At 47.0% G+C, this 144179-nt stretch overlaps 1 protein-coding gene across 3 annotated transcripts; it reads left to right on the top strand.

The window, feature by feature from the left end:
* Positions 1-42677: 42677 nt before the first annotated feature.
* On the top strand, positions 42678-95626 carry LOC144770543 (ferritin heavy chain B-like). 3 transcript variants are annotated; one of them, XM_078655147.1, is made up of 4 exons: positions 42678-42935; positions 49157-49303; positions 50915-51040; positions 51988-52330. In XM_078655147.1, exons 1-4 carry the CDS (start codon positions 42834-42836, stop codon positions 52141-52143), a joined length of 531 nt encoding a protein of 176 aa, XP_078511273.1. In that variant the 5' UTR covers positions 42678-42833; the 3' UTR covers positions 52144-52330. The 3 variants fall into 3 exon arrangements, with proteins under 3 accessions (XP_078511273.1, XP_078511272.1, XP_078511271.1); XM_078655146.1 differs by lacking the exons at positions 50915-51040; positions 51988-52330 and adding exons at positions 86744-86869; positions 95284-95626 and having other exon boundaries at positions 42679-42935; XM_078655145.1 differs by lacking the exons at positions 49157-49303; positions 50915-51040; positions 51988-52330 and adding exons at positions 85680-85826; positions 86744-86869; positions 95284-95626 and having other exon boundaries at positions 42680-42935.
* The last annotated feature ends 48553 nt before the right edge of the window (positions 95627-144179 follow it).

Raw genomic sequence — 144179 nt, 5'->3', positions numbered from 1 at the left:
GCTCTATCCAGCCTAGGTGAAAGGGCTGGAGGGAAAGAAATGACCTGAATACTGTACTACACACTACACCAATTCCCAACACGTCGCTTCAGACAGGGTGAAAATCCAAGTTTTCAGTGCTTTCCTAAAGTGTGACTCTTGAGAAAGTGTTCGTAGGTGGGGCGGAAGCTTATTCCAGGCCTTGGAACCTAATACAAAGAGTGATTTACCACCTTTTGTTACCAGCTTGAATCGGGGGATTGTGAGAAGATTCTGACTGGCAGACCTCAAACAGCGAGTGGGATAATATCTCTTAAAACCATTACACAGGTATTTTGGACCCTGTTGATGGAAAGCTCTAAAAGTGATTATGAGAATTTTAAACAAAATTCTTTTCCCTATGGGTAGCCAATGGAGCAGTTTGAGTGCTGCTGAGGCTGAGGACCTACGGGGCCAGCGCAACACCAGCCGAGCGGCTGCATGTTGGACCATTTGCAATTTATGGAGAACGATTTTGTTGGCTCCAGCATATAACCCGTTGCAATAGTCCAACCTTGAATTTATTAAAGCCACTGCAACTGTTTTCATGGCCGACAGTGGGAGAAAATCAAAAAATGTTCTCAAAGCTTTTATAATCTGGAAACACGTTCCAGCCACTGTCACTGCTTGATGTTTGAAAGACAGTTGGTCATCAAATTTGATGCCTAAGTTGCAGGCAGATGTAATAGTCTTGGGAGGTGTTTCCGCATCCACTGGCCAACACACTCTAGGGGAAAACAAGTTGTTACTTCCGAACGGTAGGATTTCTGTCTTACCAGCATTACATTTCAAATGATTGTCAGTCATCCATTTGAATGTTGCTGCTAGACAATCCTTGAGGTTTTCTTCAGCATTCGGCCGCTCCCTATCCAACACCAGAATGAGTTGGGTGTCGTCAGCGTATGAGATTGAACTGATCTGAAATGACGCAATCAATTCTACTAGGGGTGCCATGTACAGGTTGAACAGTACTGGGCTTAAGCTCGAGCCCTGAGGGACCCCTGAGCTGACGACCTTTGCTTCAGATTGGTGTTGACCCAGCACTGTGACTTGACGTCTATTACTAAGAAAATTCGTAAGCCACGCCAAGACTTTCCCCCCTACACCTGCGGCAGCCAAACGGTCCACTAAGATGTTATGTGAGACCGTATCGAAGGCTGCCGACAGGTCGAGTAGGATTAGGACAGCCTTCATTCCCTGGTCCATGGCTGCTCGAAGGGTCTCTGCTGTATAAAGCAGGGCTGTTTCTGTAGAGTGTTTTGAACGGAACCCTGACTGGTTAGGATGGAGAATATTGTTCATCTCCAAAAAGTTTGTCAATTGAATATTGACAAACTTTTCGGCCAATTCAAAATAAGCCACACCCACCATTTGACCAATGAAAGGGTCCACACATACAACCCATCATCCTTTGCAACATACCCATTCTTTTGAGGAAACAGAGAGCACAAAAACAATTGCAGCCACATACCTTCACACATACACCCTATCTCATCTACACCCACACCACCCCCTTCACAATCAGACCCACACACCCTCATTCATACACACCATCAACCCCTCAATCACATACACCCCACACCATGAACACACCCAAGAATCCAAAGTTCACTAACCCGGAGAATGAGATACTTACAGATGAAGTAATCAGAGTCGAGCCGCAGCTTTTTGGCGCATTGGTCAGACAGACCAGCATGGCAGAAAGAACACGCCTGTGAGAGAGGATCGTAGACCGGGTCAATGCTGTTGCACCCATCAGGCGCACCAGGGGGGAATGCCAGTCCAGGTGGTACGATCTGCGGAGGATGGTCAAGAGGAAGATGGACCAGGATTACGCCTCTGCACACCACACTGGAGGCGGTGGTCCACGCAGACCTCCTGTATACCATCCCTGGGAGGAGAAGGTCATGGCCCTGCTGCCACCGGTGGGAGTACATGGAATAGAAGGAGCCGTTGAGTCTGGTGAGTGTACAAAAAACACAAGTTACATGGGTAGACTAACAACAGTGCCCAGCAGCATGGGGTGGGTGGGCATGAGTCCCAGCAGTACACAACCAAATGGGGGTAGTTGCAAGGGGGAGGCACAAAGGGTGGAATGTGTAGGGTAGGAGGCTGCTCTCATCCCATATGTCCCAGGGACACACACAAGCACCATGCCCAATGCACAGGGATAGGGAAATATCACACAAGATAGTAGACCACAGCTTCTAAACATTTAAATTTTGCTGACACACCTTTCAGAGATGCATCATTTTGTGACACAGTAAGGCAGTGTAGCAAGAGAGCAAGCACAAACTACCTGTCTCCATCCCTGTCTCGCCCTCTCCCTCTGTTGCCCTCTCCCACATCCGCCCTCTCCCACAGTTGCCCTCGGTCTCCCTCTCCCTCTGTTGCCCTCTCCCACAGTCGCCCTCTCCCACAGTCGCCCTCTCCCACAGTCGCACTCTCCCACAGTCGCCCTCTGTCTCCCTCTCCCTCTGTTGCCCTCTCCCACAGTCGCCCTCTCCCACAGTCGCCCTCTCCCGCAGTCGCACTCTCCCACAGTTGCCCTCTGTCTCCCTCTCCCTCTGTTGCCCTCTCCCACAGTCGCCCTCTCCCACAGTCGCCCTCTCCCACAGTCGCACTCTCCCACAGTCGCCCTCTGTCTCCCTCTCCCTCTTTTGCCCTCTCCCACAGTCGCCCTCTCCCACAGTCGCACTCTCCCAGTCGCACTCTCCCACAGTCGCCCTCTGTCTCCCTCTCCCTCTGTTGCCCTCTCCCACAGTTGTCCTCTCCCACATCCGCCCTCTCCCACAGTCGCCCTCTGTCTCCCTCGCCCTCTGTTGCCCTCTCCCACAGTCGCCCTCTCCCACAGTCGCCCTCTCCCACAGTTGCACTCTCCCACAGTCGCACTCTCCCACAGTCGCCCTCTGTCTCCCTCTCCCTCTGTTGCCCTCTCCCACAGTTGCCCTCTCCCACAGTTGCCCTCTCCCACATCCGCCCTCTCCCACAGTCGCACTCTGTCTCCCTCTCCCTCTGTTGCCCTCTCCCACTGTCGCACTCTCTCCCTCTGTCTGCCTGCCTCCCTCTGTATCCATCCCTCAGTGTTCCTCCCTCTGTCACCTCAACGCAGCTCCCTGGGCACACACACAGTTGCACACAAGCACTGCACAGGCCTTACAAAAACCATAGAGCTGAATGTTTAGGGATGTCTCACAAGTACCAGCAGTCATCTGCTAAGTGCCTGCAACACACCCACCATTTGCAGTACACACTGTACTGTGTCAGGACACACATCTCGGAAAGCTCTGTAGTACACAATGGGCACAGGTGTAGGCAGCACAAGTCCCTCCTGTGATCATTGCAAACACAAACACCAGGACACGGTCACACATCCTGTGCACCAACACAAATCCACGAATATGGCAGCATGCTACATGAGGGGACAGCCAAATCATGAAGGATGGACGCTTGCAATTCACAAGCAAAGTAATAGCATACCCTGTCATACACCCCTATACAGAAACTCATCCCCTGGGGACAGGCATTGGAGTGCAACACTGTCCCAATTGTCACGTACCACAACAAAACACTCACTCATATGAATATGCATACAACTCATACATGCACATAGCAGAAGCTCCAGTCCATTGTGCCTCTCAAACAATGCACGTGCCCCATCTCATGAAGTTTGTGGATGCGCTTAAGTACCAACATGGACATGGGTATTGACAAGGTGATGTGTCTTTGAGAAGTGCCAAGTTCTAAAGCCATGATCTAGAAGTGGGTGTACAGGTCCAGGGGTGTTGGCATTGTTTGGCCAGCACGGAACAGCAAAAGACATCCAAAGTAGTAGATGACATTTTTAAATAATGATGCTCTGTCGCTTACATCAACATGCTGCATCTAAACTATGTGCATGCTTGACGCAGACATAAGGATTTACACCGTATCCTGGATGTAGCGTGAAACTGAGCAATGCTTTACATTGCCAGCAACACAAGACACAGCAATGGCTGTGTCAGTCATTGTCAGGAGATCGGAAGAATGTAAACACCCCATCGTACATTTCATTTTTCTACCACTACATACACAACTGAACAATGTCAACAATGTAAAGCTTGTGGAACTGTGATGCTGATAATGGATAACTAAACAAGATGTCACTTGATAGTGCCTTAACAGTGTCTGTCTCTCCCACACACAGGGGAACGTGCGGAGCTCCCCCCCAGCCAGGGGGGAGAAGGATCCCAGTCCCAGGCTCAGCAGGACCCAGACCCCACTGCCGTCCCTCAACGCACTGTGGATGACCCCAACCAACCTGGCTCCTCTGGATCCCAAACCCCCGCAGCAACTGTACCAGCTACATCTCAGCCAACCACCGGACCCATTCCCACCACATCCCAGCAGACAAGTCACAGCCCTGCCCATGATCCACAAGAGAGCCAGTCTGAAAATGAGGGACACCCTTTGTTGGGCGCCCCTGAGGTTGGTGACGACCTCCACCCTGCCAGCACTCGGGGGGCCCGTCCATCGGATGTGCCCACAAGCGCAGGCCGTGCTCATGTGGGTCAGGGTGGTTGGAGTGGCGGAAGGCGGAGGCGAGAATCTGGACAGTCAGCTGCAGCACCCGGTATGCCTGAACTCGCTAACATCCTGGAGGCATACCGGCGGGACACCAGGGAGGTAAGCCAGCTTGCGGAGGCCCTCAACCAGGTCAGACAACAGCAGGCAGAGCAAATAGCCAGGCAAGACCTGCATTATGGACGGGTGGAGGCACACCAGGCTCAGCTCTTGATGGTGCATCGGGACATTTGCCATATGCTACGTCAGATGGCTGCCAACATGCAGCCCCCTCCCTGTGTCACAAGGCCAGCAACATCACGGCAAAGTGCAACACCAGCCACAGGGAGGGAGGAGGAGGAGGAGGAGGAGGAACCCTCTGACGTAGCGTCCCATGCACCGTCCATGTCTGCACATGAGGGTCCCCCAAGGAAGGTGGGTCGTCCACGGCGAAGACGTTGAGGGCCAGTGGGCCATGGACATCTCCCAGGACACTGGACCTAGCATATTGCCCCTGGGTGCAACAGCATCCCCTATGAGTTTCTCCCACATGGACTTGCTGGTCACAGTCTGCCCAATGATGTCAGGCACTGTGGGCTGGACTCTGTTTACTGAAACTGTAAGGCATCTCATCTCCAGCAGTGAACTTTGGATTCCACCCCTTTCTGTACAGCACCTATTCACATTTCCTGCACAAGATCACTCAATAAATATTCTAAACCTCATACGCATTTGGTGAGTTATCTTTGAAACAGCATAAATTGATATGTGTGTGCAAATGTATAAAATGCAAGGGTATACAACAAACAGCAGTCATCCACATACGTGGATCAGAATCTGAGTGAGGACACACATTGGTCAGAAATTCCCAACAACTACATACATGGATGGTAAGACACACCTGTGTGGGACAGTAAATGCTGGAGGGGGGGTTTGAATCCCAAAACTGCTATCACAGGCAGGCCCAGGAGAGTCACTTTGAGGTGTACATATTTGTGTCACAAAAGTAGTAGTCCACGTAGGGAGTACCTACAACTGTGTGCTCAGGTATGTGAGCTACCATCAGCATGATGCATTACTGTGTATGTGATGAATGGCGCACAGGATAAGGGTGGCAGGACAGACTGTGGGCAATGGGCTGTAGCACTCTACACAAGCACACCTGATTAGGTGACCTACCCCTATGGAGCTACAAGTACTATACTACTGTTATGGGAGCAACGCATACAGAACAACTACACACGTCTGACAAATACCTACACCAGAACGTGGAAATCACACCACACCCAAGAGACAGGGTCATGGTGTGTGTCCCATGTGGCAACTTTACTGACTGTGACAGCAATGTTGAAGTGGTGTGAGCAGGTTGTGTACTGGCACGTGACTGTAAGCTAGCAGTTTTTTGCTCTAGTGGTGTTGACAAGGTAACCCTGTACAATATTGTGCCTATGGAAGGTGTGTGTGTGGTGGACACGTCACATGACCTGGTGGTACGTAGACCCAATGTCATGTGAATCTGCATAGTCGTGCCAGTATGTGTTGCACACACAGGCATAGCAGCAGCAATGGCTGAGTTCCAAGCATTGTAATAGCAGGAGGGTGATTGTCTGGTGTTGTCTGTGGGTGGCAGGAGCATGCTCTATTAATGGATGGAAGGAGGGTCATCCTGTAGGTGTCTGTGTTCCTGAATAGTGTGCGCTGCATGGTGGCTGTGTATGCAGCAGCAGCAATGAGTGAAGACATGACGGCAGGAGGGGTGTGACAAATTGTTAAACAAACACATACCACAAGGGCATTGGCAAGGCACAAAGTGACATGTGGATGTGAAGGCAGGAGTGTCTGACTCACTCAGGGTCACTGACAATAAAATGCCACAGTAATCACCACAGATCACAGTCACTGGATCAGGGCCCTTACGGACAAGTGGGGCACAAGACACACAGCGTCAGCAGGTGTAGACAACAGCTACTGTGTTCAAAGCCAAACAGCAGCGACAAAGCCATCTACCTCACACACAACATAGTATTCTAGGCTTCCCCAACTCCATGCGTGTGGTCACTATACAGGTAAACACATAACAAGCATGAGCTAACTTCATTCCAAATAGTATAGATGCACATCAGAAGGACATGTGTGTTGACACCAAGGCGGCACAATATTCTGTAAGAGTCAGACGTCATGCACAACATGATTATTTACATTGTGAGCCCATGGGGCATTAACAAACATACATGTGCATTGGCAAGAAGTCAAAATTACACTATTAAAGATGTCACCTGTAATGCCGCATTACTATTACCTACAAGGCTGTCAAGGACTGGCCGTACCTTTCTTCATCAGAGTGGTGTGATGCTCAAAGGGTTCCACCTCCAAATAGCCCCTTGGTCTGAGTACAAACGACAGACACAAAAGGGTGATCAGGCGAGGGAAGGAGAGGATGGGAACTGCTGGGAGGAGACCTGAAACAGAGGCAAATAACCATTAGGAGTACATTCTCATGTCACTGACACTTCAAAAACCTCATTTGCTACACTGTACCAGTCACACCTGTGAAGTGTACTGACTGGAGAAAATTTTTGATGAGTAATCATGCCATCACATGAGATCCGATGCTGTGACATGGACACATTAAACCTAGGACAGTCTGTCATCCATTAGAGTCATGTATAACGCTCACAAGTGAGCTACCATGCAATTAGACCAATGTTGTTAAAACTCATTCACTGGCTCAGATGAGGTGGACCTTACAAACAAATGGAAACATATGGAAATGCAACTTACGCTAACTGTAATGTCTGTATCTGATATTGGTTACCCATAAGGGCCATGTAGGCAAACTTGACCTCATCCACAACAGCTGTAAGTATCACATATGATGAGGAAGCTAATGACCGACATGCAATGAAGGCACTCTGCAGCCAGTCTTTTGATCTGTCAAGTTTGCATTACTATGCAAAACATGATATGCAGGTAGAAGAAATATGAAGTGCAAGTGATGTTCATCCAAGCTACATAATGAGACCCTACCATTGCACAGTAATGCTGCACGGGACCAGAGATTCATGTGAATGACCGCACTCCACTGGTGCAACACAATAAATCACATATGCATCATCCCAACATTTTATTTTGTCATGCTAAACATACATGGCATCATGTGAATCAAAACAGGACTGCTACTCACTGTGAAGGCTGGCGTAGCAGTATTCCCAACCTGCACTGAGGTAACGACATGACAGTGACATGATATACTGCTACAAGGGGCAATGCATCCATGTAAACTGATTCACAGGACAGTTGTCTTAACATGTGGAACATACACTGGGCCACACACACACCACATGGTTTGATGGTAATCAAACTGGACTGGCCCACAAGCTGGAGGTGAGGATCCAGTCACATTCTAATGCACACAGTGAGGCTGCAAGCCCCCACAGAGTCCGTGGTTGTGACCTCTGACACAATGTCAAGCCATGGTATGTGCAATGTTGCAGTGGCAATGTCTACACACATTGATGCATTCACCAGAGTCTCAAACTACAACAGATGACAGTCAGATGGGGTGACTATCCTGTCATGGGAGTGGCCATACATGTCATAAGTAACATAATGTAGTTGCATGTATGCAAGGTCTCACTACATGCACATGAACATGTACCACACGTTTCTACACATACCAACGCTAAACAGCCTCATATGAGTCCTTACCCAAATTGACTTCTCCACATGTCCAAGCATGCTCCGTTGATGTGGCTGACGTTGCAATCATAATGACCAATAGCAGGATGACCACGATGACCCCAACGGACAACAGGCAGGGCGAGCTGTGGATGAGAGTGGCACACAAGGGGTCAAGTACTGTATAATGTCATTTTGGCAATGTCTGTTGAATAGCCAGATGTAGTATAACACCTGTACATTCCAAGTGCACACATATCATGTATGTGTGTTGCATTACAACTGCACATGTGTGACACTGCACAACACACATCCAAGTGACCTTGCATACAGTCTGTTGCATACAGAGCATGCTACCCATGCAACTCTATAGTCCACCTTTTACATAAAAGATGATATGACTCACCATCATGAAAAGAAGTTGCAGATGAGGTGACTGCGGATATCATCTCCACCCTCCTCGTCACTGGCATCCTGGCCAAGGCCTTCATCCTCAACGGGCGGATGTTCCAGCTCATCAGGATCAAGGTAGAGTGGCACGGCCTTCTCCACTGCCATGTTGTGTAGCATGCAGCACACGGTGAAGATGTCACACACCTTGCGTGGGCTGTATTGGAGGGCTCCGCCTGTCTTGTCCAGGCACCTGAACCGGCTCTTCAGGAGTCCAAATGTTTGTTCAATCACCCGCCTGGTCTTCCCATGAGCATTGTTGTAACGCTGGTCTGCAGCTGTCCTGGGGTTGCGTAGCGGAGTCATTAGCCACGGCATGTTTGGATATCCAGCGTCTCCTGAAAATTGACATCATGTACAAGAGTGATTAATATGATGCAGATCATGAAGTTGTGACATACTGACATACATAGCTGACAGTGTATACTCACCAACTAGACATGCCCGGTGGTTGTGCAGCTGCAGCATCATCTGTGGTACCCTGCTACGCCTCATGATGAAAGCATCGTGGCACGATCCTGGAAAACGTGCACAAACATGTGAGATAATCATGTTGGCAAGACACACCACCAGGGCATTTATCGAGTGGTAGTGTTTCCTGTTGCGATACGCTTGCTCCTGAGCCTGTGGTGGCACCAGAATAACATGTGTACCATCAATTGCACCAATTACATGTGGCATGCGGCCCAGGGCATAGAATTCCCCCTAGACATCTGTCAACTCTTCTGGAGTAGGGAATGTAATGAATTCATCAAGGTGGAGCAACATTGCTCCCAAAATATCACCCAATACCCGGCTAAACATAGTCTGAGACATCCCTCCCACATCAGCTATGGTAAATTGGAACGTACCTGTGGCAAAGAAATGGAGGGCTGCCATCACCTTTACCTTGGGTGTCAGTACAGTTGGATACCTGTGGCGTGGTTGTAGGTGAGCCTCCAGCCTGTCCGTCAGGTCGTTGATCAACTGTCTGCTGAAGCGATATCAACGAATGCAATTGCGCTCCCTCATGGCTTCCAAGTCAGGCAACGGCCGTTCCAGAGGGGGTGCCCTGCAAAACACAATTAATCCAAAATGTCTTCGACTGTCTGACGAAGACAATAACAATGTACATGGCACAAGCAACACTGCTTCAAATAATCTAGACAATTTGGAGTGTGGCGTGGGATACACACTGATGTATCGTGTGCCAGCTCCCAGCCACTCCTCCGTGGAAAATAAAAGACCTGTGGTGTGTGGAATGGATATGACATGCATACAAACGATCTGATGGAAAGGTCTTAGTGAGCATGACAGTGTATCATGTCAGTGACACACGTCATGTCAATGTCAGTAGGAGGTTGTCTGCACATCCAGACGGCTGACTGCAATACACACACACACACCACATGTGCCATCATTTGCACTGTTCTGCCTTCGTCATGTTGCGGTGTGTACTTTCAGTAACAATTACATAACCATCATCATACAGCATAAATGTTTGATTTGTCACAAATGGTCTGTGATGCCATCACACATATGAACGGGTCATTAACACATGTGGCATGGTGTGCGTACATTAGTAACCCTGCCATCACAGCAAGGACACAACATAGATGCTCCTACAGCAGATGTACAGAACTGTATGGACTAGTTACTTACCTTTTGTAACCAAATATCAGTAAGGAACAGTAGTCAGTAGCATATTGCCGACTTTCAATACATACCAAGCTTTGGACAAATTAGCCTCCCTGGGTGCCATCGATCTGACCAGTGAGTCGGGGCTACCCAGGCCACATCGGAACAAAAACAGTGTCGCTGATTGGCATCCTACAAGGGCGTGGCCAAGTATTGCCCGTACCTACAACGCACACTCTGCCAGCAGTTACACAACCATATCCCACAGAGAGTGTGGGTAGCGGGCAAAGATGCATGTGATGTTGGAAGACATCACTCCCAGACTCAGGGAGGATGATGACATCTTTGCGTAGTGCTCATACCTCTTGGATACCCTCTACAGCGGAGCTACCGGGAATGGGGTCTGTGATTTTGAGGCCTGGATGCACATGCTCTCTGCGGTGGGGTGGGAGGACAGAGAACATGGTCAGTCCAGGGAGAGGTGTGGGGGTCTGACAACGTGCCTATCTACAGCCAAACATGCTGCGTGGCTGTACATGCTTGCCAATATACATACAGTACATTCATCAAGATAGGCCTGCAGAGGCTCAGCGGAGCGTTAGTGTAGTTTAAGGACCTCAGTGACGAGTTGGTCCTCACGGCAGCAACGGGGAGATGAAGGGCCAAGGTTCCGGCCGCCCACGTAAACACAACACTGTACGTTGCCCGCTCATCCAAAAACACGTTTGGAGTAGAGACATCACCAGGGTCTGGCTAGGTGTCCAGACCACTCGCATCCCCCAGTCCACCTGTCCTGTTGTCCTGGGACTGACACTCACGTGCCAGTGGGTCTTCATGACCCTCCCAATACTCATTAACACCCATTGTAATGAGGTGTGCCCGGATCATTGAATTTTAACTTCCCATGCAGCATTAACAGCGGTGTTCTGCCACACAGTTCCCACGGCGGAGCTGTACAGTGTGTGGTATCGGGGCCAGCAGCACCCGAGAACGGCGCCACGGCTGACACCTGGGGGATATTTTCCAGTGAGGTTGTGAGTTGAACCAGCAGGGACCAGGATGAACATTCAGATCCTGTCTGTCACAGCAGTTCTGGGACGTATGCGCCGCCTGCGTCCGTGACTCAGCGAGTGATGGCGTCAGGGGCAAATCAACAGACGCGCTAGTGCCCCCAGACGGGTACGCTGGGCCAGAAGCCGACGCTTAGTCCGTTGGTGGGGTGAGGGACATCATGGACATGAGGAAGTGCACTTACTCCTCCTGTGTCACATGCAGGGCAGGGACCGGAGGTCGTGGTGCTGGCTACGACGGCTGCAATTCTGACGGAGCCGCGTGGTCGGTGTCACCCTAATCCCATGCAGCATTGCACTTGCATCGAGGTGATTTGTAATTGCAATTACATATCTCTGACTTCTTTGGGTTACCTGACGAGTTTGCCCTGGAGGACTGATGTCAAAATAAGGGGCTCTGATGTCTCCACACCCACGCACATGCACTCGTCCTACGTCCGGACCATGAGCTATTGCAGTGCAGTGCCAACTGCTGGAGTCTGAGTGGCTTGTGGGACCAATCACACCTGGATTCATATGTCTGGTCCCGGCAGACGGAGCAGCTCTTGTTGTTGTGCTTGACGTGAAAACCGTGGAGACACAGACGGTGAGGGTCAGTCACCAACATGAGTCGTTAGCATTCCTCACAGGCTTTGAAAATGACATCCCTATTGGCACCGTCCTGAGTCTGACAATCAAAGCTAAATGGTCAGAAGTGTTTGTACTATGATTTTGGGTACAAAATGTGTAAGCTTACACTTATACCGGACCAGCGCTGGTGTTGTGAAAAAAGAGGACCTGACGTGTGCACGCAGAGGTGACGTATGACTACTCAGACAACGTCATCACGGCACACACAACGCCAATGACACTTGCAGAGCCGCAGGATATGCCTACCAACACACAAGTGTACAGCATAACGGAAATTGGCATCTCCAGGATGACATGTGGGGATATTCTAAGGTGAGTTATACGTTACTGACCTGTTCATTGCATATGCAAACAGCATGCACAATGTCGCACATGGCACACACATGACGTGGTCACACAGGGTCATGCTGTGCGGCTATGACACCTCTGTGACAGTGGGCATGGTGCTGTCATCATGGGCCAGTTCCCTGTACTGAATTGTGGGCCATTCCAGTGTTCATGTGCCTCGCAACATGTTGCTGACGTTACTCCGGTGCAAATTGTTGAATGCATGTGATGCACATGTGCAGTATGATTGATGACATGTTGCGCAAGCTCTTCACACATCAACTGAGGCACAAGGTCACAATCCCTGTGCTTCTTCAATGTCGGCCACACCTGGGGCATCCTGATGTATGTATGCCATGCTGATGTATGCATCCACATCGTTGACATGAGTGTAGACTACATCCCTGCTATGTGATTTCCTGGTGTAACTCTCCCAATGGTGACATGAAGGTGGACAGGGACGCAGCCTACACAATCATTCACTTTACCATGTCTGACGCACTGTACCCCAATGGTACGTGCGTGTGTCGGCCTCGTTTCCCTATTGCATTTCAGCCATACGCGAGCAAAGCGGACCCCAATGGTACGTGCGTGTGTCGGCCTCGTTTCGCTATTGCATTTCAGCCATACGCGAGCAAAGCGTACCCCAATGGTACGTGCGTGTGTCGGCCTTGTTTCCCTATTGCATTTCAGCCATACGCGAGCAAAGCGTACCCCAATGGTACGTGCGTGTGTCGGCCTCGTTTCCCTATTGCATTTCAGCCATACGCGAGCAAAGCGTACCTCAATGGTACGTGCGTGTGTCGGCCTCGTTTCCCTATTGCATTTCAGCCATACGCGAGCAAAGCGGACCCCAATGGTACGTGCGTGTGTCGGCCTCATTTCCCTATTGCATTTCAGCCATACGCGAGCAAAGCGTACCCCAATGGTACGTGCGTGTGTCGGCCTCGTTTCCCTATTGCATTTCAGCCATACGCGAGCAAAGCGTACCCCAATGGTACGTGCATGTGTCGGCCTCGTTTCCCTATTGCATTTCAGCCATACGCGAGCAAAGCGTACCCCAATGGTACGTGCGTGTGTCGGCCTCGTTTCCCTATTGCATTTCAGCTATACGCGAGCAAAGCGTACCCCAATGGTACGTGCGTGTGTCGGCCTCGTTTCCCTATTGCATTTCAGCCATACGCGAGCAAAGCGTACCCCAATGGTACGTGCGTGTGTCGGCCTCGTTTCCCTATTGCATTTCAGCCATACGTGAGCAAAGCGTACCCCAATGGTACGTGCGTGTGTACGCCTCGTTTCCCTATTGCATTTCAGCCATACGCGAGCAAAGCGTACCCCAATGGTACGTGCGTGTGTACGCCTCGTTACACCATTGAATGGGTTGCATTATCAACGGCAATGTCACCGTACTTGTGTGGGTATTTGAATAAATACATAGGGAACAACTAGGGGAACAGTGTACTGTTCAAAATGCAACCAGGTTGTCATGGATACGGAGTTTTTTAGCCTCCTACAGGTGTTCTAGAAAATTCAGTTGGGCAAAAATATACAATGTTGCAAAAGTTGTTGTTCAGCTCAGGCTCAATTTTCAAACCATGCATATGTGTGTCATGGGCTTATGTGTGATGTGATTGGATAGAACATAGGATGCTAAATATGGTGGCCTATCACACACTACTCCTTGGACTCACAGACTATCTGCAGCACAGATATAAGGCAGCATGTGGCTGTGGGAGGGCACTTGCCTGCACAACATTGGTGTGGTAACCACAACTGCTGTCTCTGAATCCTCTGGACCCTGATTAGCTGAGCATGGAGAGGGCACCTGCATTCACTGATGGTGAGAACAAGGCCCTGCTGGATGCCCTCCTGCCTAACTACAGCAAGCTGTATGGGAGACCAGAGGATCAGGTGAGTTATGTGTGCAATACCTTGGAGTGTGCACCTGTTGTGTGTGTGACATTATAGCCACTGTGTATGTATAGTGGATAGATGCAATGTTGTTGTGAGTGAGTGCCAGGGTGTACAGTGTTGTTACAAGAGAGTTTTTTGTTGTAGTGTAGTGTAGTACAGCATGTCACGTGCTGCAGTGCACCCAGATGTAGCATATATTGCTCAGTGAGTGCCATGCTCAAAGAGTGTTTTGCACCCCTCATGTCATCTGTAGACTTTCAATGTGATGCAATGCAGTTGTGTTTGCTCACAGGCCACATACTCCTGGACAATGATGCAAATGTGTGTGGCATACGATGCCCTGTTGTCCTCATGTATTTTGTGCACATATGTGTGGCTTTGGAACATGGACCAGGTGTACTGATGTTCTTTTACTTTACATTTGTGACAGGTATCTGCCTATTAGAAGGGTGAAATCTGGGTGGACATCGCCAGGGCTGTCAGGAGAGAGGGGGGGCCTCGCAGGAGGCTCCGAAACATCAAGAAGAGGTGGCAGGACATCCGGTGCTGGACCCGCCGCATCGCCAGAGTACAGCTGAAGCTGGAAGCTCCACGCCGGCATGGCGGCACCCGCCACCTCACCCCCCACATGCTCCGGGTCCTGGAAGTTCCCAGACCTCCATAGGCAGTTGTAGGAGGGACAGCAGCAAGAAGGGGGTAGGTACATGTCTGTTTGTTGTCATGTGTGTGTTAAATGCTACCTGAAGTGCTCCAATGCATGGTAACACTCCCATAGTTTGAGTGGTGTGGTCAGACAGGCACTTCATGCATTGGCATTTGAATGTCCCAGTGTCAGCAGCTGCTTCTTTACATGCCTTGCCCTACTCCACATTTGAGCTGTGCTTTGGCTAATGCTTGTTTTTGACATGTACTCCTATGGTGCAATGTCTCAGTATGCATCTTCCTTTGCACATCATCATGTTGTAGGGGGGTCTGTGACACCTGTTGGTACCTTACATGTAGCACCACATGTGCACTGTGTCTGCCCTTCTTCATATCTTGGCACTGTTCTTGAGTCTCAACATGTGTTTTCTGCACAAGTCAGCCTCAGTGGCCTTTTTCCATGGTACACTTTCTAATTGTCATGTGTTAGCTACGGGCGCACAATGTACATGTGCAATATTTTGGCCTTATGCATACTCACACTGGGCAGTGCGTGTGTGCATATTCTCAAAATATGTTGCATGTTGTTTGTAAATAGTATTGAGGGTCAGCCACAAAATGTGACTTTGGGTGTAGAAAGCTGTGATGCCAGTGTGAGGTGATGGAACACTTGTTTCAGGTCCCAGGATGGCATCACATGGCAGTTCGGGCAGGACTTTTCCCATGTGGCACAGAGTCAAAGCAATTCAAACATGACCAGGTCTTGATTTGGGTGGCAGGGTTGGCAAATGAACTGTGATGCATCATCAGCTATCCTGTTGTCAGGCAGTGGATCATGATTGTGTCTCTCATACACGTTTTTGCCTTGCCTGTAGCTTGTATCCTACCATACATTGAGCGTTGTGTCTCTGACAATTGTCCACAAGTGGACTTGTCATTGTGCAGTGTCATGTGACTCATGATGCATGCCATGTTGAGAAATGAGGCCAAATGATTTGTAGCTGATATGTCTGATGTGTACAGGTGACTGATATGTTTTCATTCTTCTCCTTGCTCACAGCATCATCATCGGAATCTGGAGGAGACACTGGCACGGACCAGGCAGAGGGACACACCGACAGTGCCACCTGCTTTGAGGTGTCAGAGGGAGGCAGTGGCACAGAGTGTGAGGAGAGTCTGCAGGCCGGACGACATGTGACTGACACATCTTACCATGCCGATGAGTCCGAGTCAGACTCTCAGGAGGGGGGGGAATATGCAGCAATGGTCACTTCTTCATCTTTGGCTGCCCTCCCCTCCTCCAGTCCCATCTCCACCCTCCCAGTCCTTGGTGTGCCTAGGGTCCGTGCTAGCCCCCGTGTCTCCTTTGTTCCCGGCACCGCAGCCCCTGCCCCTGTGTCCCCTGCTGCCCTCAGTGCTGAGACTGTGGACCTACTCCGGCAAATTGCAGTAGGTCAGACATCCATGCTGACTGTCCTCCATGGACATACACAACTGATTACACAGGTGGTGTCGTTCATGGAGGGCATGTCATCAGCCATGTCTGATCTGCGTCGGAGTGTGGCTGCCATAGAGTCAACACTGACGGTAGCTATGTACACCCAGCAGCATCTGTCCCCCCCATCCTTCAGAGCCATCCACCTCTGCCTCTCACATACCTACACAGCATACACGCACACGCCACAGGTCAGACACACCCAGCGCACACACACAGCATAAAAAGCTCAAAGCTCCACGCCCCCAGTCTCAAGGGGAAGTAGGCACACCCACAGGGAGAGGGGAGACACCTCACACACGCATCCACACACCCAGTAGAACAGACTCACAGCCCTGTACCTCCACCCCCAATGTGTCCCCGGGTTCAGGTGGTAGTTTTTCCACACTGGCTGAGGTGTGCAGCCAGGTTTTTTAATCTACTTTTGGCGATGCCCCAACCAGTGTGGATGAATCCACTTCATCTGCACCCACTCCACCTGTCCTTCCCTCTCCTGTCCATGCGGTGCCGGAGGATTCCACAGATGGTGCCACTGTAGTCACCACAGCGGATTAAACGCCATGTGCAGGCAGGTTTGGGTATGATAACACCCATGGAGGCACAAACTGTTGCAGAGCATTTTTTGGACTGGCCATTGGCCTTTAATGAGCGAGGACTCTCATTTGCTTTTCTATTTGGAATCAGCTGAATAAAGCTAATAATTTGCTTTTCTGATTTGTAGTTAGTGTGATGATGTCTGTGACTGTTGTGTGCCTGGGAGCTGGTGTGATGTTCACATTTAGGTATGCTAAAATGTGTCAATCTCCTGAGGGTAATGAGGTTAACAATGGTATGTTTTTGATGTAACAGCTGGGCAGTGGTGGGGGTGTTAGCCACACACACACACACACACACTCTGATGCTGGGCAGTGGTGGGCAGTGGTGGGGGTGTTAGCCACACACACACACACACACACTCTGATGCTGGGTAGTTGTGGACAGTGGTGGGCACTCTGATGCTGGGTAGTGGAGGGCAGTGGTGGGTAGAGGTGGGGGTGTTATACACACACACACACTCTGATGCTGGGCAGTGGTGGACAGTGGTGGGCACTCTGATGCTGGGTAGTGGTGGGCAGTGGTGGGGGTGTTATCCACACACACACACACACACTCTGATGCTGGGTAGTGGTGGGCAGTGGTGGGCACTCTGATGCTGGGTAGTGGTGGGCCGTGGTGGGCAGTGGTGGGGGTGTTAGCCACACACACACACACACTCTGATGCTGGGCAGTGGTGGGCAGTGGTGGGGGTGTTAGCCACACACACACACACTCTGATGCTGGGTAGTGGTGGGCAGTGGTGGGCAGTGGTGGGGGTGTTATCCACACACACACAAACTCTGATGCTGGGCAGTGGTGGGCAGTGGTGGGCACTCTGATGCTGGGCAGTGGTGGACAGTGGTGGGGGTGTTATCCACACACACACACACTCTGATGCTGGGTAGTGGTGGGCAGTGGTGGGCACTCTGATGCTGGATAGTGGTGGTCAGTGGTGGGCAGTGGTGGGGGTGTTATCCACACACACACACACTCTGATGCTGGGCAGTGGTGGGCAGTGGTGGGCACTCTGATGCTGGGTAGTGGTGGGCAGTGGTGGGCAGTGGTGGGCACTCTGATGCTGGGTAGTGGTGGGCAGTGGTGGGCAGTGGTGGGCACTCTGATGCTGGGTAGTGGTGGGCAGTGGTGGGCAGTGGTGGATGTGTTTACTATTTACCACTTAGACTTACATTGACATACCAGACGTATGTTCCACACGTCTATTGCACTTGTGATGTGCGGTGACGTTCCGTACCCCGTGGTCGATGACGTAGGTGCGGCCTGTCACCGTATTACACTAGTGATGTGCGGTGACGTTCCGTACCCCATGGTCGATGATGTAGGTGCGGCCTGTCACCGTATTACACTAGTGATGTGCGGTGACGTTCCGTACCCCGTGGTCGATGACGTAGGTGCGGCCTGTCACCGTATTACACTAGTGATGTGCGGTGACGTTCCGTACCCCGTGGTCGATGACGTAGGTGCGGCCTGTCACCGTATTACACTAGTGATGTGCGGTGACGTTCCGTACCACGTGGTCGATTACGTAGGTGGGCCTGTCCACGTATTACAGTGGTGTTGTGCGGTGACGTGCCCTAGCCCGTGGTCGATGATGAAGGTACGGCCTGTCACCGTATACACTAGTGATGTGCGGTGACGTTCCGTACCCCGTGGTCGATGACGTAGGTGGGCCCATCCACGTATTACAATGGTGTTGTGCGGTGACGTACCGTACCCCGTGGTCGATGATGTAGGTGAGGCCTGTCACCGTATTACACTAGTGATGTGCGGTGACGTTCCGTACCCCGTGGTCGATGACGTAGGTGGGCCCGTCCACGTATTACAATGGTGTTGTGCGGTGACGTACCGTACCCCGTGGTCGATGACGTAGGTGCGGCCTGTCACCGTATTACACTAGTGATGTGCGGTGACGTACCGTACCCCGTGGTCGATGACGTAGGTGTGGCCTGTCACCGTATTACACTAGTGATGTGCGGTGATGTACCGTACCCCGTGGTCGATGACGTAGGTGGGCCCGTCCACGTATTACAATGGTGTTGTGCGGTGACGTACCGTACCCCGTGGTCGATGACGTAGGTGCGGCCTGTCACCGTATTACACTAGTGATGTGCGGTGACGTTCCGTACCCCGTGGTCGATGACGTAGGTGGGCCCGTCCACGTATTACAATGGTGTTGTGCGGTGACGTACCGTACCCCGTGGTCGATGACGTAGGTGCGGCCTGTCACCGTATTACACTAGTGATATGCGGTGACGTACCGTACCCCGTGGTCGATGACGTAGGTGCAGCCTGTCACCGTATTACACTAGTGATGTGCGGTGACGTTCCGTACCACGTGGTCGATTACGTAGGTGGGCCCGTCCACGTATTACAGTGGTGTTGTGCGGTGACGTGCCCTATCCCGTGGTCGTTGACGAAGGTACGGCCTCTCTCCGTATTACACTAGTGATGTGCGGGAGTGTGTGGCGCTACATACCCAGACATTACAATCGTGCAATGGCGATGTGCCCGTGTGGCAACACGTACAGGTATGTTGGACTTCGTTGTGCTCACCTTCTGCGCCGTCGTCGGTTTCTAAGTACGAGGTGGTGGCCGTACAGGATAGGGATGAGACGGACGATGGCGTTCATGTCCTGATTGTCGTATACTGGGTGCGGGTCGTGCCGGAGTGTGGTTTTACGGTAGTTTTGAGCTCTCGTAGAAAAAGAGCCGTACGGAGTGTGTTCAACACGGATCGTACTTCCTGGTTCGGAAGACGCGGTCTATTTACGTACGGACGTAGCGTGGTGCGTCAGCCGACTGCAATTCGTATGGTCTTTCGATTTGTACGGCGTTTTTTACGTGCCGTACTGAGTGACGCCTTAGGTTGTGATCGTACTTGCTGATTCGTACGGGGACGCATGCAGGTGCGATTTGTACGGAGAAAAACGCTCCGACCCGCTATTCGGAGAGCTTTTTTCCGGATCGGAATCGACCCCATTGTTGCTAATCGTCATACTTTTAAATAACATCCACCATGCCTTTTGGACTACAAGACCTACATAGGGGTGACTTATTAATATTAAAAAGAGACATTTTTACCTGTCAAAAGGGTTTCTTTTGACAGGTTGAATTGCAGTTCTTACATCGCATACAGTCAAACTACAATGGTAGGTCTGAAACCATGTTCTCACTTCCACTGGAATGGATGGCACAATAGGTGTTGCAGTACACTAGTGGCATTTAACTTCCAGGCCCTGTGTACATCTACTACTATATATTGGGACCTATTTTGCACCATGCACTGGTCACGAAAAGAAAACAAAATCTATTTTGCACTTCTTAGTAAGTACTATTTCCTCAACTACACTGGAATGAATGACCCAATTGTGACAATATTAAAGTAATTCTAGAGCACAGTTATGTTATTTTATGTTAATTGGGTTTTGACATAGCACGCGACTTGTCCCTGAAGGGACATCTCAGCGCATTAGCGGGTAGGAAATGAGAGGGTGTAATGAGATCAGCTTGCTAGAACAGCCATGTTTTGAGATGTTTTTTAAAACCAGAAAAGCTAGAAGATGTACAAATAAACAGCAGGAGTGTTTTCCATTGAAGCGTGGCAAGATAAGAAAATGCCCGGCCTCTTTATTTTGACGTGCAAATGCATCGAGGGTGTAGCAGTAGTTGATTTTTTGAGCAGTTTTCCAAGTTTCCTGCTGCCTGCCTCTGGGGTGGGGGGGCGGAGACTCCATTTCCCGACACCACTAAGTGGCGCGCACGCCGCCTCGGTCCGCGCCAAGCGGCGTTTTTACACCGGCCAGGGTTCCGACCGCGCGGGCGCGCGTGGGTGGGTCAGGGCCAAGGGCAGGCCCGTTTGTGCCCGGCCGAGGCTGGGCTGGGCCCATTCTCTTGGCCTGCCCTTTGAAATCATTCATCTCCTCATTGGAGCACTGCCGTCTTCACCATTGTGCACTCCTGACCAGCTGTAGCATTCCCAGTCGCTGAGGATAAGGTAGTAAGGTGTTTGGCCTTACCATATTTACACCTGCATATGTATTAATTACGCAGACTGAAAGTGAGTTGCACTTTGAGGTATTCTGGTCTCATTACTTGTCAAACTTATAACTGAGTCTGCTATATTTACTACATTTTCTGAGGAACACCAGAGCAACAACCCGCCAGCCAACTAAGTACTTTAAACTGCAAACAACTAGATTTATTATGGTTAGGCGTATGGTGACAGTAGCCCCTGGGAGGGCCGCAATAGGCACCTCCTCCTCAGTGACCACCATGGATTCGTAACTCCAGTGTGCTGCAGCAGTCATGGACAAGGAGATTGAGCTGGTTAATCGGTGTCTCTCCAGGTCTCCTGTGACTGCCCCACCCCCCCATGCACGCAGACACACACGTATCACTGGTTAGCGCTGACGACGATCCCCCCTTTCCTCAGAACAACACTGGGCTGCACGGCATTAGTGGACAACTTGATATTCCACAGCCCAACGTCTACCCCTTTCTCCTGCCATTATCATTAACACCCATGGGGTATTGAAGAAAATTCGATTCAAGGGCAACCAGCAAGCGGCGCCGGTGTCCAACCCCCAGCAAGTATATGGTAACATCAAAAGTATCCAGGCAAGGGAGCCTATTAACGGTTGAGCCAGGTGGTTCCGGGGCTGGGACTGGGACAGGCACCAAGAGGATATCACAAACAATGTGGTGCAAAGCCAAATTATCAAAACTTAACCCGCTCCCCAAAGACCCTGGTATCATGCCAACATTGTCCAAGTTAGATTTGATGGGTGCACTGGAATCCTTCCAGACAACGTTAAAGGATTTGTCAGACTCGAAACTGGCCCCAATTATCTGTCGTCTGGCATCGATTGAAAAGAGTCTGTCGGACCTTAATTGCCTTGCTCCCCCTGCTTCAACTGGAGGGCCAGTTGTCCTACCAGGGCAAAGCACCCTATCACTTACCACCCACTTGGACAGCTTGCCCACAATTATTAGGGGTCAGCCACAGCCCCAGTAGAGACAAGTATCACAAAATCATCCGGCGCCTATTCACAATGGAAATCATAACCCATGAGGCAGATTGACTACGGAGCCCCAGTTACAGGAAGAGATTCACCCAACAGGGGTACGACCACAGAGGGGAGGGGAAGTCCACATCCAGCGTCTTTCCGTTATTCACTTGCCAGCGGAATCTGACCCTTATGTAGTGGTACTGGGGAACGTGCCAACTCTTGCACGGGGCACAAAGGAGGATTTTCCCCAGTTAAAGAACAAAGTCCTTCACTGGTTATCGCATAACACATCGTTAGGAATAAGGGTGGAGAAAAATATCAATATGGTGCAAAGAGTGAGTTGGATCGGTAGCTCACACAAATCATACACTGGGGATTGTGTCATTGTAAATTTCAACAGGCCTCATTTAGCAGAGAGAATCTTGTTTTCAGATCCATATCTCTCCCCCTTTTGATCCAAGTTGACCATCATGGCCTTACCACTTGGGTTTTTCTATAAACCAGACCCAGCAGGATGTGGGTGTAATCACAAGAACTTTGCCGACATAGTCCCTTTTGATGGCCCTATGCAGAGAACTTTAACCAACAGGGACATTCATTAGAATTTGCCCCAACCTAATTTATCCTGATCGGATGCCCATGCCTCGGCAGGATCTTGGTCCACCACCTCTGGAGCTGTTTAATAGATATACCTTCCTGACCACACTGGATGATTGTGACTGACTGGGTTGTTTACCACCGATGCACACAGTGAAAAGGATCCAACAATCTGTGTCTCATCAATTTTTATAACTCTGTATCAAATCTTAATGGATGGTGTAACATCACCCTGTTGGGTTCTTTTTGAAGGCAACTCTGTTCAGATGAACCCCAAAACTTCATGATTGCAGTGGACTTTAACTTACATTTATGTGGAGACTCCAGGGTGTCAAGATCGGCCGACCTAGGTTGCCCTGATGTGAGGGGAATCCATTTTAAACACTCTGCCCAGGGGGATGTTATGAACACTCTCCTAGATGAAATTGATCTAATGTCCCTTATGACACTAATTGATCCTCATAATAAGGCAGCCACCCTTTCTTTCAAAGGGAGAGGTGGTGGCACAATTATCGATTACATATTAATTTCATCGCACTTACAATCCTCCTTTCCTGGGTTTACTATACAAGATAGTCTCTTTAGTGACGACAATCCCTTGTGTGACAAATTTTGTTGACCATTACTGACACGTAAAAGGGGAGTTGAGCAAAATGGGTTAATGATACCAATAGACGATAGAAAAAGGCTAAAGTGGACACAGATCTCCCCAGATGCCTTCTATAAAATGGTTACAGTATCATGCGCCCAGCGAACTAAGTATCTGTACTTCACTGCACTCTCCCCGGGGGGAGGTCATTAGCACTTTTAACAGTATTTCTGTTAGAGTAAGCAAGCTTTTAAGCGTCTCGGCCCGCAGAACTATCTCCCAGACCCCCGGATGGTTTGAGTCTTCCTGCTCATTGGCAGCAAGAAAGTTGCGGGATGCTGTGGCTAGTATTTTATTGGTCATTGTTGCTTTTAACTTGTGTATTATGCCGACCTATTCTTCAGCTGAGCTTCTCGCTCTACGTCTCCCTCGAGGGAATTGTTCCTATCTCTTTCCTGGTGGCAGGAAACTAAGGAAAGGCTGCCCGTCATGTGCATGGTGTTTCCCGGCACCAGCCGACAACGGGCTCGACAGTACTTCGGTACCCTTTCAATGTCTCCTCCTCAATACTAGGTCCGTGAACTGTCACTCTAGCGACATTTGGAATTTGCTGTATAATTCAAGCATTAAGTGTCTGTTTTTGACCGAGACCTGGTTGGGTGATTTCTCCGCGCCAGACCTGGCAAATGCCATCCCTCCGAACTATACCATCTTCAGGAGGGATAGAACATCGGGCAGAGGTGGGGGAGTTGCTCTTATTGTGGAAAAGAGTACTCCCTGCTCTACCTTTCTGGTGGAGAATATACAGGGATGTGAAGCACTTGGTTTCACTTTACATCTTTCCTCCCTCCAGGCTTGCACTGGGATACTTATATATAGGTCCCCTGGATCAATAGGGCCTTTCTTTGATGAACTGCAAGAAGCATTAGCAGTCTCTTGTCTCAGGTCTGACCACTGTATTCTCTTGGGTGACTTCAATGTCCATATGGACAATAGTTGCGACCCGGACACTATAAAACTTAATGATATTACGGCTTCGTTAGGGTTATTCCCTTTTGTGAAAGGCCCTACACACAATAAAGGCCATACCTTAGATCAGGTATTCTCAACAAGACCCATTTCGGTCTGTGCTACACAGCCAGTACTCTGGTCGGATCACTTTTTAATTTCCTTTTCTTTGCTGGTTACTGCCTCGGTTCGGGAGAGAGAAATTGTGGCTGCGAGAACTTCACGCCCGTTTCATCTGCTCTCTGGGGACATGCTGTCTGAGGCTCTTATTTCCTCACCTTGCCCCCTGGTTGGAAATTTGGAGGAAAATCTTGCTCTCTTGCATAAATGGCTGTTGGCAAGATTTGAGACTCTAATCCCCATTAAAAGATCTAAACTAGGAGAGCGTAGGGCGTCTGCCCCTTGGTTCTCTCCTCAGTTGAGGACCCAACGTCAGGAGTGTAAGAGGGCTGAGAGGGCCTGGAGGCGGACTTACGACCCAACGGAGAAATTGAAATTTCGGGCAGCCATTAAAGCCTATCATCATTCTATTTGGGATGCTAAAAAGGTCTATTTTGAACATCGTATTGATGAGGCTGATAATGTCTGCAAAGAAATTTTCAAAGTGGTCCAGGACTTTATCTCTCCTGCTGTCTGCACCCCTAACCATACTCATACGGACGCGTGGATACAACAACTTGCCACCTTCTTTGTCAGTAAGATTACAGCCATCCAGGCTTCTCTCTCTAGTGCGCAACCGGTTGTGAGCCACCCACCGCCACTTCGTTCGGTGGATGACCATGGCCCTTTCCTTTTTGCATTTCCCCCTATGGATCTTAGTACATCTTTGGAGTTGTTGTCCGGCCTGAAATCCGGCTCTCCTTTAGATCCATGTCCGGCTAAATGCTTGGGAAAAGTGGCTCCCGCCATTAACATCTTGGTGAACCCCCTGTTGAATACATCTCTGTCGACAGGGGAGGTGCCTCTGGCGTGGAAGCGAGCCATGATTTTACCACTGCTCAAAAAACCCACCTTGGATCCCTTGATACATGCCAACTACAGGCCAATCTCCCTTCTCCCTGCTCTGGCAAAAGTGGCCGAGCGGTATGTGCATAGGACAATTTCCAGTTTCATCGAAGGAAACGACCTATTGCACTCTTCGCAGTCCGGCTTCCGAGCTAATTTTAGCACGGAGCTGGCTCTGCTGGAGGTCACTGATGCTATCAGGGAAGTTCTCGACTCGGGGGGAAAGGCCGTGTTAGTCATGCTTGACTTGTCGGCGGCTTTCGACACCGTTCCTCATGATGCCCTCCTTGTAAGACTCTGGGAGTGTGGCCTTCGAGGAACGGTGTGGAACTGGCTAAAATCATTTCTGGCCGACCGCCGGCAAACGATCTGGGCGCCTCCTTTTTCCGCTGATATGGCTCCGCTAGAGGTGGGAGTCCCGCAGGGCTCCATTCTCAGCCCTATGCTGTTTAACATCTTTATGGCCCCTCTGGCGGAAGTCGCGGAATCTTTTGGCGCCCGGATCGTGTCTTACGCTGATGACACCCAACTCCTGTTCACATGTGACAGGGAGGGGTCATTTGATGGCATAAAGATCAGGGATTGCCTTGGTGCGGTGTTTGAGTGGTTCAGAGGTCATGGCTTAAAATGCAACTCTGACAAGTCAGAGTTGCTTTTTTTCGGTTGCGCACCGGAACATGACTGGAAATCCTGGTGGCCTCAGGATATGTTTCCTCCTGACAAGGTTGCTGCGAAGGCGAAGAACTTGGGAGTGATAGTGGACTGTGAGTTATCCTTTGGACCCCACATCTTGTCCATTGTAGGGAAGTGCTTCGGCATCTTACGGATGTTGAGGAAATTTTTCCCTCTACTGTCACTCAATCACAGGAAAACAGTCGTACAGGCATTAATCGGGTCGCGTCTGGACTACGCAAACGCTCTCTTTCTGGGTCTACCAAAATATCTTATGACCCGTTTGCAAGTGGTCCAGAATTCGGCAGCCCGTGCTATTTTTGGACTCCCAAGGCGAGCTGGCGCCACTGCCTTATTGAACACTCTTCATTGGCTACCCATCTCCAAGCGGGTCCTTTTTAAATGCCTGACTGTGGCCTTCAAGGCCCTTAATGGTATTGGCCCCAAATATATTGGGAAACGCGTTTTCCGGTATGTGCCAAGCAGGAATCTCAGATCATCGGGTCTGTCTTTGCTTAAAGTTCCTGTAATTCGTCGTGCACGATTGGGAGGTCGTTCTTTCCGCTATCTGACACCCAAGGCATGGAACGAATTACCAGTGTCCCTGAGATCGGCTCCTTGTCTTCTGACCTTTAGAAAGGATCTGAAGACATGGCTTTTTAAGAAATAGTTTTTCTTTCTTGTTTTCTGTTGTGTGGTTGCTTTCTATGCTGTCTTTCTTTGCCAAAGCGCCGGGATGCTCCTCGGAGTTGCCGTGCGCTATAAAAGAAATAAAGTAACATAACATAACATAACATGCTCTTAACAGGAGCCCTAGGAGTCAGACCCTGGTTAAAGCATGTCGCAAAGACTACAAGCTGAAACTGGGTAAGCACAAGTCTGCTCTAAAGTAGAAAGCACGGAGGGAGCTGACGGAGGCAAGAACATTCAGAAATTGCTCTATATTTTGTAACATTAGTAAAAGACCCTTTTTAGAGCTTGTAGAAAGCAATGCAATAGGTGCGCATATCACAGAGGATGAATGGGTGCTCCATTTTAAAACTATGTTTGAGAGCCCGCCCGATCTGATCTGTCAGCCAGGTCGTGAGGTAGCTTCCCCCGCATTGATCTTCGAGGTGGGGAAGTTGAGGGAGAATTGCCGGGCTTACAAGCAATAAGGCTCCAGGACCTGATGGAACCCCCCCCGGACCTCTTCAAATATGACCCCTCTTTTTGGGCCCTGGTACTTGCTGCCATATTTGATGCGGGTGCAAGGACCGCATGCCCTGAGCCTTGGGCTACATCGACCATAGCGCCAGTTTTTAAAAAGGGTGACCGGGATAGCACACACTGCTACAGACCAATATCGCTATTGGATTCAGTTGTCAAGGTGGTGGGCCGTGTGCTTTGGTGCATAGCAGGAATATCGACGGAGAAATATCGTCTGACATAAATATCCCCGCAGAAATATCGATTTGAAGAAATATCGATAACAAAAATATAGTTTGACCAGAATATCGACAGACAGGTAAGTAATATAGATAACAATGATATAGTTGTAATAAATATCTTTTACAAAAATATAGTTTACAAAAATATCGATTTTTTAATAATGTTATGTATTTTAGTGTTTGTAATGAGAATTGTTTGTCATTTTAATATATGTTGTAGAATTTTAATAATATAAACAACAATGGCCCTAGACTATTAATTAAATTGACTTAATCCATTTGTTAGCTTATAAATTAGAAATGCGATTCAATCGGCATTGGAGAAATCAAGCTACATGGGAGAGAGAGGTAAAAAACACCATCCACATTTCAAAAATATGTATTTATCAAAACGAAATGACACAGTTATTTACATTGTCAATCAAAAATAACTAGAATGTACGGCGCAAGGACTAAAAAGAGCTATAGTCAAGGGTGAACAGAGGAGTGCTCAAGTGATAAGAAGAAAGGAGAAAGAGATTAAGGCATCTGGTTTGATTATTTACAAAAAACAAACAAGCGTTTCAATTCCGCTGGTTAGCTAGGCCTGTCCAAAGTGTTCTTGGGGGAAAGAAACCAAGGGAAAAGTGAAGGGTACAGGCACACAAAATAAAAATGTCGACGTTTCGACCCTGATGCTCTAGGGAATTTTGCTTCCTCGGCTGCGGGTCTTCATCAGGACTTGGGGGGGGGGGAGGGGAAAACAGGGTATCTGGCCGTAATCACACCCGTTGTCTTGATCAGCCACCAAAACAGCTGGGTAGGTGCAACTCCCTCCTGGCTGGTTGGGATTCACCTGGTTCAGGTTCAGATGGTCTCGTGTTGGAATCAACTCGTGATGTAAAGAATTAAAACCGATGTCCAATGGAGCAAAGGTTTCCTACCGGTGCCTCCAGGGCAGTCCGGTGTTGTAGGGAGTTGTTAAGCCTCCAATGTATGTCGGAATGCCAAACGTACGAGGAGAAATTGATGTCTCCACTGGTACTGACACGTCGGGATACAGGTACTGTAAATTGCCTGCGTGGTTTCAACGACGCTGTCTTGTGTCCGGGTGTCGGGCATGGGTCACCGGCAATAATCCCAAATTCCCCAGTTTGACATCAATGTCCTGATGAAGACCCGCAGCCGAGGAAGCAAATTATATTATATTACTGATACCCAGGTCCTTTGATTTTGTGGGTGTTATCCCATTGATTTAATGGTATAATTTTAATTGTCATTAATGTATATTATGTTGAATTTTGTGTTATTAGTTCCGTAGCGGGTTGTGGGTTTATAGGGGAATAGGGTGGGAAGTAATTTAACTATAGAAAATTAATTGATTAATTAATGTGTTAATTTATTAATATCGTCTCTGTGACTCCATGAGCTGGAAGGCGCACCACCAAAAAATCATCCTGACTCATAGGAGGGTCACGGGCGCCCTATTAAAAGAACATCGTGCCTCTTCCCTTAAGCCTATCGGGGTGATATTAGATATTTACAGGGCAAAAGCTGTGAGTGCGGCACTGTATGGGGCGGAGCTGTGGGGTACCCAGAAATTTGATACTCTATCCCATCTTGAGAATAAATTCCACAAAGACCTAATGAGGCTTCCTCATAGCTCTCCCACTCTCCTATTTGACACAGGTACACGTTCCATAGCTGAGCAGGCGAAGTTACGCCCCCTTCTCTTGTGGGCCCGTATATGGAATGTTCCTGAACTTTCGAGCTACGCAGATGCTCTCCGTGAACTCCTCTCCACCCCGGGTTGGTGCAAGATCGGTTGGCTCTAGGAAGTAAAGCGTCTGCTCTGTGAACTAGGTCTGGATGACGCCTGGGCCAACAGATCATCACCACCCAAACAAAGAAATTATTTTGGGCGTGGGTGGATAATGAGAGAGTGAAACACTCCAATTTATGTAGATCTGCTGTGGAGTTTCTGTCGATTAAAGGCCGCCCCTACAGAGAACCCTACTTGGATGTGATTTCCAACCCAACAGATAGGGCTCTGTACTTTAAATTCAGGGTTGGTGTTCTGCCCCTTGGATCATGGACAGCAAATTGGAAACCCCCTTGGCAAACTATAACAACTTGCCCTTTTTGTACGAATAGTGATGAATCTATTTTCCATTTAATGTTTGTATGCCCCGCATATGCTAGTCCTCGCCGCAGATGGTTGAAACCGCTTTGCCTGAGGCTGGGCACACGGTCATACTTGGAGGCCTTACATCTGTTAAGATCAGACCCTCAACCCTTGTTTGCTTGTGGCTTGGCGAAATACTTGGGGTGGGCTTGGAGGATAAGATCCGCGAGGATGATGATCCTCCAGTAAGGGCTCCAATTTACATTCCATTGGCCCCCTTACTTATTGTTGTGTCCCATTCCTTCCCCTAAGGATGATTAATTATGTGTCCGCATGATTGTCCCAAGATGGACGTTTTTTAGCATTGTTGTATATTTTATTCTTTTTAATGACTTTTTCTCTTGATGTTTAAATTGTATAACTGTTTTTATTCTTGTATCTGTTTTTATTGCAATGCTTTTATGAAATGAAATATTTCGAAATAAAGCTATACAACAACAAAATTTATTAATATTTGTTAATTAATTTCAATTAGTCAATTATTAATTAATTATGTTAATTAATTATGTTAATTGTTTAATTAATTTTAGGTGTGTGCAGTGGAGTTTATATGTGTAAATGGTGTGAAGTAATTAAATTGTTATTGATTAATTATTAAATACTTTTTAAATTAATTACCAATAATTAATTAGTAATTATTAATTGAAATGTGAAATTAATTTTAGGTTTGTGTTGTGGTGTTTATAAGTGTATATGGTGTGAAATCTGTCAATTAAATAATTAATTAATTAATTAAAAAAATAATTTAATTTTCATTAATTAATTAGTAAATATTAAATGTAATTGTGTAATTAATTTTAGGTGTGTGGTGGATATTATAGTGTTAAATAATGTGTAAATATATATATTTTTATTATCTTTGTTAATAATAATGTATTTAAATGTATATATTAATAATGTTTATATTGGAAATTAAATTTAATTAAAAATTTGATAGTTTGTTTTTTTATTGTTTTGGGTTCCAGCGCTTTCCCTACTGTTGTATCCTGTGGAGTGGGAATAGTAATTTTCACCCATACGCTATCCAACGCTTTCCCTACTGTTGCACTCTCTGGAGTGGGAATAGTAATTTTTACCCCTACGCTATCCAACGCTTTCCCTACTGTTGCACTCACTGGAGTGGGAATAGTAATTTTTACCCCTAAGCTATCCAACGCTTTCCCTACTGTTGCACCCTTTGGAGTGGGAATAGTAATTTTTACTCCTACGCTATCCAACGCTTTCCCTACTGTTGCACCCTCTGGAGTGGGAATAGTAAATTTTACCCCTACGCTATCCAGCGCTTTCCCTACTGTTGCACCCTTTGGAGTGGGAATAGTAATTTTTACCTCTACGCTATCCAACGCTTTCCCTACTGTTGCACTCACTGGAGTTGGAATAGTAATTTTTACCCCTACGCTATCCAACGCTTTTCCTACTGTTGCACCCTCTGGAGTGGGAATAGTAATTTTTACCCCTACGCTATCCAACGCTTTCCCTACTGTTGCACCCTTTGGAGTGGGAATAGTAATTTTTACCCCTACGCTATCCAATGCTTTACCTACTGTTGCACCCTCTGGAGTGGGAATAGTAATTTTTACCCCTACGCTATCCAACGCTTTCCCTACTGTTGCACCCTCTGGAGTGGAAATAGTAATTTTTACCCCTACGCTATCCAGCGCTTTCCCTACTGTTGCACCCTTTGGAGTGGGAATAGTAATTTTCACCCATACGCTATCCAACGCTTTCCCTACTGTTGCACTCTCTGGAGTGGGAATAGTAATTTTTACCCCTACGCTATCCAACGCTTTCCCTACTGTTGCACTCACTGGAGTGGGAATAGTAATTTTTACCCCTAAGCTATCCAACGCTTTCCCTACTGTTGCACCCTTTGGAGTGGGAATAGTAATTTTTACTCCTACGCTATCCAACGCTTTCCCTACTGTTGCACCCTCTGGAGTGGGAATAGTAAATTTTACCCCTACGCTATCCAGCGCTTTCCCTACTGTTGCACCCTTTGGAGTGGGAATAGTAATTTTTACCTCTACGCTATCCAACGCTTTCCCTACTGTTGCACTCACTGGAGTTGGAATAGTAATTTTTACCCCTACGCTATCCAACGCTTTTCCTACTGTTGCACCCTCTGGAGTGGGAATAGTAATTTTTACCCCTACGCTATCCAACGCTTTCCCTACTGTTGCACCCTTTGGAGTGGGAATAGTAATTTTTACCCCTACGCTATCCAATGCTTTACCTACTGTTGCACCCTCTGGAGTGGGAATAGTAATTTTTACCCCTACGCTATCCAACGCTTTCCCTACTGTTGCACCCTCTGGAGTGGAAATAGTAATTTTTACCCCTACGCTATCCAGCGCTTTCCCTACTGTTGCACCCTTTGGAGTGGGAATAGTAATTTTTACCCCTACGCTATCCAACGCTTTCCCTACTGTTGCACTCACTGGAGTTGGAATAGTAATTTTTACCCCTACGCTATCCAACGCTTTCCCTGCTGTTGCACACTCTGGAGTGGGAATAGTAATTTTTACTCCTACGCTATCCAACGCTTTCCCTACTGTTGCACCCTCTGGTGTGGGAATAGTAATTTTTACCCCTACGCTATCCAGCGCTTTCCCTACTGTTGCACCCTTTGGAGTGGAAATAGTAATTTTTACCCCTACGCTATCCAACGCTTTCCCTACTGTTGCACCCTCTGGAGTGGGAACAGTAATTTTTACCCCTACGCTATCCAGCGCTTTCCCTACTGTTGCACCCTTTGGAGTGGGAACAGTAATTTTTACCCCTACGCTATCCAACGCTTTCCCTACTGTTGCACTCACTGGAGTCGAAATAGTAATTTTTACCCCTACGCTATCCAACGCTTTCCCTACTGTTGCACCCTTTGGAGTGGGATATTCATTTTTACCCCTTCGCTATCAAATCTTTTAACTACTAATGTTTTAATTTTGTTATTAAATGTATGTATTATTATTTTTAAATACTTTTATGTGTTAATTAAATATAGAAAATTTTATTTTATTCAAAATGTTTTATATATGTTTTTATTTTATTTTTATATAATTATTAAAGTTTATAAATTAAATAAAGATAATAATAAAATGTATTTAAGAAAATATATGTATATGTACACATTTATTAAGTTTATAATGATTAAATTAAGTTTATTTGTTATAAATAGTTAAAATATAAATGTAATGTAATTTATTTTGTTAATAATATTAGTAATATTTAATTATTTAATTTAAGTTATAATAATTTTTAAAGTCGATATTTTTTACATCTATATTTTTTACATCTATATTTTTGAGTCGATATTATTGTACTAACCTGTTTAAGTATAGGCAGTCGATATTTTTGTAATCGATATTTTTACATCTATATTTTTGTAAACTATATTTTTGTAATCGATATTTAAACATGGAACCGTGTGCTTTTAGATAGGCTGACTAGCTGGGCTGAGGAATATGATATATTATTTAACGTACAGTATGGGTTTCGCCCAGGCCGATCCACGGTGGCTCAGTGCCTCAACCTTACAATGATTCTCAGCAAATACACGGTTGCATGCTCCAGTACCATTTATCTCGCTTTCATGGACCTATCCTTTGCGTTTGGTCGCATGAATAGGACCAAATTGTGGCAGTCCATGAAAGACTGAGGGGTAGACAACAACATCGTCCTCTTCCTAGAAGACCTCCACCGAGCAACCAAGGCTAACATAAGATTCTCGCAGGACCTACGTGTGTCACAGAATTTTAATATTTAAAAGGGTGTACACCAAGGGTGTATTCTGGCCCCTTTTTTAAATCTTTATAATAATGACTTGGATAAAGCCCTTCTAGCAACAGGGGTCGACGGCCTGCATGTAGGCTGACGTGGACCCCCCATATTAATCTATGAGGACGATGTAGTCCTAATATCTAGGACCGCTAGGGGGTTACAAACCCTAGTTGATGCCTTTTCCGCCTTTATGGCAGATCGGGACTTATCCATTAATAACTCAAAGTCCTATATCATGCAAGTGGGGAGATGCTCCAAAAAATTGTTCCAATTCAGGGTAGGTTTGGCCAAGGTACCCAGTACAGACGTCTTTTCATATTTGGGGGTCGTGTTGGACGACCATATGGAATGGGGCCCACTCAAACAAAGAAAGAAGGGGGACCTGGTGCGGGTGAATGCGGCCATTTTTACCTTTGCATCTAAGCTGGGAAACAGACCCATAGTAGCACTGATGAAGATTTATCAAGCTAAGAGTGTAGCGATAGCCTCCTATGGAAGTGAAATATGGGCGCATGTTATCACAGATGATCTCCATGTAATTGAGAATAGATTTCTGAAGCGTTTATTGGGTGTTTCCCGTGGACTATCTAACTTGGTGGTACACAAGGTAATAGCGGTGGGTGCCTTATTTAAGTATATATAACCACAAGGGTCCAGAAAATAGCTGGACCGAGGGAACCAGAGGCACGGGGTACCAGGAGCGAGCAGCCTCCAACAATAATATTATAAGATACTAGAGCTGCTCCCAGTATTAAAAATGTGCACTTAATTCACATTTGTGAGTGGAGGCATCTCACAAAATGTAAAAGACTGGTCTCACAAACCACCTGGTGTCATGCTTCATCATTGACCAGAATAATGAGACATCTGTAATGGCCTTTTAACTCACAAATTTTTTGTATTTCTTGGGCCCCCCACTTAGTTTAGAAGTGCATCCCTGTTGTCAGGTGTATGCCCGCCCTCTATCAAACCGAGTTTTTAGGGGGCGAGGACTGGTCAATGATGAAGCATGACACCAGGTGGTGTGTGAGACCAGTCTTTTACATTTTGTGAGATGCCTACACTCACAAATGTGAATTAACTGCCTTATTTAAGTGACATCTTGGCCAGCCGCGGGCCGTGGAGGGAGTTACGGTGGGGCAGGGAGGCGGGGAGGGGGAGGGGCGGGGTGGAGGGTGCGAAAAACAGGCATATGGATCATTGCAGGTAAGTACACAATTTAATTAACAAAACGAAATTCGTAGCGAGCACAGCATTGCTTTTTGCCATGCAGTGCGCGCTACGAATTTCGTTTTATTAATTAAATTGTGTACTTACCTGCAATGATCCATATGCCTGTTTTTCGCACCCTCCACCCCGCCCCTCCCCCTCCCCACCTCCCTGCCCCACCGTAACTCCCTCCACGGCCCGCGGCTGATCTTGGCACATTTTCTGGTTAAAAATCTGGTTGAGCAAGGGATTCTCATTGAGCCAGTCGATCCTTAAAGAGTGCATGACCCTTGTCCATGCGCTCACATTCATCAAGCGTAGCTTTGAAAGGTTAGGACGAGTTGAACTGTATACCAATCCTGAATCACTCACCAAACAGGATGTGGAGATAACAAGGGAGTCCTTTGGCAGTTTAAGGAAACTGGAGAGGGAAGAGCTGGAACTATGCAAACCAAGTGTCCGTAAATTTCTATTGCTAAAGACAACATCACTAGCTGAGCCTTACCTCCTGGGGTTATTAACTATTTATGAAAAGATTTTATTGACCAGGTTTCGCCTGGATCTCTTTCACATCCTGCTTGCCATACCGAGGGGGAGCAATAGAGGGCAGATGTTAGCACCCTGTGGCGGCGACAGAGAGTCTCCACAGGATCTGTTATACTTTGAACTATTTTCTAAATTTTATGAGGTTCCCGGAAGTTTTTTATTGTGCCGATTTTAAAGAGGATGAATTTTAAACATGCACGCCCAGCTCTCCTGTACTTTCAACTGTTGAACGAAAATTGTTTTTTTTCTTCTTGGCTACTTGAAATCTGCGGTGAAGTCTAGGGCTTGTCTTGATTAAACATTATTAAGGGTCATAGTTTAAGTCCACTTTTAAAATACATACAGCTATCAATTTTGTTGGGGGGTTTAACGCACGAATCATGATTGTTGGTAGGATAGGATAGGATATACATTTATAAAGCGCGCAAATGCAACAGCGTCTTGGCGCTAGTGTAAGTGGGAGGAATGTCACATGGTTTCCAGGCTATATTGGTGAGAACAGCCAGGTTTTTAGATACTTCCTAAAAGATAGATGGTTAGGCTGCAGTCGCATGGCAGTTGGCAGTTTGTTCCACAGCTTAGCTGTACGGTGGGAAAATGTTCTTCCACCCCATCTCACTCTCCTAATGTTGTCTACTTGCATGAGGCAGGCATTGCTAGTCCTTAATGTCCTGGCAGGGATATAAGGCCTAAATAGTCTCTGCATCTCCTTGGCCCCTCCCCATAATATACTTTATGAAAATACATAAAGCCTTGAATTCCGCCCTTTGCTGTAAGGGGAGCCAGTGGAGAGCTCTGGTTCCCTTAGAAATTGAACTGCCTTTGGGAATGTTTAACAACAGCCTAGCAGCAGCATTTTGCAAGGACTGTAATTTGTTGCTCTGGGCTTTATCAATTCCCAAAAGAAGCGCTTTACAGTAGTCCAACTTAGAAAGCAAAAGACCCACTATCACTGTCTTTTGCAGAGCCTGGCCAATGAAAGGGAAGATTTTTCTCAGCTTGTTTATAAGGAAGAAGCAGGAGGAGGTAAGGCTGTTTACATGAGCTGACTATCAAAAATCCCCCCCAGATTTCTGACTTTAGGCACCGGCTTAGGGCATTCCCCTGCACTTGTTGGCCACCGTGAGGAGTTCCACAGGGATTATCCATGCCCAAATTCCATGACTTCCGTCTTATCTGTATTGATTTTTAGGAAGCTATGGTTCATCCAGGTCAGAATCTCCAAAAGGCACCCATGGAACCTAGCAGCAGTGCCCTCAGGTTGTTTAGCCAGCGAGATGATTAACTGAGAATCATCTGCATAGGATACCATAGCGAAACCGTGCTTCCTGACAAGTCTAGGCAAGGGGGTGACATAGATATTAAAAAGCGTCGGTGAGAGTGCTGATCCTTGGGGAACGCCACAAGGGAGACCAAAGCCATCTGATTGCAATCCCTCCCAATGCAGTCTTTGTTCTCTTCCTTCAAGGAATGATGCAAGGAGAGCCAAGGCTGAACCCCCAATGCCAATGTCCTGTAGCCGTTGGACTAACACCGAATGATTAACGGTGTCGAAAGGTGCCGATAGATCTATAAAAAAGGGGAATCCCTTTGCCCCCTCTGTCAACAGTATTCCTGATCTCCTCAGTTGCTACTGTAAGGGCAGTTTCTGTAGAATGATGAGATCTGAAACCGTGTTGGGTCGGATCCAGCAGATTGTTAGCATCAAGGTACTCTGTTAGGGTCTTGTTCAATGCGTTCTCCAGAACTTTAGCTAGTATGGGAAGGTCCGCTATTGGGCGATAGTTTTTAAGTCCTGAAGGGTCCAAGGTGGATTTCTTCAGAATAGATCTAATTATCGCTTTCTTCCAAGCAGTGGGGTATTTCCCAGACTCTAGCACATGATTAATCAGAGGTGTTAATTGACCTCTGATTTTTCTAGCCGCTAAATGCATAATTGTTGGGGGACAGGGGTCAATGGGGGAACCTGATTTTATCGAAACTAGTATGTAAGAAATCTTCTCGTTTGTGGCTGCAGGGAAGCTAACTAGGCTGGAATGAACTGGTTCTACCTCAGTTTGCTATCTGTGTCTATACGACTCTTCAAGAGGTCATCATAGATAAGGTGGACTTTATTTTTAAAGTATGTGGCCAGGTTGTTACACATATCTTGGTTCAGCTGAAACTTATCAGCTTGCTGAAGTTTAGATAAAAGTGTAATTGTCTTCAACAATTCTTTGGCAGAATTACCAGCTTTCTCTATCTTATGTATGTAAAACAGCTTTTTTGTCCTGATGATTGCCTCCTTATACTGTATAAGGGCCAGTGTATATATCAATTTACTGTCCTTATTGTAGTTTTCCCTCCAGGGTCGTTCCGCTCTCCTGCAGCTGACTTTCAAGCCCTTCAGCTCTGGGGTGTACCATGGTGCCTAGGGCTTGAGCCTCCTGGCCATCACCAATTTTTTGGGGGCCACAACATCTGCTGCTGACAGAACCCACTGATTAAAGGCTGCTACTGCCCTGTCATTGGTCTCACCTCCCCAACTCGGTGGTTGACCCAGCGCAGATTTTAAATCATTTGTTTGGACCCTATTCCAGCATCTGATTTTTGATTTCACTGCAACATTCTGCGTCTGACGCCCAGGCAAAGAAGTATTAAACTTAAAATAGACTGCTTTGTGATCTGACCAAGGTCAATCACATTGATATCTACACTATTATAGAAAATGCCATCCAGTGTGTTGCCCGTCTGATGGGTGGGTTCCATAACCAGTTGGTCAAAACCGAAAACTTCCATATTATCTAGTAGTCTTCCAGTATCAGTATTATTGGCTAGTTCAAGAGGACAGTTGAAGTCACCGAGAATTATCATGGTTCAGAGTCAATGCAAGATTCCATATGTGTCATCAAAGCTTGTGAAAAAGCAGCTCTGGGCCCCATGGACGATAAATAGGAAGTCCCTGGAGCTTCCAAAGGTTGTGTACTTTTATAGAGAAATAAAGTGCCTCTGCTGGTAGGTCTGTCACAGCTTCAATATGCAATTTTAGATAATCACTATATATGCAATTGCTAGCCCCCCTCCTTTGTTGACCTCTCTGTCCTGGAACATCACAGCATATCCCTGTGGTAATGCCATGTTCCAGTCAGGGCCAGAAGCATGATCGGTCCAGGTCTCAGTTAAAAAGAGAATGTCAGGCGTGGTGTTTTGAATCAGATCTTCGATCTGATATTTATGTTTCCCTACTGATCGTACATTTATTAACACACACTTAATCTGCTGTGTTGTAACTTGCATATGTTTCCCGTGTGTGTCGAGGATTAAGGTATTAAATGGCATAGCTTTGCCATCACGTCTTTGAAGAGTGGCAGGCAGTCCTCCCGCCCAAAAATCCCCCTGTTTATGGGCTTGGTCAGATCTATTGGCTCTATCTGCTGATCCAGTGTTGAGGCCAAATGTGCATCTAATGCAAACTACCTGTATACTGCACTTTATCTCAGACTTTTTTTTGTTTGCTGGGAAATTTATTTTAACTGTGATGAATTGTGTCGATCTTATGGTAACTTTTATGTAGTGTTAACTTTTATGGTTTTAATTTTCTGAAACCAAATAAAGTTGAATTGAATTGAATTGACCCTAGATTCCTGTCAGGTAGTTATGGGGTACGTCTATCCTGGTGATATTTTGGGCCTAATCCTGACCTTGATTTAACGGTGAGGCAAAGGAGTTTGAACAGTGCTGTTTTCTTTATGGGGAGCCTCCGAAGTGCTCTAAGTGTGGGTCTGTGTCCTGAAGCTGTTCGAAGCAGGTTCATAATGCATTAAGCTTTTGTTAGCATGACTGTAACTTTGACTTGCCGGTTACACAACAAAGATTTCTACAACAAATGTATTAACCCAGTATCGGTGACTTAGGTAATACATGCATTGCTGGGGGGCAGGTAAATTTATCCTCTAAGTAATTTCATGATAATTCAAGTCTTTGACCAGTGATTACACATAGCCCTCCCAGCAAGCGCCTTAACTATGTGATCCATCTTATCAGTATTATACCTCGAGACTGCAGGCTCCGCATCAATGAATTGAGCCTCTATCGTATTTGGTATGTGGCCAAATAAGTAAGCTGGGACAGTTTTACTTTTTTATTAGCAATTTACTTAGGGAGGCAGATTTTGTTAAAATGATGCATAACTACTACTAGTATGTCATTCATTCTTCTGCTCTTGCTCATGGCGCCGCCCTTCACCACGACTGCAGCCACAATGATTCTGACCTTCATAACACTGCGCCTTATCTTTTGATTTGATTTGATGTATCTATTTCTAAAGCGCACGAATGCCCGGAGGCGTCTTGGCGCTATGACATGTCCGTAATCCTGAACTGGTCTTAGGTTTATGCAGTGAACAACCATGTTTTAATTTGCTTTCTAAACAAGTCCAAAGAAGGGCTGTTTTTTTATATCTAATGGTAGTTGATTCCATGTCCTTGCTGCATGGACAAAGAAACTTCTTCCCCCCAGTTCGCACGTTTGAACTTGGGTATTGCTATCAGTTTTTGTTGGCCAGATCTAAGTAGTCTGTATGGTTCGTATTTCCTCAACTGCGTCTTTATGAAAAAAGGTCCTTTGCCCTGCAGGGCCTTATAGGTCAGACATAGTGATTTAAATTTGACTCTTTTGGCGACTGGGAGCCAATGAAGTGATGCTAATTTATGACTGACGGACTGAAACTTTGGTATGTCCAGGATCAGTCTTGCTGCTGCATTTTGAAGGCGCTGCATCTTATCTATGATTTTTATTCTGGCTCCTGCATACAGTGCATTTCCGTAGTCCAGGCGGGATAATGCTAGAGCTGTCACTACCGTTTTACGTGCATCTTGGGGCAAATATGGTAGTATTTTTTTTATCATTTTTAGTATTAGCCAAAAAGACGATGCCAGTTTGTTTACTTGGGCTTCGTATGCTAGCTTGGTGTCTATCATGAATCCTAAATCTTTGACCTTCTCCGAGGGGTCTGGGCATGTTCCCAGCTTGTCAGGCCACCAGTCTGGGGACCAGAAGTATCAAGAAGTATCTGAGTTCCCTGAGTAGATTACTTTAATTTCCAGTACTGTGAATCACAACACTAAAAAGCTTTAACCGTACTTTAGCTAAAACTGTTGGCTTTGTCAGAGCATGTTTTCTTTAGTGCTAGTTCTTCGTTATAGAGGTCTGTAATGCTTTTGTAGTGATGATAATTCACACAAAAAACAAACTACCCTAATCTAAAAGTATCTTAAACTCAACAGTGGCACTTATAGATATCATTCAAATGTAAATAAGGAATGAAAGTGCTGAATTAACACACCACACTAATTTTTTACACATTTTTATTGTAACTACTCATGAAGATTACTGTCACATCTTGTAGTTTCAAATCAAACCATGTGAACAGGTCTCTGAGTCTTTAGAACAAACAAACGTAGACAAAATATAGCCCCGATGGGACCAATGGACTATATTTGAAATTCAAACTTGTTCGTTAAAAGAAACTCACACGTTTCATTTCCTTTGTGTATTGGGTTATTTTGTGGTTCTTTGTTCACTGACATCACTGTGCACACAGTTTGATTTGAAACTATGTGATATTAAATGATTTGTGACATTCATCTACATGAATGATAACAATTAGTAGAAAATTAGTATAGTGATCTACAAATTGACTATTGGAGAATCACATCAGATGCCGTGTGTTACTTTAGCACTTTCATTCCTTATTTACATTTGAATGATACCTATATGTGCCACTGTTGAGTTTAAACCTTCATTCCCAGGTCTTATGGGTTTATGGGCAGCTCTTGTAGCAACATTCCTAATCTAAAAGTAGGTCAGCTTCAAAAAGATTTAATATGTGAATAGTGGTAATAAAATGTTTGGGGGCCATTAACTAAAGTTTGCGTGGCTACTTGCACAATGCAATGTAGCACTACGCTTGCAGGCTTTTATAAGGTATGATAAATCGGGCCCTATGTTTCGTGTTGTCTTGCGCAATGCAACCGCAGAATCTTAGTAAATAGAACCCTTGGCATTAACATTGTGCAGATATTGCTCTCTTTCGTGGACCTTTCAATTATAGGTAGTTCTATTACCATGCTCAAAAGTTTTCATTTTATAACAGTAGGAAGGATGAAAAGCAGAGTCGTCCCTTGAGTTTAGGATGATGAAGATATATATACCGATATTTCTCCTGCGCTACTGTGCCAGTGTTAAAGTGTAAAGGGAAAGGACACAATCCAAAAAATAGCAAAATTCATAATCTAAAAGTAGGTCACCTGCAAAAAGATTTAATATGGTAATAGTAGTAATAAAATGTTTAGAGGCTGTGGCTACTTGCAGAATGTCGGTTTTTATAAGGTATGATAAATCGGGCCCTATGTTTTGTGTTGTCTTGCGCCACGCAAGTGCAGAATCTTAGTAAATCGAACCCTTGGCATTAACATTGTGCAGATATTTCTCTCTTTCGTGGACCTTTCAATGATAGGTAGTTCTATTAGCATGTTCAAGAGTTTTCATTTTGTAACAGTAGGAAGGATGAAAAGCGGAGTCATCCCTTGAATTTAGGATGATGAAGTTGTATATTCCGATATTTCTCCTGCTTTATTGTGGCAGTGTTATAGTGTAAAGGGAAAGGGCACAATCCTACATATCTTTAGCTGCTGGGGTGGCCGGAAGTGGAGTCTGTTGTAAGGAGCGTTCAGCATATTAAGTTCCTTGTTACAACACTTGAGATGCTTTCAGAATGTTATCATTTGAACCAGGACAACTGGATGGGAGGCCTCGACGAAAGGGGCCTCTCTGGGAAGTACATCAAGTAAACTCCATAAATATATCTCATGTTTCGTCATTACTTTGAGGAGAGGAAACCGCAACAAAGTCCAGATCAAGTGGTAGGAAGTGTGTGTGATGTGTATTTAGCCCACACTTTAATGGCACTGGTCCTCACAGTGTTGGTAAACCCTGACAAAACCAAACACAGGGACCGGTCTCCATAGCATGCTTAGGTACTTTTGACCGACTGCATAAAAAATACATAAAAGAGCAAATATATTTGCTTTGGTGTGCCGCATAATGAGATGGAGAGGGAACGTCCCATCGCCCCAACCCCACCTAGCATTGGTCTTGTGCTACGAACAGATGGGGTGGCTCATTTGGGGTAATTCACCTCCAGCTGGCTAAGCTGGGAAGTAGCAACCCTTATGATACCGCACCCAAATCCTCTCAGATTTCGTTTGCACCTGCAGAGATCTGTTTCCACTCTACACTCACAAGTCTGCTGGGACCGATCTGAACGTTCATCCGACAGAAGAACCACCATGTAAGTTCTTCTTCACCATTAGACATGCAATAGGACTGGACTGTCACAGTGATGGTGACAATTTTCATCGCGTGTTTTTGAAAACAGCTGAGTTACGCTGGCTCCAGTTCTGCTGCCCTTGCTCCTGCACTGGCAAGATTGAGCCAGATTACTGAAGAGAAACACGAGTCAAGCCACTCCCGAGATATGAGCCGGGATGAGAAGGGAGCCTCAGGTGTTCGGGTTTCCAAAACATTAGGATGATGTGCAAGAAAAGTGCTGAGTCACCATGAGAGGCATGACGCGCAGATGGACGAGCGCCTCTTCTTATTGGTGGGTAGCGCTGTCAGTCCCCTTCTCCCACCGCCCCTCCGGATATAAATACAGGCTCCGGGGGTTCTCTCTCCAGACCCAGCTCTGAGTTGTGTTCTTGCTTCAACAGTGTTTGAACGGAACGTGGCTCCGAGTCCAGCGCTCGCCTGAAAACTTCATCCATCTTTTACCTACAACTACCGCCGACAACCCCACCATCAGCAACGCCATGGAGTCCCAGGTGCGCCAGAACTACAACCGCGAGTGCGAGGCGGCCATCAACCGCATGATCAACACCGAGCTGTACGCCTCCTACGTCTACCTGTCCATGGTGAGTACAGGCGCCGTCTGTCCGTCTCGGCTCCCCATAGAGTAGAAACTGTCTGTCCCTACTATTCATTATGGCTGCAAGCTCTGTCCTTCCTCTCCGTAGTGAGTGCAAGTTCTGTCATTCCTGCACTCTCAACACCTAGCTATACGCCTTCTATATCTACCTGTCCATGGCTGGACAAGTCCCCAGAAGTGGGGAGGACTAACAAGGTTAGGCAGTATGCAAGTGAAATCATGACGCGTGCCATCACAGCTTATGATGTGACATTGCAAGTGACATCACAGGAAGTAACCTCACTGGAAGTAACATCACAAGAAGTGACATCAGATATTAAGAGCCCACACATATGTTTAACAGGTATATCATGAGTACATTTAAGCATATTATAAAACCTAACAAATTGGTCGTCTCACTCTCACATCTGGACAATCACCCAGACAATCTGCCGAACTGCCTCCAGCAAATTCACCACTGGATGTGCGAGTCATCGCTCAAGCTAACGGATCAAAGACAGAAGTCATGCTTTTGGGCAAGCAATGGACCACCATCCCCTCATCGGTCTGGCCAGACGTCTTCGGGGAAGTACCCACCCCGAAACAAGTAATTAAGACCTTAGGAGTCTGGCTGGAACCCGAGCTGTCTCTGAAAACCCAAGCAGCCAAAACAGCAGGCACCTGTTTTGGTCTCATGCGCTCCATCTGCAGGATCCTCCCACTACTTCCGCCCCTATCTAGGAAACTCTTGGTCCAAGTCTGATCCTTGCGCGGCTAGACTACAGTAACACGGTCTATCTGGGAGCTCCTGAAGCCACTATGGCTAAACTTCAGCGTACGCAAAACGCAGCTGCCCGGCTCCTTATGAATCTCCCTTCCAGAGTCTCAGCCAGACCAGCGATCAAGGCCCTCCACTGGCTTCCAATACGACAAAGGGTAGAATTCAAGGCCCTGTGCACCGCACACAAACTTCTCAACGGTCTCGGCCCTGCTATCCTGAGAGACCTGGTCACCCCCTACAAGGCCCCCAGGTCCCTACGCTCGGACAATGTGCGTCTGGCCAACGTCCCCAGATACAGGAAGGCACGCACCGGCGGTCGACGCTTTTCTGTAAAAGCATCCTCAGGATGGAACTCACTTCCTCGCCCCCTGAGGCTGGAACCCAGCCATCTCCTTTTCCGGAAAAAATTGAAAACGCTGCTGTTCCCAAAATAAAGTCCCCTCTCCCCTCTGGTCTCCACAAATGCTACAGCGCGGGGATGCCTCCGGGTCACCAGGCGCTCTATAAATCGCTAAATAAATAATAAATAAATAAATGAGATATGGAGTTGGGGTTGTATCCAAAAAAGGTGGAGCAATCCAGACACAAAATATGGGCCTCAACCAATACATTAATTTTTTTAAGTCCTGCCACAAAGAAATTGGTAACAAGGAGAAGCATGGTAGTAGATTTGTTATGCTTAATTGGTTACAAAGTCTACATTTTAAAATATTTGATTGGGATAAGGCAGCTCCTGCGAAGGTGCCCAGAAAAATCTCAGGAATTAGTAATAATGGTGAGATAACTCTGGTGGTTAATGCACTTGCTGGAAAAATCTGTGTTTTGTAAAGTCCCACATTTGAATCAAAGTAGTAGAGAAGGTAAATGTGTCTCCTCCAAAGAACATCAACTTACACCCAGATGACAGATTTTCATGTTATGTAGATAGTAAAGTGGGTTACTGCTTTTAACACTAAGATCCTTTTGTTACCTGCAGTTCATACATTGTAATCGTTCTAAAAGACCACAGTGAGGTATGAGGGAAATGTGACTCCTACACCTTGTAACCCTCCCTGTCTCATGTAACTCATTGTGTACATTGATTTACACATGCACATGATTTATTGTCAATGTATAATGTGTATGTTACGTAAAGAGCTTTGACACCCTGCATTGAGTTGCATAGCGCTATAAAAGAAGTACAATAGTGCTATTGAAATTGTTATTTGTGTTAATACTGGGACAGACCAACACACCTGGCATTCTTACAGTGCATGCATCTATTATATACAGTGGCTGAACAAAGGCAAAAGCTGCCTCTCTTAACCCGTTGACCACGGCTGGAATTCCGCCGCGGTATGGGTGATTTATGACTGGACATGGTCAGGACGGCCCCCGGCCGTCCTCCGCACACGCCCACCGTGACGTTGGACGGCCGGGGGCAGTCTGACGCACGGAAAGGGTTAAGGACTCGTGAAGAGATAACAAGCTGTGTGCCTCTGTGGCATTTACATTTAAGTGTGAGGTTCCAGGCCGCCTCCAGTCAGGATATTCAAACAAAAGGAGGCCTGATGGCCCTCAACTTCAGCCCAGCTGGAGGTGAAAAAAAAAGCTCCCTCGCTGCCTGCACATTGCTGCTGGGAATGAAAAGCAGACAACGTCCAGGCGCTGCTGAACACTTCCTGGTGTCTGAAAATTACGCCTGTGGGGCCCAACTTCTTGGCAGGGGGGATGGCATCCACCCTATGAAAAGAGTGGGTGGACGCCGTGTACCTGCGTGTACCCACGACTTGTGCCCTGTCCGTGGTGAGTACAGGCGCTGTCTATCCTTCTTTATAGTGAGTGGAAGCTGTTAGGCAGTGCATGTGTAGCCCTACGCCTGTCGCTTGTGCAGCCGGTAGGTGCTGTCACCTGTCTCAGATTGCCAGAATGGCACCCACCTTCAGCGGGTATCTCTACACTGGGGGCAGGGCTTTAAGTGGGCTGGGTCTCACGGGTGCTGAGCACCGGCAGTTTTTTTAAGGGGTCCTCAAAACGGGTCTTTATCGGGCTCTGTTTTGTGCACTGGCTGGCACAGGGGGTCTGTTTTTTTTCCGGACTTTATTGACCGCAGGCACATAATGTGCATGTGCTGACACCGCTCACTTCTCACTAGAGGAGAAGTTACAAAATGACGTCTTGCCGGGTGAGCGTTGTAGAAAAAGGGAAATCTTCTGAAGATAGTCCTTATCTCTCTGAATTTCCCTTCTCTTTTTGAAATTCAGGCGCAGAAACATTGTTGTGGTGTCACCAAGTGGAAGCTTTTTCAATACTATTATATACAAGTCATAGTTGCTGCTTATGTATCTTATGCAACCAACAACCATTGACAAAGACAATAGTCCTGACTCGTTGTAGGTATGATGTTACTTGTAGTATCATATATGTGGATGAAATGACAGAAACAGCAAAATACAAGTCCGGCTGCACACTATGCTAAGCACAGATTTTTAGCTTATGTGTTTTAAGCCACGCCCTTAATTACATTGACCACACCCCTTTGAGAGACACCCCAGTTTTTTCATCCCACTTAAAGCCCTGACTGGGGTCCATGTAGCTTTGGGGGGTTAGGTGATTTGACCACCCACAGCTCCTGTGTAAATGACATTGGTGGGATGTGTGCACTGAAGCCGCCTTCAACATGGTCTGCCACCGCACACTACGAACACGCCTCTACAACGCCGGAATCCAGGAGAAGGCCCTAGACTGGACATCCTCCTTCCTATCCAGCAGAACACAGAGTGTCCGCCTCCCCCCCCTTCCGCTCCGGAGCCACCGGGATCATCTGAGGCATACCCCAAGGCTCATCCCTCAGCCCAACGCTGTTCAACGTCTACATGGCACAGCTCGCCCACGTCGCATGACGGCACGACCTCAACAGCATCTCCTACACCAACGACACCCAGCTGATCCTCTCCCTCACAAAGGACCCCCACACCACCAAAACTATCCTCCACGAAGGAATGAAGACCGTCACCGACTGGATGAGGAACAGCCGAATGAAGCTGAACTCTGACAAGATGGAGGTCTTCATCCTCGGATCCACCCCCTCAGCCTGGGATGATTCCTGATGGCTGACTGCACTAGGAACACCCCCAACACCCACGACCACGCACGCAACCTAGGGGTCATCCTCGACTCTACCCTCTCCATGACAAAGCAGGTCAACGCCATCTCCTACTCCTGCTTCAACACTGTAATATCCTGCTATTCTCAATGTGAGGACTTTCCTCCACCATTGGAATGTTCATTGAAGCAGCTGTCAGAATGTTGGTTTTCTGCCTAGATAGTGACAGTTGGATGGGCTGAGCTACTACATGGATGCTCCTGGTGGGGTCTCCCTATGATCTCCAACTGGGTTTATTATGGACTTTACTCAACTACTCAATAAATTCACTTGAGAACTACCTACTAGTGTGGACAACATTACTACAAACACCCTTCGCATGCTCCGCAGGATCTTCAAGTGGATCCCCACTGAAACAAGAAGGACGGTCACCCAGGCCCTCGTCAGCAGCAGACTGGACTAAGGGAACGCCCTCTAAGCAGAGGCCCGGCCAAACTCCTAAGATGGCTCCAACCCATCCAGCATGCCTCCGCACGCCTGATCCTCGACATCCCTCGCCGCAGCCCGATCACACCCCACCTCAGAGACCGGCACTGGCTCCCTGTCAACAAGAGGATAACCTTCAAACTCCTCACCCAAGCACACAAGGCACTCCACAACACCAGACTAGCATACTTCAACAGCTGACTCAGCCTCTACACCCCCACCCGCAAGCTCCGCTCCGTAGACCGGGCCCTCGCCACGTCCCCCGCATCCAAAGAGTGACCGCCGGCGGCAAATCATTCTCCCACCTCGCCGCCAAGACATGGAACACCCTCCCCATCCACCTACGGCAGACCGAAGACCGTAAGAAGACTTCTCAAGACCTGGCTTTTCGAACAGTAGCAGCTTCCCCCCCATGCGCCTTGAGACCCTCACGGTTATGTAGTGTGCTTTACAAATGCTTGATTAATTGATTGACTTGTTGACACAGGCAGGAGTGCACTGGTTGTGTTTCGCGCTGCTGTTGGCTGACTTTGGAAAGAGTGCCTAGATTAGATCAGCATCTTGCGCATGAACCTTGCAAACTTAATTGCTTTGGCTGTGTAGGGGGGAAGTGGGGTTTGCAACGATGATGAATGGATAAAAACTTGAGAGATGTGGTAGTAGTCAAAACTCCCCTGGGGGTCAAGCTCGAGACAATCTAGGCCCAGTGGAATAATTACTGCAGCCCTGGGCAGGAGCAGTTACTTCATTATTGCAGTTCAAATCTATAGTTCTAGTTTTACTTTTCTCTCTCCTCATCCCACCGCACCCCCACTGCCTTAATTACGTTTCTGCAAGTCCACGCCAGCCCTGTACTTCGTGCTTCGTCCATGGAGAGAGGAGGATGTAGCCTTGGAGGGCGCTAGGTCCTTGTCTCTGTGTCTGCTGCGCCACAGTCGGAGAGGAAAGGCCTCTGATGTGCTTATACTGCTTCCAGGGTGTGCAGGAAGCAGATCTGTCGTCCTGCCCCGCCTCCATGATGGTTTGGGACCAGCACTCCCATCAGTGTCTGCTTGTACCGCCCTCCCTGTGATAGCGTCAGAAACAAGTGGTATGATTACACCTTCAGAATATATTAACATTTTTGAAAAACTAAAATCCATGCTTAAAACTGTGGGGGTAAATGAGTTGCCTGAAATATATGGTGAGGTGCCAAACAGAATTCTTTTAAGCCCTCTCCAAAGTCTGAAAAGTAATACAGTAGTAGATCAGAGGGCAGATTAGGGTTGGAATGCAAAGCCATTCATTTAGGACATCTTTAGGTGCAGTATCCAATTTAGAGACTTAGATTATGAGCATAGCAAGTGCTAAAGAAACTGCCCTTGTATGGACTTTCCGTGAAACTTAAAAAGGGTAGCCACAGTGAATGCACTGAAGATCCCCATAGGACTCCACCTCACACTCCTTGTTTTCATTTGGTCTAATAGTTTCTGAACCAAGCCCCAGAATTCACTAATAGGGTAGATAAAAGCCTAGGTGTGGAAGAGATTTACATGGAGTTCAATAGTAAACTTGCACCATGCAATCACTCAGTAAATAAACGTAGACACATGTAAAGAAGAGGACGCAAACCTACCAAAGTCTTCCAGGAAAGTGTCCTAGGAACACCCAGCTGTTAAGAACTGCTGTTTACTGGGCACCCCAGTTGGATCCCCACCAGTAATAGGAAGAGTGATAAGAGTTTATTGTAGTTAAACAAAAATTGGAGATATTGACCCTGAGGAGTGAAACGTGTTCCTGGATTAAGGACACTGCCTTGAGACTGCCACCCTATGACCATTCACTCAATCAATGCTGTGATTGGCTACTGATATTCTCTCTGATTTTCTGTCTCCAGTCCTATTTCTTTGACCGTGACGATGTGGCCCTGAGCCATGTGGCCAAGTACTTCAAGGAGCAGAGCCACGAGGAGCGCGAGCACGCCGAGAAGTTCATGAAGTACCAGAACAAGCGAGGGGGGCGTGTGGTTCTGCAGGATATCAAGGTGAGTGTATAGGAGGACTGCATTGGTATACAAAATTAATTGTTCATTCTCTCAAATTACATCCAAGTGTAAAGCTAGTTCTGTGCCTCCGCAATACACCTATCGACATCTGGTATGGATCCAAAATACTGAGTGGCCACAATATTGTGACCAAAATATTGATAGTTAAGTATGTATAGATTTTCTATAGCTAGCTCTATATAAGTGTTTATTGACTATAGAAATAGCTCCAATGTACCTGGATGTGGAGTTAAGAATAGTAAATCTATAGTTACCTATTAGCAGTTACCAACTTAATATTTTTGTTTTTGATGTTTTGGTCATGATATTGTGGCCACTGATATTCGATACTCTATGGTTTTGACTACAACTCCAACAGCAAAAACAACAGGTGATGGACAGAATGCAGAACAATGTCATACATTCACCCCAGTACAGAGATCTGGGCCTAAATCCATCGTTTTTTTGCTCACCATGCCATTCCAGTTTGAACCCAGCTATATGCAAATCAGCCTTGACCCTGTGCCCCATGGGAACAGTCCAGCCCGAACTGCCAAGCCAGGTCCTCCCTGGACTGGAAACAAGCATCCAAGGACCGGTTTCGGGCTTTCAGCCCTCATCAGCCTGGATAGCTTGATTCCAGTGGCATGGAGAGCACGGGACTCACGTCTGAGCATACCAGTCCCACTCGGGGTGACAAAAGCAAAAACAACAGGTGATGGACAGAATGCAGAACAATGTCATACATTCACCCCAGTACAGAGATCTGGGCCTAAATCCATCGTTTTTTGCTCATCATGCCTTTCCAGTTTGAACCCAGCTATATGCAAATCAGCCTTGACCCTGTGCCCCATGGGAACAGTCCAGCCCGAACTGCCAAGCCAGGTCCTCCCTGGACTGGAAACAAGCATCCAAGGACCGGCATATAGCCATGTCTGAACTGGGGTGGTATAGTGGGCTAAAGAACGGTGATGGATCAAACCCAGATCTTTTGACTGTTTGATTGGTTCAGATGCTCCGTCCATCACCACCCCCTTTTGTACCGCTTTGACTACAACTCCGCCATTCCTTTCCTTAAACCTAACCATTAATCGAATTCTAACTTTACCCTGATGCTAACCCTCGACCTAGTGCAACTCGTGCTGTACCTTAACAGAAACCTTTGTGCTGAACCTAAATCTAACTTCATGTTAATCCTAAACCTATAGCTGATCATAACCGATATCCCAACTGTAATATTCACTCTTAACCTTGACAACAACAAAAATAGTCAATTTGCTTAAAAATGAAATAGACTTCCGTCTATTGAATCTTCAATGTGGTGCATTCTTTGTATTGCTTTCTTTTATTGTCCTAATATAATCCCAATTGCACTTTGTACCTGCATAGAAGGAATCTACCTGAACCAAGAGATCCAGAGCGATCTGCCTGGTCACAGGAATGTCTTCTGTATGTGCTTTTTTGGGATCTTCCATCACCTCTTGTGCTAATCCTGTTTCCCTAACTGGTCCTCAGCTGAATACCTCCTCACCTCCTCACCACTTCCTATGTGTGCTCAGTCACAGCTTGTGGGCAACCAAGCTAAACTAACTCATTCTACAACTTTTACAGAAACCGGACCGTGACGAGTGGGTCAACACCCTGGAAGCCATGCAGGCGGCCCTGCAGCTGGAGAAGGCCGTCAACCAGGCCCTGCTGGACCTGCACAAGGTGGCCACCGATAAAGTCGACCCCCACGTAAGTATCCATGCGCTCGCTTTTCATTAGGACTATGGTCTTGGTTAGTGTATGAGTGAGGCAATGCTCTTCTCACCCCTCCCCCCATCCGCCCCCACCCCCACTGAGCACTGCATTGTCGTGGGGAGACCTGAAGACCCTTCAAAGGACTTCCCAGGGCCAGCTTCCTTCCACCCTCCTCTTCTGACCCGGTCACCCGCTAGACCCGGAAAGTAGGCACCATCTCCCTGTAGCTTGGTCTAGGAAGCATTTACTGCTTATTGCTGTCAGGTTCTTTCTCCCAGTAAGACACCTCACAAAAGGCTTTATATGGTATATGCCATTGCACCAATGCCAGGGCTGCTGCACCAGTAAGGGAGCCACTTAATAATTCACTCAAAGGCCAGAAAAATGTATTTTTTTCCTTTGTGTGGAGGAATGCTGCAGTACTAAATCCCAAGACTGTTGTTGGTGATAGCAGCAAGGAGATGAACAATGTCCAGTCACCTCACTCAATCTGTCGCAACCTGAACATGTTTTATGTAATACACGCCATGAGGCCAATTGGAGACCAGTCTTTTGTTGCCAGCACACTAATAAGCTCCATCTTTTTCAATGCCAGCCAATCCAAGCGACTCTATGCGATGTAAGCTTTAGCATTTTCGCTTAAAAACTAAACTTCATAGGCTTACACGCTCCCTCCCTCCCCCACCCCACCAAAGTCATTGCAGTGGTCGGTTATCCACAGTACTGGTTGGCTGCCCTGTGTAAAGAAGCTTGTAGGCTATTTACTTATTTATAAGCTCACTGACTCGTCCCCTACCCTTAAGCAATTTTTTCCTACATTGGATTTTCAACACCAGTCCTACTCTTTTCCCTTCGGATCACTCTGCCATACTTTCAGCCATGTGTTTTCAACCTCTTTCTGTTTCTTTAGTCTCATACCCTGGTTTTGTCTCTTTTCACAGCTCTGTGACTTCCTGGAGTCTGAGTACCTGGAGGAACAGGTGAAGGCCATCAAAGAACTTGGAGATTACATCACCAACCTGAAGCGCCTGGGCGTGCCGCAGAACGGCATGGGCGAGTACCTGTTCGACAATCACACCCTGGGGGAGAGCAGCTAAGCCCCCCAAGAGCGAACACCAGCCTGCTGCACCCACTCCCCCCGAACCTGCATTCTTCCATTATTTACACGACTGTGACATCATCTGAAGGCATGTGTGGGACAGGGTTCTTCTATATGTATCCAGGCTACCTGCAGCAGCTGTGCTTGTCAACATGTTTCAAGAAATAAAGGTTTTCAGCATCTTACTCGTTGTGATGGCTTCATACATGGATGAGGGAGAGCAACACGTTATAACTTGTTATTTGTAAGGGACATGAGTGTTCAAGGCATGGGTAGATGCTGCGAGTCTAGTGCCTTCACACAGAACTTGTGAGGTCCTTGTACAGGATGCAGAGGGCGTGTAAGTGTCTCAGGCCTTTGGACAGACGAGAATTAATGGTGTCAGATCTGAAAATAGGAGCCAGGCATCGATATAGAGGCATGTAAAGGTAGAGGGCATAAGTTCCACACATAGTCACAGAGGGTGCGAGAGTCCCATGCCTGGATAAAAAAGGAGTCGCAAGCTTCGGTACAGAAGGTGTGTATGTTTACGGCCCGGGGAAGGGACGGGGAGGGTCCCTGGGCTGTATGCAGAGGCTGAGGTTCCAAGGGCTGTGTGCAGGGGCACGCACCACTTTCAGGTCATCCTGTCATTCCTGCGAAGATGACTGTGAAGTCTACATTTAATTCCTACAGTTCCTCTCTGAACATCCTCTCTGTCATGGTAGTCTTAGCTCTTTCGAGTCTGGGATGTGAAATTGCTCTCTCCATCTCTCTAAAACTAAAATCTTTTTTTCTCCACACTCTCTGGTTTTGTAACCCCGTCCTTCATCCATTCTCGTTTTCACCGTATTCCTTCCTATCTTCTGTCCAAAATCTTGAAGTGATAGTAGATTCTGTTTTCTTTCTTTCTTTGCTTTGTTTTCAGCGTCCTACTGTCTGCACAATCTGGCCTTGCCTCGCTTTCCATGCTTCAAAAATAGATACAGCTCTTATTTTCATCCGTCTGCAATGTTGCTCTTCTCTCTGGACTTCCTGTTTGTTTTCCTGCAACCAATTATATCTTTAATTCATTTATGCTAATGTCAGTCAAATGTAATTTTACTTTTACTTTAGTCAACGCCTTCCTGTCTCTATCTTCTGGTGCTTTTCAATACGTTTTGCCTGACTCTGATAAAGGCCCTGCTCCGCCCCCAAGCTTGTCCTTCGCTACAGTTTTTTTTTTTACATTTCTTAGGTCTCGCTCTCACTTTTGAGTTATGTGTAATACTATTGTATGTGAAAGTTTTAACACATTTATTAAAAATGTCTCATACAATAATATAAAACATAACAAAAATCGCGCTTCCCTCTCTTTCGCCTCTTTGTGCCCTCTCACTCCCTGTCCGGCTATATGCCACAGCACCCTGCTTACTCCCTGTCTCTATTCTTTGCCCCGCTCTCACCCCGTGCGTCCAGCGCCCTCTGCCTGTCCGGCTCTATGCCACCGCACCCTGCTCGCTGTCTCTACTCTCTGCCCCCTTCCCCCCTCTCTCTCACCCCGTGTTTCCAGTACCTTCTGCCTGCTTAGCTCTATGCCACAGCACCCTGCCTCTGCACCCCCCTGCTCTCACTTTTTAGTTATGTTTTATATTATTGGATGTGAAAGTTTTAACACATTTATTAGAACTTTCACATACAATAATATAAAACATAACTAAAAACTTAAAAGATCCCGAAGGCGAGACCTATTGGCTATGCCAATGCTTGTTGCTTTTTCTATGCGTGCTGCAACCTGCAACACACATAGATAGAGCAAAATGCCATTAATGGTTGTTTATGTGCAGGAAGGTGTCCCTGCAGAATGCAGCACAAATAGAAGTAGCAAATCACCATTATTGATTGTTTGTGTGCATGAAGGGACGCCTTCCTGAACATAAACAATCATTCTCTGCAACGCAGGCACCTTTACACTATGGGACAAGGGTGACTGTGTTGGTGCTAGGGAGTTATTTTTAGCTCCAGCACTAGGGAAAACACAGGGGTGTGCTGTACACATCCCTGCATTTTGGATATGGCAGAGCGCAGCCCTACGAAAGGCTCCGCCATTTCCTTATAAATATGCCCCCAAGTGTGAAGGCCAAAGACCTTAACACAGAACTTCAGAGGTCCAAGCTCCACGGCACAGGAATGAGAAATACCCCTTCTGGATAAGGAGGGTGTGAATCAATGAATTTCCACGTGCCTGTGGACCCTCCAAAGAAGCATTCTATTTCTTCATGCCTTTAAACTAACTCCTTATCTAATTATACGAAAATAGATGGTCCATGACGTTCTATAAAGACATGGGGCCAGATGTAGGTAGGCTTTTACCGGTCGGTAACGGCCAAAATCGGCTGTTACCGACCGGTAAAAGCCTTTTCCTATGTAGGAGGCTATTTTACCGATTCGGTAAATAACAAATCGGAATTTACCGATTGGGTATTTACCGAATCGGTAAATGAGATGTAGGAAGCACTGAAAACAGTGCTTCTAGGCTTTAAGAATTCGTTATTTACCACCAACTATTAGTTGGTGGTAAATAAGGAATTCCTATGTAAATGCATAAATGTGCATTTACACCTGTGCCATGTGACAGACATACATGTATGCCACATGTGCACACCAGCACTAATCAGGGGTGCAACAGGGTGTCAAAGTGACACCCTGCCACCCTTGAATTTTTCGGTATTTACCGAATCGGTAATTACCGATTCGGTAACTGACCAAATGCCGAAACGGTAATTACCGATTCGGTAAATACGGAATCTTACCGATTCTGTATTTTTTACCGAATAATTACCTACATTGCATTTACCGATTCGAAAATACCGAATCGGTAAAATTCGGTATTTTTGAATCGGTAAATCTAAATTACCTACATCTAGCCCATGATCTTTTATTCCGATTCATGTGGCGCAAGTTAGGTGAGATATAAGTAGTGTGCAGAAGTGTCTTTGCACAGGCTGTAGATGGGTGACGTTGTGTTCTTAGGCCAATGCTTAAGGCCCCAAAGTTTGAATTGGGAGTGAGCTGGTGAACACAGACTGTCCCATTAGACCCCTCTTTGCTTCACGCCATGATCCTTACGGTCTATCTACCTATTCTCGCCAATGGTTTTTATCCATGCTTACACTAGTCATGTCGCTGTTTTTCTATCTTTCTCTTCCTCCCCCCGCACTCTTTCTCTTTAGCCCTACTCATAGGCCTTCATCCTCATATGAGTGTGGCCTCACCACCTGCCCCAGGCTCCTGCCCCTAAGTGCACTCTGAATGAGTGGGCTGTTGGCGCTACTGGTAGAAGATTGTGGTGTAGCGATTCTCAAGTAGTTGCACCCTTAAAGTGCTGGATGTAGGATAAGGCGCAATGCCATGGGGAACCTGCTTTGTTCGTAGAAGAGTGACCATACAGGTGAAGCCTTGTCACAGTGGGGAGATGGTGGGAACTCTAGTGGCAGTAAACCATGAGTTACGTGCACAAGTGAGGGTAACAAGAGTAGGGGGCAGTGGACAGGGCATGATGTGCTGCAGATGAACCTGTGTGCACCACACAGACGGGAAAGGCTGGAAACACCGGGCTTTGACAGTAACCAGCTGTTCTAGCAGCTGGCCGAGTCCAGAAAAAGTCACAAACAATACCTTCCCTGAGAAGGGCGCCATTCAAACCGTTTTCAACAAAGAGAAGGTCTAACCACGAGAAGATGAAAAATTAGTCTTTGGGGCAAAATTCTCTTCCTTGTCCTCCTCACCTCAATGGATGGCTGTCCCATCTCACTGAAGAATCCCTAACGGCAGGGTCTTGCTTGAGGACCCCTATGCTTATCCCATCCTGGGGTGGTTGGGACAAAGGTTGTGTCTTGGGCAGACAGGTCAGAGGCTGCAGGACGCTGGGCATCCAGTTACCGCCTGCACTGGAGATGCCCGCTAGGAGAGAGGGGTAGACTTGCCCATGGCCTTTGGAGCTGGGGCAGAGACCCAAGGAGGTTGAGCATAAGCCAATCTTTCCTCATTCACACACCCCCGAATCAATCACAGTGCCAGCAGGCAGCGAGGTGTCAGCACTGAGGGTCCCGCCTCCCATGGATTTCTAACAAAGCCGAATCTGTCAAAAGGTTCCTATTGAACCCTTCCCTCCCAGAGTCTGTGTAGCCAATAGAGAGACAACAACTTATCTGATGTCACTAATACTCTTTGACTGTGTAACCAATAGGGTCCTAGCGCCTGCCTCCTTCTAAAAACATCAGTGAACCATTACCTAAATGGGCCGAAGCTGTCACCCAGCCGTGCTGTAGCCTGGGTCTTTATTAGTGGGCTCGGGTCGCTTTAGGGCCTACCTTGGTTAGGGCTGTTACGTGTTATGAGCCCCAGGGATCCAGGAGTTCATGTTAGCTCTTCCTCCAGTTTGATTGTAGCTTATTGTAGTATCATAAAGAAATGAATAGAAGAAGAATTGTAGTAAAATGAAGTTAGATTTATTCCATGGGAAAGAGCACATCCATGAACATCTGCTGCCAGCATCCACAGTCACTAACTGTCCAAACAGCGATTAGATCATGGAACTAAGAACGCAAATAATCAAATGGATACATGCAAGTTAAAGGGGAAATGCATAACATAAAATAGCAACAAAACCATTTCATTGAAAAGCAAGATACTACATATCCTCCCTTTTTCAAACACAAAAAAATAAAAACAACTCGTCCTTTTTCCCTTAAAAAAAAAATATTTAAAAAAAAAAATTATTTGCAAACTATAAATTCCTTAAATTTCGTTGACCTCATCTAAATCATATAGCACATTTCCTTCTTGTTCATCCAACTAGGATTATCTTTAGATAAAGGTACATGTACACTGCATCTCATAAAATAAAATGGACTTTAACCCACAGATGGATGTGGTGTTGAACGATAAGCCCATAACATTTTCAACAAATAATTTTCCCATACTAGTATTGACTTAAAACATAACTGTATGGTGCAAATATAATTCTATTAAGTCTTTCTGCAACACCAATGCAAGAAGGGTGATATAATGGAAACAATTTATGCTAAATTCCATTCGAAACGAGGAAAGATTGCAATTCTTTAGACATGAATTGTGCACCACTATCGGTAAGTAAAGTAAAGATGAAGGACAACCGTCTTGTACAAAGATTTTTTTTTGTTGCATAAACTCAATCAAACTGGACAAATTAATTTTATTCACTACTTTCAATTCAAACCATCCAGAAAGTATCTTTGGAATAGCCCCCTATGTGAAAACCCTTTGAATTTACCAATCTTACCTGAGAAAACGTTGGGAAACCCTTTTAAGACCCTATTTATTGTTTCTTCACTCTCTTCAGTAACTAGAACTTGTTCCGGACTGTTGGGGTTAAGAATAATATGTAAAGATTTTTCCACCCAAGAATAGACAAACCATCAGCAATGATATACAATTTACAGAACACAGTACGATTTTTAAATTAAAATATTAAAGAATGGTACCCCAACATTTCAATATTATTACTAGTCTAACTTTTTTTTTTTTAAATATCAGTAGACACTAAATGAAGACCTTTCTCCCAAACTTCTTTGTTAATTAAAGTGAACGGAGAAGCTGAGTCCGCAGCAACCTGTAAAGGAATTCTGCCAAAATTTAACCATAGATAAAGGTTAACTTTTACTATTCTCATTAACATCGAAGTCTGAATCATAATCAGAAGAGTCAGAATCAGTAACACAAGCAACTTTAGGTTGTTGAGATGAACTCCTGTTGCAAACTTTAGCATAGTGTCCCAAAATTCCACAATTGGAACACTTAACAGATCTTGCAGGACATTTTTCAAATCCCGCGTTTTGATTCTTGTCACCACATCGAAAACAAGCAAAAGAAGAAGATTCATTTCTATTAAAAGATTGTTTGTATGACGGTTTCTGGTAAGAAGAATTCCTATTACTTCTTTTTATAGATGTATCCTTACTATTTTTGCTGACAGAAACCTTATTAACAGTAGGAGTAGAAGTAGTAGTGATAGACTCTGATTGGTCTGACAAGGCTTTTGAACTTCTATCAGAAAGTTCAGATTTTTAAAAAAAAGCGATAACATCCTTCAAAGAAGATTCTCCTTCAATCCAAAGTCTATCTTGAATGCTTTTATTTCTTGAGCAAACTACAACTTGATCCCGAATAAGTTCATCATGCAAAACTCCAAATTTGCAATGCAGAGCTAATAATTTTAATTGAGAGACGTACTCCTCTACAGATTCATTTTCCAATTGTTTCCTTTTGAAGAAAGCACGTCTGGTGACCCCAATACACACTGTAGGGGAATAATGTTCGGTTAAATCTGAAATTGCAGTCTTGAAAATATCTAAATCTTCTGACCTTTCTGGTTTTGTCATTTGATTATACACTCTTAAACCTTCCGGGCCAAGACTATGCAAAAGCATCCTTATTTTACGCACAGGTGTTAAAGTTCCAACATTATCCTCAAGAGTAGCGATATAATTAAGAAAATACTCCTTCCACTCAGGCCACTTGATGATAGGTTCACCAGGAGATGTTAAGAATTCTTTTGGAGTACTAATATTAATATTAATACATGAAGCAGAATTAGCATTGACAGAAGAAGTACTTGTAGAAGCAGGATTAACACTAGAATTAGTGTTACTCATTTTACTTGTAAACGTGAGCTACTTGAAAAATCAAAATTTGTTATGAATCAATAATGTTGTTAAAAATATTGTAAAGTCAAGCTGGAAATCGTTGTAAAAATTATGCTGAAAATAAACTTACACTGAGGCTTTAGATTGCAGAAAACAGAGTGTGAAATCACGAAGAAAGTACTTAAACTCTGGCTTTAAATTGCAGAAAACAGTGTGTGAAATCACGAAGAAAGTACTTACACTGTGGCTTTAAATCGTAGAAAACATGAAGAAATAAGTATAAAGATGTGCTCTTTGAATTCACTCGTAACTTTTTTCCTGAAAAATCCAAGATGGCAGCACGTACTCAACGTGAGGTTACACAACGTGACCTTGTTGTGCCGGTGGTAGCGCTGAAAAGCGTCAGAGGTTGCTTAGCAACGTGCAACGTGTTACGAGGTGCGAGCGCTTGATCCGTGCACACACGCGTTGCTAGGAGTCTGACAACAAGGATAAGCGCGCAGAACGGCAAACTTAATTCAAAGGTAAACACTATCGAAAATGAACACTATGACGTTAATTTTCAAGGAAATGTCGAGTTATCTTCCAAATAGAAGCAAGAAATACTGAAATCACTCACGCTTTTGTGAAAAGGTTTCTTCTTTTTTTTCCCTTTTTTCCAGAATACACAACCAATCAGCATATGTAGTACTGTCGATGTGAAGTAAATTATTCAAATATTATGCCGCAAACTTGATAGAAGTAGAAGAAGAAAATGCTGTAAGTGCTGTCGTATTAAATTCATTTGTAGAAGAAGAAATTTTCCGAAATTGCCATTAAAAAAAATCCAACTTAAAAAAAATTGATTCAAAAGGAGATGATAAGCCCTTTTTTTCGGATCCCATATATCGTCGCCAATTTTGTAGTATCATAAAGAAATGAATTGAAGAAGAATTGTAGTAAAATGAAGTTAGATTTATTCCATGGGAAAGAGCACATCCATGAACATCTGCTGCCAGCATCCACAGTCACTAACTGTCCAAACAGCGATTACATCATGGAACTAAGAACGCAAATAATCAAATGGATACATGCAAGTTAAGGGGAAATGCATAACATAAAATAGCAACAAAACCATTTCATTGACAAGCAAGATACTACACTTATTCTGGGGAGGTGTGAATATGTGCAGTGGCCTGCCCAAGTCACTAGGGGCCAGATGTATCAAAGGGTTTTACCCATTCTGTGTCTATGGGAAAATGTGGTCATACATATGGTCCTAGGTCCTTGCTCCGGCGGGGAGAAATCACCTTGATGTCCCAGTCCTCCCAACCCCTTACATGAATATAGGGTAGAAGAAGGCCTCGCCAAGGCCTGTGGTGTCAGGCACCTGGTGGCCCTGTCTCCCGAGCATCTTGGTGTCTGTTTGTGACTGAAAGAAAGTCTGTGTGGAATGGGTCCACGCACTGAAAGTAACAGAACTAGGGCTAGATGTATCAAAGGGTTTAACCCATTTTGTGTCTTTGCGAAAATGCGTACTTTTTTTTGTTGCAGATTTATATAGCGCAAACTCGATCCGAGGGTATTAGAGCGCTTTACATAAGCACCAGTTACATTACACAAAGACAAATTCTTCTTTTGATAGGCACTGGGAGATTAAGTGATTTGACCAGAATCACAGGAAGCTGAGACGACGCCGAGGTTCCCCGGCTCCAAAGTCGCCAGCTCTGGCCGTAAGGCCACATACTCTCCCCAGAGGTTGCTTATATATCTATATAGTATATGTGGGCCCGGGTGTGTCAACCACGTCACCATAGAAGGCTAGCTACGTCTGGGTGGATGGCTCCATGCTGTCAGTGCGCAATCCATGCAGGGGGCCAGGGCAGCGTCAGAGGTGACAAGCGACCGCAGGGCGACTGGGTGTCCTGCGCGTACAAAATAGGCCCAACAGTAAGTGGGGGATTACACCCTCCTCTCCGGACCCGTCCATCATGAACCCTCCCAGGATGAAACTGGACCACTGCTGCGGTTACTGGAAACTGATGCCGCGCAGTGTAATGATGCATTTCACAGCTCCAGCACTCGTGCGGAATCAGACAGAGGACCAACTTCTCATATATACGTGGTCCTTTCGCAAGGTGGGGCCAAAGTCAGTAACCAATGCATCTCTGTGAACCACATACCGTGGTTCACCTCTAGGTATTAAGGCTCGTGCCACAGATATAGTGCACTGCCCCGGTCTGTGCTGCTGGGTCTGCTGAGCACAGGCTGGGTCAGTGCAGCCGCCACCTCGCACCTTCATGGGGGGCAGCCATTGTTGAAATGCATATCGGCTGTTTGAAGACCCTGCTCTTCCTTTCACTGAGCAAACAGCAACCAGGCCTGCATTTCAAAGGAGAGAAGGGCGAAGATCTCCCTGCAGGTGAGTGCAGTGAGTGACTGCAGCAGACTACAGAGGTATGCTGGAGGAGCTGGAGGGGCCAATCTGCCCCTTTATTCCCCCTTCCAATTGACTGTGTGCCTCCTCTATCTGGAGCACAGTCACTGCACGTCCTGATGGCCTCTTTACGGCTCCAGCCACGTCTATAATACAACAAAGGCGCAAAGGCAACAGATTCCATTTGCGTAGGGCCCCATCCATGCAAACGAGCAAGTGTCCCTTAGAATATCGTCAGCACTACTCAGGACTGGCGCCTTCTGTATTACAGACTGTGCCGTACCAGCATTGTAGGCCAGGAATACCGAAGTACCCCCTGGATGCACACATGCCCATTGACCCCCTGGGAGACTTTTGATAACATGGCCCCAGATGTGTCATAAGTTACCATGATCAGGGTTTTGGCCCTCTTATTGCCTCCACAGAGAGGGGCGGTCTGCTAGTACAGAGCAGGCTCCGCCCCTGCAGGATCACCTGGCACAATCTCCGATATACTTATTGGTCAAGTACCGCAGTGCTCTAGAGTGTCCTGTGCTTGGTCTACCATCTGCAATTACTGACACTTTGCCTGGGATACAGGCACATTTTTGGAACATTGTGCAGCTGCTGGTCTTGAGGGGTAGATTAGGTTCATGGTTTGTCTTGAGAGTGTTCCTACTGCAGTGTGTAGCCTGCTGCTGGTGGCTTCAGAAACACCATCAGCTGTCCAATGTGCGGTCGATGGTTCCTAGTATCACTTTGCCCATACAAGATCCATTCTACTTACTGTGGAACTTTCTCACAGTGATGTTGGGGTCTGGGTCCCTGTGATCCTCTTTTGTTTTTTCCTCCCATTCTGCCCAAAGCCTCAGAGCGGGCCTGAGTCTTTTGGTTAGAGGTCCTACTCCTTGATTCTTTTCGTTTTGAGTTTTATTCTGCGCAGCATTCTTGAGTGGCATCCTTGTATGCCACCTCCAGGTCAGAACTTTAGTTCTTTAAATAGCTCATCTCTGTCTGAGCCCTTACCATGGCCAGGGATACCAAAACAACTGTCCACTGGCATCTCAAACAAGCATTAATTAGCATACAGTGGCATACATTTGAGTACAGCTGTAAGCACGCGTTCTGGTGGCTACATGTGGACTGTAGCTACACTATGTCTTCTGGTGTGGATTCAGGTTCCACTATATGCCCAACAGAGTTTTCAGCTGTCTACCATCCCAGAGGCGATAAAGGGTTATTTTGGCCTTCATTACCCCTATCAAACCGAATGCTACCTTGATCACCTTACTTTCATCTGCGTGATCCAAAAGCAAGCTTGGTGCCCACCTGTAGTCGGCACTTCTGACACTTTGTGAGAACCTTTGCCAAATAATGTTTGCAATGTAGAAGCTATCTGATCCTGATATAGGTAAGCCTGTGCCTATGTGGTGAAGTGACCTGTGCTTCTGAGGATGTTCTCAATGCCTTTAGTGTCACCGGTTAGTGACCGCAAGCCCCTGCAGACCAGAACCTTTGGCCCAGTGTTCTGAAGAAGGTAACTTTTTGATGAATTCTTTAGCTGAGAATTTCTGACAATGCATTATACATAGTTTGTACACTGCTTCCCTACTTCTATTGGCAGGTAAGTCAAGTAGAAATGTCTTCAGACAACGTCAAAGGTTTTGTCATACCTCAGCTGCCCACTGTCTGTAACGTGCCCTGTGTTTTTTTTTAGCACAAAACAGCCACCGGTAGGTGCCTAGTGGCAGATTTTGAGTTTCTCTGTGCAGCTTTGCTCCATTACTCATTGGCTTGCGTGTGTGTGTATGTGACTCGCGGTGTTATGGGCCCCACCAATGAGTAAGAAATATTTGCTCCTGAGTTAATTGAGATGAGTATTGAGGGTTGTTGGAGAGCCGCGCTGGATCAAAGGCTGTTCAATCAGAAGAGGCTGCTACAGGGCTGCTTTAACTAACTTCAGAATAATAAGTTCTAAATCTACTTTCCTGTAATAGTTATAATAAATCCGACCTTGACAAGTTGTTGGATTTATTTTAACCATTATTTCATACTTTAAATGATCTTGCTAGCTGGCTTCAATCAAAAGTTAGACTTTATTAAGTTTAATAAAGCATTCTCATGTTAGCCTTTGGGGCTAGCAGCATACAATGGGGAAAAACGATGTTTGCTGTTTTTCCCTGTCAGGGCATATAAAACATATTTTATAATGTCCCTGCTTTTTTTAACAAAGCATCCCACCCATGAGTCACGTTGGGCAAACCTTAGTGGTGACTTATATGTAATAACATTTTAGTTTTGGACTTTGAAAGTACTTTTAATTCCCAAGTATAATATGGACATAGTTTTATTTTAAAACCAGCATGCAAGGCAGGCCTGGCTTTAAAATAACACCACACATCCCAGCAGTACACACTTAAGTGAATTAAGTCCACTAGGGTCTGGAAACCTACGTGCCCTACCATATACTAGAGACTTACAGGTAGGCAGTCTTGGCCAATTTGAATTATACCAATTAACATATACCTTTTAAGGATAGAGCACTGGCCCTGGGCCTGGTTCACAGAGCCGAGAGCTCTTTCAGAGTCAGTAACCACCACCATCAGTCAAAAAACAGGGGTGATCAGGGCAAAAAGGATTACTTTCCTACAAATAACACCAAGAAGCACAAAGTGCCAATGAGAGTAGATGGTCACTGTAGACTTGGAGCATCGTGCAGTTTGACACTTACCGCAATGGAGTGTGGGTCGGATACACCAATCAGGCTTGTCCTGAAAAAAGATTTTACTTTCTGACTATAGTTCATTAAGTCCCAATCTACCACATAAGTACACTTTTAACACCTTGAATGCTACAGCAATTCCTGCTCGGTGCTGAAGGCTTCAGATTTACATTGTTCATGACGAGCTCAGCTCGTCATAAGCACACGACCAGTGTACTGCATGACGAGCTGAGCTCGTCATGAGCAGGGAAGGGGTTAAAGACCCCAGGACATCAGGGGAGGCACTTAAAGTCTTAGAGAATGTCAGACAGAGGCCACCAGCAGGGTCCAATTGAGGTTCCAATTGTCACTGATCAGCTATGCAGTTGCAGGAAAAGGCCTCTTCTTGTGTCCCTGCAGCTTTAGCAGGAGGTGAGCCATATGACCCTTGGAGGCCACTTCTTTGTATCTGGTACAAGCGAGAGCAGGTCTAGCCCTTCGGGGTGTTCTCAAGTCGCAGACAGCAGGTTCAGTCCTCTTATGATTTTTCTAAGATCCATGAGTGTTCTGGAGGTGCCTGGCACAAGCTTGTGGGTTGGATAGACTCCTGGGCACGCCCTAACCAATTGGGTATAGGTTCCTGGGGCCATCCCTACCCACTATGGGCATTTTCAAGATAATGAAAGTCTTTGGCCACACAAGTAGGACTCCAGGAGCTGGGGTGTGCATGGTAATCTCTGTGTCCTCCCACATCTAACACTAAAATCTAGTTCCTGCCAGCCACTGTACCCACAAAGAACCCAGAGACAGAAGTCTGGTAGTACAAAAGAGGGTTCATCAACAACCAGTCAATGTTTACATTGTTATGGCATCCTGGTACCCTTCCTTTCAGTGTACCCCCAGTGTTATATGAAAACCACAACAACAGAAGTCTAGTAGGTCAAGCAGGGTTCATCAGCAACCATACACTGGATATGCAAGAACTGTCTTGCCAACCTCTTCTCTACCTTTCGAGGTCACCCCACAGTGTTACATGTAAGCCCAGCAGACCTGTCAAGGAGGATTTAACACCCAAGCAGGATTTGACACTGTAATGTCAAAAAGGATGCTCACTGCCCTCACCCTGCATACTCAGTAAGATTCAGAGGAGCCAATTCTGCCCATTCGGGTCAACCTATTGTTTGCTCATGGGAAGCATTTCAGACCTTTTCCACATATATTCAATTGGTAATCCTTGGCTGGGGGAAGTTATGCTATTACAAATGAGCCCCCAGGAACTTCAGGCAGAAAAAATGTAACTTTGCAAAAGTTAATTTTCCTTAATATTTATTACACATCCAAATCCACCATTGAATTGAACTTTTAATAGCTATTAAAATAGTTGCCTAATTCTTTTCTAGCCTGCCCAAGATACAGCATTAGGATTTTAATCTGGACTCTGGTTTTCTGTATAGGACAGCTCGGCCTGCCACAGTGAAAACAGCTTTGGGTGGTAGTCACTATAAGGAAACATTAACACTAAGTTGCTAATTATTATTCTTTTAAATAACATCCACCCTGCCTTTTGGACTACAAGACCTACATAGGGGTGACTTATTATTATTAAAAAGAGACATTTTTACCTGTCAAAAGGGTTTCTTTTGACAGGTTGAATTGCAGTTCTTACATCGCATACAGTCAAACTACAATGGTAGGTCTGAAACCATGTTCTCACTTCCACTGGAATGGATGGCACAATAGGTGTTGCAGTACACTAGTGGCATTTAACTTCCAGGCCCTGGGTACATCTACTACCATATATTAGGGACCTATTTTGCACCATGCACTGGTCACGAAAAGAAAACAAAATCTATTTTGCACTTCTTAGTAAGTACTATTTCCTCAACTACACTGGAATGAATGACCCAATTGTGACAATATTAAAGTAATTCTAGAGCACAGTTATGTTATTTTATGTTAATTGGGTTTTGACATAGCACGCGACTTGTCCCTGAAGGGACATCTCAGCGCATTAGCGGGTAGGAAATGAGAGGGTGTAATGAGATCAGCTTGCTAGAACAGCCATGTTTTGAGATGTTTTTTAAAACCAGAAAAGCTAGAAGATGTACGAATAAACAGCAGGAGTGTTTTCCATTGAAGCGTGGCAAGATAAGAAAATGCCCAGCCTCTTTATTTTGACGTGCAAATGCATCGAGGGTGTAGCAGAAGTTGATTTTTTGAGCAGTTTTCACAGTTTCCTGCTGCCTGCCTCTGGGGTGGGGGGGCGGAGACTCCATTTCCCGACACCACTAAGTGGCGCGCACGCCGCCTCGGTCCGCGCCAAGAGGCGCTTTTACACCGGCCAGGGTTCCCACCGCGCGGGCGCGCGTGGGTGGGTCAGGGCCAAGGGCGGTCCCGTTTGTGCCCGGCCGAGGCTGGGCTGGGCCCATTCTCTTGGCCTGCCCTTGGAAATCATTCATTTCGTCATTGGAGCACCGCCGTCTTCACCATTTTGCACTCCTGACCAGCTGTAGCATCCCCAGTCGCTGAGGATAAGGTAGGAAGGTGTTTGGCCTTTCCATATTTACACCTGCATATGTATTAATTACGCGGACTGTACGGGAGTTGCACTTTGAGGTATTCTGGTCTCATTACTTGTCAAACTTATAACTGAGTCTGCTATATTTACTACATTTTTCAGAGGAACACCAGAGCAACAACCCGCCAGCCAACTAAGTACTTTAAACTGCAAACAACTAGATTTATTATGGTTAGGCGTAAGGTGACAGTAGTCCCTGGGAGGGCCGCAATAGGCACCTCCTCCTCAGTGACCACTATGGTTTCGTTCCTCCAGTGTGTTGCAGCAGTCATGGACAAGGAGATCTAGCTGGTTAATCGGCGTCTCTCCAGTTCTCCTGTGACTGCCCCACCCCCTATGCACGCAGACACACACGTATCACTGGTTAGCGCTGACGACGATCCCCTCTTTCCTCAGAACAACACTGGGCTGCACGGCATTAGTGGACAACTTGATATTCCACAGCCCAACGTCTACCCCTTTCTCCTGCCATTATTATTAACACCCATGGGGTATTGAAGCAAACTCGATTCAAGGGCAAGCAGCAAGTGGCGCCGGTGTCTAACCCCCAGCAAGTATATGGTAACATCAAAAGTATCCAGGCAAGGGAGCCTATTAATGGTTGAGCCAGGTGGTTCCGGGGCTGGGACTGGGACAGGCACCAAGAGGAAATCACAAACAATGGGGTGCAAAGCCAAATTATCAAAACTTAACCCGCTCCCCAAAGACCCTGGTATCACGCCAACATTGTCCAAGTTAGATTTGATGGGTGCACTGGAATCCTTCCAGACAACGTTAAAGGATTTGTCAGACTCGAAACTGGCCCCAATTATCTGTCGTCTGGCATCGATTGAAAAGAGTCTGTCGGACCTTAATTGCCTTGCTCCCCCTGCTTCAACTGGAGGGCCAGTTGTCCGACCAGGGCAAAGCACCCTATCACTTACCACCCACTTGGACTGCTTGCCCACAATTATTAGGGGTCAGCCACAGCCCCAGTAGAGACAAGTATCACAAAATCATCCGGCGCCTATTTACAATGGAAATCATAACCCATGAGGCAGATTGACTACGGAGTCCCAGTTACAGGAAGAGATCCACCCAACAGGGGTACGACCACAGAGGGGAGGGGAAGTCCACATCCAGCGTCTTTCCGTTATTCACTTGCCAGCGGAATCTAACCCTTATGGAGTGGTACTGGGGAACGTGCCAACTCTTGCACGGGGCACGAAGGAGGATTTTCCCCAGTTAAAGAACAAAGTCCTACACTGGTTATCGCATAACACATCATTAGGAATAAGGGTAGAGAAAAATATCAATATGGTGCAAAGAGTGAGTTGGATCGGTAGCTCACACAAATCATACACTGGGGATTGTGTCATTGTAAGTTTCAACAGGCCTCATTTAGAAGAGAGAATCTTGTTTTCAGATCCATATCTCTCCCCCTTTTGATCCAAGTTGACCATCATGGCCTTACCACTTGGGTTTTTCTATAAACCAGACCCAGCAGGATGTGGGTGTAATCACAAGAACTTTGCCGACATAGTCCTTTTGATGGCCCTATGCAGAGAACTTTAACCAACAGGGACATTCATTCGAATTTGCTCCAACCTAATTTATCCTGATCGGATGCCCATGCCTCGGCAGGATCTTGGTCCACCACCTCTGGAGATGTTTAATAGATATACCTCCCTGACCACACTGGATGATTGTGACTGACTGGGTTGTTTACCACCGATGCACACAGTGAATCTTACAATTCATCAGGACTCTTCAGGGCAAAGCTTTGGGGGTTTGCAGGTATATGACCATAATGTTATATCCTGGAATGTTGCAGGGTTAACTAATACGTTTTATGACCCATTGTGGACTGTATTTATGAAACAATTTTCTGTGATTTATTTGCAGGAAACATGGTTAGCAGATTGTAATCTATTTATGGAGGGTTATAAATCATTCTTTGTTCCGGCTTCCCCATCCACGGCGGGCAGACCCAAGGGTGGTCTGGTTATTTATATTTCAGTAGCTGTAGATTGCCATATACAGGTTTTGCCTCCACCGAGCCCATGTATACAACTCTTGGTGTTAAGAAAAGGATCCAACAATCTGTGTCTTTTCAATTTTTATAACTCTGCATCAAATCTTAATGGATGGTGTAACATCACCCTGTTGGGTTCTTTTTGAAGGCAACTCTGTACAGATGAACCCCAAAACTTCATGATTGCAGTGGACTTTAACTTACATTTATGTGGAGACTCCAGGGTGTCAAGATCGGCCGACCTAGGTTGCTCTCGTGTGAGGGGAATCCATTTAAACACTCTGCCCAGGGGAATGTTATGAACACCCTCCTAGATGAAATTGATCTAATGTCCCGTATGACACTAATTGATCCTCATAGTAAGGCAGCCACCCTTTCTTTCAAAGGGAGAGGTGGTGGAACAATTATCGAATACATATTAATTTCATCGCACTTACAATCTTCCTTTCCTGGGTTTACTATACAAGATAGTCTCTTTAGTGACGACAATCCCTTGTGTGACAAATTTTGTTGACCATTACGGACACGTAAAAGGGGAGTTGAGCAAAATGGGTTAATGATACCAATAGACGGTAGAAGAAGTCTAAAGTGGACACAGATCTCCCCGGATGCCTTCTATAAAATGGTTACAGTATCATGCGCCCAGCGAACTAAGTATCTGTACTTCACTGCACTCTCCCCCGGGGGAGGTCATTAGCACTTTTAACAGTATTTCTGTTAGAGTAAGCAAGCTTTTAAGCGTCTCGGCCCGCAGAACTATCTCCCAGACCCCCGGATAGTTAGACTCTTCCTGCTCATTGGCAGCAAGAAAGTTGCGGGATGCTCTTAACAGGAGCCCTAGAAGTCAGACCCTGGTTAAAGCATGTCGCAAAGACTACAAGCTGAAACTGGGTAAGCACAAGTCTGCTCTAAAGTAGAAAGCACGGAGGGAGCTGACGGAGGCAAGCACATTCAGAAATTGCTTTATATTTTGGAACATTAGTTAAAGACCCTTTTTAGAGCTTGTAGAAAGCAATGCAATAGGTGCGCATATCACAGAGGATGAATGGGTGCTCCATTTTAAAACTATGTTTGAGAGCCCGCCCGAGCTGATCTGTCAGCCAGGTCGCAAGGTAGCTACCCCCGCATTGATCATCGAGGTGGGGAAGTCGAGGGGGAATTGCCGGGCTTACAAGCAATAAGGCTCCAAGACCTGATGGCACCCCCCCGGACCTCTTCAAATATGACCCCTCTTTCTGGGCCCTGGTACTTGCTGCCATATTTAATGCGGGTGCAAGGACCGGATGCCCTGAGCCTTGGGCTACATCGACCATAGTGCCAGTTTTTGAAAAAGGCGACCGGGATAGCACACACTGCTACAGACCAATATCGCTATTGGATTCAGTTGTCAAAGTGGTGGGCCATGTGCTTTTAGATAGGCTGACTAGCTGGGCTGAGGAACATGATATATTATCTAACGTACAGTATGGGTTTCGCCCAGGCCGATCCACGGTGGCTCAGTGCCTCAACCTTACAATGATTCTCAGCAAATACACGGTTGCATGCTCCAGTACCATTTATCTCGCTTTCATGGACCTATCCTTTGCGTTTGGTCGCATGAATAGGACCAAATTGTGGCAGTCCATGAAAGACTTAGGGGTAGACAACAACATCGTCCTCTTCCTAGAAGACCTCCACTGAGCAACCAAGGCTAACATTAGATTCTCGTAGGACCTACGTGTGTCACAGAGTTTTAATATTTAAAGGGGTGTACACCAAGGGTGTATTCTGGCCCCTTTTTTAAATCTTTACATTAATGACTTAGATAAAGCCCTTCTAGCAACAGGGGTCGACTTCCTGCATGTAGGCTGATGTGGACCCCCCATATTATTCTATGAGGATGATGTAGTACTTATATCTAGGACCGCTAGGGGGTTACAAACCCTAGTTGATGCCTTTTCCGCCTTTATGGCAGATCGGGACTTATCCATTAATAACTCAAAGTCTTATATCATGCAAGTGGGGAAATGCTAAAAAAAATTGTTCCAATTCAGGGTAGGTTTGGCCAAGGTACCCAGTACAGACGTCTTTTCATATTTGGGGGTTGTGTTGGACGACCATATGAAATGGGGCCCACTCAAACAAAGAAAGAAGGGGGACCTGGTGCGGGTGAATGCGGCCATTTTTAACTTTGCATCTAAGCTGGGAAACAGACCCATAGCAGCACTGATGAAGATTCATCAAGCTAAGAGTGTAGCGATAGCCTCCTATGGAAGTGAAATATGGGCGCATGTTACCACAGATGATCTCCATGTAATTGAGAACAGCTTTCTGAAGTGTTTATTGGGTGTTCCCCGTGGACTATCTAACTTGGTGGTACACGAGGTAATAGGGGTGCCTTATTTAAGTGACATCTTGGCACATTTTCTGGTTACAAACCTGGTTGAGCGAGGGATTCTCATTGAGCCAGTCGATCCTTAAAGTGTGCATGACCCTTGATCATGCGCTCAGATACATCAAGCGTAGCTTTGAAAGGTTAGGACGAGTTGAACTGTATACCAATCCTGAAGCAATCCCCAAACAGGATGTGGAGATAACAAGGGAGTCCTTTGGCAGTTTAAGGAAACTGGAGAAAGAAGAGCTGGAAATATGCAAACCAAGTGTCCGTAAATTTCTATTGCTAAAGACAACATCACTAGCTGTGCCTTACCTCCTGGGGTTATTAACTATTTATGAAAAAATGTTATTGACCAGGTTTCGCCTGGATCTCTTTCACCTCCTGCTTGCCATACCAAGGGGGAGCAATAGAAGGCAGATGTTAGCACCCTGTGGCTGCGACAGAGAGTCTCCACAGGATACTTTGAACTATTTTCTAAATTTTATGAGGTTCCCCGGAAGTTTTTTATTGTGCCGATTTTAAATAGGATGAATTTTAAACATGCTCGCCCAGCTCTCCTGTACTTTCAACTGTTGAACGAAAATTGTCTTTTTTTTGTTCTTGGCTACTTGAAATCTGCGGTGAAGTCTAGGGCTTGTCTTGATTAAACATTAATAAGGGTCATAGTTTAAGTCCACTTTTAAAATACATACAGCTATCAATTTTGTTGGGGGGTTTAACGCACGAATCATGATTGTTGGTAGGATAGGATAGGATATACATTTATAAAGCGCGCAAATGCGACAGCGTCTTGGCGCTAGTGTAAGTGGGAGGAATATCACGTGGTTACCAGGCTATATTGGTGAGAACAGCCAGGTTTTTAGATCCTTCCTAAAAGATAGATGGTTAGGCTGCAGTCGCATGGCAGTTGGCAGTTTGTTCCACAGCTTAGCTGTACGGTGGGAAAATGTTCTTCCACCCCATCTCACTCTCCTAATGTTGTCTACTTGCATGAGGCAGGCATTGCTAGACCTTAATGTCCTGGCAGGGATATAAGGCCTAAATAGTCTCTGCATCTCCTTGGCCCCTCCCCATAATACACTTTATGAACAATACATAAAGCCTTGAATTCCACCCTTTGCTGTAAGGGGAGCCAGTGGAGAGCTCTGATTCCCTTAGAAATTAAACTGCCTTTGGGAATGTTTAACAGCAGCCTAGCAGCTGCATTTTGCAAGGACTGTAATTTGTTCCTCTGGGCTTTATCAATTCCCAAAAGCAGCACATTACAGTAGTCCAACTTAGAAAGCAAAAGACCCACTACCACTGTCTTTTGCAGACCCTGGCAAATTAAAGGGAAGATTTTTCTCAGCGTGTTTATAAGGAAGAAGCAGGAGGATGTAAGGCTGTTTACATGAGCTGAACAATTGAGCTGACTGTCAAAAATCACCCCCAGATTTCTAACTTTAGGCACCGGCTTAGGGCATTCCCCTGCACTTGTTGGCCACCATGAGGAGTTCCACAGGGATTATCCATGTCCAAATTCCCTGACTTCCGTCTTATCTGTATTGATTTTTAGGAAGCTATGGTTCATCCAGGTCAGAATCTCCAAAAGGCACCCATGGAACCTAGCAGCAGTGTCCTCAGATTGTTTAGCCAGCGAGCTGATTAACTGAGAATCATCTGCATAGGATACCATAGCGAAACCGTGCTTCCTGACAAGTCTAGGCAATGGGGGTGACATAGATAATAAAAAGCGTCTGTGAGAGTGCTGATCCTTGAGGAACGCCACAAGGGAGACCAAAGTCATCTTATTGCAATCCCTCCCAATGCAGTCTTTGTTCTCTTCCTTCAAGGAATGATGCAAGGAGAGCCAAGGCTGAACCCCCAATGCCAATGTCCTGTAGCCGTTGGACTAACACCGAATGATTAACGGTGTCGAAAGCTGCCGACAGATCTATAAAAAAGGGGAATCGCTTTGCCCCCTCTGTCGACAGTATTCCTGATCTCCTCAGTTGCTACCGTAAGGGCAGTTTCTGTAGAATGATGAGATCTGAAACCGTGTTGGGTCGAATCCAGCAGATTTTTAGTATCAAGGTACTCTGTTAGAGTCTTGTTCAATGCGTTCTCCAGAACTTTAAATGCTATGGGAAGGCCCGCTATTGGGCGATAGTTTTTAAGTCCTGAAGGGTCCAAGGTGGATTTCTTCAGAATAGGTCTAATTATCGCTTTCTTCCAAGCAGTGGGGTATTTCCCAGACTCTAGCACCTGATTAATCAGAGGTGTTAATTGACTTCCGATTTTTCTAGCCGCTAAATGCATAATTGTTGGGGGACAGGGGTCAATGAGGGAACCTGATTTTATCAAAACTAGTATGTCAGAAATCTCCTCGTTTGTGGCTGCAGGGAAGCTAACTAGGCTGGAATGAACTGGTTCTACCTCAGTTTGTAATTCGTTATCTGTGTCTATACGACTCTTCAAGAGGTCATCATAGATAAGGTGGACTTTATTTTGAAAGTATGTGGCCAGGTTGTTACACATATCTTGGTTCGGCTGAAACTTATCAGCTTGCTGAGGTTTAGATAAAAGTGTAATCGTCTTAAACAATTCTTTGGCAGAATTACCAGCTTTCTCTATCTTATGTATGTAAAACAGCTTTTTTGTCCTGGTGATTGCCTCCTTATACTGTATAAGGGCCATATTATATATCAATTTACTGTCCTTATTGTAGTTTTGCCTCCAGAGTCGTTCCGCTCTCCTGCAGCTGACTTTCAAGCCCTTCAGCTCTGGGGTGTACCATGGTGCCGAGGGCTTGAGCCTCCTGGCCATCACCAATTATTTTGGGGCCACAATATCTGCTGCTGACAGAAGCCACTGATTAAAGGCTCCTACTGCCCTGTCATTGGTCTCACCTGCCCAACTCAGTGGTTGACCCAGCGCAGATTCTAAATCATTTGTTTGGACCCTATTCCAGCATCTGATTTTTGATTTCACTGCAACATTCTGCGTATGACGCCCAGGCAAAGAAGTATTAAACTTAAAATAGACTGCTTTGTGATCTGACCAAGGGATGGCACTAACCTTGGTCACATTGATATCTACACTATTATAGAAAATGCCATCCAGTGTGTTGCCCATCTGATGGGTGGGTTCCATAACCAGTTGGTCAAAACCGAAAGCTTCCATATTATCTAGTAGTCTTCCAGTATCAGTATTATTGGCTAGTTCAAGAGGACAGTTGAAGTCACCGAGAATTATCATGGAATCAGAGTCAATGCAAGATTCCATATGTGTCATCAAAGCTTGTGAAAAAGCAGCTCTGGGCCCCGGTGGACAATAAATAAGAAGTCCCGGGAGCTTCCAAAGGTTGTGTACTTTTATAGAGAAATAAAGTGCCTCTGCTGGTAGGTCTGTCACAGCTTCAATATGCAATTTTATATAATCACGATATACAATTGCTAGCCCCCCTCCTTTGTTGACTTCTCTGTCCTGGAACATCACAGCATATCCCTGTGGTAATGCCATGTTCCAGTCAGGGCCAGAAGCATGATCGGTCCAGGTCTCAGTTAACAAGCATTTGCAATGCAATAGGTCTCGCATTATTTAAGTTTGAGCTATTATTATTGTAAATGGCAATGTTTTTTGCTTTATGCTATAGTTTTCTTATGTACATAAAAAGCTACATATAAAGTATTTGTTGTTAAAATTATTTATTCAGTATTTAAATTTGTTTGCATAAAAGAATTTTTTTTGCAGTAGTTATGTTTTGTTTTTATAAAAAGGGACATATAAAATATGTTGCATATTGACATATAATGATGCAGCCCACCTATGACTTATGCAGCAGCAAAATGGCGTCTTCTGCATGATTATAGCCCCTCCCCTCCACATAATTCATCACTTGCCAAATAATGTATCACTTGCCACATAATTCATCGCTTGCCACATAATTTATCACTTGCCACATAATTCATGACACATAATTTATCACTTGCCACATAATGTATCACTTGCCACATAATTCATCGCTTGCCACATAATGTATCACTTGCCACATAATTCATCGCTTGCCACATAATGTATCACTTGCCACATAATTCATGACACATAATTTATCACTTGCCACATAATTTATCACTAGCAAAATAATTTATCACTTGCCACATAATTCATCGCTTGCCACATAATGTATCACTTGCCACATAATTCATCGCTTGCCACATAATGTATCACTTGCCACATAATTCATGACACAAATCACCAGAAAATGCATAGAGAAAGATTGCTCGTTTAAAAAATACCATAGGCATGCCACGTCTCCATAACCTAATTATGTATCTACCACCTTTTGAGCTGTGTGCCAAGTTCAGCAATTGCACTTCACACTGCTACGTGATAAAGGACCAGTGCACTTTTACACTTCAGTTATCAGTAATCATAGTGCACGGAGTATGCGTTATGCCTCAATGTTCCAACAGCTGCAGAACCTACATAGCACTGACTACTTGATTATATATATATATATAAATATATAAAATATATATTTGTATTTATTTAGTTTTCTCTCTCTCGAGGACACTGCATGGCACACTGAGCAAGTGCTACAGTGGATATTCTGCACTGCACTCGTCTCTTTAATGCATTACAAAGCATTCTCTTATGCAGCCCGTTCCCACATGCTTCTGTCTCAGACCATTCTTAGGCAAAGCACCGCACCCCTAAGCTTTTGCGTATCCTAAGTGTGTGTAAATTGGGGGTCCTTTGAGGGGGAGCCTATTGAACTCAATTGAAGCATTTTTGGAAGGCGAGGAGGTTCCTCTGTGACCCTGTTGAAGTCCAAGGAAGGCATTGCTCGTTTGGAAGGTGAAGATGAGTCTAAGGTGTGTGGGACACCCCCCAAAATGAGGGTGAGTTGAAATGTATCACAGACAGAGTTCTTGAGTTCCCCATGGTCGTGAGTAAGTCATCAATTCAAGGATTTCCTTTGCATGCTGGGACTTGCAGTCCGGTTTACCCCTCCATAAAAAGAACTATTTTAAGTCCCAAAAAGCAAAGGAAAAACTTGGGCCGGGTGACCCACTACTTGCAGTCCGGTTTACCCCTCCATAAAAAGAACTATTCTAAGTCCCAAAAAGCAAAGGAAAAACTTGGGCCGGGTGACCCACTGAAGCATAGACTTAGGAAACTTGACAGCTCTGCATAACCTCCGCTCTTGCATTCCCTTCTCTGCCTCTTCTTGCAAGCCTGCATTGTCCCACTGTCTGTTTATTACAGCCCGGGTCTTTTCATGCACTCCCAGCCGACACACCCCTCCTTCTCTCCCACAACCTCCTTTCTTTCCCCACAGTCACCTTCTTGCTGCCGGCTCCCCTGACCGCCGCCGCCTTGTCGTAGACGTGACATTTGAGGACGGTGCTGCCCACGTCCACTGCCAGCACGTACCGGCCGTGCCCCTGGTAGCCATTCCTCTGCAGCGGCTCCATCCTCTCCCCGAGGTGGCCGGCCCCGGAGTCCACCCCAATCTGCCTTCCGGTTCCCAAGCCTTAAGCATACACTTATGATGCTACGGGTACTAGGTTTCAGTCTGCATCCACGTGACACCGGTTGTGGCCGGAGGAAAAGGGAGGCAGAATAAGAGAAGGAGATTTCCTCACGATCATCTAGTGGCAAACAAATAAGATTTGGATATCACACCACCGCTTACATGTCTAACCGCGGCGCTGCGAGGTGTTTTACTGCAGTTTCTTTTACTTAGCGCCACACCAGCCAGTAGTAGCGCTCTGCAGAAGGAAGGGCTGTACGAGCTTTAAGTCTAACTTCCAAAACATCAGCTGAACCATAGTAACCAATCGCCTTGCGTTTTACAGTTTTCTTCAGCCAATGGCGGTTACGCTGTCTCATCCAGCTGGGTGGCGACCTATGAGTGGGCATCGCATCATGGCATAAACAAGTCAAGACCGTTTATACATTAGAAGCCTATATATGTGACTACTTAGCTTTGTGGACTTATTTATCATTTTAATTGACTATATAGACATACAATTTAAAGTTGTAGAACATGCAAAAACTCACCGCCGCAGCCCGGCTCGAACAGGAAGCCAGGCAACCTGTGTTGGGACGGGGGCGGGGCCGCAAAAAGACAGGAAGCAGACGGGAGCCTACCCCGCGCTCCTGTGCCCGTGAGCCGGAAGATTGCCGGAAGATTTGCGTGTCAGCTAGCGGGGCTCCTGTGCTCGTGGAGAGCCCCGCCTGCTACTAGGATGACCCGCTGCCTGCCGCTGCCTGCCGAAGGAGAGAGGGAAGGAGAGAGGGACACACTAAAAGAACTCGGTGAGTGGGGTGTGAGGGGGGGGGAGGGGACATGTGCGCGCGCGCGCGTGTGTGTCTGTCTGTGTGCCTGTGTGTGCGTGTGTGCCTGTGCGTGCGCGTGTGTCTGTGCGTGCGCGTGTGTCTGTGTGTGTGTATGTATGCATGCATGCGTGCGTGTGTAAAAAAATCCGATGACTGGTGGGGGGGTTGCAAAGTGAAAGTAAGCAGCGCGTGTGTATGTGCGCATGCGTGAGTGCTGTGTATGCGTGTGCCTGTGATGTGCGCATGCGTGAATGTTGGTGCGCGTGCAAGCAGCTCAATCCAGCCGGGGAGAAGCGCGTGACAGATTTTTGTCCGTCATTCCCCCGTGTCAGCTCGCTATAAGTCTCCGACCCTGGACGCATCCTTTGGATGCGAATTCCAGGGCGAGACCTAAAAAGAGAATGTCAGGCGTGGTGTTTTGAATCAGATCCTCGATTTATGTTTCCCTACTGATCGTACATTTATTAACACACACTGAATCTGCTGTGTTGTAACTTGCATATGTTTCCCGTGTGTGTTGGGGATTAAGGTATTAGATGGCATTACTTTGCCATCACTTCTTTTAAGAGTGGCAGGCAGTCCTCCCACCCAAAAATCCCCCTGTTTATGGGCTTGGCCAGATCTATTGGCTCTATCTGCTGATCCAGGGTTGAGCCCAAATGTGCATCTAATGCAAACTACCTGTATACTGCACTTTATCTCAGACTTTTTTTTGTTTGCTGGGAAATTTATTTTAACTGTGATGAATTGTGTCGATCTTATGGTAACTTTTATGTAGTGTTAACTTTTATGGTTTTAATTTTCTGAAACCGAATTAAGTTGAATTGAATTGAATTGACCCTAGATTGCTGTCAGGGAGTTATGGGGTAGGTCTATCCTGGTGATATTTTGGGCCTAATCTTGACCTTGATTTATAGGTGAGGCAAAGGAGTTTGAACAGTGCTGTTTTCTCTATGGGGAGCCTGCGAAGTGCTCTAAGTGTGGGGGCTGTGTCCTGAAGCTGTTGGAAGCTGGTTCATAATGCAGTATGATTTTGTTAGTATGACTGTAACTTTGATTTGCCGGTTACACAAAGATTTCTACAACAAATGTATTAACCCAGTATCGGGGACTTAGGTAATACATGCATTACTGTGGGGCAGGCAAATTTATCCTCTAAGAAATTTCATGATAATTCAAGTGATTACACATAGCTCTCCTAGCAAGTGCATTAACCAGCGCCAGGACCCCTGGCCCCCACCGACGGAAGCCGACCCGACGAACCTACAGCGCCGCCGACCTCACCGCACTCAACACCGGCCACATCCCAGGATGTCACCGAGCCGCCCCGAAGCACACCCACGGACCCTTCAGCTGCCTCGCCTGCAAGTTCACCTGCATCCGGACCTTCCCTGCACCCGACAAGCCGAACTCCAGCAGCACCCACCTCAAGTGTATCCTGCTCAACACCCGCTCCGTCCACAGACACGCCGTAGAACTCTGGAACCTGCTCGACACCACCGCCCCCGACGTTGCCTTCATCACCGAGACCTGGATGAACGCCTCCTCAGCCCCAGACATCGCCATCGCCATCCCAGAGGGCTACAAGATCACCCGGAGGGACCGCGACAACCAGACCGGAGGAGGCATCGCCATCATCCACAGAGACACCATCCGCATCACGACCAACACCGACGACACCCTCACCACCGCTGAACACCTGCACTTCCAGATCCACACCAACCCGAAGACCACCCTCAGAGGCACCCTGATCTACCGACCCCCGGGACCGCGCACACGATTCAGCGAGGACATCGCCGACTTCGTCAGCCCGCACGCTCTCCCCTCCGCCGACTACATCCTCCTGGGGGACCTCAACTTCCACCTGGAGAACAACAACGACCGCAACACCACCACCCTGCTCGACAACCTCGACAACCTCGGACTCAAGCAACTGGTGACCACCCCCACCCACCTCGCCGGACACACACTCGACGCCGTCTTCTCATCCAGCAAAGACGTCACCTTCAGCCACGCAACAGGACTCCACTGGACGGACCACAGCTGCGTCCACTTCACCTTCAGAAGAACGACGATCCACCACCTCCAGCAACAGGTTGCTCGAAGAAGCTGGAACAAGATCACAGCCGACCAGCTCACCGCCTCCCTGAGCCAGCACCCTCCCGCCAACTCAGCGAACCCCAGCCAGGCCGCCGACAACCTCACGAAGTGGATCAGCAACTGCGCGGACGAACTCGCCCCCCTAAGGACCCCGCCCAGCAGATCCTGCAGCAGAAAAACACCATGGTTCACCGACGAACTCAAGTGCTCCAAGAAGAACTGTCGAGCCCTCGAGAAAGCCTGGAGAAGGGAACCAACGACGGACAACATGACCACCCTCAAGCTCGCCACCCGGAAACACCACCAACTGATCCGCGCCACCAAGAAAAATGCATACAAGGACCGGCTGGACAACAACGCACACAACTGCAAGGAACTCTTCAACATCGTGAAAGAGCTCTCCAACCCCAACGCCGGAAACAACGACATCACACCGTCGCAAGACCTCTGCAACTCCCTCGCGTCCTACTTCCACAACAAGATCACGGACATACACAACAGCTTCAACAACCAACCAACGCAAGCCACAACCGCAACAACGCCACCACCCACCACCCTCCGCACCTGGACCCCGATCAGCACCGAAGACACCATCCGCACCATGAACTCCATCCACTCCGGATCTCCGACTGACCCCTGCCCTCACCACGTCTTCAACAAGGCCGACGCTGTCCTCGCACCCCACCTGCGGGACATCATCAACACCTCCTTCGACTCCGCCACCTTCCCTGAGAGCTGGAAGCACGCCGAACTCAGCGCTCTCCTCAAGAAGCCCACAGCAGACCCCACCGACCTCAAGAACTACCGTCCCATCTCGCTCCTCCCGTTCCCGGCCAAAGTCATCGAGAAGACCGTCAACAAACAGCTGGCCGCCTTCCTCGAGACGAATGGATCCCTCGACCCCTCACAGTCCGGCTTCCGAGCGAACCACAGCACCGAGACCGCCCTCATCGCCGCCACCGACGACCTTCGAACTCTGATGGACAACGGAGAAACAGCGGCCCTCATCCTCCTGGACCTCTCCGCGGCTTTCGACACTGTCTGCCACCGCACCCTAGTACAGCGCCTCAGCAACATCGGAATCCAGGAGAAGGCACTGGAATGGATCACCTCCTTCCTCGACGGAAGAACACAAAGAGTCCGCCTACCACCGTACAAGTCAGAGGCCACCAAAGTCATCTGCGGCGTACCCCAAGGATCCTCGCTGAGCCCAACCCTCTTCAACGTCTACATGAGCCCCCTCGCGGCCATCGCACGCCAACACAACCTGAACATCATCTCCTACGCCGACGACACCCAGCTGATCCTCTCCCTGACCAACGACCCCGCCACCGCCAGAGCCAACCTACACGAAGGGATGAGAGACGTAGCCGAATGGATGACGACCAGCCGCCTGAAACTGAACTCAGACAAGACGGAGGTCCTCATCCTGGGCTCCACGCCCTCCGCCTGGGACGACTCCTGGTGGCCCCCCGCCCTGGGCACCGCACCCAAACCGACGGACCACGCACGCAACCTGGGCTTCATCCTGGACTCCTCCCTCTCCATGACCAGACAAGTCAACGCCGTCTCCTCGTCATGCTTCAACATCCTGCGCATGCTACGTAAGATCTTCCGGTGGATCCCCACCGAGACGAGGAAGACGGTCACCCAAGCCCTCGTCACCAGCCGACTGGACTACGGCAACGCCCTCTACGCCGGAACCACTGCCAAACTCCAGAAGAGACTCCAGCGGATCCAGAACGCCTCGGCGAGACTCATCCTCGACGTCCCCCGACGCAGCCACATCTCCGGACACCTGAGAGATCTGCACTGGCTCCCGGTCAACAAGAGAATCACCTTCCGGCTCCTCACCCACGCGCACAAAGCCCTACACGACCAAGGCCCGAGCTACCTCAACAACCGGATCAACTTCTACACTCCCAAGCGCCTCCTCAGATCAACCAACCACGCCCTCGCCGCCGTCCCCCGAATCCGAAGAGCGACAACAGGAGGAAGATCCTTCTCCTACCTGGCCGCCAAGACCTGGAACTCACTTCCGACCAATCTGCGCCTGACCCAAGACCACCTCTCCTTCAGGAAGAAGCTCAAGACCTGGCTGTTCGAGCAGTAGCGGCACCCCCCCCCTCCCAGCGCCTTGAGACCCTACGGGTGAGTAGTGCGCTTTACAAATGACCTGATTGATTGATTGATTGATTAACTATGTGATCCATCTTATCAGTATTATACCTCGAGACTGCAAGCTCCATATCAATGAATTGAGCCTCTATAGTTTTTGGTATGTGGCCAAATAAGTAAGCTGGGACAGTTTTACTTTTTTCATTAGCAATTTACTTAGGGAGGCAGATTTTGTTAAAATGATGCATAACTACTACTAGTATGCCATTCATTCATCTGCTCTTGCTCATGGCGCCGCCCTTCACCACGACTGCAGCCACCTTGATTCTGACCTTCATAACACTGCGCCTTATCTTTTCATCAAGAAGTATCTGAGTTCCCTGAGTAGATTACTTTAATTTCCAGTACTGTGAATCACAACACTAAAAAGCTTTAACTGTACTTTAGCTCAAACTGTTGGTTTTGTCAGAGCATGTTTTCTTTAGTGCTAGTTCTTCGTTATAGAGGTCTGTAATGCTTTTGTAGTGATGATAGTTCACACAAAAAACAAACTACCCTAATCTAAAAGTATCTTAAGCTCAACTGTGGCACTTACAGATATCATTCAAATGTAAATAAGGAATGAAAGTGCTGAAATAACACACCACACTAATTTTTTACACATTTTTATTGTAACTACTCATGTAGATTACTGTCACAAATCATTTCACATCTTGTCGTTTCAAATCAAACCATGTGAACAGTTCTCTGAGTCTTTAGAACAAACAAACGTAGGCAACATATAGCCCCGACAGGACCAATGGACTTTATTTGAAATTCAACCTTGTTCGTTAAAAGAAACGTACACGTATCATTTGCTGTGTGTATTGGTTATTGTGTGGTTCTTTGTTCACTGACGTCACTGTGCACACAGTTTGATTTGAAACTATGTGATATGAAATGATTTGTGACATTCATCTACATGAATGATAACAATTAGTAGAAAATTAGTATGGTGATCTACAAATTGACTATTGGAGAATCACATTAGATGCTGTGTGTTACTTTAGCACTTTCATTCCTTATTTACATTTGAATGATACCTATATGTGCCACTGTTGAGTTTAAACATTCATTCCCAGGTCTTATGGGTTTATGGGCAGCTCTTGTAGCAACATTCCTAATCTAAAAGTAGGTCAGCTTCAAAAAGATTTAATATGGGAATAGTGGTAATAAAATGTTTGGGGTCCATTTACTAAAGTTTGCGTGGCTACTTATACAATGCAATGTAGCACTACGCTTGCAGGCTTTTATAAGGTATGATAAATCGGGCCCTATGTTTCGTGTTGTCTTGCGCAATGCAACCGCAGAATCTTAGTAAATAGAACCCTTGGCATTAACATTGTGTAGATATTTCTCTCTTTCATGGAACTTTCAATTATAGGTAGTTCTATTACCATGCTCAAAAGTTTTCATTTTATAACAGTAGGAAGGATGAAAAGCGGAGTCGTCCCTTGAGTTTAGGATGATGAAATTATATATCCTGCGCTACTGTGCCAGTGTTAAAGTGTAAAGACAAAGAACACAATCGGGGCACAAAGCGTGGAAACAGATCTCTGCAGGTGCCAAGGACACATCTGACGATTTGGGTGCATACATCATAAGGGTTGCTACTTCCCAGCCAGCTGGAGGTGAATTACCCCAAACGAGCCACCCCATCTGTTCGTAGCACAAGACCAATGCTAGGTGGGGTTAGGGCGATGGGATGTTCCCTCTCCATCTCATTATGCGGCACACCAAAGCAAATATATTTGCTCTTTTATGTGTTTTTTATGCAGTCGGTCAATAGTACCTAAGCATGCTATGGAGACTGGTCCCCGTGTTTGTCTGGTTTTGTCAGGGTTTACCAACACTGTGAGGACCAGTGCCATCAAAGTGTGGGCTAAATACACATCACACACACTTCCTACCATTTGGTCTGGACCATGTTGCGGTTACTGCTCTCCTCAAAGTAATGACAGGAAACATGAGATATACTTATGGAGTTTACTTGATGTACTTCCTCGAGCGACCCCTTTAGTCGAGGCCTCCCATCCAGTTGTCCTGGTTCAAATGACAACATTCTGAAAGCATCTCACGTGTTGTAACAAGGAACCTAACATGCTGAACGCTCCTTACAACAGACTCCACTTCCGGCCACCCCAGCAGCTAAACATATGTAGGATTGTGCCCAGGGCACAAGTCCCATAAAAAGAAGTGGGGGGACGGACCAAGTAAGACAGTATGCAAAATGACACCATGACCTCACGAGTCACGACATAGCGCTATAAAAGAAATAAAATAGTGCTATTTAAATTATTTGTGTAAATACTGGGACAGACCAACCCATCCGACAGTCTTACAGTGTCTGCATTTAATATATAGGGACACAGCAAAGGCAAAAGCATGCCTCTCTTAAGTACCTGTGAAGAGAAGGCAAGCTGCGTGCCATTGTTTCCCACTGCAAAATGTACATTTAAGTGTGAGGTTCCATGCCGCCTGAGTCAGCATATACAATTAAAAGGAGGCCTGATGGCCCCTTACCTTCGGCCCAGCTGGAGGTGAAAAAAAAGCTCCCCCGCTGCCTGCACATTGCTGCTGGGAATCGAAAGGAGACAACGTGCAGGCGCTGCTGGACGTGTCCCAGTGTCTGAAAATTACACCGGAACAAGTTCAGCATATTTCTGTGTAGCTCAACTTCTTGTTAGGGGGGGTGGCGTCCACCCTATGAAAACAGTGGGTGGATGCCGTGCACCTGCGTGTACCCACAACTTGTGCCCTGGTCCTTGCTGAGTACAGGCGCTTTCTGTCCTTCTCCATAGTGAGTGCAAGCTGTTAGGCAGTGCATGTGTAGCCCTACGCCTGTCGCTTGTGCAGCCGGTAGGTGCTGTCACCTGTCTCAGACTGCCAGAATGGCACCCACCTTCAGCGGGTATCTCTACACTAGGGGCCATGTAGCTTTGGGGGGTGTGGTGCTTTGTGTGGTGCTTTGACCACCTGCAGCTCCTGTGTAAATGACGTTGGTGGGATGTGTGCACTGAAGTGACGTGTTGACACAGGCAGGAGTGCTGTTTAGTGCTGCTGTTGGCTGACTTTGAGAAGAGTGCCTAGAATAGATCAGCGCCGCACGCATGAACCTGGTAAATATAATTGCTCTGACCGTGTAGGGGTGAGTGGGGTTTGCAACAATGACAAATGGATAAAAACTTGAGAGATGGGTAGTAGTGAAAACTCCCACGGGGGTCAAGCTCGAGATAATCTAGGCCCAGTGGAGTAATTACTGCAGCCCTGGGCAGGAGCAGTTACTTCATTATTGCAGTTCAAATCTATAGTTCTAGTTGTACTTTTCTCTCTCCTCCTCCCACCGCAACCCCACTGCCTTAATTATGTTTCTGCAAGTCCACGCCAGCCCTGTACTTCGTGCTTCGTCCATGGAGAGAGGATGATGTAGCCATGGAGGGCCCTAGGTCCTTGCCTCTGTGTCTGCTGCGCCACAGTCGGAGAGCAAAGGCCTCTGATGTGCTTATACTGCATCCGGGTGTGCAGGAAGCAGATCTGTCGTCCTGCCCCGCCTCCATGATGGATTGGGACCAGCACTCCCATCAGTGTCTGCTTGTACCTCCCTCCCTGTGATAGGGTCAGAAAGAAGTGGTATGATTACACCTTCAGAATATATTACAATTTGTGAAAAACTGAAACCCATGCTCAAAACTGTGGGGGCAAATGAGTTGCATGAAATATACGGTGAGACGCCAAACAGAATTATTTTAAGCCCTCCACAAAGTCTGAGAGGGAATACAGTAGTAGATCAGAGGGCAGATTAGGGTCGGAATGCAAAGCCATTAATTTAGTTCATCTTTAGGGGCAGTATACTATTCAGAGACTTAGATTATGAACCTAGCAAGTGCTAAAGAAACTGCCCTTGTAAAGACTGTCCGTGAAACTTAAAAAGGGTGGCTACAGTGAATGCACTAAAGATCCCCATAGGACTCCAACTCACAATGATGCAACTTTTACACTCCTGGTTTTCATTTGTTTTAATTGTTTCAAGGGCATAAGTTCTGTGAGTTCAAATGGACTGAACCAATAGGAAGAGCGATAAGAGTCTATTTTAGTTAAACAAAAATAGGAGATATTGACCCTGAGGAATGAGACGTGTTCCAGGTTTCAAGGACACTGCCTTGAGACTACCACCCTGTGACCATTCACTCAATCGATGCTGTGATTGGCTTCTGACATTCTCTCTTATTTTCTGTCTCCAGTCCTACTTCTTTGACCGTGACGATGTGGCCCTGAGCCACGTGGCCAAGTACTTCAAGGAGCAGAGCCACGAGGAGCGCGAGCATGCCGAGAAGTTCATGAAGTACCAGAACAAGCGAGGGGGACGTGTGGTGCTGCAGGATCTCAAGGTGAGTGTATAGGAGGACTGCATTGGTATACAAAATTCATTGCTCATTCTCTCAAATTACATCCAACTGTAAACCTAGTTCTGTGCTTCCGCAATACACCCATTGCTATCTGGTATGGGTCTAAAATACTGAGTGGCCACAATATTGTGACCAAAATATTGGCAGTTAAGTATGTATATATTTTCTATAGCTAACTGTATGGAAGTCTTTCTTGACGATAGAAATAGCTCCAATGTACCTAGATGTGGAGTTAAGAATAGTAAATATATACTTACCTATTAGTACTTACCACCTTAATATTTTTGTTTTTGATGTTTTGGTCACGATACTAGGGCCACTGATATTCGATACTCTATGGTTTGGACTACAACTCCGTCATTCCTTTCCTTAGACCTAACCATTAATCACATTCTAACTTTACCCTGATGCTAACCCTCGACCTAGTACAACTCTATGCTGTACCTTAACAGAAACCTTTGTGCTGAACCTAAATCTAACTTTAATCTTCATGTTAATCCTAAACCTATATCTGATTTTAACCGATATCCCAACCGTAATCATTACATTGACAACTACAAAAATAGTAAATTTACTGCAAAGTTAAATCGACTTCCTTCTATTGAATCCTCAGTGTGGTACATTCTTTTTATTGCTTGCTTTTGTTGTCCTAATATAATCCCAATTGCACTTTGTACCTGCATAGAAGGAATCTACCTGAACCAAGAGATCCAGAGCGATCTGCCTGGTCACAGGAGTGTCTTCTGTATGTGCCTTTTTGGGATCTTCCATCACCTCTTGTGCTAATCCTGTTTCCCTAACTGGTTCTCACCTGAATCCCTCCTCACCACTTCTTCTATGAGCACAGTCACAGCTTGTGGGGAACCAAGCTAAACTAACTCACTCTAAAACTATTACAGAAACCAGACCGTGACGAGTGGAGCAACACCCTGGAAGCCACGCAGGCGGCCCTGCAGCTGGAGAAGACCGTCAACCAGGCCCTGCTGGACCTGCACAAGGTGGCCACGGATAAAGTCGACCCCCACGTAAGTGTCCATGCGCTCACTTTTCATTAGGACTATGGACTTGGTTAGTGTATGAGTGACGCAATGCACTTCTCCCCCTTACCCTCCACTGAGCACTGCATTGTCGTGGGGAGACCTGAAGACCCTTCAAAGGACTTCCCAGGTCCAGCTTCCTTCCACCCTACTCTTCTGACCCCGTCACCCGATAGACCCTGAAAGAAGGCACCATCTCCTCGTAGCTTGGTCTAGGAACCATTTACTGCTTATTGCTGCCAGGTTCTTTCTCCCAGTAAGACACCACACAAAAGGCCTTATTTATTTTATTTATTTTGAAAGTTTTATATAGCGCGAACAAGATCTTTGCAGATATCAGAGCGCTTTACAGACGAAAGGACCAACCCGTGAATAGATAACAATTGGGGTGTGGAAGGTCCATGCGGGAGCATAGTCAGACAAATACATCAATAATGATACAAGTACAAATACAAATACAAGTACAAATACGTGGTAGCGTAAGCATTCAGGTACCATAGTCAGACAGATACATCAATAATGATACAAGTACAAATACGTGGTAGCGTAAACCCTCCGGTAGGTCAATAACATGAGTCATACAAAAAATGCAAAAAGATCAGTAGAACTGAATGGTACAGCGTCTGTAAATATCAACCCCAATAATAATTCAGGTGTATTTAGCCATGAGGATAGCTTTTACTTCTTTCTTAAAAAGTATGGTGGAGGAGATGAGCCTGGTTTCAGGGGGAAGTGAGTTCCAGATCCTGGGTGCCATTCCTGAGAAGGAGCGTTTATACGTTTTTTCCTTGCGGAATCTTTGGGGCTTTAGCAAGAGATTGTTTGTGCCTCTAGTATTTCTGGAGCCACCAGAAATCGTCAGCTTCTGGGCGAGGTATCCGGGTGAGCTCCGGTGAACAGCCTTGTGCGTCAAGCAGGCGATTTTCAGATGTATTCTGGCTTCAAAAGGCAGCCAATTAAGGGCTTTCAGGTCAGGGGAAATGTGTGAGTGTTTTTTTGATCCAGTGATGAGTCTCGCTGCGGCGTTTAGAGAAGCTCTTATGGGTGCCGTAGTAGTTAGGGGGAGACCGCAGAGGGCGATGCTGCCGTAATCTATTCGCGGGATGACTAGTGCTTGTACCGCAGTTTGGAAATCTTTGGCTGGAAGAAAGGGTTTGAGTTTCCTTAAGGTATTGATCTGGTAGTTTGCACCCTTAGTTGCTTTGTTGATGTGTTCCTGCATGTTGAGGTTGGTGTCAAGTGTTATGCCTAGAGATTTTGCTGAGTCCACGATGGTGGGATGAACATTGAGTGCGGTTAGGTGTTTAAGCCAGATTTGAGCGGTAGTGATCTTCGCGGGAGGTGAGATCAAGAGGAACTCTGTTTTAAGAGCATTGAGTTTGAGATGATTAGCAGCCAGCCAGGATTGGGTGCTTCTGATCGTTGAATTCAAGAGCATGATGTCTTTGGGTGATTGTAATTTGAGATAAAGTTGGGTGTCATCGGCGTACATGTGGAAGTGAACATTGGATGCTTGTAGCAAGGTCGTGAGAGGTTCCATAACTAGGTTAAACAAAGTTGGGGATAGGGAGGATCCTTGTGGACGCCTAGCGATACAGGTATTGGCGAAGACATCAAATTGTTACTCTTGAAGTCTGCGATCTGTTGTGTAGAAAGGACGTTAACCAATTGAGCACAGTTCCAGATATACCCATTCTTGTGTTTAATAGATCGAGTAAGTTCTCATGTTTGACCGTGTCGAATGCAGAAGAGAGATCAAGAAGGATGAGGAGGCAGGTATCGTTTTGATCTAGGATTTGAAGGGCGTCGTCAATTATGTGAGTCATAGCAGTTTCTGTACTGTGATCTGCTCTGAAGCCTGATTGATGAGGATTGAGTAGATCAAACTTATTAATGTGTTTAGTCAATTGTATTTGAACGCATTTTTCCAACAATTTGGCAAGAGTCGGAATATTGGTTATGGGACGGTAATTATTTAGATCAGAGGGGTCGGCTGTGGGTTTCTTTAGTAGAGGTGTGACTTGTCCAACTTTGAGGGGGTCGGGGATGGTCCCTTGTAGAAGTGAACTGTTGATAATTTTAGTCCAGAGTGGGAGGAGCGACGGGGTAAGGTCTTTGACAGCGTTGGCAGGAAGTGGGTCCGTGAGGTGATTGGCTGGTTTCACAGTGCTGAGGAGACTACCAATTTCTTCTTCCGAATAGGTGACAAAGGATGACCATGTAGCATTGTTTTTTGGTTCAGTGGGTGCTGTGCAGTGGTCTTTGGGGTAGAGAGTTACGTCAATGAGGAGATCGTTTTTTATGGTTTCGGTTTTTTGGATGAAGAAAGAGGCGAAGTCTTCACAGGAGGGTGCTTCGCCCAAAGTGCTGAGTGGTTGGGGTTGTTCCTTGGATTGTGTTCTGATTAGCTCAAACAGCTTTCTCGGACGATTTTTGGCTTGGTCCAGTTGACGGCTGAAGAAATTCGATTTTGAGCGTTTTATTTTCCTGAAGTAGGCGTTTCTCTTTTTCTTCAACGTTTTTAAGTGCAGTGCGGAGGGGGCTGATCTCCAGGTGCGCTCTGCCATTCGCATGGCCCGTCTCTCCTCATTGAGACTCCCGTCGTACCAAGGATTGGACATTTTTGTGAAGGCTCTTTTTAGCTGCATAGGTGCAGGTTCATTAACTATAGAGGTCATAGCGTTGAGATAGTGATCCGTCAAGGATTGGACATCCGTAACGCCAGTAGGGGGCAGTAAGAGGTTGCAGCTGTTGGGGGGTAGAGAGTTTGGGTTGAGTTTTTTCAGGTCTCTTTTCCAGACTTTAGGCTTGCAGGATTGAACTGGGTTAAATTTGACTTTTTCATTGACGAAGAATGTGACAATATGATGATCTGACCAGTCACACGGTTGGATAGATTCAAGTTGGATAGAGTCCTCTTTGGAGATGATGAGGTCAATGATAGAGCCTTTCTCGTGGGTCGGGCTGTTGCATATTTGGGAGAGGTCAAGGGCATCGAGGAAGTTTTTAAGACTATTTACCACCGCGTCATTATGATCGTTCCAGTGGAGGTTGAAGTCACCAAGGTATATTTGTGTGAGTTGTCGCCCTGAATTTGTTGTGATCAGATCCATGATTTGTTGCGAGAAGGTAAGGTTATCCCCTGGTGGGTGGTAAATGCCGTGAAGAGAGCATATCGGTTTGCCCTCACTGATATTATCGAGGCAGATGTATTCAAAGGATGTTGGGGAGGGTAGGGAGGGAGAGGTTACTTTCTGGACAGAGAGGTTACTCCTGTGTATACATGCGATTCCACCACCTTTTTGACCCACCCTGTCTAGTCTAGTGATGTGGTAGCTGGGGGGAACCAGTATGTCCATTATAGGTGTAGAAGATTCAGTTAGCCACGTTTCAGTTAAGACGATTAGGTCAAGGTCCAGTGTTAAGATGAGATCAGCGATTGCAGAGGAGTGCCTAGGGGCCGATCTGCAGTTGAGGAGGGTGCATTTGAGACGGGGTGTGTCGAGGGTGGAAGGGTGTTCTAGAGAGAGGGGGACTTTTCTCAGGTTACTAAGGATAGAAATTCTGTTGTTTAGTGTGGGGGGTCTAAGGGGATTAGGATGAATCGTTGGAATGGCGCGGAGGGTGGTGGGTATGTTGTTAAGGGGAGATGGGTCGTAGGAGCGGAGGAGGGTGACTGTGTCGAGGTCCGATAGTGGGTTGCAGGAGCGATGGGGATGGTTTTCACGATTTCGGACAGGGATTGAAGTCCAGTGCGGGGGGCGCTGAGTGCAAGAGTCAACCGACCGGGTGGAAGTCCTGTTGGGAAGGGTGGTGCTGTTGAAGGCGGGTGAGGGGCGTCTGGGGTGTGTGCAGAGTAATTGTTTGATGATGTGAATGTCTTCTTGGAGCTTGAGGAGGGTGGTGGGTGAGGAGTGACTGGAATGCGTGCAGTGTAGTTGTTTGATGATGTGAATGTCTTCTTTGAGCTGGAGGAGGGAGGCCATAATGTAGTCAAGTGTGGGATGTGTGTTGGTGGTAGGGATTGGAGTGTTGGGGGTGGATGACCCATGGGGGAGGTTGGAGGTATGGAAGAGGGTATTAGTGGTGGGCGGCGAGTGCATGGTGGAGGATGGGCGTATGTTAGTGGTGATGGGGGCGCATGAAGGGTAGTGGGGGGTGAGAATGGGGGGGGAGTGGTATTGTGTGTGGATCTTTTTTGAGGAGGCGGAGTTGAGTTGATAGAGGCGTGTTCTGTGTGGTTAGTTAATGGGTGGAAGCGGGGGCTGAGAATGGGGGGATAAGGGGTGGGGTTTGTCTGTTTGCGTGTCGGTCTGGTGCTGAATTCGGTTAGGCGTATTGTGGGTGGGAGTTGTGGTGTCATGGGTGAAGAGAATGGGAATGTGGGCTGGTGAAAGGGGGGAGGGGGTACGGTTGGTGTGTGTGGGGGAAAGATCTGTGTCTGTGATTGAGGGGTGTGGGGTAGCAACAGTAGATGGGTGCGTGACTAAGGTGCCGGTGGTAGAGGAGAGGTGCGTGTCTTTTTGGGGCTGAGCTAGATTAGAGGCGTTGTCTTAGGGGGCTGTGGTGTCAGGGGTGAAAGGAATGGGAGTGGTATGAATGGAGGTCAAGGTGTTGGTGGGGGGGGAGAGGGTGTGGCTGGTGAATGTGGGGGAGAGATCTAAGTCTGTGATTGAGGAGTGTGAGGTGGCTGCAGTAGGTGGGTAGATGACGGAGGTGCCGGGGGTAGAGGAGAGGTGCGTGTCATGTAGGGACTGAGCTAGATTAGAATGGTTATGGTTGGGGGCTGTGAGGTCAAGGGTGATCGGACTGCGAGTGCTATGAGTGGGGGTCTGCGGATTGGAGATGTGCTGTAAGAAAGTGGGGAACAGGTTGTCTAGTAGTTCCAGGTTCCTGTCTGTGGATTGGATTAGGACAATCCCGTTGTTATAGATAGTGATCGTTGTTCTGCCCGGGAAGCGTTGGGATGGTGTGATGGAGAGTGTTCGGCCATGGGTGGATTTCCTGGAGTTGGAGACGGTGAGTAAAGAGAGGAACGTGTTTCTCCATTGAGCTCTGCGTGTGATGTGGAAGATGATATCAATGTTTGCGGCACCATTAACCGGTGAGAAGTAGGTGTCTGCAAAGGGAGTTTCAGGGTGGGACCTCAGTAAGTTGTGTTTAAAGCGTTTGGCGGCTTTTTTGGTGAGTGTGGGTGGGTAGGTGATTCTATATGTGTGCTTGCCGATGAGCTCCATGTTGGGATGACGAAGTAGGTAGGTGTGGGAGAATGCCCAGTAATCGCCGGTTGCAAGGAATGGAAGTGACACTAGTGGGCAGCCAAAGTATATGCATTAGTAGTTAATGCCAACAGGGATAAGAGTTGCCGTGGGTGCGAGTTGCACGGATGTAGGGTGCACAATAATGGTATACGGGAGCAGAATACAAACGCATACACTACTACCCGGTTGCATGAAACATCAGTGACATTAATGAGCAGCCAAAGTATATGAGGTAGTAATTGGTGCATACATGAATAACACTTACATGTACAGAATAAAATATGTACAGAATAAAATATAGGTATAATACTAACGATATAATCAGTGTGGTTTACAAACATGTACAGAATAAAATATAGGTATAATACTGACGATATAATAAAATGAAATATCGATGAAGACACAGCCTTATATGGTATATGCCATTGCACCAATGCCACGGCTGGTGCACCTGTAAGGGAGCCACCTAATGGTTCACTCCAAGGCCAGAAAAATGCCTTTTCTCCTTTGTGTGGAGGAATGCTGCAGTACTATGAATGAATGAATGAATGAATAAAATATTTAATAGAGCGCACTGCGACCAAGCGGCTTCCTGGAGCTGGGGACCTGATCAGAACTCAACAGAGGAGACCCAGGGAGACTAGGAAGGGAATGCCAGGGAGAAAAGGAAAGTTTTGAGGGCTTTGCGGAAATGGGTGTAGATGGGGATGGAACGGATGGAGAGAGGAAGACTGTTCCAGAACTGGGGGGCCAGGACTGAGAACCGGGTGCCCCCCGTTCTGGATTTACGGAAGCGAGGGATGTGCAGAAGAGAAAGAGAGGAGGAATGAAGAGTGCGACTAGGGGCATGAGAGGAGACGAGGGAAGTGATGAACAAGGGAGCGGAGCGGGAGTGAGCTCGAAAAGCTAAGCAGGCCAATTTGAAGAAGGATCTGAAACGGACAGGAAGCCAGTGAAGGGACTTGAGAGCCGGGGTGATGTGAGAAGATTTAGGAAGGGAAAGGATAAGGCGAGCAGCTTGGTTTTGAATGGCCTGTAAACGGCGGGATTCGTAGGCAGGTATGCCCACGTACAGGCCATTACCATAGTCAAGGCGGGAGGTAACAAGGGCCATGACTATGGTTTTGAGTGCATCGGAGGAAAAGAACCGTGAGATTTTCCGAATTAAATGAAGAGACAGAAAACAGGAGGACACGACGGAGCTGATCTGACTGTGCATGGATAAGTCATGACTGACTTTAATACCAAGGGTGCGAACAGAGGAGGCAGGCACAAGGGGGGACCAAAAGAAAGGGGCCAGTGTGCAGGAGACCAAGGGTTCGAGGGACCACCAGTGAGGACAAGTTCCGTCTTGTCTGGATTGAGCTTCAAGTGATTGGCGCTCATCCAGTCAGAAATAAAAACTAAGGTGGAACAGAACTTGGGGAGAGAATCAGGGGTAGAAGAAAGATCGAAAACGAGCTGGAGGTCATCTGCGTAGTTGTACACAGAGACCCCCAGCTCAAGGAGAGAGGTGATGAGGGGATGGATATAGAGATTGAAAAGAAGGGGGGACAGAGAGGAACCTTGGGGAACACCACAAGTGACTGGACGGGGAGGGGCAGAGAAACCGTGGAGATGAACTGCCTGGGACCTATCCCGAAGGAAGGACGCAAGCCAGGAGAACGCCGCGCCCCGAATGCCCGCTGCGCTGACACGGTCGAAAAGAATGGAGTGGTCAACCGTGTCAAACGCAGCGGACAGATCGAGGAGGACCAGAGCTTGGGGGAGGTTAGAATCGGACTTTCCCTTGAGCTCGTCCAAAACTGCGAGGACCACCATTTCCGTGGAGTGGCCCGGGCGAAATCCCGCCTGATGGGATGCAAAGAGGCCGTTCTCCTCTATGTAAGTGGAGAGGCAGGAGGTGACATAGGCTTCAAGGATCTTGCCGAGATAGGGAAGAAGAGAAATGGGTCGGAAGTTAGAGGGGAGGGAGGGATCCAGACCAGTTTTTTTTAGAATAGGGAGGACTATAGCGGATTTAAAGAGAGAAGGGACAGAACCAAGAGCCAAAGAGGAGTTAAGAAGGGCAAGAGGGGGGGCAGGACAGTTGGTCAAAAGAGTTTTAAGAATGCGTGCCGGCGCGCAGTCTGCAGGAGAGCCAGACTTGACCTTGACCAAAAGTTTTAGAAATAGATCAGTGGAGATGGGGGGGAAAAGAGCGAGGGAGGAAGAGGGAGGGGGGGAGGGACGGGTGGGGCAGGGTTGAGGCACGCTAGGGATGTTGGCCTTAATCTTCACTATCTTGTCGATAAAAAAGTCATTAAGTGAGGAACAGAGGGACTGTGCGGGGACCAAGCTAGGAGTGGAGCGATCAGAGGTGGCAAGATTGTGAACCAAAGAAAAGATTTCGCGAGATTTGTTGGCCGAGAGGGCTACTCTCTCAGTGAAATATGCGGTTTTAGCCACTAGGATCGCTTTTTTATATTCAGTGAGAAGTAGTTTGTATTTGGCGCGCAGAGAGGGACAATAATTCCGTCTCCAATGGCGTTCCGACCGCCTGAGGTCGAGTTTGAGTGTTTTAAGCTCAGGAGAGAACCATTTGTGCGCGTCGTAAGGGCGGATCGCCTTGATCTTTCTGAGGGGGGCGACTAGATCCCAGGACTGTTGTTGGCGATAACAGCACGGAGATGAGCAATGTCCAGTCACCTCACTCAATCTGTTGCAACCTGAAAACGTCTTATGTAATACACGCCGTGAGGCCAATGACAGACCAGTCTTTTGTTGCCAGCACACTAATAAGCTCCATCTTTTTCAATGCCAGCCAATTCAAGCGACTCTATGCGATGTAAGCTTTAGCATTGTCGCTTAAAAACGAAACTTCATAGGCTTACACGCTCCCTCCCTCCCCCACCCCACCAAAGGCATTGCAGTGGTCGGTTATCCACAGTACTGGTGGGCTGCCCTGTGTAAAGAAGCTTGTTACCTATTTATAAGCTCACTGACTCGTCCCCTACCCGTAATCAATTCTTTCCTACATTGGATTTTCAACACCAGTCCTACTCTTTTCCTTCCGGATCACTCTGCCATACTTTCAGCCATGTGTTTTCAACCTCTTTCTGTTTCTTTATTCACATACCCTGGTTTTGTCTCTTTTCACAGCTCTGTGACTTCCTGGAGTCAGAGTACCTGGAGGAACAGGTGAAGGCCATCAAAGAACTTGGAGATTACATCACCAACCTGAAGCGCCTGGGCGTGCCCCAGAATGGCATGGGCGAGTACCTGTTCGACAAGCACACCCTGGGGGAGAGCAGCTAAGCCCCACAAGAGCGAACACCAGCCTGCTGCACCCACTCCCACCGAACCTGCATTCTTCCATTATTTACACGACTATGACATCATCTGAAGGCATGTGTGGGACAGGGTTCTTCTATATGTATCCAGGCTACCTGCAGCAGTTGTGCTTGTCAGCATGTTTCAAGAAATAAAGGTTTTCAGCATCTTACTCGTTGTGATGGCTTCATACATGGATGGGGGAGAGCAACACGTTATAATGTGTATTTTGTAAGGGATATGAGTGCTCAAGCCATGGGTAGATGCTGCGAGTCTAGTGCCTTCACACAGAACTTGTGAGGTCTTTGTACAGGATGCAGAGGGCGTGTCAGAGTCCCGGGCCTTGGACAGAGGAGAATTAATGGTGTCCGATCTGAAAATAGGAGGCAGGCATCGATATAGAGGCATGTAAAGGTAGAGGGCATAAGTCCCACAAATAGTCACAGAGGGTGCGAGAGTCCCATGCCTGGATAAAAAAGGAGTTGCAAGCTTCGGTACAGAAGGTGTGTATGTTTACGGCCCGGGGAAGAGTCGGGGAGGGTGCCTGGGCTGTATGCAGAGACTGAGCTTCCAAGGCTGAGCTTCCAAGGGCTGCGTGCAGGGGCTCGATTGTACCAGGCCTCATTGCTGAGGCTGAAAGGGTTCCTGCCCCGGACACTGAGGGACATATTTACAAGGGGATTGTTCCACCAGAACTTTACTTCAACAATTTCCGATGGCGCAAAGCTCTTCAACATAGTTGCAAAGTGGCGTTAAGCCACTTTTTGTGATAAACGCCGCTTTGTAAATATGTTACCCTTTCACGCAGTTTTCTGTGTGAAAGGGGCATGTGATGGGTGTTCCAGTGCGTATTCCACCGCAACACCCATTGCTTTTTGACGCTGCCCCAGATTTACAAGGATCCGAAAATCTGAGGCACCACCAAAAACTAACGCCATGCAAGTGCAGGTTTTAGAATGGCCCAATGAGGAGAAATAAAAGTATTTCTCCTCGTTTTTAGGTCTCGCCCACGGAGCGCATGCACTACATAGGAGACCTTTAGCCGTCGTTCACCTGCTCTTCGAAGCACATACTCGTGCTTGTGGCAGCATACACCTTGCGGGAGCGCGCAGGAGCGCGCCACAAGCACAAGTGTGTGCTTCAAAAAATAGCAGACTGTGTGCGCACACACGCACCACTTTCAGGTCATCCTGTCATTCCTGCGAAGATGACTGTGAAGTCTACATTTAATTCCTACAGTTCCTCTCTGAACATCCTCTCTGTCATGATAGCCTTAGCTCTTTCGAGTCTGGGATGTGAAATTGCTCTCTCCATCTCTCTAAAACTAAAATCTTTTTTTCTCCCCACTCTCTGGTTTTGTAACCCCGTCCTTCATCCATTCTCGTTTTCACCGCATTCCTTCCTATCTTCTGTCCAAAATCTTGAAGTGATAGTAGATTCTGTTTTCTTTCTTTCTTTGCTTTTGTTTTCAGCGTCCTACTGTCTGCACAATCTGGCCTTGCCTCGCTTTCCATGCTTCAAAAATAGATACAGCTCTTATTCGCATCCGTCTGCAATGTTGCTCTTCTCTCTGGACTTCCTGTTTGTTTTCCTGCAACCAATTATATCTTTAATTCATTTATGCTAATGTCAGTCAAATGTAATTTTACTTTTACTTTAGTCAACGCCTTCCTGTCTCTATCTTCTGGTGCTTTTCAATACGTTTTGCCTGACTCTGATAAAGGCCCTGCTCCGCCCCCAAGCTTGTCCTTCGCTACAGTTTTTTTTTTTACATTTCTTAGGTCTCGCTCTCACTTTTGAGTTATGTGTAATAATATTGTATGTGAAAGTTTTAACACATTTATTAAAAATGTCTCATACAATAATATAAAACATAACAAAAATTTGTGCTTCCCTCTCTTTCGCCTCTTTGTGCCCTCTCACTCCCTCTCCGGCTATATGCCACAGCACCCTGCTTACTCCCTGTCTCTATTCTTTGCCCCGCTCTCACCCCTTGCATCCAGCGCCCTCTGCATGTCCAGCTCTATGCCACCGCACCCTGCTCGCTGTCTCTACTCTCTGCCCCCTTCCCCACTCTCTCTCACCCTGTGTTTCCAGTACCTTCTGCCTGCTTAGCTCTATGCCACTGGTTGATACAAAAAATGGAGTCAGGCCCTGGGACTTGTGGTTGGTTGGGCCGTATATATCTGGGGAAAAGGACAGGTACCCACCACACTCTATTTCCGTTCCTATCGCTGCAAGGAAGTAACAAACCAATATCGTTTCAGGTCTGTTGGGCGTTTCTTGCCCTTTTAATTACTGTTTTTCTCTTTTTAGCAAAACATTTTTTCTTATGTGTAAGAAGAAGTACAAAACATTTAAAACATTTACACGAAAGTACAAAACATTTATCACATATATATACACAAATTATAGTCTAACTGTACCCAATATTTCTTTTAGTCCAATAAATGAACTCAGATGCTTATCTAAATTTGACAAAGTATCTAAATTTGGCAAAATGACGCTTAATGTGGAAAACAAGATATTTAAATGATATACACCATAGTACAATTCATAGGTCTATAAATCAATCAATATCATATGTCATATGCCAAAAGATAAACCATATTGTAATTCATAGGTCTAACAATGTAATTCATAGGTCTAACAATCACTCGACGTTATATTTTCTATGCCTACGCGTTTCGAACCAGTTGATTTTAATTCATAGGTTCTCTTCAGGGCTCTGTCTTTTAGTGAGTATCTGAAAATGTGTACAGAGATGGAAAAGGTTTAGTTTTTGATTCTGAGAGTAATTTTTCTTGTCCAAAACTACAAACATCGCTGTCTGTACCTGTTTATCCAGCAGCCGCCGGTCTACAGGTATGACGTTCTCTTCTTGCTTGGTCGCTTGTCTTTTAAGTCCTGTACCTTAGTGAAAAGTAAATTTATCACTATTCTATTTCAACACTTGTTGAATACAACCATGCTTCGTCTTTGCTCTCCTAGACATACCTTTTAATTCCCGTGGGTCACTTGGTATGAGGTATTTCTCTTATGGTTGGTTGTTCTTTTTATGGGGGGCCTCCGGGTTATAAAGGTGCTTTCAGTAAGGCCCCTAGAATGTTATAGGCTTTTCTTGCTGTAGATTGGAGTTAGTCAAACAGGCATACCTGTATTGGTGTGTCACTTTCGTGATGTCAGCGTATCCAGTCTATATTTGTCGGCGCTGTGTGCCTCTCTTCAGTGTTTTCACATATTCTACAAAATTAAAGTGTTTTTATAGCGTTAGTCTAATCTGTACTAGTTATTTCACTGTAGGGGCGGCTTTCGCGCTAGAGAAGGCATACCGTTAGTATTCTTTTGGGGGCGTCCGATGTTCTCCCTTGCACTCGTTCAGGCTGGCAATACCCTTCGTTTTATTGACCTGTGTGGTAAAATGCCACAGTCAGTGTAAACTCTGATTATATTTAGCGTTGGCACAAAACTACGCTATTTTGTCCTGACTCTTACCTCGGTGCGGTGCGATCCGGCGTCTGCTTGAGCAGTCCGTGGATGCCGCCGCCATCTTTGTTCGGGTTATTATAGTCAGTCAGTGGGGTTCTTTTTTGTCGGCCATATTGGGGAAGGTTATCCTTATTATTTCGTGATTTTTGCCATTTTACTTGCACAGGCTTCGCTATAAAATCGTTGTGACCCAGCAATTTAAATTTTTAAATTTAAGATATAATCAAGTCCCAAGGACAGTTTTTTATCGTTTTTTGATGATGGACTTATTCCAGCCTCTGTGTACCAAGTCAAGACTATAAGCATAGAGATACATATACAAGGGCCACAAGAGATTGCCAGGTCCATTCAAAGATGGCCACCGTTGTAAACACAGAAACGAACCTTTCCACTGTAACCCCAGTACGCCAGACTACCCAGTATATTTAAATAAATGAGATTATAAACGATGTATGAAGCGCATAACGTGACTTCATGTAAAATAAATGATCAATGCACCCTCCGTGTGGTACACGGAGGCTGGAATAAGTCCATCATCAAAAAACGATAAAAAACTGTCCTTGGGACTTGATTATATCTTAAATTTAAAAATTTAAATTGCTGGGTCACAACGATTTTATAGCGAAGCCTGTGCAAGTAAAATGGCAAAAATCACGAAATAATAAGGACAACCTTCCCCAATATGGCCGACAAAAAAGAACCCCACTGACTGACTATAATAACCCTAACAAAGATGGCGGCGGCATCCACGGACTGCTCAAGCAGACGCCGGATCGCACCGCACCGAGGTAAGAGTCAGGACAAAATAGCGTAGTTATGTGCCAACGCTAAATATAATCAGATTTTACACTGACTGTGGCATTTTACCACACAGGTCAATAAAACGAAGGGTATTGCCAGCCTGAACGAGTGCAAGGAAGAACATCGGACGCCCCCAAAAGAATACTAACGGTATGCCTTCTTTAGCGCGAAAGCCGCCCCTACAGTGAAATAACTAGCACAGATTAGACTAACGCGATAAAAAACACTTTAATTTTGTAGAATATGTGAAAACACTGAAGAGAGGCACACAGCGCCGACAAATATAGACTGGATACGCTGACATCACGAAAGTGACACACCAATACAGGTATGCCTGTTTGACTAACTCCAATCTACAGCAAGAAAAGCCTATAACATTCTAGGGGCCTTACTGAAAGCACCTTTATAACCCACAGGCCCCCCATAAAAAGAACAACCAACCATAAGAGAAATTCCTCATACCAAGTGACCCACGGGAATTCAAAGGTATGTCTAGGAGAGCAAAGACGAAGCATGGTTGTATTCAACAAGTGTTGAAATAGAATAGTGATAAATTTACTTTTCACTAAGGTACAGGACTTAAAAGACAAGCGACCAAGCAAGAAGAGAACGTCATACCTGTAGACCGGCGGCTGCTGGATAAACAGGTACAGACAGCGATGTTTGTAGTTTTGGACAAGAAAAATTACTCTCAGAATCAAAAACTAAAACTTTTCCATCTCTGTACACATTTTCAGATACTCACTAAAAGACAGAGCCCTGAAAAGAACCTACGAATTAAAATCAACTGGTTCGAAACGCGTAGGCATAGAAAATATAACGTCGAGTGATTGTTTGACCTATGAATTACATTGTTAGACCTATGAATTACAATATGGTTTATCTTTTGGCATATGAAATATGATATTGATTGATTTATAGACCTATGAATTGTACTATGGTGTATATCATTTAAATATCTTGTTTTCCACATTAAGCGTCATTTTGCCAAATTTAGATACTTTGTCAAATTTAGATAAGCATCTGAGTACATTTATTGGACTAAAAGAAATATTTGGTACAGTTAGAATATAATTTGTGTATATATATGTGATAAATGTTTTGTACTTTCGTGTAAATGTTTTAAATGTTTTGTACTTCTTCTTACACATAAGAAAAAATGTTTTGCTAAAAAGAGAAAAACAGTAATTAAAAGGGCAAGAAACGCCCAACAGACCTGAAACGATATTGGTTTGTTACTTCCTTGCAGCGATAGGAACGGAAATAGAGTGTGGTGGGTACCTGTCCTTTTTCCTAGCTCTATGCCACAGCACCCTGCCTCTGCACCCCCCTGCTCTCACTTTTTAGTTATGTTTTATATTATTGGATGTGAAAGTTTTAACACATTTATTAGAACTTTCACATACAATAATATAAAACATAACTAAAAACGTAAAAGATCCCGAAGGCGAGACCTATTGGCTATGCCAATGCTTGTTGCTTTTTCTATGCGTGCTGCAACCTGCAACACACATAGATAGAGCAAAATGCCATTAATGATTGTTTATGTGCAGGAAGGTGTCCCTGCAAAATGCAGCACAAATAGAAGTAGCAAATCACCATTATTGATTGTTTGTGTGCATGAAGGGACGCCTTCCTGAACATAAACAATCATTCTCTGCAACGCAGGCACCTTTACACTATGGGACAAGGGTGACTGTGTTGGTGCTAGGGAGTTATTTTTAGCTCCAGCACTAGGGAAAACACAGGGGTGTGCTGTACACATCCCTGCATTTTGGATATGGCAGAGCGCAGCCCTACGAAAGGCTCCACCATTTCCTTATAAATATGCCCCCAAGTGTGAAGGCCAAAGACCTTAACACAGAAATTCAGAGGTCCAAGCGTCACGGCACAGGAATGAGAAATACCCCTTCTGCATAAGGAGGGTGTGAATCAATTAATTTCCACGTGCCTGTGGACCCTCCAAAGAAGCATTCTATTTCTTCATGCCTTTAAACTAACTCCTTATCTAATTATACGAAAATAGATGGTCCATGACGTTCTATAAAGACATGGGGCCAGATGTAGGTAGGCTTTTACCGGTTGGTAACGGCCGAAATCGGCTGTTACCGACCGGAAAAAGCCTTTTCCTATGTAGGAGGCTATTTTACCGATTCGGTAAATAACGAATCGGAATTTACCGATTCGGTATTTATCGAATCATCATTTACCGATTCGGTATTTACCGAATCGGTAAATGAGATGTAGGAAGCACTGAAAACAGTGCTTCTGGGGTTTAAGAATTCGTTATTTACCACCAACTATTAGTTGGTGGTAAATAAGGAATTCCTATGTAAATGCATTAATGTGCATTTACACCTGTGCCATGTGACAGACATACATGTTCTTAGGGCATGTATGTATGCCACATGTGCACACTAGCACTAATCAGGGGTGCAACAGGGTGTCAAAGTGACACCCCGCCACCCTTGAAATTTTCGGTATTTACAGAATCGGTAATTACCGATTCGGTAATTGACCAAATGCCGAATCGGTAATTACCGATTCGGTAAATACCGAATCTTACCAATTATGTATTTTTTACCGAATAATTACCTACATTGCATTTACCGATTCGAAAATACCGAATCGGTAAAATTGGGTATTTTCGAATCGGTAAATCTAAATTACCTACATCTAGCCCATGATCTTTTATTCCGATTCATGTGGCGCAAGTTAGGTGAGATATAGGTAGTGTGCAGAAGTGTCTTCGCACGGGCTGTAGATGGGTGACGTTGTGTTCTTAGGCCAATGCTTAAGGCCCCAAAGTTTGAATTGGGAGTGAGCTGGTGAACACAGACTGTCCCATTTGACCCCTCTTTGCTCCACGCCATGATCCTTACGGTCTATCTACCTATTCTCGCCAATGGTTTTTATCCATGCTTACACTAGTCATGTCGCTGTTTTTCTATCTTTCTCTTCCTCCCCCCACAGTCTTTCTCTTTAGCCCTACTCATAGGCCTTCATCCTCAGATGGGTGCAGCCCCACCACCTGCCCCAGTCTCCTGTCCCTAAGTGCACTCTGAATGAGTGGGCTGTTGGCGCTACTGGTAGCAGATTGTGGTGTAGCGATTCTAAAGTAGTTGCACCCTTAAAGTGCTGGATGTAGGATAAGGCGCACAGCCATGGGGAACCTGCTTGTTCGTAGAAGAGTGACCATACAGTTGAAGCCTTGTCACAGTGGGGAGATGGTGGGCACTCTAGTGGCAGTAAACCATGAGTTATGTGCACAAGTGAGGGTAACAAGAGTAGGGGGCAGTGGAAAGGGCATGCTCTGCTGCAGATGAACCTGCGTGCACCACACAGACGGGAAAGGCTGGAAACACCGGGCTTTGACAGTAACCAGCTGTTCTAGCAGCTGGCAGAGTCCAGAAAAAGTTTTTATCAAGAGTAGGGAGAGTGATCGATCGATCCAGAGGGCACTATTTACCACTAAGAGAAGTGGAAGGTCCAGTGTCAGCTTGTGCCCACAAGTATGGGTCAGCAAATTGGGTTGCTGGACTGTTCCTTAGATAAGAAGGTGTGTGTAACTGGCGTGACCGGAGGTGAAAGTTTAACACCTTTGGGCATCCATTTTGTTGGAAGTATTTGCCTCACACACCCTTACAGGAGTCATGCTTCATCATCGGCGTTTGCTCCTCGTCGGGGAGGCGGTGCAATCCCCGACGGGCTCACTTCAGAGAGGGGCTCTTTGGCGGAGATCTTTTGAATCCAACTGCCTTTTGGTGAAGTGCGGGTGTGTGGGTAGTTAGGAATGTAGCCTAGGTGGTGATTTAAAATGGAGTAGAGGGTACCGGAGACTACATTATTCAGGGGGTCCCCTACTGCAATTAAAAACGTGAATCCAATAGTCTAGGTGCCAACAGGTTAAGTGTAGTGGCCCTAGATTAGATTTGCAACGGACTGGTCAACATGTTTCTCGCATGGGTAAAGTACCCGCGATTCATCAGGACCTCAAATGGGTAAGAGTAAGGTCTACAAACTATAAACAACATGCAAATATCATGTGCCTAATACCGGAATTGTGGGATGCTTTAAGTTACCTCTGTAGCTATGTCCTATACCTGGATGGAAAAAATACAAATACAGGGTTAATAGCATGGATGATTGCCAGAATAGGTGCATGGTGCTAACCAAAATAACACAGTGTCATGCTAGTGAAGGTGTACTAGCGTAAATTCGGCGTGACTGTACTGTGACAACGTGGACTAATACTGTCACACCCAACTTATGAAAGTGAAAGGTAAAATTCTTAAAACTAGAAGATTTAAAAATAGCAGCAGTCTAGCAGGAGCAACACCCTCCTAATTATATGATCAATAAATACGTGATGAAGTTGTGCCCACTCGGTGTGCGTAGTGCATAACTCGTCACGAAGTGGACAACCAACTCACCTAGTAATCAGAGACTAAAGGCCACATCAATACTCAGCGAGTCGGTACTGCAGGACAGGGCCCTTAAGGTTTGTCTGGGAGTATAGAAAAAGACGTGTAAACAATCAGCACACGTCTTCGAGCACCAAGACAACAACAGTAAAGGACAAGCCCCGGAGGGATTCAAGGCAAGGAACCCCCGAGTTTGTTAAGTTAACAAGGATCCAAACCGCGGGTTCTAACAGCAACGCTAGTATGCCCTCCTTACCTCTCAGTCACCGCGTACTGGTAAAGTCACCTACCCATCTCCGCCGAGCTCGGATAGATGCTAGAGCTTCGGCGGCGGTCTCCATTTCAAGCCGGGAGGCGTCATTGTTTGGTACGTGACTCCGCCCCCACAATCAAGCGCCAGCATCCGCCAGGAATGTCACGTGATGTTGTTGTTGAGCGTGGCGGCCATTGCTAAGTGGAGGTGGGAGTCAGAACGAGCCAACCAATTTGGGTAGATACTATGTTACAGGAGGAGAGAGTAACCCTTTTCACATTAAGTATAAGGGCTAATATAAAATTATCAATGATCAGTATGTACCGTCGGTCCCTTGCGGACAACAAAATAAACGCATGTTGAATGGTCGTGACTAATATTGGTTGAAGGCATGGATAGACCTGGAGGCTGCAAATAAATGAGCGCACTGAATATACGGCTCAATTAGTTGCCAGGGTGCCGAATACACAGCATTATGATATTGTGTTGCCTGCCACTACTAGGGTCTAAACTGGTATTTAATAAAGGGCACTTTGGACGCTCAAAGCGTAATGTGAATGGGTTAGCACAAAGGATGTCTAAATCCCCTGTTCACGTGACTAAGTCAAGGTATTAGAATGTACAGCAGTGTGTTATTATAATGCGTGCCACGGGATGTCCTCGTTCAAACCCCGACTATCTGATGATAAGCGATGGATCCACCTTTGTTCTTTACGAAACAGGGCTTGTTTAGGGCAATTCGGGCTAGATTCAAGTATAAGCCATTTAAGGGAGTCAGTCGTGTGATTAGCCTCCACATAATGTTTACACATCTTGGTGTTGGTTTTTCTACAGCGGAAATTACTGCGGTGTTCTGTGATGCGGGTTTTGATAGGACGTGTCGTCATTCCTATGTATTGTAGCTCGCATGGGCACGTCAGCATGTAGATACAATGCGAGGTATTGCAATTGGTGTGGCCCCTTAATTCTCAAGTAAAGGTATCAGTCAGTTGTATTATCTTGTGTATAGCTGTGAAGGCACAAACTGTGCACGAACCACAGGGATAATGCCCTTTCACGGGGGGCAAATGCCATAGTGTCTGTTGAGACCCCTTCTTTTTGACTTTGGGTCTTGTGCTGATCAGGATGTCTTTAATATTCTGCGATCGTTTGAACGCAAATCTTGGTTGTTCAAATGTAAGATCGCCTGTGTTCAAAATGGACCAATGGCGTTTGATCATGCTCTTGACTTTAGTGGACGCAGGGGTAAATGTGGTAACACAGGTAATGGGTTGATTCTCTACAGGTACCTGCTCCCGTGGTTCAAGGAGGGCTTCACTATGGTTATTTCTAGCTCGTTTTAGCGCTTTAGAGACATCTCTAGTGGGGTATCCTCTATCTAGTAGATTCCTCGAGAGGATTGCCGATTCTTTTTTGTACTCAGTTGAGTCACTACAGTTTCGCCTGATTCGCAAGAATTGCCCAAAGGGAAGGTTAGTGCGTAGCGCTTTGGGGTGGTGGCTAGTGTAATGGAGCAGGCTATTACGGTCGGTGGATTTCCTATACATCGTGGTGCTAAGGGCCCCATCTTTCAGTTTTATTGTTAGATCGAGGAAGGCAATTTCGGTAGGTGACACAGACATCGTGAACCGTAGGTATGGGTTGAGAGTGTTGACCCATTCAAAAAAGGCCTCATGTGAGGTCGAGGGTCCTGTCCACAAGATCAGGATGTCGTCAATAAATTGTTTCCACATCAAGATGTTATTGAGGAAGGGGTTCGACTGGTGTTGTATGTGTCTGCCTTCAAAGTCAGCCATGTAGAGGCATGCCACCGATGGGGCAAAGGTACTGCCCATCGAGGTCCCTTGCGTTTGATGATAGTAGTTGCCCTTGAATTCAAAGAAATTCTCTGTTAGTGCTAAAGTAGCACACTCCATAATGAATGCAGGTGGGGTGGGTGAGTTCCAAATTTCCAACTCTAGCCTCTCCTCGATTACTCCTAGTGTTGCCCTCTGTGGGATGTTCGTGTAGAGGGCCTCCACATCAAGAGTAATCAGCAGGTTGATTTGTCTGTTTTCCTGGACTGTGTCCAACATGCGCAAGACATCAGAGGTATCTTGGATGAATGAGGGGATGCGTCTCACTAAGGGTTGTAAGAAATGATCACAAAATTGTGAAAGTGGTTCAAGGACGGAATCAATCCCAGAGACTATCGGTCGTCCAGGAACCGGTCTCGTATCTTTATGGATCTTAGGAAGAATGTAAAAGATGGGGACCCTGGGATCTTTTTTCATCAGGAAGTCCGCCTCTTTCTTACTGATCCACTGTTCACATTCTGCACTTTCGACCAATCCTGTTATAGTGGTTTGTAGGCGTGGTGTCGGATCACATGGAATAGGCGTGTAATAGCGTGTGTCGCTCAGTTGTCTAGTACACTCCAGTTCATAGTCCAAAGTGTTCATAAGGACTGTGGCACCACCCTTATCCGCCTGTTTCATAGTGATCTGAGGGTTTTCAGCCAGTGACTTGAGTGTATCCATCTCTTTTCTCGAGATGTTATGGTAAGATCTCTGCTGGTCTAAGATCTTAATGTCTTTGAGCGCAGCCTGCTCAAAAGTTAGGATTTCATTCGGAATCAGTCCATTATGGGGGGTGAAGGTGGAGGGGTTGTGGAGACCAGAATCTGTTGTGGGTTCACTGGGTCTTCCTTGAAAAAAGGCTTTTAGTCAGATTTTCCGAAAAAAGGAATGTATTTCCCGGGTTTGTTGAAAGAGGTCAGTTTTTGGGGTGGGTACAAAGCCCAATCCCTTTTGTAGGACTTTCTCCTCAATCTCTGTCAGTGGTCGGTCAGATAAATTGACAACCAGACTCATTTTGGTCCCGATCTGTTCGTGTTCCTCGTGTCCATTCCTTGGGGGCGTGTATCCTCCCACTGTACTCTTTTCTCTGGAGCGTTGCCTCGCTTTCGCCCTCGCCCTCTGCCCCAGCCTCTGTCTAAAAAAGGGGGTCGCATGGGACCCTGTGGGGCATAGTAAGGTGGATATTGGGGGGCATACGGTGGTTGAAACTGGGGAAATTGTGGATAGGGCCATAGAGATGGCTCATGAGGCGTGAAGTTCTGGTAAACTTGTTGGCCTCGTCCTCTTCCCCTTCTACCTCTTTGTGGTGAATGAGGAAGTCCATCACCCCCGCTACTATCGGACCCACTGTTGGATCCCCTTCTAGAGGAAGTAGCACTTGAATCTGAGTTGTAATTTGTTCCAGGAGGGACATAATCTTCCTTTAGGTAGGGGTATACCTTTTCTTTAGAAAACCTTTTGATATCTTTCTGTAATTTAGTCACTTTCTGATTCATGAGATATTCCTTATGCTCTGAAATTTCCTTGTTGAGTTCCGCCAGTTTTGTTTTAAAACCTGGATTTGGAACAGCTGCCTTGAGTGCACTTTCAACTGCTTGAATACGGACCAACAATTCATCCGCAAGGCGTTTGGCAGTATTAACGATCAAGACGAGAAGATTGTGGGTGCACTTCCATGAAATCTGAGACCATTCTACCTTGAACTGTCCATCCTCCCAAAAGATTCTCGGGAAGTTCTTTATAATCAGGCCGTTAAGTGCAATTTTGGCTTTAAAATATTCGGCCATCATTGCCCCATGTAGGGTTATCCTGATCCATTCTCGCTTGAGATCAGACAGTGATTGCCAATCTGCAGTGTTGCTGCATGTGGCTGGTTCTATATCAATGCCGAGGAGTGAGGGTGTTCTCAGAATGGCTGCTGCCTCTTCTTCTCCGAAGCTCAGCCCCTGGCCTTCCATCTAGTGGAAGTGTGGGGGGTCGTGTTCAGTGAGAAGGCTGTCCTCTCGAGGAGGACAAGAGAGATGGAGAAGGTAAAAAGCTACCCAATCTGGGAAGCAAGAGTGGCTCCCTGTGTAGTGAGGAAGGCACAAGTTGGGGGATAGAACAGGTCTTACCCACCTATATGAATTCCCACGGTGTGAACCGTGCAGAAGTAGTTTATCAAGAGTTGGGAGAGTGATCAATCGATCCAGAGGGCACTATTTACCACTAAGAGAAGTGGAAGGTCCAGTGTCAGCTTGTGCCCACAAGTATGGGTCAGCAAATTGGGTTGCTGGACTGTTCCTTAGATAAGAAGGTGTGTGTAACTGGCGTGACCGGAGGTGAAAGTTTAACACCTTTGGGCATCCATTTTGTTGGAAGTATTTGCCTCACACACCCTTACAGGTGTCATGCTTCATTATCAGCGTTTGCTCCTCGTCGGGGAGGCGGTGCAATCCCCGACGGGCTCACCTCAGAGAGGGGCTCTTTGGCGGATATCTTTTGAATCCAACTGCCTTTTGGTGAAGTGCGGGTGTGTGGGTAGTTAGGAATGTAGCCTAGGTGGTGATTTAAAATGGAGTAGAGGGTACCGGAGACTACTTTATTCAGGGGGTCCCCTACTGCAATTAAAAACGTGAATCCAATAGTCTAGGTGCCAACAGGTTAAGTGTAGTGGCCCTAGATTAGATTTGCAACGGACTGGTCAACATGTTTCTCGCATGGGTAAAGTACCCGCGATTCATCAGGACCTCAAATGGGTAAGAGTAAGGTCTACAAACTATAAACAACATGCAAATGTCATGTGCCTAATACCGGAATTGTGGGATGCTTTAAGTTACCTCTGTAGCTATGTCCTATACCTGGATGGAAAAAATACAAATACAGGGTTAATAGCATGGATAATTGCCAGAATAGGTGCATGGTGCTAACCAAAATAACACACAGTGTCATGCTGGTGAAGGTGTACTAGCGTAAATTCGGCGTGACTGTACTGTGACAACGTGGACTAATACTAATAGAGTGCAGAAAAAGTCACAAACAATACCTTCCCTGAGAAGGGCGCCATTCTAACCGTTTTCAACAAAGAGAAGGTCTAACCACGAGAAGATGAAAAATTAGTCTTTGGGGCAAGATTCTCTTCCTTGTCCTCCTCACCTCAGTGGATGGCTGTCCCATCCCACTTAAGAATTCCTAACCCAGGGTCTTGCTTGAGGACCCCTATGCTTATCCCACCCTGGGGTGGTTGGGACAAATGTTGTGTCTTGGGGAGACAGGTCAGAGGCTGCTGGACGCTGGGCATCCAGTTACCGCCTGCAGTGGAGATGCCCGCTAGGAGAGAGGGGTAGACTTGCCCAAGGCCTTTGGAGCTGGGGCAAGACCCAAGGAGGTTGAGCACAAGCCAGTCTTTCCTCATTCACCCCCTCCCCCCGAACCAATCACAGTGCCAGCAGGCAGAGAGGTGTCAGCACTGAGGGTCCCGCCTCCCATGGATTTCTAACAAAGCTGAATCTGTCAAAAGGTTCCTATTGAACCCTTCCCTCCCAGAGTCTGTGTAGCCAATAGAGAGACAACAATGTATCTGATGTCACTAACACTCTTTGACTGTGTAACCAATAGGGGCCTAGCGCTTGCCTCCTTCTAAAATCATCAGTGAACCATTACCTAAATGGGCCGAAGCTGTCGCCCAGCCGTGATGTGGCCTGGGTCTTTATTAGTGGGCTCGGGTCGCTTTGGGGCCTACCTTTGAGGTTCTGTAAATTACGAATTCGTTCGTGCTCAGCCTCCATTTTGTAATCGCCGCCATTTTATGTTGCCCTCACTCAGGCTGCACGGCAAACGCGATGTTTCTGTCATTTCTGCCTTCACGTGTCAGTTAGCTTTCCTGCTTGTGTTTACTAACAAGTGTCAGGGTCTGGCCGAGTACACTAATTCCTGTCTGAGCTGATTAACCCCCGTCCGGCCTGTCTGTTAGTTCACACCATTCATTCCTCTAAGTTATCTTATCTGCTGTCCTTCGCTACACGTTTCGTGCATTCTCCTCTTACTCGATTGTCCTTCTGCTACACACAGCTGTGTTTTCTCTGCTCGTAAACTGGATTGTGTGGATTCATTTGTAATTTGCTAAAGGGGTCGAGTGACAAACACAACCGGGAACTCGAGTTGCCTAAGATTTAAAGTATTGTCTGTAACGTTTGCATATGTCTTGTGCTCTTGTGTGATTGCTTTTTGCATTGTATTGTACCGTATTTAAACTTGTGCGCCACGGAGTTAAGTGGCAATCTCTTTTGAACCTCGTTGCACTAACGACTTCTAAGACCACTGTACTAGCTGCAGCTAATAAATACTATCTTCTACGCCAGACGAAGAGTCCGTGTCTCTGTTTCTGACAAGGCAGGTGAATCCCAGGGATTTCAGGCGTACCCTGCGCCACCGGGCCTTAAGGCCGCGGTTCTCCAACTGGCGCCCAGCGTGGGGCGGTTTCAGCGGTAGCGGTTGAGCCCCGCAAGAAATTTCCGGAGGACGCGCACCACCTGAGCGACCCCTGTATGTCGGAAGTGGACCGAAGGTCTTTGACAGCGCGGCTACTCCTCTCCGACGGCTGCTCACGACTGCTGCCCTGACTACCGCCCTGCCTTGGACCCTTCTGATGAGATTTGGTAGAGCGAGACGATAGACGGGCCTTCGCTGACGTAGGACGATTCTTACTTAAGTATTGGGTGGGTCGCTCCCACAATCCTTTGTTTTGCTTTGTTTTCGGTTTTTCTGTTATTGCAATACCAGAAGCCAAGGGGTAAGTACGTTTGTACTGTTTCCTCGATTTATACCCCTTGTGGTTTGGGAATAGTCTAGAGAAATAAAAGATGCCTGGACTAAGTAAGTTTAGAAGATTTTGTTGCTTTGGTTGTACGAGGCGTTCCCAGTTGGAAGAATCATGTCAGAGTCCTGCGGTTGGAACTCCCACTTATGAGCTCTATTCAAAACATGGTATCGGTCCCATTACCTTTAACGAAAAATGGTTCGGTACACGAAAAATAGTGGAGTTTTAAGATGGCCCCAAAATGGTAGCTTTGATTCCGCCATATTAGCAAATTTGGAAACGATTCTATTTAGAAGAAAAGCCCGGCCGACAATGTTTGACGCCTTCCACCTGTGGCGCAAGGAAGCCAAACAGAAAGAAATAAAACAAGCAAAGAAGGATAAGAAAGCGCAAAATATGTCGATTATAGAAGCAGCTCAGCAGTTTTAAAAAAATGAAGTAGATAGTGCAAATGAAATAATGGAGAGACAACAGCACATGGCAATAGATAGATGCTACCCGGTGTTACCCACTTTAGATAAAAGAAAAGAATTGGAAGAAGATTCTTTAATGTCTTGTTTATTGAATTCACCTCCAACCTATGCGCAAAACGCTAATGTACCTCTGTTACCTCCTCCTGTTGCTCAGCCAGTGGTTGCTCAATTGCCGACTATACAGCAACAAGTACAGCCTATTAATGCTCCTCTGTTTGCTTCTGCTCCGCTCTTGCAGTCTGTAAATCAGCCCCCACCTCCTCTCCAATCACCCGCTTTTTCTCCTCAGTCTCCATTGCCTTCTACATCTGCTATGCCTTCTATACTATCAAGGGACTCCCCTACTTCTCAGAGAAGAATAGCAGATGCTGTTTCGAGTTTCTTTTCTCCCCTCCTTGGATCTTTAAATTTGTCCCCCGCTTTCTCTAAACGACAATCCCGTTGTCAGCTTCCTCTTATAGACGAGAAAGTGGTTTTGGGATCCCTTGCTCGCAAATGGATGGAGCATGGATTAGAATATGGTATAAAAGTTATCATGCATTGCTTTCATCAATGGGTGGAGCCAACACAAAGATATGTTTTTAATGTTATGTGTCAAACTCTTATTAAGGGTTGGGAAAATATGGAGTCAGATACGGTCCCTCCAGAATTATTGAAATTACAAGCCGATTTTGATAAGGGTTTTATTGTAGGACCACGAGTTGAAGAGGCAGTGAATAGACTCATTACGTTTCGAACGATGTTTTTGTCTCAGTCCTTTTTAGAGGCTGATCCCGCTAATAAGCAAGAAAGTAAGAATTATCCTATGCTTGAAGTTCCTCCAGTATGGAGAGACGCGGTGGTTGGTCCACCTGCTATGCCTGCTCACTTTCAGCATATTTGGGTTCATGAGCCATGGAAAAGATCTGAAATATTGGCGCTTAAACAGACTCTTCCGGATCCTCGTAAAAACCCCGCCGGATATTATAAAGAGTTGTCTCAAACAGTAGAGGCATGTATTATGAATTTGGCCGACATTGATATGTTGTTTGGTAATATCGTTCCGCAAGCAATATGGGCACAGATTTGTAGGGAGGACCATGCTGGTGCACTAGGTGGTGATTGGGCTGCTATTCGAGCTGCTGATGCTAATCAGGAGGGTGGTGCAAAGCCTGAGGATCTGATCACGGCTCTACCAGGCAGAATAATTGAATTAATGAAAACAATGATGCCCGCAGTACGAGTCAATTGGGATAAGCTTGCGGCGTGTAGACAAAAGAAAGACGAAAGTGTTTCAGACTTTTTCACTCGTTTCGAAGAGACGTTTATCGACCATAGCGGTCAGGATTTGAGTGTAGAAGGTGGTCAGCGATTGTTTGTGGATAAGTTTGTATATAACTTGCTTCCTGAATTATCAAATAAATTGAAAAGTTCAGAAAGTGCATGGGCTGTCTCTTCGCATGTTAAAATACTGGCTACTGCACAGTATTATGAGAATAGGGATAAGGAGGAAAAAGAGAAGCAAGAGAAGAAGAATAAGGATTTGAAAACGAAGGTTCTCTTACAGCAAGCTTACCCTCCGCGTGCTGCACAGTCGCAGTATTCTCAACCCCCACAGTTCCAAAAAGTGTACCAGAAACCAGAGTATTTTGCACCTCGCCCTTCGCTGGGTCCTAATCAATGTGCATATTGTAGGGAAGAGGGACATTTCAAGAGTAGTTGTCCAGTTTTATTGCAACGTAATAATGGGATGTCTGGTCCACGAGGTCGTGGTAATTCTCAAACAGGATCTAGAGGACAAGGTGCGTTTTCTCAGGAGCAGCGTTCTTTTTCTCCATCTACTACAAACTACTTTGACCAGCAGCGGGTTCCGTCCACACAGTACTATAATGATGATTATTGTGAAGAGAGGACTGACGATTTTCATATCGAATAGGACAGCCATGGACGAAGTGAGGGAGTTGTGTCGATTCCAGTAGATCAAAATGGGCCATATGTCACTACGGATACTATGGGTGTGTCAGAACCGTTTCTTTTGGATACTGGTGCGATGAGAAGTTCTATTATGCATTCTAAACTCCCTGGGGCACCTTTGTCCGGCTTAATAAATACTTCTGTTGGATTTTCTGGTAATCCAACTCCGGCAGGTCATTTCTCTACCCCGTCATATCCTTTTGAAGTATTGCAAATCGATTACATTCATATGGATCGATGCAACAACTTTAAGTATGTTCTGGTGGTGGTATGTGCCTTTTCCCGATGGATAGAGGCCTACCCCTTGAAAGATAACACTGCTTTGTTGACTGCTAAAGTGTTACTTAAAGAGTTCTTCCCTAGATTTGGTTTGCCGCGCATTGTCTGGAGTGACAATAGAAGTGAATTTGTGGGTCAAATTATGCAAAAGATATGTTCTGGTCTTGGTATAAGACAGAAGTTTCATGCGGCAAACCATCCACAGTCTGCAGGTTTAGTTGAGTGCTATAACGGTACACTCAAACTTAAACTAGCTAAGATTCAAGCCAGTACGGGTCTTGCTTGGCCAGATGCCTTACCCTTAGCTCTTTTGTCAACCAGAACTACTGTTCACTCTCGTATGGGACTTAGCCCTTATGAAGTGATGTTCGGACGCCCAGCTAATATCTGGGGTGTCCCTCGCCCTAAAAAGTATTCAGATATACCATATCCATTGTTGATTGATTATTTGCACGATTTGACTACTAAAATGAGTATTATTCGCCAACAGGTACAAAGTGCTTTGCCGGAGGCTTCCACAGACCCGGGTCACACAATTCTACCCGTTGACTGGGTCTGCATCAAGAATTTTCAACGGACCAAGAATCTGGAGCCTCGTTGGTCTATGCCTATGCAAGTCTTACTCGTCACTCGCACGGCTGTGAAAGTGGTTGGTAAACGCAACTGGATTCATGGGGTACACTGTAAAAAGGTGCCACTACCGTTACCCTTTGACCAGTGGATTTGCAGTGGTGTGAGAGAATCAGACACAGCAGCGGTTCCTCGTTTCATGCCTTTCAGTGACGCCCACATTTATGGAACTCAGTCGGAGAAGGCAGATGATGACATGCTACAAGCAGCTGTGCCTGTGAATCGTCGAATAGACACTACCGATCCACAAGCCTTGTTTGAAGATCAAACCGTGCCGAGCAAGACACGCTACAATCTCAGGTCGAGAGCTAATCAGAAGACCTGAACACTTTGAACATTTCGTTTATTCATTTCCCCCATAAAATACTCAGAGACATTCTTTTTGGGTCCTTTTTGCCCCCCCCCCCTTTTTTGTGATAATTAGTATTAGATGTGCCATCTGTCTCCGTCGCAGGGTCACGGTAGGAGACTCAGACTGTAACCTGGTTTTGTTCTTTTAGCGAGTGGCTAGCGCCTCAGGATACAGAAGTAGTAGCTGAGTGATTGAGGAAGATTGCCGTGAGCGACATTTTTTTTTAGATAAAGATGGATGGTACAACAATTGTAGGAAGAGAAGATAGGAAACAGGAAATGAGATTAAAATATTGTAAATTATTGCGTAGTCGATTTGGCGTAACATAGTGTGTTTTTATGTTTTTGTGTATCCTATTAGCTTGCATAGTTTGGGTCGTACATATTCTGCAACCTAAAAATGTCTTTAATTCTACGACTTCTTTGCCTTCTCGTATTTCTGTTCTCTCTCATAAAATGCATTCACTACCCCCTCATGAGCAAATAAGAAGAGCCGAATACATGAACAATACGTTTATCCAGTTGTTGCACCAACATCAGTTGGCTATCAGTATGACTGACTGTTGGGTGTGCGGACTTATGCCACATTATACAAGAAAAGGGATGCCATATTTGGTTCTTCCCTTCTCGTATGAAGGTTCAGCCTGGGCCTATCTGACTATCTCGCGCCGGGATGCCCCCGGGTAAGCCGAGCGCGCTACAAATTTCATATTATTATTATTATTATTACTATGTTTTCGGCCGCATACCATAACAGGCTTAGAAGCCCCGTGAAGGCCTATGGGCAAGGATTGGATTTTAGTCATAGCTCCTTAATTAAGGGTATAGTGGTTATGGCTAAGGTTGTGGAGAAGAGTAAGATCCCATTGGATGAGAAGAGAGCGTATGAAGGTTGGAATGTTACCCACTATGTCTCTAGTCTGGAAGGCAAGAATAAAAGGGGTGAGTCTTCTCCTGTATGGACTGTGCCCCATAAAGGTAATCTTTGTCTCCAGATTAATAGCAAGAAAGCTGATACCAAGCAAAGGTGTTTGTACACTTACGTCTTCTCATCCCTTGACTTTCCCCCATTGGTTCCGTCTCAAGGAACATATTTTGTCTTTGATGATAGAGCCTACACATTGCTTCCTTCTAACTTTTCTGGGACTTGCTATATAGCTTTCCTTCTCCCCCTACATATACGGCTCCGTCAGACCACCACAGAGTGAGATATAGTCGAGGTATCTTTGATGCTAAAGATACGGCAGGACAAGAGGGAGGAGACTTTCTAAAAGGATTCCTCCCCTTTTGGGGTCCTATGGCTAACAGCAGAAACATCAGACAATTGACTCGAGTGGTTGAGACCACTAATAATGTTACTGCAGGTGCAATAGGTAACATTACAGCAGAGCTTCAAGCTGATCGTCTTATGACGTTGCAGAATCGAATTGCACTAGACGTGATCTTGGCAGACCGAGGAGGCGTCTGTAGATTGATCGGATCTAGTTGCTGCATTTATATTCCAGACGACGCTCCGGCAGTATACCAGGCCATTTCCAAATTGCATACCATCTCCGAGTCCATCCACCAGGACGAAGGGGATTGGTCCTTTATGGGATGGTTTTGGGGAATATTGTCAACTTGGGGATGGAAGATCTTAACATTCCTTGGAGCAATTTTGGCCATCATATTCTCCTGTTGTTTGTGTATTCAATGTGGTCCCGCCGTATGTGGTATGTTGGCTACTTTACTGTGTTCCACAAGCTACTGCTCAGAGGACAGAGAATATTAGGATGATGATGCAGCAACAGCTTGAGGATTTTATGAACATCGATGCTGGTTCCGACTCAGATTAGCATGAGTTGGCTTGTTATTTGCCTGAGTAATGGCAAAAGGAGGGCTGAGGTTCTGTAAATTACGAATTAGTTTGTGCTCAGCCTCCATTTTCTAATCGCCGCCATTTTATGTTGCCCTCACTCAGGCTGCACGGCAAACGCGATGTTTCTGTCGTTTCTGCCTTCACGTGTCAGGTAGCTTTCCTGCTTGTGTTTACTAACAAGTGTCAGGGTCTGGCCGAGTACACTAATTCCTGTCTGAGCTGATTAACCACCGTCCGGCCTGTCTGTTAGTTCACACCATTCATTCCTCTAAGTTATCTTATCTGCTGTCCTTCGCTACACGTTTCGTGCATTCTCCTCTTACTCGATTGTCCTTCTGCTACACACAGCTGTGTTTTCTCTGCTCATAAACTGGATTGTGTGGATTCATTTGTAATTTGCTAAAGGGGTCGAGTGACAAACACAACCGGGAACTCGAGTTGCCTAAGATTTAAAGTATTGTCTGTAACGTTTGCATATGTCTTGTGCTCTTGTGTGATTGCTTTTTGCATTGTATTGTACCGTATATAAACTTGTGCGCCACGGAGTTAAGTGGCAGTCTCTTTTGAACCTCGTTGCACTAACGACTTCTAAGACCACTGTACTAGCTGCAGCTAATAAATACTATCTTCTACGCCAGACGAAGAGTCCGTGTCTCTGTTTCTGACAAGGCAGGTGAATCCCGGGGATTTCAGGCGTACCCTGCGCCACCGGGCCTTAAGGCTGCGGTTCTCCACCTTGGTTAGGGCTGTTACGTGTTATGAGCCCCGGGGATCCAGGAGTTCATGTTAGCTCTTCCTCCAGTTTGATTGTAGCTTATTCTGGGGAGGTGTGAATATGTGCAGTGGCCTGCCCAAGTCACTAGGGGCCAGATGTATCAAAGGGTTTTACCCATTCTGTGTCTATGGGAAAATGTGGTCATACATATGGTCCTAGGTCCTTGCTCCGGCGGGGAGAAATCACCTTGATGTCCCAGTCCTCCCGACGCCTTACATGAATATAGGGTAGAAGAAGGCCTCGTCAAGGCCTGTGGTGTCAGGCACCTGGGGGCCCTGTCTCCCGAGCATCTCGGTGTCTGTTTGAGACTGAAAGAAAGTCTGTGCGGAATGGGTCCACCCCCTGAAAGTAACAGAACTAGGGCTAGATGTATCAAAGGGTTTTACCAATTTTGTGTCTATGCGAAAATGCGTACTTTTTTTGTTGCAGATTTATATAGCGCAAACCCGATCCGAGGGTATTAGAGCGCTTTACATAAGCACCAGTTGCGTTACCTGAGGAAAAATTATTTTTTTGATAGGGGGGTTCTCACCTGTGAGGCAGTGAATACTGGTCGTTGGTTGCCGGACGCTGCCAGAGGAGACAGGCAGCCAGGGGAGCAGCTTCTTGTTGCCGCCACCGCCAGGAGTCACCGGGTGTATTTTCACCGCGTCGCCGCTCCGGGACTACATTGCCCGGCAGGCCACGCGGCGGCGCGCTCCACACACACAACCAGAGCGCCGGGAGGCGCATTTAACCAGTGCAGCCCCCGTCTCGCGGGACGCCGAGCTAAGCCTGGGCAAAGGGCGGGCCCTCTTAGGCCCTCAGAAGCCAGAAGAGACTGGGCTGGGCCATAGATCTTGATCCTATGTATATATATCTTCTTTTAAGACTTGCAAACATCATGTGAGACTTCGGTGTTTAGTTTAGTAAGTGTTTTGTTATTTTTTGACTTGTGTAAGGTGTGCAAGATATATCTTGATTGTGCTCTGGTATTCCATATATCTTCTACTGTGCAGGGGCAGGTCTGCGCAATGTCCAAATCTAAACCAGACAAGTCTGTCTTTGGCATGGGCACTATGGATAATTACCTTGTTAAAAAGGTGAATAAGATCAACAACGAGAGAAGGGCCTCTTTGGGACTGGTTGAACTCCCCTTGCTACCTGATGAGGCCTTACCTCTAGCGGGGGATACCTCATCAGCAAACAGCGATGCTATAAGTGATCAGGCCACTATAACCACAGTAGTACAGGTACACAGGGGGTCACTTGATGACCCGCCTGATACCTCTTTAGAGGAATCAGAGGAGGTGCCACCAGTAACTAGACCTGTAAGATCCTGCAGGAAATTGCAGTCTAAACGCGGGGGAAGCACAGCAAAAAAAGACCAGACCCCCCGCGAGCGGACTGCAATGATCCTCCCCTGTGACCTTGCCCTGTGGATGGTAATAAAGAGAAGGGTATGCTCATACATTCTGAGCAATTTGAGCAACTTGTTAATGCTATAGTAGCTAAATTTGAGGCAAAAATGGAAGCTCGGCTGAGACCCCTGACCACTAAGCTGGACACTGTCAAGCTAGAAGTTGATAGACTAGGTGGACTACTGACAGCATATCGGGCAACAGCTGCCCCCCCCCCAAAGAAGCAGATAAGGATCAGAGTGTTAGGGAAGAGAATGAGCAGCAGAACTGTCGGCAAGTACTTGCCACGGAATCTGCTCCTTGGTCCCAACAACCAGCAATTGTACAGAATAGACAACTCACAGTAGAGACTGATGGCAGGTTTGATCCCAAATACATAAGGAAAAGTCGTTATATTAATCTACCCCCGGATTGTGCTCCTTATGTTGCGGTATTAACAAACGTTCCGCCCATTGATGATATCTCCGCCCAGGCTCATGGGGAATCCCATGACTCCCTAAAAAATAAAACAGTTGCATGGCTGAATAAAAATTGCGGATTCCCTACTAAATACTCTGACCAAATATTATCCACACGCAGGGTGAACTGGATAGGACCAGCAACAAAGAGTACTAGTGGGGATTGTATTGTTGTAAATTTTAAGCACCCACAACATGTGGCAACAGTACTTTTACGGGCGGCCTCTCTAGTTTATAACAAGAACAATGTTTGCGTATGCCCACTTGGCTACTTTTATGCCCACCTGATTGCTGCACCCCCTGACCCTAGGAGACTCAGACCATTGTCTCAGTCTTTGACAACCGCTTTGAAGACCCCATATACGTACAATGTTAAAACTCACTGTTGGAATGATCCCATTGTGGAAATACCTAATAGTCATAATGCTGTGATCCAAGGTGGGAATGGTTTTAATGTAAATATTCAGAACAGACATGACCCGCTCTCTGATCTAGAGGCGTGCGATTGACGCAAGGAGTGCGAGAATCAAGGAAATGAATATGTGGTAGAAGAAGGTCTGGAACCTATACCTGAAGTGCTAGCACATTGTAGTAATGTCATTTGTTGGAACATTGCGGGATTGGGCTCAAAGATGGGAGACTGTAATTGGATTAGGTTTATCAAGCAATATCAGATTATCTGTCTCCAGGAGACCTGGTCAATAGATTGTGATTTTTTCCTTGAAGGTTACAAATCATATTATGTTCCCGCATCTGCATCTAGCAGGGGTAGACCAAAAGGGGGTTTAGCCATATTCATTTCTGTTGCTTTACCATGTAATATACGCAGAGTTTTAACCAATAACCCAGGTATTATTGGACTGATATTATCTGGAGATAACTGTTTGGCTGGCCTGGTTAATTTTTATAATCGTGTAAATCCATGCTCAGTCCTTAGTCAAGTTCTGGCACTTAATAATTTTATTCGTCTTTATGTGAAAGATTGTCTCCATAACCTTTTGATTATGGGGGATTTTAATGTCCATCCATGTGGTGATCTGTTGATGAAAAGTATTTAGGATGTGCACTGTGTACGCTCCCATGGCTTACATATGGAACACACACTGGAAGGGGAATTACTTAATGATCTACTGAACGACTTAGACTTGATAATAGCTATGGAACTGAGGGACCCCACTAAGTGTTTTTTGACCCCAACCTTTAAAGGGCATGGACGGGGAACCTTCATTGACTTTGTGTTACTCACATTGCCAATGCAGTCGTTTGTGGATTGTTTCTCAATAGAAAATAGTGAATTTAGTGATCACAACCCGCTCCCTTTTCAGTTGAAGGGCCCCTGGGTGGTCAAGGAAACTCGGAATCGGGCCTTGGGAAGGCTCAGCACAATTGACGGAAGACGTCGCCTCAGATGGTCTATGATCGCTGAGGATGTGCTGTACAGAAAAATAAGGGACACATGTACAGATGAAATTTTGAGCTGTACTTCAGCTGGGACCAATCCAAATAGGGTCCTGGATGCTTTTCAAAATCTGTCGGACAAAGTTTCTCAGCTGATGTTGGTCCCTGTAAAAAAAAACGGAAGTCAGGGTACCTAGATGGTTTAATCAGGATTGTTCGAGAGCTGCACGCAATTTAAGGCTGGCTCTGGCAACTAAACCCAGAGTGAAACTGTCTGTTCAAGCGTGTAGGAAAGAATACAAATCAGTTATTGCCTCACGCAAGGACTCTCTAAGAAAGGAGGCATGGGATGAGATCCTTGACCCAGACATCTTGCAGTGTAGCTCCAGATTCTGGGCAATAATAAAGAAACCCTTCTTGGCGCAGGATTCGGCAGATGGCCTGGAATCTTGCATAAATAAGGACGAGTGGGAAAATCATTAAAAAAAATTATATTGTAGTACAACAATGGAAACTCCTAACCTTCCACCTGGTGAAAGTGATAGTGTTATCAGATTTGAAGGAGCAGAGATTCTGGAGGGCATCGCGGGATTGACAGCGGGGAAAGCTCCAGGCCCTGATGGGATCCCCCCTGACCTGTACAGATCTGACCCTAGCTTCTGGGCACCCCTACTGGAGGCGGTTTTCAATGCAGCAGCAACAGTTGGTTGTCCACAATCATGGGGGGTCTCTACAATTGTTCCAGTCTTTAAGAAGGGGGACAGAGGCAGTCCACTCTGTTATAGGCCAATTTCATTAAGTGATTCTATGGTTAAGATAGTTGGCAGAATCTTACTGCAGAGATTGTCAGACTGGGCGCTGGAAAAGAACATCATGTCCATCGCGCAGTATGGCTTCTGCAGTGGACGTTCGACTATAACACAGTGCCTTAATCTCTTCTTAATTTTAAGCAAGTACACTATAGCGCAGAAGGGTACAATCCACCTTGCCTTCATGAATTTGTCATCTGCCTTCGACTGTGTTAACAGGGGAAGGTTGTGGCAATCCATGAGGGCAAAGGGTGTGGAAGGGTGTGGACATCGGGATTGTCAATTTCCTTGTTGATCTACACAACAATACTAGTGCCAACGTAAGGTACTCTAAGGACTTGGGCGTAACCAGTAATTTTAATATTAGAAAGGGTGTGCGCCAAGGTTGCATTTTAGCCCCCTTTCTTTTTAATTTTTACATTAACGATCTGGATAGCGATCTGCAGAATATCCATGCCGACTGTCCTAGAGTCAGAAGGCGGGGTATTCCTGTTCTTTTATATTCAGATGATGCGGTTTTAATTTCTAGAACTGAGAGGGGACTTCAGGCCCTGCTTAATGCTTTTAAACAGTTTATGTCAGATAGAAACCTATTGGTCAATAATTCCAAATCTTATATAATGCAAGTTGGCCAACAGCCGAGTAGAAATGTTCTGTTTAAACTGGATGATGTGGTGATCCCTGTATTGAAATTATTCTCGTACCTTGGGGTCACTTTCGATAACAATCTTAGTTGGGGACCACATCTTGCTATGAAGAAAGGCGAATTGGCCAGGGTGAACGCTTCTATTTTTAACTTTGCAGCAAAGCTTGGGAAAAAACCCACCAGTGCCATGATGAAACTTTATAATGAAAAATCAGTGGCAACTGCCGTTTATGGAAGTGAACTGTGGGGTTATATTGCGGGGAGCAGTTACAGACTGCCGAGAACTCTTTCATGAAGCGCCTTTTATGTGTACCAGTTGGAACTTTAAATTTTGCAGTACATAATGAGCTGGGGACACGCTATTTAAGTGACATTTTTTCTATGCGCCCATTGACATGTTGGCTTAATCTGTGGCTAAACAATGATATTCCACTGACCCACTTGATCATGAAAGACTTCTTGTCCCTGGACAATGCAATGGGTACCCCTTGGCTATAATACTTGAAAATGAGCTTCTTCAGGCTTGGTCGTCTGGACCTTTTTGAACATCCGAGTAGGATTGTAAACAGAGACGTGGAGGCAATCAAACAGACCTTCCTTATGGATAGAAATATGCAGAGGGAAGGTGTGGAGCTTCTCAAACCGGCTGCAAGAAAATCTGTTATGCTCAAGACATGTGAAACAATGGAGCCATACTTGATTGGCTCATTGTCTTCACATGAGAAGTTTCTGCTAACAACTTTTGCTGATTAGACCAAAGAGTGACATTTTTAATAAATTTGCTGCACCCTGTGGCTGCGACGGGAAGTCTCCACAGGACATGCTGCATTTTATTTTTTTATGTAGATTTTATGAGTATCCGCGTAAACGTTACCTAGTTGTTCTTTTAAAAAAACTTAATTTTATTCAAATCAGACCAGCACTTATGTATTTACAACTTTTGCATAGGGACAGCATTCTTCAAGTAATTGAATTTTTAAAGCTTTGCATAAGACTGAGAAATTGCTTGGATCAGTGATGGTTCTTTGTGTTGATCTATCCCTGTTCTGAATTCATACTTTGTATGTAAACTATTGATCCTTGTACTTTTGCATTTTATCTTGCACTTTATTGTATATTCATATACTTATTGTATTTTTAAATTGTATTGTTGCAAATGTACTTTTATGGTTTGAATCAAAACTGAAATAAAGTCTCTGTTGAATTGAATTGATAGGCACCGGGAGATTAAGTGATTTGACCAGAATCACGGGAAGCTGAGACGACGCCGAGGTTCCCCAGCTCCAAAGTCGCCAGCTCTGGCCGTAAGGCCACATCCTCTCCCCAGAGGTTGCTTATATATCTATATAGTATATGTGGGCCCCGGTGTGTCAACCACGTCACCATAAAAGGCTAGCTGCGTGTGGGTGGATGGCTTCATGCTGTCAGTGCGCAATCCATGCAGAGGGCCAGGGCAGCGTCAGAGGTGACAAGCGACTGCAGGGCGACTGGGTGTCCTGCGCGTACAAAATAGGCCCAACAGTAAGTGGAGGATTGCACGCTCCTCTCCGGACCCGTCCGTCATGACCCCTCCCAGGATGACACTGGACCACTGCTGCGGTTACTGGAAACTGATGCCGCGCAGTGTAAAGATGCATTTCACAGCTCCAGCACTCGTGCAGAATCAGACAGAGGACCAACTTCTCATATCTACGTGGTCCTTTCGCAAGGTGGGGTCCACAGTCAGTAACCAATGCCCCTCTGTGGACCACATACCGTGGTTCACCTCTAGGTATCAAGGCTCATGCCACAGGTGTAGTGCACTGCCCCGGTCCGTGCCTCTGGGTGTGCTGAGCACAGGCTGGGTCAGTACGCCCTATCACAATGAATGTATTGTATGTATTGTACCCAGTGCAGCCACCTCGCACCTTCATGGGGGGCAGCGCATTCATGAAATGCAGATCGGCTGTTTCAAGACCCTGCTCTTCCTTTCACTGAGCAAACAGCAACCAGGCCTGCATTTCAAAGGAGAGAAGGGAAAAGATCTCCCTGCAGGTGAGTGCAGTGAGTGGCTGCAGCAGACTACAGAGGTATGCTGGAGGGGCGGGAGGGGGCAATCTGCCCCTTTATTCCTCCTTCCAATTGACTGTGTGCCTCCTCAATCTGGAGCACAGTCAGTGCACGTCCTGGTGGCCTCTTTGCTGCTGCAGCCACGTCTATAATACAGCACAGGCGTAAAGGCAACAGATTCCATTTGCGTAGGGCCCCATCCATGCAAACGAGCAAGTGTCCCTTAAGATAGCACTACTCAGGACTGGCGCCTTCTGTATTACAGACTGTGCCGTACCAGCATTGTAGGCCAGGAATACGGAAGTACCCCCTGGATACACACATGCTCATTGACCCCTTGGAAGACTTTTGATAACATGGCCCCAGATGTGTCATAAGTTACCATGATCAGGGTTTTGGCCCTCTTATTGCCTCCACAGAGAGGGGCGATCTGCTACTAAGGAGAGCTGTTCTTTCAGCTCCAAAGCAGGCTCCGCCCCTGCAGGATCACCTGGCACAATCTCCGATATACTTATCGCTCAAGTACCGCCGTGCTCTAGAGTGTCCTGTGCTTGTTCTACCATCTGCAATTACTGACACTTTGCCTGGGATACATTTTTGTGCAGCTGCTGGTCTTGAGGGGTAGATTAGGTTCATGGTTTGTCTTGAGAGTGTTCCTCCTGCTGTGTGTAGCCTGCTGCTGGTGGCTTCAGAAACACCATCAGCTGTCCAATGTGCGGTAGATGGTTCCTAGTATCACTTTGCCCATACAAGATCCAGTCTCCTTATAATGATCCTTTTATTTATGTACAGGATCGAAACGCCTTCGACAGTTAATGTAGTCACACACTAGTTTTCCATTGTGTCACCCAATTGTGTTTACTACATGTGGTCAGCTAGGCTACTCTCAAATTCTTTACCAGCGTCCCCTCGTTATTAAATTGCCTGGATTTACCTCTTTTCCATTTCCCTTGGTTTTGTCCTTTATGTCTTATATGTACTGGATACAGGATTGTATCCCACTGTATATTTGTTCACCTTATCCTTGCTGATTTCTCACATTGATTAAATCAGTGTCCGGCTGGACACATTTTTGCTTATAGCACACATTGTTGTCTATAATTTATTATTTGCTTCTTGTTTATCATATTAAGTTAAGGACCTTTGTTGCCTTATAATAGCATTCTTGAGAGGCATTCTTGTATGCCACCTCCAGTTCGGAACTTCAGTTCTTTAAATAGCTCATCTCTGTCTGAGCCCTTACCATGGCCAGCGATACCAAAACAACTGTCCACTGGCATCTCAAACAAGCATTAAGTAGCACACAATGGCATACATTTGAGTACAGCTGTAAGCACGCGTTATGGTGGCTACATGTGGACTGTAGCTACACTTTGTCTTCTGGTGTGGATTCTGGTTCCACTATATGCCCAACAGAGTTTTATTGAAGTTTCCAGCTGTCTACCATGCCAGAGGTGGTAAAGGGTTATTTTGGCCTTCATTACCCCTATCAAACCGATTGCTACCTTGATCACCTTACTTTCATCTGCGTGATCCAAACGCAAGCTTGGCACCCACCTGTAGTTGGCTCTTCTGACACTTTGTGAGAACCTTTGCCAAATAATGTTTGCAATATAGAAGCTATCTGATCCCGATATAGGTAAGCCTGTGCCTATGTGGTGAAGTGACCTGTGCTTCTGAGGATGTTCTCAATGCCTTTTGTGTCACCGGTTAGTGACCGCAAGCCCCTGCAGACCAGAACCTTTGGCCCAGTGTTCTGAAGAAGGTACCTTTCTGATTATTTCTTTAGCTGTGAATTTATGACAATGCATTATACATAGTTTGTACACTGCTTCCCTACTTCTATTGGCAGGTAAGTCAAGTAGAAATGTCTTCAGAAAATGTCAAAGGTTTTGTCATACCTCAGCTGCCCACTGTCTGTAACGTGCCCTGTGTTTTTTTTTAGCACAAAACAGCCACTGGTAGGTGCCTAGTGGCAGATTTGAGTTTCTCTGTGCAGCTTTGCTCCATTACTCATTGGCTTGCGTGTGTGTGTGTGACTCGCGGTGTTATGGGCCCCACCGATGAGTAAGAAATAATTGCTCCTGAGTTAAATGAGATGAGTATTGAGGGTTGTTGGAGAGCCGCGCTGGATCAAAGGCTGACCAATCAGAAGAGGCTTCTACAGGGCTGCTTTAACTAACTTCAGAATAATACGTTCTAAAACGACTTTCCTGTAATAGTTATAATAAATCTGACCTTGACAAGTTGTTGGATTTATTTTAACCATTATTTCATACTTTAAATGATCTTGCTAGCTAGCTTCAATCAATAGTAAGACTTTATTAAGTTTAATAAAGCATTCCCATGTTAGCCTTTGGGGCTAGCAGCATACAATGGGGAAAAACGATGTTTGCTGTTTTTCCCTGTCAGGGCCTATAAAACACATTTTATAATGTCCCTGCCTTTTTTTAACAAAGCATCCCAACCATGAGTCACGTTGGGCGAACCTTAGTGGTGACTTATATGTAATAAGATTTTAGTTTTGGACGTTGAAAGTACTTTTAATTCCCAAGTATAATATGGACAAAGTTTTATTTTAAAACCAGCATGCAAGGCAGGCCTGGCTTTAAAATAACACCACACACCACAGCAGTATGCACTTAAGCGAATTAAGTCCACTGGGGTCTGGAAACCTACATACCCTACCATATACTAGAGACTTACAGGTAAGCAGTCTTGGCCAATTAGAATTATACCAATTAACATATACCTTTTAAGGACAGAGCACAGGCCCTGGGCCTGGTTCACAGAGCCCAGAGCTCTTTCAGAGTCAGTAACCACCACCATCAGTCAAAAAACAGGGGTGATCAGGGCAAAAAGGATTACTTTCCTACAAATAACACCAATAAGCACAAAGTGCCAATGAGAGTAGATGGTCACTGTAGACTTGGAGCATCGCGCAGTTTGACACTTACCGCAATGGAGTGTGGGTCGGATACACCAATCAGGCTTGTCCTGAAAAGAGATTTTACTTTCTTACTTTAGTTCATTAAGTCCCAATCTACCACATAAGTACACTTTTAAAGACCCCAGGACATCAGGGGAGGCACTTAAAGTCTTAGAGAATGTGAGACAGAGGCGACCAGCAGGGTCCAATCGAGGTTCCAATTTTCACTGATCAGCTATACAGTTGCAGGAAAAGGCCTCTTCTTGTGTCCCTGCAGCTTTAGCAGGAGGTCAGGTATATGACCCTTGGAGGCCACTTCTTTGTATCTGGTACAAGCAAGAGCAGGTCTAGTCTTTTGGGGTGTTCTCAAGTCGCAGACAGCAGGTTCAGTCCTCTTATGATTTTTCTAAGTTCCATGAATTTTCTGGAGGTGCCTGGCACAAGCTTGTGGGTTGGATAGACTCCTGGACACGCCCTAACTAATTGGGTAAAGGTTCCTGGGGCCATCCCTACCCACTATGGGCATTTTCAAGATAATGGAAGTCTTTGGCCACACAACTAGGACTCCAGGAGCTGGGGTGTGCATGGTAATCTCTGTGTCCTCCCACATCTAACACTAAAATCCAATTCCCGCCAGCCACTGTACCCACAAAAAAACCAGAGACAGAAGTCTGGTAGTACAAAAGAGGGTTCGTGAGCAACCAGTCAATGTGAACATTGTTTTGGCATCCTGGTACCCTTCCTTTCAGTATACCCCAGTGTTATATGAAAACCACAGAAACAGAAGACTAGTAGGTCGAGCAGGGTTCGTCAGCAACCATACACTGGATATGCAAAAACTGTCTTGCCAATTTCTTCTCTACCTTTCAAGGTCACCCCACAGTGTTACATGTTAGCCCAGCAGACCTGTCAAGAAGGATTTAACACACACGCAGTATTTGACACTGTAATGTCAAAAAGGATGCTCACTTCCCTCACCCTGCACACTCAGTGAGATTCAGAGAAGCCATTTTTGCCCATTCGGGTCGACCTATTGTTTGCTCATGGGAAGCATTTCAGACCTTTTCCACACATATTCAAATGGTAATCCTTGGCTGGGGGAAGTTATGCTAATACAAATGAGGCCCCAGGAACTTCAGGCAGAAAAAATGTAACTTTCCAAAAGTTGATTTTCCTTAATATTTATTACACATCCAAATCCACCATTGAATTGAACTTTTAATAGCTATTAAAATAGTTGCCTAATTCTTTTCTAGCCTGTCCCAAGATACAGCATTAGGATTTTAATCTGGACTCTGGTTTTCTGTATAGGACAGCTCGGCCTGCCACAGTGAAAACAGCTTTTAGGTGGTAGTCACTATAAGGACACATTAACACTAAGGGGTCGATTCCGATCCGGAAAAAAAATCCGCCATACGATTCGTATTCGTAGCCGAATCCGTACGAATGGGAAACTACCGTCCGACCTCCGAATTCCGATCCATTTCCGTCGATTTCCGTACGATTATCAGCGAACCGTACGAACCACAGCCGTTGACCCGTACGAATAAGCCTCGTGAATACTACCGTACGATTCGTTACCAGGCCGTACAAACTCACAATTACGATTCGGTACGAAAAGCCTGACCGAGATTCGTACGGCCCAAAGTATTCGCGCATTAACATTGATTCGTACGGAACATTCGCCTCACAGCAAGCGCCATCAATACATACTACACGTATACCCCTCGCCCACTCCTACGCGAACCCCCCCATCCGCCAACGGCACGTCCAACTCAATCGCACGCACAAGAACCGCACGCACACACCCCCAACAAGCCTACGCGAACCCCCCACCTGCCAACGGCCCGTACAAGTCAATCGCACGCACACCCCCCCAACAAGCCTACGCGAACCCTCCCACCCGCCAACGGCACGTCCAACTCAATCGCACGCACAAGTACCGCACGCACACCCCCCCAACAAGCCTACGCGAACCCCCCCACCCGCCAACGGCACGTCCAACTCAATCGCATGCACAAGTACTGCACGCACACCCCCCCAACAAGCCTACGCGAACCCCCACCCGCCAACGGCCCGTACAAGTCAATCGCACGCACACCCCCCCAACAAGCCTACGCGAACCCCCCCACCCACCAACGGCACGTCCAACTCAATCGCACGCACAAGTACCGCACGCACACACCCCCAACAAGCCTACACGAACCCCCCCACCCGCCAACGGCACGTCCAACTCAATCGCACGCACAAGTACCGCACGCACACCCCCCCAACAAGCCTACGCGAACCCCCCCACCCGCCAACGGCCCGTACAAGTCAATCGCACGCACACCCCCCCAACAAGCCTACGCGAACCCCCCCACCTGCCAACGGCACGTCCAACTCAATCGCACGCACAAGTACCGCACGCACACCCCCCCAACAAGCCTAAGCGAACCCCCCCCACCCGCCAATGGCACGTCCAACTCAATCGCACGCACAAGTACCGCACGCACACCCTCCAACAAGCCTACGCGAACCCCCCACCCGCCAACGGCCCGTACAAGTCAATCGCACGCACACCCCCCCCAACAAGCCTACGCGAACCCCCCCACCCGCCAACGGCACGTCCAACTCAATCGCACGCACAAGTACCGCACGCACACACCCCCAACAAGCCTACGCGAACCCCCCCACCCGCCAACGGCACGTCCAACTCAATCGCACGCACAAGTACCGCACGCATACCCCCCCAACAAGCCTACGCGAACCCCCCCACCCGCCAACGGCCCGTACAAGTCAATCGCACGCACCCCCCCCCAACAAGCCTACGCGAACCCCCCCACCCGCCAACGGCACGTCCAACTCAATCGCACGCACAAGTACCGCACGCACACACCCCCACAAGCCTACGCGAACCCCCCCACCCGCCAACGGCACGTCCAACTCAATCGTACGCACAAGTACCGCACGCACACACCCCCAACAAGCCTACGCGAACCCCCCCACCCGCCAACGGCCCGTACAAGTCAATCGCACGCACACCCCACCCCAACAAGCCTACGCAAACCCCCCCACCCGCCAACGGCACGTCCAACTCAATCGCACGCACAAGTACCGCACACACACCCCCCCAACAAGCCTACGCAAACCCCCCCACCCGCCAACGGCCCGTACAAGTCAATCGCACGCACACCCCCCCAACAAGCCTACACAAACCCCCCCACCCGCCAACGATACGTCCAACTCAATCGCACGCACAAGTACCGCACGCACACTCCCCAACAAGCCTACGCGAACCCCCCCACCCGCCAATGGCACATCCAACTCAATCGCACGCACAATTACCGCACGCACACCCCCCCAACAAGCCTACGCGAACCCGCCAACGGCCCGTACAAGTCAATCGCACGCACACCCCCCCCCAACAAGCCTACGCCAACCCCCCCACCGGCCAACGGCACGTCCAACTCAATCTCACGCACAAGTACCGCACGCACACACCCCCAACAAGCCTACGCGAACCCCCCCACCCGCCAACGGCACGTCCAACTCAATCGCACGCACAAGTACCGCACGCACACCCCCCCAACAAGCCTACGCGAACCCCCCCACCGGCCAACGGCCCGTACAAGTCAATCGCACGCACACCCCCCCAACAAGCCTACGCGAACCCCCCCACCCGCCAACGGCACGTCCAACTCAATCGCACGCACAAGTACCGCACGCACACACCCCCACAAGCCTACGCGAACCCCCCCACCCGCCAACGGCACGTCCAACTCAATCGCACGCACAAGTACCGCACGCACACACCCCCCAACAAGCCTACGCGAACCCCCCACCCGCCAACGGCCCGTACAAGTCAATCGCACGCACACCCCCTCCCAACAAGCCTACGCGAACCCCCCCACCCGCCAACGGCACGTCCAACTCAATCGCACGCACAAGTACCGCATGCACACCCCCCCAACAAGCCTACGCGAACCCCCCCACCCACCAACGGCCCGTACAAGTCAATCGCACGCACACCCCCCCAACAAGCCTACGCGAACCCCCCTACCCGCCAACGGCACGTCCAACTCAATCGCACGCACAAGTACCGCACGCACACACCCCCAACAAGCCTACGCGAACCCCCCCACCCGCCAACGGCATGTCCAACTCAATCGCACGCACAAGTTCCGCACGCACACCCCCCCAACAAGCCTACGCGAACCCCCCCACCCACCAACGGCCCGTACAAGTCAATCGCACGCACACCCCCCCAACAAGCCTACGCGAACCCCCCCACCCGCCAACGGCACATCCAACTCAATCGCACGCACAAGTACCGCACGCACAACCCCCCAACAAGCCTACGCGAACCCCCCCACCCGCCAACGGCCCGTACAACTCAATCGCACGCACAAGTACCGCACGCACACCCCCCCAACAAGCCTACGCGAACACCCCCAACCGCCAACGGCACGTCCAACTCAATCGCACGCACAAGTACCGCACGCACACCCCCCCAACAAGCCTACGCAAACCCCCCCACCCGCCAACGGCCCGTACAACTCAATCGCACGCACAAGTACCGCACGCACACCCCCCCAACAAGCCTACGCGAACCCCCCCACCCGCCAACGGCCCGTACAACTCAATCGCACGCACAAGTACCGCACGCACACCCCCAAACAAGCCTACGCAGACCCCCACACCCGCCAACGGCACGTCCAACTCAATCGCACACACAAGTACCGCACGCACCACCCCCAACAAGCCTACGCAAACCCCCCCACCCGCCAACGGCCCGTACAACTCAATCGCACGCACAAGTACCGCATGCACACCCCCCAACAAGCCTACGCGAACCCCCCCACCCGCCAACGGCACGTCCAACTCAATTGCACGCACAAGTACCGCACGCACACACCCCCAACAAGCCTACGCGAACCCCCCACCCGCCAACGGCCCTTACAAGTCAATCGCATGCACACCCCCCCAACAAGCCTACCCGAACCCCCCCACCCGCCAACGGCCCGTACAAGTCAATCGCACGCACAAGAACCGCACGCACACCCCCCCAACAAGCCTACGCGAACCCCCCCACCCGCCAACGGCACGTCCAACTCAATCGCACGCACAAGTACCACACGCACACCCCCCCAACAAGCCTACGCGAACCCCCCAACCGCCAACGGCCCGTACAAGTCAATCGCACGCACCAGTACCGCACGCACACATAACGCCAACACCCAAACGAGCACAAGGACCTTGCTAACGAGTCGCACTACAACACTGAACATGTCTCCTGTGTACACACCATTGACAATCAATGTCCTGGTCACAGCCAAACAGCCAAACAGAGGTCAACACCAACACCCACCCCATATAACACACATACCACCAATTGTAATGTAATGAACATTTCTATAGCGCTACTTTCACTCCAAGGAGTATCTTGGCGCTCTATCCAGCCTAGGTGAAAGGGCTGGAGGGAAAGAAATGACCTGAATACTGTACTACACACTACACCAATTCCCAACACGTCGCTTCAGACAGGGTGAAAATCCAAGTTTTCAGTGCTTTCCTAAAGTGTGACTCTTGAGAAAGTGTTCGTAGGTGGGGCGGAAGCTTATTCCAGGCCTTGGAACCTAATACAAAGAGTGATTTACCACCTTTTGTTACCAGCTTGAATCGGGGGATTGTGAGAAGATTCTGACTGGCAGACCTCAAACAGCGAGTGGGATAATATCTCTTAAAACCATTACACAGGTATTTTGGACCCTGTTGATGGAAAGCTCTAAAAGTGATTATGAGAATTTTAAACAAAATTCTTTTCCCTATGGGTAGCCAATGGAGCAGTTTGAGTGCTGCTGAGGCTGAGGACCTACGGGGCCAGCGCAACACCAGCCGAGCGGCTGCATGTTGGACCATTTGCAATTTATGGAGAACGATTTTGTTGGCTCCAGCATATAACCCGTTGCAATAGTCCAACCTTGAATTTATTAAAGCCACTGCAACTGTTTTCCTGGCCGACAGTGGGAGAAAATCAAAAAATGTTCTCAAAGCTTTTATAATCTGGAAACACGTTCCAGCCACTGTCACTGCTTGATGTTTGAAAGACAGTTGGTCATCAAATTTGATGCCTAAGTTGCAGGCAGATGTAATAGTCTTGGGAGGTGTTTCCGCATCCACTGGCCAACACACTCTAGGGGAAAACAAGTTGTTACTTCCGAACGGTAGGATTTCTGTCTTACCAGCATTACATTTCAAATGATTGTCAGTCATCCATTTGAATGTTGCTGCTAGACAATCCTTGAGGTTTTCTTCAGCATTCTGCCGCTCCCTATCCAACACCAGAATGAGTTGGGTGTCGTCAGCGTATGAGATTGAACTGATCTGAAATGACGCAATCAATTCTACTAGGGGTGCCATGTACAGGTTGAACAGTACTGGGCTTAAGCTCGAGCCCTGAGGGACCCCTGAGCTGACGACCTTTGCTTCAGATTGGTGTTGACCCAGCACTGTGACTTGACGTCTATTACTAAGAAAATTCGTAAGCCACGCCAAGACTTTCCCCCCTACACCTGCGGCAGCCAAACGGTCCACTAAGATGTTATGTGAGACCGTATCGAAGGCTGCCGACAGGTCGAGTAGGATTAGGACAGCCTTCATTCCCTGGTCCATGGCTGCTCGAAGGGTCTCTGCTGTATAAAGCAGGGCTGTTTCTGTAGAGTGTTTTGAACGGAACCCTGACTGGTTAGGATGGAGAATATTGTTCATCTCCAAAAAGTTCGTCAATTGAATATTGACAAACTTTTCGGCCAATTCAAAATAAGCCACACCCACCATTTGACCAATAAAAGGGTCCACACATACAACCCATCATCCTTTGCAACATACCCATTCTTTTGAGGAAACAGAGAGCACAAAAACAATTGCAGCCACATACCTTCACACATACACCCTATCTCATCTACACCCACACCACCCCCTTCACAATCAGACCCACACACCCTCATTCATACACACCATCAACCCCTCATTCACATACACCCCACACCATGAACACACCCAAGAATCCAAAGTTCACTAACCCGGAGAATGAGATACTTACAGATGAAGTAATCAGAGTCGAGCCGCAGCTTTTTGGCGCATTGGTCAGACAGACCAGCATGGCAGAAAGAACACGCCTGTGAGAGAGGATCGTAGACCGGGTCAATGCTGTTGCACCCATCAGGCGCACCAGGGGGGAATGCCAGTCCAGGTGGTACGATCTGCGGAGGATGGTCAAGAGGAAGATGGACCAGGATTACGCCTCTGCACACCACACTGGAGGCGGTGGTCCACGCAGACCTCCTGTATACCATCCCTGGGAGGAGAAGGTCATGGCCCTGCTGCCACCGGTGGGAGTACATGGAATAGAAGGAGCCGTTGAGTCTGGTGAGTGTACAAAAAACACAAGTTACATGGGTAGACTAACAACAGTGCCCAGCAGCATGGGGTGGGTGGGCATGAGTCCCAGCAGTACACAACCAAATGGGGGTAGTTGCAAGGGGGAGGCACAAAGGGTGGAATGTGTAGGGTAGGAGGCTGCTCTCATCCCATATGTCCCAGGGACACACACAAGCACCATGCCCAATGCACAGGGATAGAGAAATATCACACAAGATAGTAGACCACAGCGTCTAAACATTTAAATTTTGCTGACACACCTTTCAGAGATGCATCATTTTGTGACACAGTAAGGCAGTGTAGCAAGAGAGCAAGCACAAACTACCTGTCTCCATCCCTGTCTCGCCCTCTCCCTCTGTTGCCCTCTCCCACATCCGCCCTCTCCCACAGTTGCCCTCGGTCTCCCTCTCCCTCTGTTGCCCTCTCCCACAGTCGCCCTCTCCCACAGTCGCCCTCTCCCACAGTCGCACTCTCCCACAGTCGCCCTCTGTCTCCCTCTCCCTCTGTTGCCCTCTCCCACAGTCGCCCTCTCCCACAGTCGCCCTCTCCCACAGTCGCACTCTCCCACAGTTGCCCTCTGTCTCCCTCTCCCTCTGTTGCCCTCTCCCACAGTCGCCCTCTCCCACAGTCACCCTCTCCCACAGTCGCACTCTCCCACAGTCGCCCTCTGTCTCCCTCTCCCTCTTTTGCCCTCTCCCACAGTCGCCCTCTCCCACAGTCGCACTCTCCCACAGTCGCACTCTCCCACAGTCGCCCTCTGTCTCCCTCTCCCTCTGTTGCCCTCTCCCACAGTTGTCCTCTCCCACATCCGCCCTCTCCCAGAGTCGCCCTCTGTCTCCCTCGCCCTCTGTTGCCCTCTCCCACAGTCGCCCTCTCCCACAGTCGCCCTCTCCCACAGTTGCACTCTCCCACAGTCGCACTCTCCCACAGTCGCCCTCTGTCTCCCTCTCCCTCTGTTGCCCTCTCCCACAGTTGCCCTCTCCCACAGTTGCCCTCTCCCACATCCGCCCTCTCCCACAGTCGCACTCTCTCCCTCTGTCTGCCTGCCTCCCTCTGTATCCATCCCTCAGTGTTCCTCCCTCTGTCACCTCAACGCAGCTCCCTGGGCACACACACAGTTGCACACAAGCACTGCACAGGCCTTACAAAAACCATAGAGCTGAATGTTTAGGGATGTCTCACAAGTACCAGCAGTCATCTGCTAAGTGCCTGCAACACACCCACCATTTGCAGTACACACTGTACTGTGTCAGGACACACATCTCGGAAAGCTCTGTAGTACACAATGGGCACAGGTGTAGGCAGCACAAGTCCCTCCTGTGATCATTGCAAACACAAACACCAGGACACGGTCACACATCCTGTGCACCAACACAAATCCACGAATATGGCAGCATGCTACATGAGGGGACAGCCAAATCATGAAGGATGGACGCTTGCAATTCACAAGCAAAGTAATAGCATACCCTGTCATACACCCCTATACAGAAACTCATCCCCTGGGGACAGGCATTGGAGTGCAACACTGTCCCAATTGTCACGTACCACAACAAAACACTCACTCATATGAATATGCATACAACTCATACATGCACATAGCAGAAGCTCCAGTCCATTGTGCCTCTCAAACAATGCACGTGCCCCATCTCATGAACTTTGTGGATGCACTTAAGTACCGACATGGGTATTGACAAGGTGATGTGTCTTTGAGAAGTGCCAAGTTCTAAAGCCATGATCTAGAAGTGGGTGTACAGGTCCAGGGGTGTTGGCATTGTTTGGCCAGCACGGAACAGCAAAAGACATCCAAAGTAGTAGATGACATTTTTAAATAATGATGCTCTGTCGCTTACATCAACATGCTGCATCTAAACTCTGTGCATGCTTGACGCAGACATAAGGATTTACACCGTATCCTGGATGTAGCGTGAAACTGAGCAATGCTTTACATTGCCAGCAACACAAGACACAGCAATGGCTGTGTCAGTCATTGTCAGGAGATCGGAAGAATGTAAACACCCCATCGTACATTTCATTTTTCTACCACTACATACACAACTGAACAATGTCAACAATGTAAAGCTTGTGGAACTGTGATGCTGATAATGGATAACTAAACAAGATGTCACTTGATAGTGCCTTAACAGTGTCTGTCTCTCCCACACACAGGGGAACGTGCGGAGCTCCCCCCCAGCCAGGGGGGAGAAGGATCCCAGTCCCAGGCTCAGCAGGACCCAGACCCCACTGCCGTCCCTCAACGCACTGTGGATGACCCCAACCAACCTGGCTCCTCTGGATCCCAAACCCCCGCAGCAACTGTACCAGCTACATCTCAGCCAACCACCGGACCCATTCCCACCACATCCCAGCAGACAAGTCACAGCCCTGCCCATGATCCACAAGAGAGCCAGTCTGAAAATGAGGGACACCCTTTGTTGGGCGCCCCTGAGGTTGGTGACGACCTCCACCCTGCCAGCACTCGGGGGGCCCGTCGATCGGATGTGCCCACAAGCGCAGGCCGTGCTCATGTGGGTCAGGGTGGTGGGAGTGGCGGAAGGCGGAGGCGAGAATCTGGACAGTCAGCTGCAGCACCCGGTATGCCTGAACTCGCTAACATCCTGGAGGCATACCGGCGGGACACCAGGGAGGTAAGCCAGCTTGCGGAGGCCCTCAACCAGGTCAGAAAACAGCAGGCAGAGCAAATAGCCAGGCAAGACCTGCATTATGGACGGGTGGAGGCACACCAGGCTCAGCTCTTGATGGTGCATCGGGACATTTGCCATATGCTACGTCAGATGGCTGCCAACATGCAGCCCCCTCCCTGTGTCACAAGGCCAGCAACATCACGGCAAAGTGCAACACCAGCCACAGGGAGGGAGGAGGAGGAGGAGGAGGAGGAACCCTCTGACGTAGCGTCCCATGCACCGTCCATGTCTGCACATGAGGGTCCCCCAAGGAAGGTGGGTCGTCCACGGCGAAGACGTTGAGGGCCAGTGGGCCATGGACATCTCCCAGGACACTGGACCTGGCATATTGCCCCTGGGTGCAACAGCATCCCCTATGAGACTCTCCCACATGGACTTGCTGGTCACAGTCTGCCCAATGATGTCAGGCACTGTGGGCTGGACTCTGTTTACTGAAACTGTAAGGCATCTCATCTCCAGCAGTGAACTTTGGATTCCACCCCTTTCTGTACAGCACTTATTCACATTTCCTGCACAAGATCACTCAATAAATATTCTAAACCTCATACGCATTTGGTGAGTTATCTTTGAAACAGCATAAATTGATATGTGTGTGCAAATGTATAAAATGCAAGGGTATACAACAAACAGCAGTCATCCACATACTTGGATCAGAATCTGAGTGAGGACACACATTGGTCAGAAATTCCCAACAACTACATACATGGATGGTAAGACACACCTGTGTGGGACAGTAAATGCTGGAGGGGGGGTTTGAATCCCAAAACTGCTATCACAGGCAGGCCCAGGAGAGTCACTTTGAGGTGTACATATTTGTGTCACAAAAGTAGTAGTCCACGTAGGGAGTACCTACAACTGTGTGCTCAGGTATGTGAGCTACCATCAGCATGATGCATTACTGTGTATGTGATGAATGGCGCACAGGATAAGGGTGGCAGGACAGACTGTGGGCAATGGGCTGTAGCACTCTACACAAGCACACCTGATTAGGTGACCTACCCCTATGGAGCTACAAGTACTATACTACTGTTATGGGAGCAACGCATACAGAACAACTACACACGTCTGACAAATACCTACACCAGAACGGGGAAATCACACCACACCCAAGAGACAGGGTCATGGTGTGTGTCCCATGTGGCAACTTTACTGACTGTGACAGCAATGTTGAAGTGGTGTGAGCAGGTTGTGTACTGGCACGTGACTGTAAGCTAGCAGTTTTTTGCTCTAGTGGTGTTGACAAGGTAACACTGTACAATATTGTGCCTATGGAAGGTGTGTGTGTGGTGGACACGGCACATGACCTGGTGGTACGTAGACCCAATGTCATGTGAATCTGCATAGTCGTGCCAGTATGTGTTGCACACACAGGCATAGCAGCAGCAATGGCTGAGTTCCAAGCATTGTAATAGCAGGAGGGTGATTGTCTGGTGTTGTCTGTGGGTGGCAGGAGCATGCTCTATTAATGGATGGAAGGAGGGTCATCCTGTAGGTGTCTGTGTTCCTGAATAGTGTGCGCTGCATGGTGGCTGTGTATGCAGCAGCAGCAATGAGTGAAGACATGACGGCAGGAGGGGTGTGACAAATTGTTAAACAAACACATACCACAAGGGCATTGGCAAGGCACAAAGTGACATGTGGATGTGAAGGCAGGAGTGTCTGACTCACTCAGGGTCACTAACAATAAAATGCCACAGTAATCACCACAGATCACAGTCACTGGATCAGGGCCCTTACGGACAAGTGGGGCACAAGACACACAGCGTCAGCAGGTGTAGACAACAGCTACTGTGTTCAAAGCCAAACAGCAGCGACAAAGCCATCTACCTCACACACAACATAGTATTCTAGGCTTCCCCAACCCCATGCGTGTGGTCACTATACAGGTAAACACATAACAAGCATGAGCTAACTTCATTCCAAATAGTATAGATGCACATCAGAAGGACATGTGTGTTGACACCAAGGCGGCACAATATTCTGTAGGAGTCAGACGTCATGCACAACATGATTATTTACATTGTGAGCCCATGGGGCATTAACAAACATACATGTGCATTGGCAAGAAGTCAAAATTACACTATTAAAGATGTCACCTGTAATGCCGCATTACTATTACCTACAAGGCTGTCAAGGACTGGCCGTACCTTTCTTCATCAGAGTGGTGTGATGCTCAAAGGGTTCCACCTCCAAATAGCCCCTTGGTCTGAGTACAAACGACAGACACAAAAGGGTGATCAGGCGAGGGAAGGAGAGGATGGGAACTGCTGGGAGGAGACCTGAAACAGAGGCAAATAACCATTAGGAGTACATTCTCATGTCACTGACACTTCAAAAACCTCATTTGCTACACTGTACCAGTCACACCTGTGAAGTGTACTGACTGGAGAAAATTTTTGATGAGTAATCATGCCATCACATGAGATCCGATGCTGTGACATGGACACATTAAACCTAGGACAGTCTGTCATCCATTAGAGTCATGTATAACGCTCACAAGTGATGGTAATCAAACTGGACTGGCCCACAAGCTGGAGGTGAGGATCCAGTCACATTCTAATGCACACAGTGAGGCTGCAAGCCCCCACAGAGTCCGTGGTTGTGACCTCTGACACAATGTCAAGCCATGGTATGTGCAATGTTGCAGTGGCAATGTCTACACACATTGATGCATTCACCAGAGTCTCAAACTACAACAGATGACAGTCAGATGGGGTGACTATCCTGTCATGGGAGTGGCCATACATGTCATAAGTAACATAATGTAGTTGCATGTATGCAAGGTCTCACTACATGCACATGAACATGTACCACACGTTTCTACACATACCAACGCTAAACAGCCTCATATGAGTCCTTACCCAAATTGACTTCTCCACATGTCCAAGCATGCTCCGTTGATGTGGCTGACGTTGCAATCATAATGACCAATAGCAGGATGACCACGATGACCCCAACGGACAACAGGCAGGGCGAGCTGTGGATGAGAGTGGCACACAAGGGGTCAAGTACTGTATAATGTCATTTTGGCAATGTCTGTTGAATAGCCAGATGTAGTATAACACCTGTACATTCCAAGTGCACACATATCATGTATGTGTGTTGCATTACAACTGCACATGTGTGACACTGCACAACACACATCCAAGTGACCTTGCATACAGTCTGTTGCATACAGAGCATGCTACCCATGCAACTCTATAGTCCACCTTTTACATAAAAGATGATATGACTCACCATCATGAAAAGAAGTTGCAGATGAGGTGACTGCGGATATCATCTTCACCCTCCTCGTCACTGGCATCCTGGCCAAGGCCTTCATCCTCAACGGGCGGATGTTCCAGCTCATCAGGATCAAGGTAGAGTGGCACGGCCTTCTCCACTGCCATGTTGTGTAGCATGCAGCACACGGTGAAGATGTCACACACCTTGCGTGGGCTGTATTGGAGGGCTCCGCCTGTCTTGTCCAGGCACCTGAACCGGCTCTTCAGGAGTCCAAATGTTTGTTCAATCACCCGCCTGGTCTTCCCATGAGCATTGTTGTAACGCTGGTCTGCAGCTGTCCTGGGGTTGCGTAGCGGAGTCATTAGCCACGGCATGTTTGGATATCCAGCGTCTCCTGAAAATTGACATCATGTACAAGAGTGATTAATATGATGCAGATCATGAAGTTGTGACATACTGACATACATAGCTGACAGTGTATACTCACCAACTAGACATGCCCGGTGGTTGTGCAGCTGCAGCATCATCTGTGGTACCCTGCTACGCCTCATGATGAAAGCATCGTGGCACGATCCTGGAAAACGTGCACAAACATGTGAGATAATCATGTTGGCAAGACACACCACCAGGGCATTTATCGAGTGGTAGTGTTTCCTGTTGCGATACGCTTGCTCCTGAGCCTGTGGTGGCACCAGAATAACATGTGTACCATCAATTGCACCAATTACATGTGGCATGCGGCCCAGGGCATAGAATTCCCCCTAGACATCTGTCAACTCTTCTGGAGTAGGGAATGTAATGAATTCATCAAGGTGGAGCAACATTGCTCCCAAAATATCACCCAATACCCGGCTAAACATAGTCTGAGACATCCCTCCCACATCAGCTATGGTAAATTGGAACGTACCTGTGGCAAAGAAATGGAGGGCTGCCATCACCTTTACCTTGGGTGTCAGTACAGTTGGATACCTGTGGCGTGGTTGTAGGTGAGCCTCCAGCCTGTCCGTCAGGTCGTTGATCAACTGTCTGCTGAAGCGATATCAACGAATGCAATTGCGCTCCCTCATGGCTTCCAAGTCAGGCAACGGCCATTCCAGAGGGGGTGCCCTGCAAAACACAATTAATCCAAAATGTCTTCGACTGTCTGACGAAGACAAAAACAATGTACATGGCACAAGCAACACTGCTTCAAATAATCTAGACAATTTGGAGTGTGGCGTGGGATACACACTGATGTATCGTGTGCCAGCTCCCAGCCACTCCTCCGTGGAAAATAAAAGACCTGTGGTGTGTGGAATGGATATGACATGCATACAAACGATCTGATGGAAAGGTCTTAGTGAGCATGACAGTGTATCATGTCAGTGACACACGTCATGTCAATGTCAGTAGGAGGTTGTCTGCACATCCAGACGGCTGACTGCAATACACACACACACACCACATGTGCCATCATTTGCACTGTTCTGCCTTCGTCATGTTGCGGTGTGTACTTTCAGTAACAATTACATAACCATCATCATACAGCATAAATGTTTGATTTGTCACAAATGGTCTGTGATGCCATCACACATATGAACGGGTCATTAACACATGTGGCATGGTGTGCGTACATTAGTAACACTGCCATCACAGCAAGGACACAACATAGATGCTCCTACAGCAGATGTACAGAACTGTATGGACTAGTTACTTACCTTTTGTAACCAAATATCAGTAAGGAACAGTAGTCAGTAGCATATTGCCGACTTTCAATACATACCAAGCTTTGGACAAATTAGCCTCCCTGGGTGCCATCGATCTGACCAGTGAGTCGGGGCTATCCAGGCCACATCGGAACAAAAACAGTGTCGCTGATTGGCATCCTACAAGGGCGTGGCCAAGTATTGCCCGTACCTACAACGCACACTCTGCCAGCAGTTACACAACCATATCCCACAGAGAGTGTGGGTAGCGGGCAAAGATGCATGTGATGTTGGAAGACATCACTCCCAGACTCAGGGAGGATGATGACATCTTTGCGTAGTGCTCATACCTCTTGGATACCCTCTACAGCGGAGCTACCGGGAATGGGGTCTGTGATTTTGAGGCCTGGATGCACATGCTCTCTGCGGTGGGGTGGGAGGACAGAGAACATGGTCAGTCCAGGGACAGGTGTGGGGGTCTGACAACGTGCCTATCTACAGCCAAACATGCTGCGTGGCTGTACATGCTTGCCAATATACATACAGTACATTCATCAAGATAGGCCTGCAGAGGCTCAGCGGAGCGTTAGTGTAGTTTAAGGACCTCAGTGACGAGTTGGTCCTCACGGCAGCAACGGGGAGATGAAGGGCCAAGGTTCCGGCCGCCCACGTAAACACAACACTGTACGTTGCCCGCTCATCCAAAAACACGTTTGGAGTAGAGACATCACCAGGGTCTGGCTAGGTGTCCAGACCACTCGCATCCCCCAGTCCACCTGTCCTGTTGTCTTGGGACTGACACTCACGTGCCAGTGGGTCTTCATGACCCTCCCAATACTCATTAACACCCATTGTAATGAGGTGTGCCCGGATCATTGAATTTTAACTTCCCATGCAGCATTAACAGCGGTGTTCTGCCACACAGTTCCCACGGCGGAGCTGTACAGTGTGTGGTATCGGGGCCAGCAGCACCCGAGAACGGCGCCACGGCTGACACCTGGGGGATATTTTCCAGTGAGGTTGTGAGTTGAACCAGCAGGGACCAGGATGAACATTCAGATCCTGTCTGTCACAGCAGTTCTGGGACGTATGCGCCGCCTGCGTCCGTGACTCAGCGAGTGATGGCGTCAGGGGCAAATCAACAGACGCGCTAGTGCCCCCAGACGGGTACGCTGGGCCAGAAGCCGACGCTTAGTCCGTTGGTGGGGTGAGGGACATCATGGACATGAGGAAGTGCACTTACTCCTCCTGTGTCACATGCAGGGCAGGGACCGGAGGTCGTGGTGCTGGCTACGACGGCTGCAATTCTGACGGAGCCGCGTGGTCGGTGTCACCCTAATCCCATGCAGCATTGCACTTGCATCGAGGTGATTTGTAATTGCAATTACATATCTCTGACTTCTTTGGGTTACCTGACGAGTTTGCCCTGGAGGACTGATGTCAAAATAAGGGGCTCTGATGTCTCCACACCCACGCACATGCACTCGTCCTACGTCCGGACCATGAGCTATTGTGGTGCAGTGCCAACTGCTGGAGTCTGAGTGGCTTGTGGGACCAATCACACCTGGATTCATATGTCTGGTCCCGGCAGACGGAGCAGCTCTTGTTGTTGTGCTTGACGTGAAAACCGTGGAGACACAGACGGTGAGGGTCAGTCACCAACATGAGTCGTTAGCATTCCTCACAGGCTTTGAAAATGACATCCCTATTGGCACCGTCCTGAGTCTGACAATCAAAGCTAAATGGTCAGAAGTGTTTGTACTATGATTTTGGGTACAAAATGTGTAAGCTTACACTTATACCGGACCAGCGCTGGTGTTGTGAAAAAAGAGGACCTGACGTGTGCACGCAGAGGTGACGTATGACTACTCAGACAACGTCATCACGGCACACACAACGCCAATGACACTTGCAGAGCCGCAGGATATGCCTACCAACACACAAGTGTACAGCATAACGGAAATTGGCATCTCCAGGATGACATGTGGGGATATTCTAAGGTGAGTTATACGTTACTGACCTGTTCATTGCATATGCAAACAGCATGCACAATGTCGCACATGGCACACACATGACGTGG

This window comes from Lissotriton helveticus, chromosome 7 (assembly GCF_964261635.1).
Source record: "Lissotriton helveticus chromosome 7, aLisHel1.1, whole genome shotgun sequence".
NCBI classification, from domain to species: Eukaryota; Metazoa; Chordata; class Amphibia; order Caudata; family Salamandridae; genus Lissotriton; species Lissotriton helveticus.
Note: the sequence above shows the minus strand (reverse complement) of the source record. Positions and strands in the feature narration are given on the sequence as shown.

Bases quoted from the DNA above. Each gene is read 5' to 3' on its own strand.
- LOC144770543 (XM_078655146.1), top strand. From the start codon at position 42,834: ATGGAGTCCCAGGTGCGCCAGAACTACAACCGCGAGTGCGAGGCGGCC. The intron at 42,936-49,156 runs GTGAGTACAGGC...TTCTGTCTCCAG, and splicing joins CCTACGTCTACCTGTCCATG to TCCTATTTCTTTGACCGTGA. The intron at 49,304-86,743 runs GTGAGTGTATAG...AAACTATTACAG, and splicing joins TGGTTCTGCAGGATATCAAG to AAACCAGACCGTGACGAGTG.